This window comes from Erpetoichthys calabaricus (genome assembly GCF_900747795.2).
Source record: "Erpetoichthys calabaricus chromosome 1 unlocalized genomic scaffold, fErpCal1.3 SUPER_1_unloc_4, whole genome shotgun sequence".
NCBI lineage: Eukaryota > Metazoa > Chordata > Cladistia > Polypteriformes > Polypteridae > Erpetoichthys > Erpetoichthys calabaricus.
Genome location: NW_026261595.1, coordinates 1 through 101,270, shown reverse-complemented (window position 1 = coordinate 101,270; position 101,270 = coordinate 1). Strand labels below are relative to the sequence as shown.

The window sequence follows — 101,270 nt, the reverse complement described above, 5'->3', positions numbered from 1 at the left end:
GGAATGGTTAACAGATTATTCGGTTGAAACCATCCTGCCAAATGGGTCCGGACATAAGAATGTGAAACTCGGAGAAATTTTTAAATATCGTGAAACGGAAGACGTTGTTTGTACGTTTTGTCTTAAAGCAGGAGTTGACGGAGAATGGAGTTCAGGAAAGAAATGGGGTGAATGGAAAATTGATTACTTGAAGCGTCACGTAAGTCACAAAATTCATCTGGATGCTGTCACGAAACTTCGAAATCAGAATCGTGGATTCATACAAAATTTTTTAAAAGAAACGCCTGAAGATAGGATTGTTAGACAAGAATTGAATGAACGTGACAGATCGAATCCCGAAGCGGTAAAGGTGTTGATTGACAATGTTTTACTTGCAGTTAAGTTGAATGCATCCATGCTGTCTGTGCAAGAAATTCATGACCATGTGGCAAAATACACAGAAATTCCTGAATGTTGGAGAAGCAAAAATTATGCTTTTGAATTCATTGAATGCATTAACAATGTTGTAAAAACAGAAGTTTTAAATGAAATTAGAGAATCTGATTTCCACACACTTATGGTGGATGAAAGTACAGATATTTCTGTTTCAAAAATGCTGATTATGTACATCAAATTTAGAAAAACTACTGATAAAATTCATAAAACTGTTTTTGCTGGAATTACCAAATTGACTGCTTGTAACAGTACAGCAATAGTTGAGGCAATAAGGAGATTTTATAATGAGAATAACTTGGACATAAATCGCATGGTCATGTTTACATCTGATGGTGCATCTGTGATGCTTGGAAAGCATAATGGTGTTGCTGCTATATTAAGACAATCAATTCCTCACTTGCTAGAGCAGCACTGTGTAGCTCACCGAGAAGACCTAGGAATTGATGATGCTTGGAAACAGTTACCATTAATGAGGGAAATTGAAACTCTCATAAGAACAGTATATACACTGTTCAGTAGATCAAGTGTAAAAAAAAATAAATTTCAGGAAATGGCCAGTGCTGCAGACTGTGATGCTGTTTCATTTAGACCTATAAATGAAGTTAGATGGCTCTCAAGACACTTTGCTGTACTTGCCTTGAATAGGAGTTATGACATTTTGTTAGAATATTGCAAAGAACAAGTAGAAGAGGACAATGATCCAGTTCACAAATATTGTATTGATAAATTAAGCAAACCTGAATATCGTGTGGCATTACATATCCTATGTGATGTACTTGGTGAACTGGCAGAACTGTGCAAAATTTTCCAGAGAAGTGCTTTAACCACTGTAGAGGCATATCAATTTGCCAAAGCTAAAATCAGGAAACTGAGGTCTCAGTATCTGGGGGAACACGTGCATTTCAGTGACACTGTAAAAGATTTAGTTGCTTCTTCCCCATCTCCAGTAAAAACAGATAACATTCTTAAATTTATTAAGCAAATTTGTGATCATTTGGACAGAAGATTTCCTGCTGATGAATTAAAAGACTGGTGCATATTTGATAAAGACCATTTCTGTAATCAAAGAAATCTGGATGATTTTGCTTTTGGTCATGAAAATCTTGCACAGCTGGCTAAGCGTTACTCTGTCTTGTTCAAGAAAGATGAGAAGATTTTTGCCAAGGATGTTTGTAAAGAATTTTCGGATTTCAAATGCATCGTTTCAGAGAAAATGAAAGCTGGATTAATGAATACATTTCAGGACATACTAGCATTCACCCAGCAGGAGCAGGAGCAATTCAAAGGACTAAATCTTTTGCTTGATGTTTGTGGAACTTTTCAAGCTTCCAGTGCTGATTGTGAAAGGGGGTTCAGCTTGATGAACGCCATTAAAGTTAAGACCAGGAATCGCTTGGACAGTGATCACCTGGAAAATCTTATGCGAATTAAACTGTACACAGCAGCTGGATATGATGTAAATATCAACAGTGTTTATAAGTTTTGGAAAAAAGAAAAGGGAAGAAGAGAAAGACTGTAAGACATGTACAGAAATAGACATTCGTGATACATGTACAAGACTTCAAGTTTGATTTTAAGTTACCACACTGTTTCACTTGAAACTTACTGATTTGGGATTATGACTATCTATTGGTAATTTAATAAATTGGTATTAATATTTATAATGCTTAACTTTTGAATGTTCAAGTAATTTTACTTTGTAATTCTAAATAACATACTTTGTAAATGACATACTTCATCGCCACTAAAACGAAGGCCTACAGAAGCGTTGATAAAAAGCGCAATCAACCGATGTTGGTAAAATAACAAATCGAAGCCGGTAAGGAGAAAGTGGCTCACAAGTTTTGAAATTGATAAAATTTTGGCTCACAAAAAAAAAATTTGGCTCACAACACCCAAGTCCTTAGAGGGAACGTTGCCTGTCTGTCATCTCCAGTCATCTGACGGTGACTCCTGAACTCGGCTTTCTGTTGGCCAAACCCTGTGAATTAGCACATTTTCCAGAGGTCCATGAATCCCCTCTTTTACGTGGTCTTTTGAGCTGAAAGCTAAACTGACCAACCCGAGAACAAAATGTCCAAGGCAGTGTGTGCGGAGGAGCCTAACCTCATCTCTAATAATAATAATAATAATAATAAATTTTATTTATATTGCACTTTATATTTTAACAATCTCAAAGTGCTACAGAGTAACAATAAAATAATAAAACGAGAGAGTCTACTTGTACTTTAACAGAATGTCTTTCTAAAAAGATGAGTTTTTAGATTCCTCAGTTGACTGTGGGGCTCTCAGGTAGTCATGGAGGACGTTCCTCAGCCTCGGCGCCACAGATGACAAGGCCCTATCACCCATACTGCGACGCTTGGTTCTAGGGACTTGGAGAGTGTTAGTGTGTACAGAGCGGAGGGTGCGTGAGGAGGTATAAGGAGTAAGGAGTTCCTGTAAGTAAAGGGGGGCATGTCCATAAATACACTGATGGGTGAGGAGGGAGACCTTGTATTCAATTCTGAGTGGGACAGGGAGCCAGTGAAGGGTTTTCAGGATTGGGGTGATATGGTCATGCTTTCGCACCCTCATCAGGATCCTGGCAGCGCTATTCTGAATATACTGGAGTCTCTGGATACTCTTGCCGGGAATCCCGATAAAGAGCGCATTGCAGTAATCCAGCCTGGAGGAGACAAAGACATGGACGAGCTTCTCTGCATCTTCCAGGGTGAGAGTTGGGTGGAGTTTAGCGATGTTCTTGAGGTGGTAGAAAGAAGACTTACAGAGGTATTTGATGTGGGTGTCAAAGGTGAGTTGAGGGTCCATTTTAACACCCAAATTGGTGACAGATGTAGAAAGGGGGATGTTTTGGCCAGCGAGAGTGATACTGGTGATGGTAGAAGAGCGGAGATGGTGTGATGTGCCAACTAAGATGGCTTCTGTTTTGGATCTGTTTAGCTGAAGAAAATTGAGCCTCATCCACACCTCTATCTCCTCCAGGCAGGTAGTCAATGTAGATATTGGCAGAGGAGCAGTAGAGGAGGTGGGGGTGGTCCTGAGGTAAAGCTGAGTGTCATCAGCATAACAATGGAAAGATAAACCATGTCTGCTAATGACATTTCCAAGAGGGAGCATGTAAATGGTGAAGAGGATGGGTCCAAGCACAGTGCCCTGTGGGACACCACAGGTGACGTTGTGGGTATGAGATTTTGCACTGCCCAGGGCGACATGCTCAGTTCTGACGGTCAGGTAAGATGTGAACCAATTGTGAACATTTCCTGAGAGTCCAATGGTGTATTTCAGGTGGTGAAGGAGGATGTTATGGTCTATTGTGTCAAAAGCAGCTGTCAGGTCAAGGAGGATGAGTAATGAAGGGGAACCAGTATCTGCTGTTATCAGAAGGTCATCTCCACATTCAGCCAAACCCCAACTCACACACTGCAGACCACCCATCTGTGGGCGCTGCTACGGCCTTTCAGACAACGGGCTCAGTGCACTAAGCTTGAAGTGCTCGGCCGAGGCTGCTGACAGACGAGGATTCCATCTCACCGTTTGGACTGGGATGTGAGATCCTGTCCTTCCAGAGGTAACGTGTTGTCCATCATGAGCTCCAAGCAGAGCGCAGATAGCAAACTGAGCAATGCAGTGAAGTAACCGATCAGTTAAATCACATCATGGCAGTAACACATGCAGTGTGTGTTCAGTTTTACTACGACTCTTTGTTTTTCACCATCGAGACAAGTGAAGAAAAGAAACGCGCTGAACTGGAGGAGATTAGGATTTTGTAAGTAATGAGCAATGTAATGAATTTAATTTAAGTGACGTTTCCCAGCACTGGTCGCTTGTGAACTTTTGTTTTTGTATCTGAGATATCATCACTTAAACAACTGGTGGAAATAAACTGAAGTCTGCTTAAGCAACTGGCTAAATAAATAGGCAGAAACGCAATAATGTTTTATTTCTCATCTTCATATCATTTTAAAGACAGAATTATTGACATAACCAATCAAAGTTCTAACTAATTTACATTGTTGTGTGGCTCTGAAGTATTAATTAATTAATCCTACTTTGAGCCATTCACTAATTAGTGTTGTACTGTTTGTTCATTTGTTTCTGTTACACAAAACTGTTCAATAAAGACACCAAAATAATTTAATATACAGAGGCAACTGATTATTAAAACTGTTTTGTATTAGAAAGTAATCCCTGAGTTATTTCTGCTTTAAAGAAAAATATTAATTTGCTTGAAGGAAATATGACAAATTGCAATTAATACAAAGTGACTTTCGATCACAAACTTGAACTGAGAGATTAATTGCAATTGAATTTTTAATCAGTTGTCCTCATGCAAACACATAATTTAGAGCCATTACAAATGATGAAAATCATAATAATTGTGTACAATATCCAGCGCCATTTCTTGCTCTATGAAGTCTCCACAGAAGCAGAGGGCCATCGAAGCCACTAAGGGCCCCCAAGCTGCAAGTTCAGCCTCAGTATATTTGTGGAGTATGAACATCACCTGTCTGTGTGTAGCCAGCTCAGCCCCGTCATGTGTTTCATGAAGCACTTACAGTATCTGATTACAAATTAAACATTTGATTTAAACAAAACTCAGCTGCAGTGGCAGGAAAGCTTTGGCTTGTGTTTGTGGGGTAATTAATTCAAAATCAGTGATTATCACCAGACAGTCGTGTCGCACAATGAGTGACGTCTACCGCCAGGAATGATGGGAAGGCTGACTGAGAGTCAGGAGGACAATAACAGGAGCGAAAGTCACATTGATACCTAAGATGGCATGAGAAACGTAAAAAGAAGAAACTTGAAGAGAGAATGTGCACAGAATGAAGGTAAAGCATTTGTTAACGATGATGCGATGGATCAGAGGTGGGAAGAATAGAAATAAAACAACTTCGTTACTGTGCTTGAGTAGAATTTTCAGGTAGGTTATCTGTATCTTTACTTGGGTATTTTATTTATTTGAGACTTTTTACTTGAACTTTTTGCATTTAAAAGGAAAAAAATCTTCTTCCTACAACATAAATAAATCAATAAAACATCTGCAACTTACTATGTAACAACCTCAACAACATTTATTTCTATAGCACATTTTCATATAAATAATGTAGCTGAAAGTGCTTTACATAATGAAGAAAAGAGAACTAAAAGACAAAGTAAGAATTAGAATAAGAGAACACTAATTAACATAGAATAAGACTAAGGTCCGATGGCCAGGGAGGACAGAAAAAACAAAAAAAAAACTCCATACGGCTGGAGAATAAAAATAAAATCTGCAGGAGTTCAAGGCCACGAGACCACCCAGCCCCCTCTGGACATTCTACCTCACATAAATGATCAGTCCTCTTTGTATTTAGGGTTCTCATGGAAGGACTTGATGATGGCGGTCATGTAGACTTACGGCTTTTAATCCATCAATGGAGGAACATCACGGTGCTTTGAGCAGGTGGTGGAGGTGCAGGTCAACACCACAGAAAACCGGGATAAGAAACAGAAGAGAGAGTAGGGGTTAGTACGGATTGTAGAGCCACCATGAATAGTTATGATAATGAACTGAATATACAGAGTATCAGGATTAAATGAAGGTGAACTTATCAGAAAGTCATGTTACAGTAATGTGTTTTCAGCAATTTGTTAAAGTGCTCCACTGTATCAGCCTGGCGAATTCCTACTGGCGGCTTTTCCAGATTTGAGGTTCATAACAGCAGAAGGCCGCCTCGCCACTTCTTTTAAGTTTTGCTCTTGGAATTCTAAGCAGACACTCATTTGAGGATCTGAGGTTACGATTTGGAGTATAAGGTGTCAGACATTCCGATATATAAAATGGGGTGAGATTATTTAAGGCTTTGTAAACCATAAGCAGTATTTTAAAGTCAATAATTGTATTAAATTATTCGCATGTGTATGCGAAATTGAAGGACTATTCCATCTCTTAGATATATTTCTCTTCTGGTTCGTCCTGCTTCCATTTCAAAACCGGTCCCCAGCCGACATGGCATTTCTCGACAAGCTACTGAAGTACGTTTACAAAATAAATCAAACTCTGCATGCGGCGAAAATGTAGGGGAGACTGGGGACGGTTGCAACAAGTCTTATTTCTCCAATTACTAACATGCTAGAGTGATGATACTCATACTGCACATGCTCAGTTAGGCCCTCTCTCCACCAGAGAGAAACTATACAGTTTCATCATCTGCTGCTGCATTTATTGAAAAATAACTGTTTTGAAGGTATGAAAGTAATTTTTTTTGCAAGTTGTTTTTTTGACTTACTGTCCATAGCTTTTATTTTAATTAATCAAAATCAAATCAAATCATTGTGGTGTTGACTTTTAAAAAGTATTGTTAGCATGTTTCCCTGACTCTTTGAATAGCTAGCACATGGTGTTCTGTCATGGCTGGCAGGTCAGGGACGGTTGCAACAACTTGTTGCAACCGTCCCCAAGCCAACCAGCCATATTGAAATGGACTACATATCATTACTTTTTAACATTTTTAGTTCAGAATCAGCACATTTTTTTCAGTTTAAGTCCGAAGTATTCTGCTATACAGCTTAACTGTAGTTTATGGATCTAAAAATAGAAATAATCTGTTTTTTCCAGTATGCCAAGAGTGAGGAAGAGAGTTACTAACAGAGGGGTTCCCCTCGAAATTTTGGAACAAGCTTCAAACGTAATTAGGAATGAGGGCAGGACAGTCAGGGCAGTCGCCAAGGACTTTTCCATCTGTCATACCACCTTATTTTGATTCCATAAGAAAAGAGAGAAGCTTGCAAGTGAGGGATCAGATAAGTTACCACGTGCAGGGTACTGGACCATCAGAAGAGTCTTCTCAGAAGACCAAGAGAGGAGTCTAAAACAGTATTTACAAAGGGCAGCAGACTTAGATTATGGGTTAAGTCCTAAAGAGGTAAGAGAAATTAACAGAAATGTATAAAGAGAGTGAGAGGGTTAGGGTAATATCGGTAAAAAGTGAAAGATAATAAAAACTATTTACATTTTATAACATTTTATTTCAGGTTCGTAGGCTTGCATTTTCAACTCACCTCTCACTATACGTGTAACTTTCCCTCACAGTGGAATGAGGCCTGTATGGCTGGTGTTGACTGGTTTAATGGGTTTTTAAAACGGCACCCAACTCTCTCAATAAGACGTCCTCAAGCCACAAGCCTTTCGAGGGCAGCCAGTTTTAATGAAACAAATGTTTACAATTTTTTTAACAATTTAAGCCAGGTTTTGGACAAACACAAGTTTCAGTCACAAAACATATGGAACATGGATGAAACTGGGATAACAACTGTTCAGACTCCCGACAGGGTTGTGGCAAGACGTGGTGACAGGCAAGTTGGTGCGGCTACCTCAGCAGAAAGAGGCCCACTTGTCACACTAGCTTGTACAATCAATGCACTTGGCAACTCCATACCCACAACTGTCAATCTGACTAAAAGAGTTGCATTATTTTGTTCTTGTTGTTTGTAGAAAGGTTCACTGGAAGCCAGTTCCCAAAATTGTTCTGCTAACTGGCAGATTTCTACTGTTAGTCAGTACAGATGTGGGGTGATTAGCCACTGTTTAGGAATATCTGTGCGACTTTATTTGGGTTGTATTTGATATTCTCAATATTGTACAATAAATGTATGTTTAAATACTGTTAAGTAGTAGGAATTATATTATAATTGTTCTAGTAACTGGCAGATTTATCCTGAGAGCCAGTAGAATTGTTAGGGTGACTTTAAATTCACTTTGTATTCAATATTTTTTGACTTGTTTTAAAGCAGATCCATGTTTGGACAATAAATGCATTTTTAAAAAATCCCGTGTGACATAAAAATACAGAACTTTCAATATGAATAAAAATCTACTTTAATATTATTGTATAATTGTAGATTTACACAGTACTATGCAAGTTCAGAGAAAAAGCAAAGGTTAATTATTGAAATTTAATATATGTTTAACATGTTGCAACATCTGACTTCTTCAGTTCAAATTAATATTGTGCAGAATATGTAAAATATAATTAACTACAAGTACTATGGGTAATTAGCAGACAGATGTAATTTTATAGTATACAAATCTGGCTGGTGTAGTCCAAACAGTCTCTGAGTAAATGAGGAGAATGCAAAAAGTGTTGCAACCGTCCCCAGTCTCCCCTACTTCTCCAGAGTCCAGCTAGATTCCATGCTCAGGACCATCAACCCCTTCGCTAAATCACACAAACACACGCATGAAATCGCTCAGTCCAATCCAACAGCATCTGTACGAATGGTTTTCAAGGAATACCCTGAGCAGGATTTACGACGATACAATGTCCCGACATGTCACACCGATGTTGCAGAGATTTTCGTCAGCGAAGATGGAGAACCGCCTGCCGAAAGGGACATTTGCATCTATCCCATAGGCAACTCCTGTAAGCAGATTTCCACGCTCAATATGAATTGCGATCCTATGGTTTACACACTTTTATTCCCTTATGGAGACATTGGCTGGCATAAAGATTTACAACATGTTCTCGATAAAAGAGCCGCCAAGCGAGTCAGGATTACTCAACGTCAATTGTACTCGTACAGATTATCAATGAGGAATACATTTAGTATTTTACACTCCAGCGGTAAACTATTCCAACAGTCCGTCGTAGATGCGTATGTTAAACCAGAGGGCGCGCGTCTCAACGATCTCAGATCACATCAACAAGATCTGCGAATGGAACAACACAAAGGACTATCAGACACACCGCAAGAAAAGGCTGAAAATAACAACATACGTGTAGGAATAATGATCAGATTACCGTCCACATTTGCAGGAAGTCCAAGATACATGAAACAAAACTATCAGGATGCCATGGCCATAGTACGTAAATTCGGAAAGCCTGATTTATTTATCACTTTCACATGTAATTCTACATGGACTGTCGGATAGCCAAAGACCGGAGCACAGACCTGATATTGTAGTACGAGTCTTTTGGATTAAGATGAAGGAATTACTTAGAGACATTCTACAACAACATCTTTTTAGGGGTTCTTATTGATTACGTAATCGAATTTCAGAAGCGCGGCCTTCCTCATGTCCACATGCTGTTTACTCGTCACAATAATTCTAACAACCACTCTTCAGCCCCGGTCAGTTGTTCGTGGCTTTTTTAGGGTCAGATCTTTCGACTCATTATCTGTCATCTCCACCAAAACACCTACAATATTCACAACTGCGTCTTTCAAGGAGTATTTATTTCTTCTTGATTTCTGAATTCCTCTCTCACCGTTTTCCGTTCCTATTCTTACACCGCCATATGCTACGGCAGGTGTCGGCTAGTTATATTTATTTGCACAATGTATGTCTTTCATTTCTGTGTAAAACAAAACATTAAACACACGGGAGAGAAGCGAAAGGAACAGCACAGGCAGTAACTGTGATGATTTAAACAGCGAAGATATCGTCAAACTAAAATGAAGCAACGCTGGGCTTATTAATGATATCGAAGATACAAGGAGGTCACAAAATACGCCCCTTAACAAGTGGTTGGCACAAAAACGAGCCTTGGTGGTGAATGCGTCGCCTTTTGTCCCAACCATAAAAACAAGAGGTGATGGCGTTCAAAATTCACCTTCCGATATTAAAGAAACACATTGGAGAGAAACATCTGAAGAACTTCTGGTTGTGCAGGAATAGTTGGCATTCGCAGCAGGGTGTCGATTAAAACACTTGGAAAGTAGATTTCAGATCCAAACTCTAATATGCAGATATAGACGTACATATACGTGTGTGTGTGTGGTATACAATTAAAAGTTAAAGTAGAACGAGTCTCAGATCCCAAATTACACATAAAGGAAAATAGATAACGTTGCAAAATGTTGCAAAAACATGAATCAGAAAATGACAATACTAAAGTTGGTCACTAGATGGCACCATTGTAACTACAGACACTATTGAGAAGCCTTTCACAGAGTTAATGAAATTAACAAAAAATAACGTTATTAATAAATTAAATATTCTGAGTTAACGGTGCCTTATAAGAACTACAGAAACAATTAAAGTTCTCAAAAATATACTATAATATAATAATAGCTTATTGGTTCTAAAATAAACCATATATGCGCAAACAATTTAATATGAACACAATTCTTATTTCACAATTCTTATTCCAATCTTATTTGCAGTGGTGATGGACAGGCTGACAGACAGACGACATTAGACAGGAGTCCCCGTGGACTGTGATGTCTGCTGATGACATTGTGATCTGTAGCGATAGTAGCGAGCAGGTTGAGGAGACCCTGGAGAGGTGGAGATCTGCTTGTTAGAGAGATCTCAATAATAAGGAGACACGGCTCACATTTCAAGGTGCACCTCCCAGCATGCACGAGGGCGCATATTATGGGATGTTAAAATAAACGTAGGAGATGCACGTGTGCTGCAGTAGTCATTTCCGTGTAGAGAAAGTGCTCGTTGACTGGTGCGCTGTGGTAATAATAATGTAGCGCCCCTGAGTCCTGACCTGAGAGAGACGCGCTGCTCAGGTGGTCGAGACCTGTCTGAAAAGGACGGGACTCCCTGGAGAAGCCGACAGAAAAGCACCTCAGCCATCTCCGTTTTACAGACGCAGCACTAAGTGTGCACAGTAGCGGCCAGGAGACGTGCCGGGGGTCCAGCTGCCAGGTGGCCTGTTCGCCTGTGACTCTCGCAGAGCCGACTGCCAGGGCCATACGAGTGCAGTGCTGTGTCTGCGAGCGCCGATCTCCAAACTGATTTTTTTTCTTTTTGACGGCGTCTCCGGCAGTCCCGACGCTTCGACCAGTTTAGCACGTGTGTGACATTTACTGCTTTTGTCGGTGGTAGAATCGCGGTCTGTCTGGGGAATTATTTGGGTTACAAAAAGTGTTCCGACATAGAAAAACGGCTGGAAATGCTGCTCTACCAACATTAGTGTTCCTGGCACACAAAGAAATATCGCGGTAGCTGCCATCTCACTTAGAAACTGACACCGTGCGTTACTGGAGTGGTCATGTTGTATTCTTTACATAAATTACTGAAGATGCTGCAAACTGGAATAATGGTGAGGTAATAATCGTCTATTTCGTAGAATTCTGACATCATATTAGGGAGTCGTCACTGCACGCTACCAGACAGCAGAGCCGCCGTAATCTACAAGGCAGATGCATAAGATCACTATTTGTATTTTATATGTGCGGCCGAATAGAAACGACAACAATCTGAACTACCATTTGATAGACGTGCTGAATCCGAGGAAGTGAAGTCTTTCACTGCGGCCATGTAAGCAAATATTGTGTTCAATATTTAGAAAAACATAATGACGCCTTTCATGGGTCCAGCAACAAATTATTTACAGAAAATAATGGCAAACTCCTTGGACTTATTGAAATGATAGCCACATTTGATCCTCCTATGGATGACATTTGAGAAGAGTTTCGAATAAGGGAATATCGGAGTTGCGAAATTCAGAATGAAGCGATCAATCAAAAAATAAAACCGAAATAAAGGAGCGCAACAAGAAACGTAAATATCTTTCCGTTCTTTTGGACACTAACAGATATCAGTCACGTGGAACAGTTAACATTTATAATAAGAATTGAGAGAAAAGCCAAGCAAAATGACACCTTTTCTTGGCTAACTAAAAAGATTACAATATGCAAGCTTTCGAGACAAGTCAGGCCCCTTCTTCAGGCAAGATGTAATCATCGAAAGCTTGCATATTGTAATCTTTTTAGTTAGCCAATAGAAGGTGTCATTTGGCTTGGCTTTTGTCTACATTCATAATGGCTAACACAGTACAACACCCTAGTACTACTAATAAGAACTGAGGAATTTCCAAATGATGACGTCACAATTGAAGACTATTTCCCTGATTTTCTATCAGTTGTTAAAGTACAGGATCTGATTTAACTGAAGGGCTCAGAGGCCATCTTGCCCATACGGGGTTACCTCTCCAAGACTGCAGGGGACAAGCTGACGATAACGGCGCCAATGTGGCTGTGAAGCACCAAGGAGTGCAAACGAGAATTTGAATGAACATCCTGGGCCTTTTAGTTCCATGTACGGCTCATCGTTTAACTTTATTCTTGAGAGATATGGCCTCGTGTATTCCTATTGCTGTGACTTTTTCAGGACAATTCAAAGACTTTATCCGATATGTTCTGCGTCAGTGGACAGATGGTCTGTTCTCACGAAACATTTGAAAGAATTAACGCTAAAGCCGTTGGCACCAGCTAGACAGGAATGTAAATTTCAGTCTGTGAAGCCGATTCGTTTTCATTAAAGTCAAATTTGTAAAATATTTGAAGAAATCAGTGAATCAACCGAAGATGCAAAAATAAAACGCGAGCCCCAATCTTTGATTCAATTTGAATTAAATTACAAATTTGTTTGGCAACAGTTATATTTTACGAAATACTCGTAACTGTTAATAAAGTTTGCAAAACTTTACAAAATATGGATGCTGATTTAAACACTGCAGCAACACGTTTGAAAGGTTTAAACGATTATTTGATTTAATATCGAGATAATGGATTTGAAACAATAAAAGAAACTGCCGCACTAAGACGCTTTTATGATAGTTTCTATCAGACAGTTGTGACGAGCGCCATCTTCTACGCGGTGGTGTGCTGGGGAGGCAGCATAAAGAAGATGGACGCCTCACGCCTGGACAAACTGGTGAGGATGGCAGGCTCTATTGTAGGCACGGAGCTGGACAGTTTAACATCTGTGGCAGAGCGACGGGCGCTGAGCAGACTCCTGTCAATTATGGAGAATCCACTGAACAGGATCATCTCCAGACAGAGGAGCAGCTTCAGTGACAGACTGCTGTCACCGTCCTGCTCACTGACAGACTGAGGAGATCGCTCATCCGCCACACTAAGCGACTCTTCAATTCCACCTGGGGGGGTAAACGTTAACATTATACAAAGTCACTGTCTGTCTGTGTACCTGGATTGTTATCGCTGATTAATTTAATATTGTTCTTTATCAGTATGCTGCTGCTGGAGTATGGGAATTTCCCCTTGGGATTAATAAAGTATCTATCTATCTATCTATCTATCTATCTATCTATCTATCTATCTGTCTGTCTGTCTGTCTGTCTGTCTGTCTGTCTGTCTGTCCCACCTCAGGGCACACACACCAACCCACGCAGACACGGGGAGAACATGCAAACTCCACGCAGGGAAATTAAGTCTTAAACTATAAAGGATTCTAAGAAGAAATGTTATACTGGTTATTTTTAAGAATCATTGATCAAGCAACGATGTCAATTGAAGAAAGATTTCAGCAATTAAACAGGGAATTACTTCGGATTTCTGTACAATATTCTAAAATTAAAATTTATGGCAGATGAAGAACTTAAAAAATATTGTTTGGATTTAGATATTTTATATTAACGGATGGAGATAGTCGTGATATCAATGGGTTGGAATTATTTGAAGAAATAAAATTATTCTATTGAATACACCGACGAATTGTAAACCCCAGGATTGCCTAAATATATTACTAAATGTTAGTCTTATCACGATTTAGTTACTTGCTTGCGAACAACGGCGTAGCAAGGTTCACAGGGGCCCGGGTGCAATCATCATTGAATGGGCCCCCAAACCTGCGCGCTTCGTGCGCTCGCAAAAAAAAAAAAAAAAAATGAGGCCTGATGGGCCCTCCCGGGGCCCGGGTGCATTGCACCCCTTGCCCCATTATAGCTACGCCACAACTTGCGAATATTACTGTATTAACTATTCAGTTACATCTGAGAGAAGTTTTTCGAAGCTGAAAATAATTAAAAATTATCTACGAGAAACCCTGGGACAAGACAGATTGTCTAATTTAGCACAACTCTCAATAGAATTATGTGAATCCATTGGATCTGATGATATAATAAATGATTTAGCGGAAAATAAAGCTCGAAAGACAAATTACAAATGTTTAAAAATTCAATTTGTTGTATTGTAGTATCTATTCCTGCATTGTATTCATTGTATTATTGTACTTCTCGTATTGTAATTTTTCGTAATTATAAATTTAATAAAGTTTTAACGAAATTTTATGTGTGTCGTTTTCTTAATTCTTAGCTAATATAGCATATTCAATTATTTTTATTTATTAATCATTTTTGTAATATCCAGAGCCGTACCGTGGGTGGTGCCAACTGTACACCCGCACCAGGCAACAATTTTCGAAGGGCGTCGATCAACAACGTTGTGGTTTCGGGTTAAAAAAGAAGAAAATAATAAAAAATAAAAAACATTAATATTACTGAAAATGAGTAAAACATTTACCGACATTTCCCTTTACTTTTTATGATTTTGTTAACAACTTGCACAATCACAGCCGAATTACTGGAAATAAAAGTGGAATTCTAAGTAAAATAACAACGAGAATGACGCCCTGCTTGTAAACCGCCACGTCACTAATATGTTAGCACACAGCCGAGCGGCGCGCGTCTTTACTGTCTGAAGTAAACGGCTCTCCTAGTGATCCTCTATCGACTCGCATCTCTACGCTCTCGCTGTGTTTCTGCTGCTATTTAAGGTAAGTTCATTTTGTGTAGTATATTACTTTTTATCGTTTTAAAGATTTGAAATTTGTTCTCCCCCGAATCTTTATTTTTTATATATTGGGTTAGTTTTATCAAAAGTATTGTATTTTGTTTATGTAAATAAATAAACTTCAAAAATAATATATTTTTTGTTTTCTTTGTGGATACAATACATTTGTTTTATCCATTTTGATTGAAGAAGGGCGCTCATTCTCCCTATCGGCACCAGGCGTTGTTTTGCCACGCTATGGTTCTGGTAATATCTCCTTCAAGTCAGATGTCAATTCTATTTAAATGAAATTAAGGACCCCATATTAGGTTTTGTACCGGGCCCCGCCCATGCTAACGGCGGTCCTACCCCTTCGTATTTCCATCCATGTTTCTAGAGCGCTTATCCTGAGCGGGGTGGCGGGCAGCAGGAGCCTCTCCGCGGAAGCATCAGGCGCAGGGCAGGGTGCACCGATTATCTCCAAAACGGAACTGCTAATGACAACAAAGCAAACTGTGAACGATTCATATTTTATAACATTTTGATCACAAACGTTTTTTTAATCTCCTGAAATGTTATTTTTTGTAAAAATGAAAAGTCGCTTTCAAAACTCAGTAAACACCAAAATCAGTGCAAAATGCACATTACATCAGAGTATGCGATAACTTAAGTTTATTTACAGCTGTTATACTTGTGTTACTGTAGCCAAATATTTAATAATAATAATAATTTACGTAAACGTCAAGTCTTGTACAGAAGGTCTACAGACAGCAATCCAAACAGATTTCCTCTTTTAAGGACAACACCCAATGTGCCTTTCACGGCTCAGATTTTATCTTGTATTCAAGGTCAGCTCCTTAAAAATCTGTGAAATGTGTCAGTCCTGCAGGGTTGATGCATTTCCCAATCCTCATCACATTTCTGCTTGGCATATTTTCAACCTGCCATTTGAGATGTTAGGCTGTAGCGGCAGAATGTACAGATCGGGGGTCTCCTATACACGTAGGGGTCATAGCTAGTAAAACAAAAACTGTGAGCTGTGAATACGCATCAAGAATTTACCTTATAAGGCATTGTAGACTTGACATGGCTACGTTATGCACTTTAAATAAATAAATAATACATAAATGTTCATAAAAATATATAAGCTGTGAATAAGCTGATGTCTTAATGGTATTCACTTAATGTGTATTTTGGATCTATTATTTATTTATTTATTTATAAAAGTGTTCAATGACATCTCTATTATTACTGACTGGCGCTGCAGTCCTTGTGCTCCTTGACCTGTCCGCTGCCTTTGACACCATTGGCAATGAAATATTGCTATTGTTGGAATTAAAGGGGCTGCTCTTAACTGGTTCAGGTCAGATCTGACTGATAGACACTTTTCAGTGACTTTAAATTCCTCTTCTTCATCTACTGCTCCTCTTAAATGTGGTGTTCCTCAGGGATCCATTTTGGGTCCTATCTTATTCTCTATATACCTTCACCCTTTTGGAGTTTTTTTTAGGAAATTTAACATTTCCTTTCGCTGCTATGCTGATGATACACAGGTTTATATTCCCGTCTGCAACTCTGCAATAAATCAACTGCACAACTGTCTTTCTCAACTAAGATCCTGGATGGCTAATAATTTTGTTAATCTGAATCAAAGTAAAACGGATCTTTCTGTGCAACTTAATACAGGATGTCCATATATGGCCTTATTTATATTAGATGAACACGTCATCAGCTGTATGCTAAACATGCCTCGGTATATTCATACACTCCCGTTGTGAGGGACCGCTAGACGTTACTGGGCTGATCGAACCCCAGCTGGACTAACTCTTCAGATAGAAAGAGCAGCAGCCACACCAGAGAGTCGTGTGAACACAAAAATGGACTCTGGAGAAAAGATAATAGATAAGTGTGTGTGTGCGTGTGAGGAATAGAAGAGAAACATATAAATAAATAAGGAACTACATTAAGTGCGTAAGTACCAATGAGCATAAACGATCAAAATAGCAACACTGATCCATTACAGATTACCCAGGAAGACAAATTACAACCACCACATTTTCAGTAATATAAAACCTAAACTGCTGTTTGTGAAAATGACCAGTAGATGGCGCTGTTACTCCAATTTCCAAATACGGCCACTCAGAACTTAGGCTCAGGACGAGGTTCGTCTAATAATAATAATAATAATAATACATTTTATTTATATAGCGCCTTTCCCATGCTCAAAAAGTGAAATGCCTTACGTTTAAATACAAATCTGTACAATTGAAACAAATCGAAATTAACGTCTGAGATCAAATTAAGTACAGCGTATTGCCCTTCGGTGTTATCAGTGATTAATATTAATAACCTGAAACGGGGTTATCGTGGCGCACTCACTTATACGAGAACGACATGTTATTAGACGATGAAGTGTTGGTTATAAACTTAAAGTGCACTAAACTTGTTAATGACTAAAGGAGACAGAAAACTTCAGTAAATCACAATCTGTGGTTGTGGAATCAAACGCTGAACAGAAAGCTCTAACAAGTATGGAGTAGTAGAGGAGCAGCAGCGGTGATCACTTGTAGGTGATCTTGAACTCGACTGAATCCACCAGTCGGCTTGTCTCTTAAGTGTTTAAACTTCCTCTTCATCGCTTCATCACGGCAGGATGGCTCATATTTTATCAATTTACAAGCTGCATCTCATCTACAGTAATAATCTCATCTAATAATATTATATTCACACCACACACATTTTAATATCACAAGTCTTTGTTTGCACATAGTGTGAAAAATATTATTCTAAACCTTTTATACCTTGTCAAGTAAAAACACAGAGCATCAGTATGCCCTTATAATAATAATATTTATGTTTCTATTATTTATTTTTCAACAGTACTAGGGTGTTGTACCGTGTTAGCCATTATGAGCAAACATGAAGAAAGTTCTCCCTAGATACTATCAGCACATCTCTCCCCCCACAAGAGGTGATCAAACACTGGATCATTGTTACACCTTATTCAAGGACTCCTACAAATATCTCCCTCGACCAGCTTTTGGAAAATCAGACCATTGCTCTATATTGCTGCTGCCTGCATATAAACAAAGACTTAAACAGGAAAAACCGGTTTACAGGAACATCTACAAATGGGACAGTGAAGCTGAGGGGGTCTTACAGGACTGCTTTGAAACAACTGATTGGGAGATGTTTGAGGATGCAGCTGATGGCAACATCAATGAATTCACAGACTCTGTCACAGGATATATCAGCAAGTGCATTGACGATGTTGTCACTAAAACCACCATTTGCATATATCCTAACCAGAAACCCTGGGTAAATAGGGAGATCCGGGCTAAGCTCAAGGCACGGACCTCTGCCTTTGGCTCAGGGGACTCTGATGCATACAAAGCAGCCAGATACGACCTCCGGAGGTCCATCAAGAAGGCCAAACGGGACTACAGGGACAAAGTGGAGTCAAGCTACCACAGCTCTGACACCAAACGCCTGTGGAATGGACTGTGCTGCATCACTGACTATAAAAAGAAAAACACATTCAGTGTTCAGCCCACTGCATGTCTTGCAGACGAGCTCAACACTTTCTATGCTCGTTTTGATGCAGCCAACAAAGAACAGGTGCTATATCCTCAAGGGGGCAGTGAGTCTGTCACTCTGATCCTTGAAACGTCTGATGTGAGAAGGTCCTTCAAAAAGGTCAATCCTCGCAAAGCTCCGGGACCAGATGGCATCCCAGGCCGTGCCCTCAGGGCGTGTGCTGACCAGCTAGCAGGTGTGTTCACCAAAATTTTCAATCTCTCCCTGAGGCAGTCAGTGGTCCCCACTTCCTTCAAGGCATCCACCATCATTCCTGTCCCAAAGAAACCGGTGGTCTCCTGTCTGAATGACTATCGCCCGGTTGCACTGACATCGGTCATTATGAAGTGCTTCGAGCAACTAGTCAAAGGTTACATCTGCTCCTCCCTCCCTGACATGCTGGATCCTCTCCAATTTGCTTACAGAGCAAACAGATCGACAGAGGATGCCGTTGCGCTAACAATAAACATTGCCCTCACCCACCTGGAAAGAGGAAATACATATGTAAGAATGCTGTTCATAGATTACAGCTCGGCATTCAACACCATCATCCCCTCAAAACTCGTCTTGAAGCTTGACGACCTTGGGTTGGGGACGACCATCTGCAGATGGATTTTCTCTTTCCTCACAAACAGGTCCCAGGTGGTGAGAGTCGGCAAACACACATCCTCATCACTCATTTTAAACACAGGAGCGCCGCAGGGCTGTGTGCTTAGCCCCCTCTTGTATTCCTTGTTCACCCATGACTGTGTTGCAAAACACGGCACAAACACCATCATCAAGTTTGCAGACGACACAACCATCATAGGCCTTATCACTGACAATGATGAGACGGCCTACAGAGAGGAGGTGCTGGCATTGAGTAATTGGTGCCTAGATAACAACTTGTCTCTTAACGTCAGCAAAACCAAGGAGATGATTGTGGACTATCGAAAACAACAAGGCAGAGAACACCAGGCCATCTACATCAGTGGCATAGAAGTTGAAAGGGTCAACAGCTTCAAGTTCCTTGGAGTAAACATCACCAAGGATCTCTCGTGGACCCTTCACATAGACACTGTGGTCAAGAAAGCTCGCCAGCAGCTCTACTTCCTGAGGAGGCTGAGGAAGTTTGGCATGAATGCCAACATCACCTCAAACTTTTACAGGAGTGTGGTCGAGAGTCTGCTGACGGGCTGCATTACCGTCTGGTATGGGAGCTGCTCTGCCAGCAGCCGGAAATCACTACAGAGAGTGGTGAAGGCAGCAGAGCACATCACGGGCAAGAGTCTTCCTGCCATTGAACACATTTACCTCCATCGGTGCTTGCGTAAGACAAGCAGCATCATAAAGGACCACAGCCATCCAGCACGCCAGCTGTTCTCCTTGTTACCGTCTGGCAGACGATACAGGAGTCTGGCTGCTCGGACAACAAGACTTAAGAACAGCTTTTACCACCAGGCCACTCGACTCCTCAACAGCAACACCTGAACACTTACACACACTTACATTACATCTACATTGCACTACTCACACACAAACTGTACCTGCACACACTCTGAATACTGACTGGAACATGCATCTGCACTTTATGGAATATGCATCTGCACTTATAAAACATTATCTGTGCAATAACTGTCATTTGTACTTGCTGCTCATTCAACTCATATTGCTCTATAACTTCCTTTAAAACATACACATTTTATTTTATATGGCTTGTCTATTTTTAACTTGTAATCTTTTTTTAAGCTTTATTGGATCTAGGCTGAGTGACTTGTTTTTCTCGTCATACACATTTCATTGTATGTTGACCCTGTGTTAACCTATATATGACAAATAAACCTAAACCTAAACCTAAACCTAAACCTATGAATGTAGAGAAAAGCCAAGCAAAATGACACCTTTTATTGGCTAACTAAAAAGATTACAATATGCAAGCTTTCGAGGCAACTCAGGCCCCTTCTTCAGGCAAGAAACCTCAAAACTTTTTCACGAGATGTAATCAACCTTGAAAAGGTTTCGAGGTTTCTTAAAAGGTGCCTTTTTCTCAACATAAATTTAACACGGTTGTTACATTACAGAGAGATGTAATTTCTGTGGTATGAAAATATAATCGATATTCCCCCAAAATCCATCTCAAAACCTGTGAAGATAATTAAAGTAAGGTGACATTTATGAGAAAGGTGACATGGAGGGAATGCCAGAGACAAGATTGTGAGAAGAAGGACCACAGTGCAAGTCAGAAATGCTGACATGAAAATAACGAATGTGACACAAGAATGTGACAGTTTTTCTGGCTTTTGTGTTTGATGAGACACTAGAGTGAGGTACATACTGTATTGTGCTTTGGTGGGCTTTTATGCTAAATGTGTCCATGAATTCTTTCATTTCTATCATTTTTGCATTCTCCATTAAACACACATTGGACTGTGACTACTTGGTGATAACGACTGGACATTTCCCAGTGATGCTTTGACTCTTCAGTTATTTGTTACAACTCAAGCAATCGCAAACATTTCTCCAAAACCAAGACATGAATTGTGATCTACAATCTGCAATGAGTCCCCCTTTTTAAGGAGGGTGACCGGAGGATGTGCTCCAACTATAGGGGGATCACACTCCTCATCCTCCCCGGTAAGGTCTATTCAGGGGTGCTGGAGAAGAGAGTTTGGTTGATGGTCGAATCTCAGATTCAAGAAGAACAATGCAGATTCCGTCCCGGCTGTGGAACACTGGACCAGCTTTACACCCTGGCCAGGATCCTGGAGGGGGCATGGGAGTTTGCCCAACCAGTCCACATGTGTTTTGTGGATTTGGAGAAGGCATTCAACCATGTCCTTCAAAGCATCCTGTGGGGTGTGCTCCAAGGGTACAGGGTACAAGGCTCGTTGCTACGAGCCATTTAGTCCCTGTACAGGAGGAGCAGGAGCTTGGTCCGCATTGCCGGTAATAAGTCAGACTTGTTTCCTGTTGAGGTTGGACTCCGCCAGGGCTGCCCTTTGTCACAGATTCTGTTCATAAGTTTTATGGACAGAATTTCTAGGCGCAGCCAAGGAGCAGAGGGGGTCTGGTTCGGTGACATCAGAATCTCGTCTCTGCTATTTGTGGATGATGTGATTCTGTTGGCTTCATCGGACAGTGACCTCCAGCTCTCACTGGAGCAGTTCACAGCCAAGTATGAAGTGGTGGGGATGAGAGTCAGCACCTCTAAATCTGAGGCCATGGTTCTCAGGCGGAAAAGGGTGGAATGCTCTCTCTGGGTTGGGAACACAGTACTGCCAAAAGGCAAGGCTGTCGATTTACCAGTCGATCTATGTTCTTACCCTCACCTATGGCCACGAGCTTTGGGTAGTGACCAAAAGAGCAAGATCGTGGATACAAGTGGGCGAAATGATTTTCTCCGCAGGGTGGCTGGACTTTCCCTTAGAGACAGGGTGAGGAGTTCAGTTGTTCCACTGGGAGAAGGCCACGGGGCAGAACCAGGACACGCTGAAGGGATTATATCTCCCGGCTGGCCTGGGAACACCTCGGGGTCCGCCCGGAGGAGCCGGAGGAGGTGGCCGGGGAGAGGGAGGTCTGGTCTTCCCTGCTTAGGCTGCTGCCCCCGCGACCCGACCTCGGATAAGCAGTGGATAATGGATAGATGGATGGAACCTGCAATGTTTGATGAAGGAAACTGATGTAAACCCATGAAGGTAGTTTTTAGGGGGAATGAAATGAATGTATGAAGAAAAGTGATTAACTACTATCAGTAAAGATGTAAAACCCTTAGAAGGAGACAGATCTGTGATAAAGTCCATAGAAACATTCTGCCGTTGTTGAGATGGAGCAAGAATGGACTGCTATAACTTTACAAGAAAACCCAAACTTTGCTAAAACATCATCTCTTGTTTCATTGCAAATATTTTCCCGTTTCCAAAATGGTGGCCAAGCCATGGTGAAGACAACTCTCTAGGGGAAGAACACCCAAAATCAGTGTTCCAGGTCACTCCAGATGCGTTGAGCACAGGGTTTACAACCCAATCTCAGAAAACAAAAGTTAACGTAGCAAAGTCAAATAATGTAACAGGTGGGATGGCAGATCAGAAATGAGCCGAGTGTAGGTGAGAAACAACGTGGGGCTGCTGTTATAATTTACACATATCCAGTCCTTGGGGCTTCACATTTATCCACTTCACTGTTGTGTAAATCAGACATTTATTTTCTAAGTTTTATATTTTCACAGGTGTAATATGAAACTTTAAGACAGACATGGTAAGAAAACTATGTGTTTCCACAGCTTTATTAATCCACACACACCAACTTATAAAGCTTTCTGTTCACATTAACCCCTGCAACCCAGCATCCCATCGTAAAGAAACAATATCCCATTAAAATAGAATCATTATCGACTCCTGTTCTTAATACAAAAGCTAATCTTGAACTACAAAGTAAATTCAACTTAACAGGACATAATAAACGTCAATGCAAAGCCTGACTCACACATACCCGACCCCTAATTGTTTTTTGTTCCTAGAAACAATTACCATAACACACAAATCAAAGTCATTAGAAAATTAAGAAATATGCCTCATTCTCCTTCTTGCAGAAGACAGATCTTAGTGATTTGTCTACCAAATGTCATTGTCATCGTCTTCACACAAACTTTACAGACAAATCCATGTTCATCTGGAAGGACTCTGTTTCTAGGTAGGTCCGCCATTAGTTGGTGACCAGTTGTGCTATGCAGCCTGCGACAAGTTTTACACTTGGACAGGACTCTCCTGTTTCAAGAATTAGCATTGGGAATCTGGGCAATCGAGAAGAATATGATAGCACCCAACATGATGTATTTCTTTAGGAATCTCTTGTAGTATTAACTCTGACACATGATGGTCTTTTGCCATGACAGCAGGGTACTTGGCTTTCTCTGGCATGGCTGATAGACTGAGTCTCCCTCCAACACAAAGAGTTCCATCTTGAGGTATCAGATTTAGATTGTAGATGTTATGTCTATCAGCGCAGGCTCCCAGCTACTCTTATTCTTTTGTAGAGTTGAGATTTCCTCTTGATACTAACAATGATGGGTCATTTCCATCTCAGCTTGCATAAGCTCCTCAGTTCTTCTTTAGCTGCATTTGAGAAGACAACCTTCCTTGGTGCAGCTGGCGTTGTTGTGGAACTTTGTCTGTTTCACTCTGTGCTCTGTTTGCACTTTGCTCCTCTCTCATTTTGGAGTGGTTAAGTAATATCATTTTAATCTAAAGCACCATGCCACTGTTCTTTTAAGTGTCATCCATAAGAAGAAGTACTCTATCAGTTGATTAACTCTATCTACCATTTCATTAGCCACAACTGAATTAACCAGGACACTTCTCTTTATCTCAGGGTCTGTTGTAGGGTCTGTCTGCCAGGGGATCTCGACATTCTGCCCTTCATTGGTTGGTTTGGTATGAAAGTCGGGCCCAAACAGTCAAACCTTGTTCTGCATAAACACATCCACATTTTGTCCATTAGATGCATAATCAGCAGGAATGATATGAGAGCTCACATACTTCCACTGAGACACCTTTGATGTTTGTAGAATAGCTGATCCCTTATTAGCCACAAATGTTCAGAATCTTGTTGTCTCATTGTTAATATATTTAGTTACTGTCTGTCCAAAACACAGAATGTTGTAATGGCAGCTGTAGTTCCTCCCTTAGCATTCTGTCCATGTGTACTGCTAACGTTGATGCTGTTAATTCTAATTATGGGATGGTTATGGGCTTGACTGGCCCAACTCTAGCGTTTTCACTGACAAAGTAGTTTGCTACAGTTCTGTTGAAGTAGACATGTGACTGTGTCATACCCTACTTGACTAGCACCAGAGAAATGATGCAACTGAGCAGAAACCGCTTCACCAAAGCATGCTGGCTTGAAACATCCATCGAGTCCAAATTCACCTAACAGATGGAGATCTTACATCCACCTGGACCACTGCTGAGCGAGGTGTCCTGGTACAGTGTCATCCCACCCTATTCTCAACCCACACAACTCTTGTAAAATGCTTCTTGTAGGCAAAATCACTGGTGCTAAGAATCCCAGTGGGTCACATACAGAGCTCACCATGGACAGTAAACTTCTGTTTAGAGATTTGGTGTTGATGTCAACTCTAAACTTGAAGCAGTCGGACTGGATACACGCCTGTACCCCTAGTGCTCTTTCAGTAGGAAGTAAAACTCGATCGAGGTCAAGGCCTGTTATTTCCTTTCCTTGTCATCTTCAGCGATGTTTTCCAACACAACTTGACCGTTGCTAACCCACCTTGATATCTTAAAGCCTCCTGTCTAACAGAGGCAGCGTTCAGATTGCGATACAGAGACACACTTTGTCCAGCTGATCTAACTGACTTTTATAGAAAAGTATATTCTTAAAGTTGATGATCTGCAGATATTCAAAGAGAATCAGGAGCATATATGAAAATAAGCCTTATATCCTGGTGCACGTTAGTATAGTCTTAGACCATGAAGGAGTTCATTAAGAAAGGCCACAACTGATTTTAGCATAAAAGACCAGCCTGCCTGCCCTTTGACTTGCTTTGGTTTGAATTTCTGTGAATCGAGGATGTTGTGTTCTTTGAAGGAGGTGAGCTGACGAGCAGCGAGATTTTGTTTTAGGAACACAACTGCTGGGCCTTCTGCCTGACATCCTGTAGATTAAGCAAGTTTCTCTAAGCATTCAAGGGTTAATGATGGGAACACTACAGGCAAGCTTTCATATTAGTGTGTGTATAAATATCTCTATATAAATTCTGGCGGATGGCTGATGCCCCTTTGACAAGCAGCCATGGGATGCACACTACGTCCCCCGTAACATTTGCTGGCAGCCCCCCTGGGTTACATCGGGGCCACAATTGTGTAACACCGGAGCTCATCCCTGTTGGGCTTCATGGCCACCGCCAGGGTGAGCTGCACGGCCTCCTGAGCACATCTGGGCAGCAATACAGTCACACCGGGAGTGCAGCCTTAATTAGGTTAATTATCACCTGACGCACTTCTGGGTGGGCTATAAAAGGAGCCTGCAGCCACTACTTGGGGCGCCAGAGTCGAGAGGAGGAGGACAAAGCTGCCTAGGAGGACTGGAGGAGAAAGACAAGTGACATTTGTGGTGTTTCTCTTTTGTGTGTGTTTTGGGGACTCTGTAGGGCCTGTGGGACACGAAGAAGAAAAAAATGAAATCTTTTTGTTCATTTTAATACGTGCCTCCACTATCAGTCTGTGTTGGGTCGATGCCAAGGGAGCGCTTTTGCCACAATACATAAAATCCAATGTCTGTCCACTTTTCACAAGAGAACTACTTAACAGATTTAGATCAGGTTTTTTTCTGTAATTTGCTTCAACATTCCGGTTGATTTTCTGACGTCACTCATTGTGCTAAGTATCACAGTTCGCTTGCTGTACCGATTTATTTGTGCGAATCTGAGGGGAGAGATGCGGGGCCCTCCTCACTCACATGACAGCCTCGGAGCTTACCTTGCCTCCGCTTAGCTAGCGAACAAGAGAACTACTTAACAGATTTAGATCTGGCTTTTTTCTATCATTTGCTTGAACATTCTGGTTAATTTTGTGACTTATCTCATGGCGCAAAGAATCATAGTTCACTTGTATGAGGGATATATTCTGCTAATCTGAGACTGAGGCTATGGGTCGACGGTGTGGGGATACGTGACGTCAGCAGTGGGGAGCCAGGCGGGGACCTCCTCACTCACACACCAGCCTCCGTTCAAGTCGCTCTTCCTCTGGTCACGTTTACGAGCGTACCTTACCTCCGCTTAGCTAGCGATACCTATTTGATTTTTAAAGTTTGTCCTTTTTCACTACGACGCTCATATATATATGTAGGTTAAAGAAGCATTTAAGTTTATATGTTTGTGACTCTTTATGAATAATAATAAAGTTACAGAAGTGTATACTAAACCAGTTTTAAACTATGTAAATATTAATTGTTAAGGGCCAGTGCTTTTATTTCAAGTAGTCAAGAGGCACCACGCCAAGCTGCCCACAGCGTAGTCCTTTTCAGTGAAGCTGAGCACTGCCACCTAACTGGCATGGCTATCAATTATGTCAGCCATAAGAGATGTTAGTGAAATGAGTAAACATTAGTTGAATTATTAATTAAGCAGTCCAGTTTTCACAGGTGGGTTCTATGGAGTCCAAAGTACTGGTGAGAACTCATTAACTAAAAGCCATCAATCTTTAACAGCTCAGGATTAGGGAGGAGTGATCAGGTGACGTCTCACCTCAAAGAAGCAAATACGTCTTATGAGCCAAAGGGATTTTAATGAAGAAACAGATAGTGAAGAGTAAATTGTTATGAGAAAGTTTATGACGGCAGGATATTGTTATGAGAAAGTCATCAACATCTGGTGATTGTTATGAGAAAAGGTGCTGAGCGAGGTCATCATCATGAGAAACCCTGGAAAGCAGATGATGGGAATCTGTGTGAAGGGGGAATATTTTGTGATGAGAATTGTAATAAATCTGAAGCTCACAGAATACTCGGGTCTCAAGTCATCTGAGCTGAGTTTGTATGTGCGCCGTACAATAAAGTCTGATTCTGCTGTCTGTCCAGAGACTGAGTGCCTTCTTTTGGGCTGAGGGTGCTGAGCTGCCTGATCTGCTTCAACACTTTATGCAGACATCAACAAAAAAATTGTACAAAACTGTCTACTTATGGAGCATCAAATAAATGCCTGCTGTCCTCGGCACATTGTCTGAGAGCATAACTAGCACAGCTTGGTGAGGAGGTGGCACCAAACAATGGCACTTGTATTCCTTTAATGTAACTATCTGGCCACCATAAGAATCGGAGTAAATCAGCATCCTCTGAAGGAACACTAACCTGGAGGAACATGGCTTCCACATCAGCCATCAAAGCCACAGATTCTTGGTGAAACCTCATAATGACACCAATCAGTGTGCTAGTAAGGTCTGGCCTCTGAAGAAGCTGCTCGTTTAGTGTGGTCCTCTGAAAAGAAGCTGCACAATCGAATACCACACACACCTTGTGTTTCTTGGACTGGTATACCCCATGATGCAGAAAGCACCACACATTTCCTTCTCTGCGACTGCGGTCTTTATTTGGATCTTTTTACTGCATGAGGCAGTGAACAAGGAGTGGAGCAGACATGGGTTCAAACAAAACCACATGATGTTGAGGAGCAGCAGGTTTATGAGGTTTCTGCTCAGGCCACCATCAGCTTGACCTGTGATGGCCCGGTGCCTGTCCAGAATTTGTCACCAATGCCAGGATTGGCCTCACTCTCTATCACCCTACAAATGGACTGTCCACCCGTGTTTGCTCCTGCTGCTCCCCTCAGTGGGCTTTGTGACCCCCGCTGGTTTCAAATGACAATTCTCACTGTGGTTCTTGCCTGGTGAAACTCAGGGGTTTCTTGTCTGAGCTTGTGGAGTTTAGTGACAAGTTCAGGGTGACAGGGTGGAGAAACACAAGTGAGTTTAAAGAAGAAGCACACAGGCTGAGAAGAAGACATGGAGAGTTTTTTAAATGTGGAGGAGAGCTGAGGAGATTATTAAAGAATAAAGAGAAGAATTCAGAGAGAGTAGACAGGGGGCACCGTCACTGGGGTCAGTTAATCAGCATGTCCAGTCCTCTCATGTGTAGATATTCAACTGCCGTCCAGTCCTGTTCAGCTCCTCCTGTAGTGACCTCAGGTTCTTCTTCTCACTCTCACTGATCCAATTGTCAGACAGCCTGTGAAGGACACAAGTGTGAGTTACAAATATAAGAGGACCCCACCTCACACACTGTACTATCACAGTGACACGCCCACTCAGGTCAACTTCCCAGAATTCTCCTCAGTGTCCCTAAGTCACATGACATGTGTGTCACCCTGTCGGTCACTCAGTTCACTGTCCAGTCAGGTCACCCTCCTCTGAAGGCCTTTTGGTTTCATCTCATCTCAGTGAAGGTGTTCTAGTCAGGCTGACGGTCCTCTGTGGCTCCTGCTGACAGTTTTATTTTTTTGATTCTCCTTCATTGTTTTCCATTGTTTTTATAACATTGTTCTGTTCATTTATTATTTGTTTAATTCTGTATTATCTGTTATTTTTATTCTATTTCATTATTATTAAGTATCTCTCTGTGTGTCTTGCAGTTCTCTCACATTCCTTGTATTTTGTGGTTTGATCCCAAGAGGCAGGACCACCTGCCCCCCCAACTCTCTAAAGGCTGCGGCTCATTTGACTGCTCTGGTGATTGGTGGTCTTTGTGAGTATTTTGCTCTTTTGTTTTATTTCTGATTATTGTCTTTGAACCTTTGGCTCTTGAGTTCAGATTCTCTTACAGTTTGTGCTTTTTGAATGTTGTTAGCTTTGGACTGCCTTTGGCAGCCCCTTTGGCTCTTTTGTTAATAAACCTCGTCTTTTATAAAGACCACTTGTGGACTTGTCTCTGCTCCAGCTGGAGTTTTCACGGTTCTCCCTCTGGTCAGACTCACTTCACGACTCTGAGACTCTTTTTGATTTTATTTTGAATTTAAAAGCCTGAGCTCCTTTCTGAGGCCTAGTCAGGCCTGAAGCCTCCTGGTTGTCTGGGGTGGGCCTGCTGGGGGGTGACATTTATTTGGTGGGCTATTCTAGAGGCCTCATCCCTTTGTTATATTGTGCTGTTAGAGCAATCACAACAGAAGGTGGTCTGTCCAGGTGACATGGTGTTGACTCCTCTGTGATCACTTCCTCTGTCCTGCTCTCTTAATTAGTGTTCAGTCTCTCTGTTTATTATTTTCTTTCCCACTCCTCCTCCCTCTCATGTCTTCTCTCATTTTCTGTCCTCTTGTTTCTTCTTGTTGTCCCCTCACCACCCAGTCCACTGACATTGGCTCTTCGCTGTTTTGTTAGTTCCGAGTGACCCCCATAACCCTGTCCACCCTCTCCTCCTGTCCATTCTGCCTGCTGTCCTGATCCTGTCACCTCTCCTCCCTGTGTCCTTGTCGCTCTGTCTATCCACCTTTTCTGCTCTTCCTTTTCTCAGCTCATCTCATCTCACACTCCTCCTCTTCTTGTTCTCCTTCTGTCATTATCTTTGTTGACCTCCCTGATTGTCACCTCCATCCAGCTCCACTTGTCCACTGCTCTTTGTCCTTATCCCACTGTCTGTCCTTCTCCTTCCTTCAGTCAGTCCATGTGGTGTCCTGTGATCAGTCCGTCCATCATGCCATCAGCTGTGACTTCATAACCCCACACACCTCACCCTGTTTACTCACCTCAGTGTCTTTAATTTACAGTTTGGGGTCTGCAGACCCTCACACAGCTGATGAGCTCCTGAATCTTCCAGTATGTTGTTGCTCAGGTCCAATTCAGTCAGCTGTGAGTGTGGAGAGGAGAGGACTGAGGAGAGAGATGAGCAACATCTGGAGGTGAGACGACATTCAGAAAGGCTGTGGAGAAAACGAGAGAGAAGTGAGCACGACAAGGGACAGACAGACAGACAGAAGGCCACAGAGCTCAAAGGCTCAATGACTGCTGGCATTTTTACTATTTACTGAGCCTGTTTGAACCCAAGACCACCGCTGTTCTTATAAGTAAGACACCAAACACCTGAGAGGGTCTCCTGCCTTCATGCTGTATTGACAGGTGAGAAGTCATTGAAACGGACACACAGACATTAATATTGGAGATGAACCTCAAAGAAATGAGACTGACAGCGTCCTGCACTTGAGAGGCCACATGGACTTGTAGAAGGTGACAATGGGTTTGGTGACAAAGTGGGATTTCTTTGTGTCATTCAGGACTCAGGATGTGTAGACATTTTGTCTGATTTGTAGGACATCATGCAAAGACAACTGTTAGACATTCTGGTCACCGGAGAGCTTAACACTCAGCTGTTTGTCACAATGGACTCTCCTCATGTCACAATAATTAGATGATGACGATGACACTCTTTTGGTTTAAAAGGACAAACACTGGGCCTGACTTTAGTAGTGAAGACATAATGGACATGGAGAACAAGACTGACATGTGACACTTCTGTCCTCAGCCACTCAGACCTCACATACTGACCGGTGACATTGACCAGCTGACCTTTGCACACTGAACACCTCAGTGGTTCTGACCTCAGTTTTCTTATTCCTTCTACTAATTTGTAATAAAGCAGGAGGACGAGCTTCAAATGGACTGTCAGCGTCACAAAGTCCAGTCCAGTAGGCACAGAGGTGGTCTGAATGGACTGTGAAGAGACCCCCATGACTGCTGAGCACTGCTGTCCATTCCCAGCTCTGCCCATAAGTGATTTGATCCAAATGACAGCAAAGGAAATCCACAGCACTTTATCAGCTGACTTCACAGGACATGTGGGGGTCACAGGAGTGACATGTTTGTGTCCTCACAGTTTGAATTTGTTACAGCAGCAGCTCATTACTTTATGTTCTGCATTTTCAATGACGTCTGTTTATAAAAGTCAGGACAGGCCACTGGACATTAAGGGGGTGGAATAAAGATGGTGGGGGTCTTTACAAGCTTTTATTAATAATATCAGAAATATTCATACAAAATGTTAAAAAGGTTAAAAGCAATGGACTTGGGTTCAGATTATGAGTGCCCACCAAAGGCCATCAGTGACACAGACGTCACCAAACCTGCAAGTCCCCAAGTCCCCTGATCTGCTCTGTCCTCTGGTGGTGATGCCCTGTCACTGTTCTCCTTCTATTTATTTACAGCTCTCTCTTCTTCTCCTTTTTTTCTTCTCCTCTTCACTCCCAAGTCCCGAGTGAAGTCAGGCAGGTTGTGAGTCAAGTCTTAAATTTCAAGTCCCAAAGAAGTCATAATGTGATTTATAACAAATTTATATTTGCTACTTCTTAAATTTACAGGAATCATTTATTACATTTATTGTTACATTTCCAAACTATCATCTCCACGTTAATACAAGGATTGTTTATCCTCGTCTTTGTTATTCTATTCTTTGTTCCTATCTGTCACTCCAGTCCAGCTCTAGCTGTCCACTCCTCTTTGTCTTTTGTCACTTTAGTCGTCTCTTCTCCTCACACTGACTGTGTTTCTCCTCCTTATTCTATTTTAGTGATTTTCAACAAACTTTACTGAGGACATCAGAGGAGTGTAAGGGGGAAAGTGACAATGGAGGACGGGATTAAAATAAAGAATGGACAGCGTGGGCTTGTGGGACAAGAAATAAAACAACAGTCTGGACAGAGAGGATGAGGAGAGTGACCAGTGTGGTGGAGGGGCTCAGGGTCACAATGCTGTCTTTATGAATTGAATTATTAAAGGAAATCTGCAGTTGTGTCACCTCACGTCCATCTGTCTGTCCATAAGGGACACTGCAGTCTGTCCTGATTAAAGACAGTGTTTGTGTTGTGAGAGCGGAAAAGTCAGAGCGACAATGTGACAAGAAATAAAATTCAGGAGACACACACACACTTGTTATTCACTTACTTCAGTTTCTCTAATTTGCTGTTTTCACTCCTCAGCCCCTCAAACAGCTGATCCACTTCTGAATCCTCCATGTTGTTGTAGCTCAGGTTCAGTTCAGTCAGTCGTGAGTGTGGAGAAGAAAGAGCTGAGGAGAGAGCTGAGCAACATCTGGAGGTGAGACGACAACAAGTCAGGCTGTGGAGAAGAAGAGAGAGAATTGAGGACATGAGGAGAAACAGACATACATACAAAAGGACAAACAAACTCCACGTTAATACATCGATGAACAAAAATGAAGTGCAAATAAACATGTAATGAGAATCAATTCTCAAAGTGCTGCTGAATACAACAATACAAGCAGTGCAAACAAATGAGTGGCCAGTTCTATGTATTGTCACACATGTGTGCCCACCTGGAGATGACCTTCCTGTCTCTGTGAGGTAAGTGATACCACTCTGAGACGAGAGGGGGCGCTCACACTGACTGTCTCTCCTTATCCACCTGCATCTCTGAGAAGAAACCAAATGAGGGGAACTGACTCAGCCGCAGTGCCCAGAGCTGCCCCTGTCCTTCTGGGTGGGACTCTTGAAAAGCTGCTGACTCCCAGAGGATGGAGTCTGCTGTTGAACCCAGAAACTCAACATGAAGCAAGCGCCATCGTGTACACACAACTACAAAATCAATTTGTCTATTTGGCTGAAAAGGTGTGTTTTGTTGGGCCATCGCGTCCACTTTTGTTTTGTTTCATTTGACTTCATTAAAGGGGGACACCCAGTTGGTGCCCCGACATTACAAAGCAACTTGTGCAGGTCTGTCCTCCAGTCACCATATCACCAGACCAATATTGTATGTTTGGATTATGTGTATTGTCCTTAATTATGTCCATTATATCTGTTCACTGTTGTAATTATCTATCACTTTATATAAAGTGAGCAAGTGGGGTAGCATGAAGAAGAGAGATGGTGAGTGTATTGACAAGCTGATCAGGTGAGCAGGATCTGTGGCTGGCATGGAAATGGACTCTCTTGTGATGGTGACAGAGAGAAGGACACTGTGCAAGCTGCTATCTGTTATGGACAATGAACATCACCCACTATACACCACCATAATTAATCGAGGAGATTGTTTAGTAGTAGGCTACTATCACAGAACTGCAATATGGACAGATACCAGAGATCTTTAGTCCTCAGAGCCATTAGACTCTTAAACTCTTCATCACAGGGGTGTTGGTTGAGTTCTGGGCCTGACGCTCCTTCTCTCCTCCTAAGCTGTATTGACTGGATTAGGTGGGCACCACATCTGATATCTCACTATTGGCTCACTGCTCTAGAAGTTTTATTTTGTTTTTTTTGTTATGGGTCACTTCAAACATGTTATTCTATCAGCATAAGTCATGTCACTTTATTTTATTTTACTTTATTGATATGTCACTTTAGTATTTGTCACATTAATATTATGTTTAATATCATGTGCCACCTGTCACTTTGATAGTAGTATTTACACAATTCTCACTGCACTGGCATTATTGTATTTAAAAACAACAAGAGTTTCTGTGCCACCTAAAACTGACATCTCCTCTGCTTACCATTTAAGTTCTCCTCAGCAAGCCAAGAGAGCACCAGCAAGGGCAGTCATCCTTCACATCAGCTTCTGCTCCAGCCATCTTAGCTGGTCACCGCTGAGGACCCAAAACTCAGCTTGTGTTCCCACCACAATCCCATGGCCTTCAGAAAGGTACCTTATGAGACCTTCTCCTTTCTCCTAACGCCATCCCTCAGCCTTCAGCAGAAGCCACAATTCTGCATTTACTTTATGTCTCATTTAACCTCCATCTCCATCTTTTCATTTTTCTTTCCTGTTCAGTTTTGTTCTTGACTATCCTGCTCAGCTCATTTTAAACTCACTGGGGTGCAGGTGTCTAATTCCTCACCCCAGAACACTAATGAGGACACTGGCTGAACCACACGTGTCTGCAGGTGTAAAGTGCGCTCTGACAATTCACCACCAACACTCCAGGGCTGCTCTGCTCCCCACACTACCACATCCACCTACGCCCCTCTGAGTCCACCATTTTAATTTAAAACCTGCACACAACCACTGACCCCTGACATGTGTCACCACACAGCTTTGTATTTAGTAGTAAAGAGAATCACGCAGTGACCAGAGTGACCAGTGGAGCACAGGACTAGTGTGACTGGTGTCCTTAGTGATGTCAAATTATTCACATCTCCAGTCGACTGTTTGATTATCTTCTGGCATTGAGGAAGACCCTGACTGACTGAAATGACAAAAGAAGGATTTGTGAGGCAGAGGGTTTGGACCTGTGATGACATCAGTGAAGTCCATGTGTGTGTAAAAATATCAAAAAGGTGCTACATACCGGATTATTGAGAAAGTCATGTGACAGCCTACACTGATCATGTGGTGAGATTCTTGTTTTAATGTCCCACAAGAGACACAAGTGTGAGTTACAAACACAAGAGGGCGCCACTCCTCACACTGGACTGTCTCACTGACACCCCCACTGAGGTCACCTTCCCAGAATCCTCTCAGTGTTCAGTCCACTTGGCTATAACGGCGGTCACTTCCTGTGTCTCCCACCTTACTGTCCACACTGCCTTCAGTCCTATTCCTCTCCTCCCTGTCACCTTCTCTTTCTGTGTATGGCTGGCTGGTCATTTCTACTGCTGCTGTCCACCTTTCATCCTGTTCCTCTGTCTGTCCTCCTCTCTCTCCTTCTCCTTATCCTCTGTCTTGTCCTCCTCTTTTATTCGTCCTTTTCTTCATTCTGTTCATCTCCTTCTCTCCTCTCTCCTTATCTTTGTTCTTCTATTCTCTTTGTCCTTATCTGTCACTTCAGTCCAGCTCTAGCTGTCCACTCCTCTTTGTCTTCTGTCACTTTAGTCGTCTCTTCTCCTCACACTGACTGTGTTTCTCCTCCTTATTCTATTTTAGTGATTTTAACAAACTTTAGTGAGGACATCAGAGGAGTGTAAGGAGGAAAGTGACAATGGAGGACAGGAACAAGTACGAGATTAAAATAAAGAATGGACAGCGTGGGTTGTGGGACAAGAAATAAAACAACAGTCTGGACAGAGAGGATGAGGAGAGTGACCAGTGTGGTGGAGGGGCTCAGGGTCACAATGCTGTCTTTATGAATTGAATTATTAAAGTAAATCTGCAGTTGTGTCACCTCACGTCCATCTGTCTGTCCATAAGGGACACTGCAGTCTGTCCTGATTAAACACAGCATTTGTGTTGTGGGAGTGGAAAAGTCAGAGCGATAATATGAAAAGAAATAAAATTAATGAGACACACACACACACATACACACTTGTTGTTCACTTACATCAGTTTCTCTAAGTTGCAGTTTTCACTCCTCAGACCCGCACACAGCTGATCCACTCCTGAATCCTCCATGTTGTTGTTGTAGCTCAGGTTCAGTTCAGTCAGTCGTGAGTGTGGAGCAGAAAGAGCTGAGGAGAGAGCTGAGCAACATCTGGAGTTGAGATGACATGACCATAGACTGTGGAGAAGAAGAGAGAGAAGTGAGGACATGAGGACAGACAGACAGACAGAAGGACAGACAACACAAAGGTTCAATGGCCACTTGTATTCTGACTTTTCACTGAAGTGCAGTTTGAACATGAGACCACTGCCATTCTTATAAAGTAAGGCGCTATATACCTGACAGAGTCTCCTGCCTTCACGCTGGACTGACTGGTGCCAAGTCACTCAGACTGACATGTGGACATCAACACTGGATAAGAACGTCACAGACATGAGACTGACGGCATCCTGCACTCAGGTGACCAGATGGACTTGTCACAGGTGACCACGGGGTGAGGATGACAAACTGGAATTCTGGTCTGTCATTTACCACTCAGGACTGGCAGCTCTAGTGGTGACCAGCAGCAGGTCTGTTTGTCTTTGTTGAATTTTTTTTTAAATTTTATGATTAATTTTTATTATGAGTTCATTTTCTGAACAGGAATAAAGGAATTTATGTGTCCCTGAAGTGTTATGGAGTCTCCTCTTTTATTTGTTTGTATTATTTTGTGATACTTTTTCACTTCACTTGCTGTCGTCCCGATGCGTCTTCTATTCACCTGAGTGATTCAGTTCAGCCAAATATAAATACAAAATTGGAGACACTGAGCTACAGGAGGAGACCTCTGAAGAGCATTTAGGGGTTTATGTTAACACAACATTTTCAATGACAAAGTAAAGTACAGAAGAAATTAAAAAGATAATATAAAATGTGAGATTATATCATAAAAACTGTTGAATTTAAATCAAGTGACATTATACTCTTACTTTATAATACACCAGTGAGAGCTCATCTGGAGTACTGAGTGCAGTTCTGGTCTCCTCAGTACAAGAAAGACATAACAGCACTTGAAGATATGAAGAGCAGAGCAACCAAGTACATTATGGGACGTCATCATCAAGTTCTTCCATGTGAACCCTGAATACCACGAGGACTGACTGAGGTCATTGATGTTAGGTAGAATGCCTAGAGGGGGCTGGGTGGTCTCGTGGCCTCGGACCCCCTGCAGATTTGATTTTTTTTTCCAGTCGTCTGGAGTTTTATTGTTTTTTCTGTCCTCCCTGGCCATCAGACCTTACTTTTATTAATGTTAATTAGTGTTCCCTAATTTTAATTCTTATTTATTTTGTCTTTTTTCTCTTTCTTCATTTTGAGCTCCATTATTTGAATGAAAATATGCTAAATAAATAAATGTTGTTAGACAGGTTTTGAGTCAAGTCTTAAATTTCAAGTCCCAAAGAAATCATAATGTGTTTAACACCAAATTTACATTTGCTATTTCTTAAATTTACAGGAATCATTTGTTACATTTATTGTTACATTTCCAAACTATCAACTCCATGTTAATACAAAGATGAACAAAAATGAAGTGTAAATAAACATGTAATGAGAATCAATTCTCAAAGTGCTGCTGAATACAACAATACAAGCAGTGCAAACAAATGAGCGGCCAGTTCTATGTATTGTCACACATGTGTGCCCACCTGGAGATGACCTTCCTGTCTCTGTGAGGTAAGTGATACCACTCTGAGACGAGAGGGGGCGCTCACACTGACTGTCTCTCCTTATCCACCTGCAGCTCTGAGAAGAAACCAAATGAGGGGAACTGACTCAGCAGCAGTGCCCAGAGCTGCCTGTCCTTCTGGGTGGGACTCTTGAAAAGCTGCTGACCCCCAGAGGATGGCGTCTGCTGTTGGACCTGAAAACTCAACATGAAGCAAGCGCCATCGTGTTCACACAACTGCAAAGTCAATTTGTCTTTTGGGCTGTAAAGTTGTGTTTTGCTGGGCCATCGCGTCAACTTTTGTTTTGTTTCATTTGACTTCATTAAAGGGGGACACGCAGTTGGTGCCCCGACATTACAAAGCAACTTGTGCAGGTCTGTCCTCCAGTCACCATATCAGCAGACCAATATTGTCTGTTTGGATTATGTGTATTGTCCTTAATTATGTCCATTATATCTGTTCACTGTTGTAATTATCTATCACTTTATATAAAGTGAGCAAGTGGGGTAGCTTGAAGAAGAGAGATGGTGAGAGTATTGACAAGCTGATCAGGTGAGCAGGATCTGTGGCTGGCATGGAAATGGACTCTCTGGTGATGGTGGCACAGAGAAGCTGCTATCTGTTATGGACAATGAACATCACCCACTATACACCACCATAATTAATCAGAGGAGTTTGTTTAGCGGTAGGCTGCTATCACAGAACTGCAATATGGACAGATACCAGAGATCTTTAGTCCTCAGAGCCATTAGACTCTTTAACTCTTCATAACAGGGGGTGGTGGTTGAGTTCTGGGCCTGACGCTCCTTCTCTCCTCCTAAGCTGTATTGACTGTATTAGCTGGGCACCACATCTGATATCTCACTATTGGCTCACTGCTCTAGAAGTTTTATTTTGTTTTTTTTTTGTTATGGGTCACTTCAAACATGTTATCCTATCAGCATAAGTCATGTCACTTTTTTTATTTTACTTTAATGTTATGTCACTTTAGTATTTGTCACATTAATATTATGTTTAATATCATGTGCCCTGCGGTGGGTTGGCACCCTGCACAGGATTGGTTCCTGCCTTGTGCCCTGTGTTGGCTGGGATTGGCTCCAGCAGACCCCCGTGACCCTGTTTTCGGATTCAACGGGTTGGAAAATAGATGGATGGATATCATGTGCCACCTGTCACTTTGATAGTAATATTATTGGCACAATTCTCACTGCATTGGCATTATTGTATGTAAAAACAAGAAGAGTTTCTGTGCCACCTAAAACTGACGTCTCCTCTGATTACCATTTAAGTTCTCCTCAGGAAGCCAAGAGACCACCAGCAAGGGCAGCCATCCTTCACATCGGCTTCTGCCCCAGCCACCTTAGCTGGTCACCGTTGAGGACCCCAAACTCAGCTTGTGTTCCCACCACAATCCCATGGCCTTCAGCAGGGTGCCTCGTGAGACCTTCTCCTTTCTCCTAACGCCATCCCTCAGCCATCAGCAGAAGCCCACTTGGTGCAGTTGGTCACTCATTGCTCCTTGGGCACACAATAGGTTTTGACCTTACCCCTTGAGTGCCGTGTGCTCACTCCTCTCATGGCCACTTCTTCACCTCCACTCCACTGCATCAGCTCAGCCACAATTCTACATTTACTTTATTTCTCATTTAACCTCCATCTCCATCTTTTCATTTTTCTTTCCTGTTCAGTTTTGTTCTTGACTATCCTGCTCAGCTCATTTTAAACTCCCTGGGGTGCAGGTGTCTAATTCCACACCCCAGAACACTAATGAGGACACTGGCTGAACCACACGCGTCTGCAGGTGTAAAGTGCGCTCCGCCAATTCACCACCAACACTCCAGGGCTGCTCTGCTCCCCCACATGACCACATCCACCTACGCCCCTCTGAGTCCACCATTTTAATTTAAAATCTGCACACAACCACTGACCGCTGACATGTGACACCACACAGCTTTGTATTTAGTAGTAAAGAGAATCACGCAGTGACCAGAGTGACCAGTGGGGCACAGGACTAGTGTGACAGGTGTCCTTAGTGACGTCAAATTATTCACATCTCCAGTCGACCGTTTGATTGTCTGCTGGCATTGAGGAAGACCCTGACTGAGTGAAATGACAAAAGAAGAATTTGTGAGGCAGAGGGTTTGGACCTGAGATAACATCAGTGAAGACCATGTGTGTATAAAAGTATCAAAAAGGCGCTATATACTGGATTATTGAGAAAGTCACGTGACAGCCTACACTGATCATGTGGTGAGATTCTTGTTTTAATGTCCCACAAGAGACACAAGTGTGAGTTACAAACACAAGAGGGCGCCACTCCTCACACTGGAGTATCTCACTGACACTCTCACTGAGGTCACCTTCCCAGAATCCTCTCAGTGTCTCTGATATCTACTGCACATGATGTGTGTGTCCACCTGTCGGTCACTAAGCCCACTGACAGATATATGTCGATGTCCTGTGTAGACCTGGGGGTCATGTCTTGTAGAATGATGTCGGCCTGTTCAGTCCACTTGGCTATAATGGCGGTCACTTCCTGTGTCTCCCACCTTACTGTCCACACTGCCTTCAGTCCTAATCCTCTCCTCCCTGTCACCTTCTCTTTCTGTGTATGGCTGGCTGGTCATTTCTACTGCTGCTGTCCACCTTTCCTCCTGTTCCTCTATCTGTCCTCCTCTCTGTCCTTCTCCTTATCCTCTGCCATGTCCTCCTCTTTTATTCGTCCTTTTCTTCATGCTGTTCATCTCCTTCTCTTGTCTCTCCTTATCTTTGCTATTCTATTCTCCTTGTCCTTATCTGTCACTCAAGTCCAGCTCTTATTGTCCACTCCTCTTTGTCTTCTGTCACTTTAGTCGTCTCTTCTCCTCACACTGACTGTGTTTCTCCTCCTTATTCTATTTTAGTGATTTTAACAAACTTTAGTGAGGAGATCAGAGGAGTGTAAGGGGGAAAGTGACAATGGAGGACAGGAACAAGTACGAGATTAAAATAAAGAATGGACAGCGTGGGCTTGTGGGACACTAAATAAAACAATAGTCTGGACAGAGAGGATGAGGAGAGTGACCAGTGTGGTGGAGGGGCTCAGGGTCACAATGCTGTCCTTATGAATTGAATTATTAAAGGAAATCTGCAGTTGTGTCACCTCACGTCACTCTGTCTGTCCATAAGGGACACTGCAGTCTGTCCTGATTAAACACAGCATTTGTGTTGTGGGAGTGGAAAAGTCAGAGCCATAATGTGACAAGAAATAAAATTAATGAGACACACACAGACACAGACACACACACACACACACACTTGTTGTTCACTTACTTCAATTTCTCTAATTTGCAGTATTCACTCCTCAGCCCCTCACACAGCTGATCCACTCCTGAATCCTCCATGTTGTTGTCATTCATGTTCAGTTCAATCAGTCGTGAGTGTGGAGCAGAAAGAGCTGAGGAGAGAGCTGAGCAACATCTGGAGGTGAGATGACTTTCAGACAGGCTGTGGAGAAGAAGAGAGAGAAGTGAGGACATGAGGAGAGACAGACAGACAGACAGAAGGAGAAACAACACAAAGGTTCAATGGCCACTTGTATTCTGACTTGTCACTGAAGTGCAGTGTGAACACGAGACCACTGCCATTCTTATAAAGTAAGGCACTATATACCTGACAGGGTCTCCTACCTTCACACTGGACTGACTGGTGCCAAGTCATTCAGACTGACATGTGGACATCAACACTGGATAAGAACGTCACAGACATGAGACTGATGGCGTCCTGCACTCGTGTGACCAGATGGACTTGAGGATGACAAACTGGAATTCTGGTCTGTCATTTACCACTCAGGACTGGCAGCTCTAGTGGTGACCAGCAGCAGGTCTGTTGAAGTTTATTTAAATTTTCTGATTAATGTTTATTATGAGTTAATTTTCTGAACAGGAATAAAGGAATATACAGTATGTGTCCCTGAAGTGTTATGGAGTCTCCTCTTTTACTTGTTTGTATTATTTTGTGATACTTTGTCACTTCACTTGCTGTTGTCCCGATGCGTCTTCTATTCACCTGAGTGATTCATCCATCCATCCATCCATTTTCCAACTCGCTGAATCCGAACACAGGGTCACGGGGGTCTGCCGGAGCCAATCCCAGCCAACACAGGGCACAAGGCAGGAACCAATCCTGGGCAGGGTGCCAACCCACCACAGGACACACACAAACACACCCACACACCAAGCACACACTCGGGCCAATTTAGAATCGCCAATCCACCTAACCTGCATGTCTTTGGACTGTGGGAGGAAACCGGAGAGCCCGGAGGAAACCCACGCAGACACAGGGAGAACATGCAAACTCCACGCAGGGAGGACCCGGGAAGCGAACCCAGGTCCCCAGGTCTCCCAACTGCGAGGCAGCAGCGCTACCCACTGCGCCACCGTGCCGCCCCTGAGTGATTCAGTTCAGCCAAATATAAATACAAAATGGGAGACACTGAGCTACAGGAGGAGACCTCTGAAGAGCATTTAGGGGTTTATGTTGACACAACATTTTCATTGTCTAAGTAATGTACAGAATGTACCCCTCCTTTAACCGCCACCTTACCGTGGTGGAGGGGTTTGCGTGTCCCAATGATCCTCGGAGCTCTGTTGTCCGGGGCTTTATGCCCCTGGTAGGGCCACCCAAGGCAAACTGGTCCTAGGTGAGGGATGAGACAAAGAGCGGTTAAACAAACCTACTATGAAGAAAAACAATTTTGGACGGCATTTTCCCTTGCCCGGACGCGGGCCACCGGGGCCCCACTCTGGAGCCAGGCCTGGAGGTGGGGCTCGATGGCGAGCGCCTGGTGGCCGGGCCTGCACCCATGGGGCTCGGCCGGGCACAGCATGAAGAGGCAACGTGGGTCCCCCTTTCCATGGGCTCGCCACCTATGGGAGGGGCCAAGGAGGTCGGGTGCAGTGTGAGTTGGGTGGTGGCCGAAGGCGGGGACCTTGGCGGTCCGATCCTCGGCTACAGAAGCTGGCTCTTGGGATGTGGAATGTCACCCCTCTGAAGGAGAAGGAGCCTGAGCTAGTGCACGAGGTTGAGAGGTTCCAGCTAGATATAGTCGGACTCACCTCGACGCACAGCTTGGACTCTGGAACCAATCTCCTTGAGAGGGGCTGGACTCTGTACCACTCTGGAGTTACCCCCGGTGAGAGGCGCCGAGCGGGTGTGGGTATACTTATTGCCCCCCGACTTGGAGCCTGTACATTGGGGTTTACCCCGGTAGACGAGAGGGTAGCCTCCCTTCGCCTTCGGGTGGGGGGACGGGTCCTAACTGTTGTTTGTGCGTATGCACCAAACAGCAGTTCGGAGTACCCACCCTTTTTGGAGTCCCTGGAGGGTGTGCTAGAAGGCATACCTTCTGGGGACTCCCTCGTTCTGCTGGGAGACTTCAATGCTCACGTGGGCAATGACAGTGAGACCTGGAAGGGTGTGATTGGGAGGAATGTCCCCCCCGATCTGAACCCGAGTGGTGTTTTGTTATTGGACTTTTGTGCTCGTCACGGATTGTCCATAACGAACACCATGTTCAAGCATAGGGGTGTTCATATGTGCACTTGGCACCAGGACACCCTAGGCCTGAGTTCGATGATCGACTTTGTGGTCGTGTCGTCGGACTTGCGGCCACATGTCTTGGACACTCGGGTGAAGAGAGGGGCGGAGCTGTCAACTGATCACCACCTGGTGGTGAGTTGGCTTCGATGGTGGGGGAGGATGCCGGTCAGGCGTGGTAGGCCCAAACGTGTTGTGAGGGTCTGCTGGGAACGTCTGGCAGAGCCCCCTGTCAGAAGTAGCTTCAACTCACACCTCCGGCAGAACTTCGACCACATCCCGAGGGAGGTGGGGGACATTGAGTCCGAATGGGCCATGTTCCGTGCCTCCATTGTTGAGGCAGCTGACCGGAACTGTGGCCGTAAGGTGGTCGGTGCCTGTCGTGGCTGCAATCCCCGAACCCGTTGGTGGACACCGGCGGTGAAGGATGCCATCAAGTTGAAGAAGGAGTCCTACAGGACCCTTTTGTCCTGTGGGACCCTGGAAGCAGCTGATAGGTACCGGCAGGCCAAGCGGAATGTGGCTTTGGTGGTTGCTAAGGCAAAAACTCGGGCGTGGGAGGAGTTTGGGGAGGCCATGGAGAACGACTTTCGGACGGCTTCGAGGAGATTCTGGTCCACCATCCGGCATCTCAGGAAGGGGAAGCAGTGCAGTGTCAACACTGTATGTGGTGGGGATGGTGCGCTGCTGACCTCGACTCGGGACGTTGTGGGTCAGTAGGGGGAGTACTTCGAAGACCTCCTCAATCCCATTAACATGCCTTCCAATGAGGAAGCAGAGCCTGGGGACTCAGAGGTGGGCTCCCCCATCTCTGGGACTGAGGTCACCGAGGTGGTCAAAAAACTCCTTGGTGGCAGGGCCCCGGGGGTGGATGAGATATGCCCGGAGTTCCTCAAGGCACTGGATGTTGTAGGACTGTCTTGGTTGACACGCCTCTGCAACATCGCATGGACATCAGGGACAGTGCCTCTGGATTGGCAGACCGGGGTGGTGGTCCCCCTCTTTAAGAAGGGGGATCGGAGGGTGTGTTCCAACTACAGAGGGATCACACTCCTCAGCCTCCCTGGAAAAGTCTATTCAGGGGTCCTGGAGAGGAGGGTCCATCGGATAGTCGAGCCACGGATTCAGGAGGAACAGTGTGGTTTTCGTCCTGGTCGCAGAACAGTGGACCAGCTCTATACCCTTAGCAGGGTCCTGGAGGGTGCATGGGAGTTTGCCCAACCAGTCTACATGTGTTTTGTGGACTTGGAAAAGGCGTTCGACCGTGTCCCTCGGGGAATCCTGTGGGGGGTACTCCGAGAGTATGGGTTACCGGACCCCCTGATAAGGGCTGTTCAGTCCCTGTACGATCGGTGTCAGAGCTTGGTCCGCATTGCCAGCAGTAAGTCGAACCCGTTTCCAGTGAGAGTTGGACTCCGCCAGGGCTGCCCTTTGTCACCGATTCTGTTCATAACTTTTATGGACAGAATTTCTAGGCGCAGCCAGGGCATTGAGGGGGTCCGGTTTGGAGGGCTCAGGATTGGGTCACTGCTTTTTGCAGATGATGTTGTCCTGTTTGCTTCATCAGGCCGTGATCTTCAGCTCTCTCTGGATCGGTTCGCAGCTGAGTGTGAAGCGGCTGGGATGGGAATCAGCACCTCCAAATCCGAGACCATGGTCCTCAGCCGGAAAAGGGTGGAGTGCCCTCTCAGGGTTGGTAGCGAGATCCTGCCCCAAGTGGAGGAGTTCAAGTATCTCGGGGTCTTGTTCACGAGTGAGGGAAGAATGGAGCGTGAGATCGACAGGCGGATCGGTGCGGCATCCGCAGTAATGCGGGCGCTGCATCGGTCTGTCGTGGTGAAAAAGGAGCTGAGCCGCAAGGCGAAGCTCTCAATTTACCAGTCGAGCTATGTTCCTACCCTCACCTATGGTCATGAACTATGGGTAGTGACCGAAAGAAAGAGATCGCAAATACAAATGGCTGAAATGAGTTTCCTCCGCAGGGTGTCTGGGCTCTCCCTTAAAGATAGGGTGAGAAGCTCAGTCATCCGGGAGGGGCTCAGAGTAGTGCCGCTGCTCCTCCGCATCGAGAGGAGTCAGATGAGGTGGCTCGGGCATCTGATCAGGATGCCTCCTGGACGCCTCCCTGGTGAGGTGTTCCGGGCACGTCTAACCGGGAGGAGGCCCCGGGGAAGACCCAGGACACGCTGGAGGGACTATGTCTCTCGACTGGCCTGGGAACGCCTTGGGATTCTCCCGGAAGAGCTAGAAGAAGTGGCCGGGGAGAGGGAAGTCTGGGCATCTCTGCTCAAGCTGCTGCCCCCGCGACCCGACCTCGGATAAGTGGGAGACAATGGATGGATGGATGGATGGATGGAAGTAATGTACAGAAGCAATTAAAAAGATAATATAAAATGTGAGGTTATATTACAAAAACTGTTGAATTTAAATCAAGGGACATTATACTCTTACTTTATGATACTCCAGTGAGAGCACATCTGGAGTACTGAGTGCAGTTCTGGTCTCCTCAGTACAAGAAAGACATAACAGCACTTGAAGATATGAAGAGGAGACCAACCAAGTGCATTATGGGACCGTCATCATCAAGTTCTTTCATGTGAACCCTGAATACCACGAGGACTGACTGAGGTCATTGATGTTAGGAAAGAATTCCTAGAGGGGGCTGGGTGATTTCGTTGTCTCGGACCCCCTGTAGATTTTATTTTTTTCTCTCCAGCCGTCTGGAGTTTCTTTTGTTTATTTCTCCCCTCCCTGGCCATCAGACCTTACTTTTATTAATGTTAATTAGTGTTCCCTAATTTTAATTATTATTTATTTTGTCTTTTTTCTCTTTCTTCGTTTTGAGCTCCATTATTTGTATGAAAATATGCTAAATAAATAAATGTTGTTATACAGGTTTTGAGTCAAGTCTTAAATTTCAAGTCCCAAAGAAACCATAATGTATTTAACACCAAATTTACATTTGCTATTTCTTACGTTTACAGGAATCATTTGTTACATTTATTGTTACATTTCCAAACTATCAACTCCATGTTACTACAAAGATGAACAAAAATGAAGTGCAAATTAACATGTAATGAGAATCAATTCTCAAAGTGCTGCTGAATACAACAATACAAGCAGTGCAAACAAATGAGCGGCCAGTTCTATGTATTGTCACACATGTGTGCCCACCTGGAGATGACCTTCCTGTCTCTGTGAGGTAAGTGATACCACTCTGAGACGAGAGGGGGCGCTCACACTGACTGTCTCTCCTTATCCACCTGCAGCTCTGAGAAGAAACCAAATGAGGGGAACTGACTCAGCCACAGTGCCCAGAGCTGCCCCTGTCCTTCTGGGTGGGACTCTTGAAATGCTGCTGGCCCCCCAGAGGATGGAGTCTGCTGTTGGACACACAAACTCAACATGGAGCAAGTGCCATCGTGTTCACACAACTGCAAAATCAATGTGTCTATTGGGCTGAAAAGGTGTGTTTTGTTTTGGCCATCGTGTCCACTTTTGTTTTGTTTCATTTGATTTCATTAAAGGGGGACACGCAGTTGGTGTCCCAACATTACAAAGCAACTTGTGCAGGTCTGTCCTTCAGTCACCAGATCAGCAGACCAATATTGTCTGTTTGGATTATGTGTATTGTCCTTAATTATGTCCATTATATCTGTTCACTGTTGTAATTATCTATCACTTTATATAAAGTGAACAAGTGGGGTAGCTTGAAGAAGAGAGATGGTGAGTGTATTGACAAGATGACCAGGTGAGCAGGATCTGTGGCTGGCATGGAAATGGACTCTCTGGTGATGGTGGCAGAGAGATGGACACTGTGCAAGCTGCTATCTGTTATGGACAATGAACATCACCCACTATACACCACCATAATTAATCAGAGGAGTTTGTTTAGCGGTAGGCTGCTATCACAGAACTGCAATATGGACAGATACCAGAGATCTTTAGTCCTCAGAGCCATTAGACTCTTTAACTCTTCATCACAGGGGGTGGTGGTTGAGTTCTGGGCCTGACGCTCCTTCTCTCCTCCTAAGCTGTATTGACTGGATTAGCTGGGTACCACATCTGATATCTCACTACTGGCTCACTGCTCTAGAAGTTTTGTTTCGTTTTTTTTTTGTTATGGGTCACTTCAAACATGTTATCCTATCAGCATAAGTAATGTCACTTTATTTTATTTTACTTTAATGATATGTCACTTTAGTATTTGTCACATTAATATTGTGTTTAATATCATGTGCCACCTGTCACTTTGATAGTAGTATTATTGGCACAATTCTCACTGCACTGGCATTATTGTATGTAAAAACAACAAGAGTTTCTGTGCCACCTAAAACTGACATCTCCTCTGCTTACCATTTAAGTTCTCCTCAGCAAGCCAGGAGACCACCGGAAAGGGCAGTCATCCTTCACATCGGCTTCTGCCCCAGCCAGCTTAGCTGGTCACCGCTGAGGACCCCAAACTCAACTTGTGTTCCCATCACAATCCCATGGCCTTCAGAATGGTACCTTGTGAGACCTTCTCCTTTCTCCTAAGAAGCCTTCAGCAGAAGCCCACTCAGTGCAGTTGGTCACTCTTGCTCCTTGGGCACACAGTAGGTTTTGACCATACCCCTTGAGTGCCGAGTCCTCACTCCTCTCACAGTCACTTCTCTACCTCCACTCCACTGTATCAGCTCAGCCACAATTCTGTATTTACTTTATTTCTCATTTAACCTCCATCTCCATCTTTTCATTTTTCTTTCCTGTTCAGTTCAATTCTTGACTATCCTGCTCAGCTCATTTTAAACTCACTGGGGTGCAGGTGTCTAATTCCACACCCCAGAACACTAATGAGGACACTGGCTGAGCCACACGTGTCTGCAGGTGTAAAGTGCGCTCCGCGAATTCACCACCAACACTCCAGGGCTGCTCTGCTCCCCCACACTACCACATCCACCTACGCCCCTCTGAGTCCACCATTTTAATTTAAAAACCTGCAGATAACCACTGACCCCTGACATGTGTCACCACACAGCTTTGTATTTAGTAGTAAAAGAATCACGCAGTGACCAGAGTGACCAGTGGAGCACAGGACTAGTGTGACAGGTGTCCTTAGTGACATAAAATTATTCACATCTCCAGTCGACCATTTGATTGTCTGCTGGCATTGAGGAAGACCCTGACTGAGTGAAATGACAAAAGAAGGATTTGTGAGGCAGAGGGTCTGGACCTGTGATGTTATCAGTGAAGACCATGTGTGTATAAAATATCAAAAATGCGCTATATACTGGATTTTTGAGAAAGTCATGTGATAGCCTACACTGATCATGTGGTGAGATTCTTGTTTTAATGTCCCACAAGAAACACAAGTGTGAGTTACAAACACAAGAGGGCTCCACTCCTCACACTGGAGTATCTCACTGACACGCCCACTGAGGTCACCTTCCCAGAATCCTCTCAGTGTCTCTGATGTCTACTGCACATGATGTTTGTGTCCACCTGTCGGTCACTAAGCCCACTGACAGATATATGTCGATGTCCTGTGTAGACCTGGGGGTCATGTCTTGTAGAATGATGTTGGCCTGTTCAGTCCACTTGGCTATAATGGCGGTCACTTCCTGTGTCTCCCACCTTACTGTCCACACTGCCTTCAGTTCTAATCCTCTCCTCCCTGTGACCTCTTTCTGTGTATGGCTGGCTGGTCATTTCTACTGCTGCTGTCCACCTTTCCTCCTGTTCCTCTCTCTGTCCTCCTCTCTCTCCTTCTCCTCTAACTTGTCCTCCTCTTTTATTCATCCTTTTCTTTATTCTGTTCATCTCCTTGTCTTGTCTCTCCTTATCTTTGCTATTCTATTCTCCATGTCCTTATCTGTCACTTCAGTCCATATCTAGCTGCCCATTACTCTTTGTCTTCTGTCACTTTAGTCGTCTCTTCTCCTCACACTGACTGTGTTTATCCTCCTTTTTCTATTTTAGTGATTTTTAACAAACTTTAGAGAGGACATCAGAGGAGTGTAAGGAGGAAAGTGACAATGGAGGACAGGAACAAGTATGACATTAAAATAAAGAATGGACAGCGTGGGCTTGTGGGACAAGAAATAAAACAACAGTCTGGACAGAGAGGATGAGGAGAGTGACCAGTGTGGTGGAGGGGCTCAGGGTCACAATGCTGTCTTTATGAATTGAATTATTAAAGGAAATCTGCAGTTGTGTCACCTCACATCCATCTGTCTGTCTATAAGGGACACTGCAGTCTGTCCTGATTAAACACAGCGTTTGTGTTGTGGGAGTGGAAAAGTCAGAGCCATAATGTGACAAGAAATAAAATTAATGAGACACACACAGACACACACAGACAGACACACACACACACACACACTTCTTGTTCACTTACCTCAGTTTCTCTAATTTGCAGTTTTCACTCCTCAGCCCCTCACACAGCTGATCCACTCCTGAATCCTTCATGTTGTTGTTGTTGCTCAGGTCTAGTTCAGTCAGTCGTGAGTGTGGAGCAGAAAGAGCTGAGGAGAGAGCTGAGCAACATCTGTAGTTGAGACGACATGACCATAGACTGTGAAGAAGAAGAGAGAGAAGGGAGGATGTGAGGAGAGACAGACAGACAGAAGGACAAACAACACAAAGGTTCAATGGCCACTTGTATTCTGACTTGTCACTGAAGTGCAGTGTGAACACGAGACCACTTACTTATAAAGTAAGGCGCTATATACCTGACAGGGTCTCCTGCCTTCACGCTGGACAGACTGGTGCCAAGTCATTCAGACTAACATGTGGACATCAACACTGGATAAGAACGTCACAGACATGAGACTGACGACGTCCTGCACTCATGTGACCAGATGGACTTGTCACAGGTGACCATGGGGTGAGGATGACAAACTGGAATTCTGGTCTGTCATTTACCACTCAGGACTGGCAGCAATAGTGGTGACCAGCAGCAGGTCTGTTTGTATCCATCTTTGTTGACATTTTTAAAATTTTTTGATACATTTTTATTATGAGTTCATTTTCTAAACAGCAATAAAGGTATATGTGACCCTGAAGTGTTATGGAGTCTCCTCTTTAATTTGTTTGAATTATTTTGTGATACTTTTTCACTTCACTTGCTGTCATCCCGATGCGTCTTCTATTCACCTGAGTGATTCAGTTCAGCCAAATATAAATACAAAATGGGAGACACTGAGCTACAGGAGGAGACCTCTGAAGAGCATTTAGGGGTTTATGTTGACACAATATTGTCATTGACTAAGTAATTTACAGAAGCAATTAAAAAGAATATTTTAAAATGTGAGGTTATATCATAAAAACTGTTGAATTTAAATCAAGTGACATAATACTCTTACTTTATAATACACCAGTGAGAGCACATCTGGAGTACTGAGTGCAGTTCTGGTCTCCTCAGTACAAGAAAGACATAACAGCACTTGAAGATATGAAGAGCAGAGCAACCAAGTGCATTATGGGATGTCATCATCAAGTTCTTCCATGTGAACCCTGAATACCACGAGGACTGACTGACGTCATTAATGTTAGGTAGAATGTCTAAGGGTTCTGGGTGGTCTCCTGTCCTCTGACCCCCTGCAGATTAATTTTTTTTTTCCAGCCATCTGGTGTTTTTTTTGTTTTTTCTGTCCTCCCTGGCCATTGGACCTTACTTTTATTAATGTTAATTAGTGTTCCCTAATATTAATTCTTATTTATTTTGTCTTTTTTCTCTTTCTTCACTTTGAGCTCCATTATTTGTATGAAAATGTGGTCTATAAATAATTGTTGTTACGCAGGTTTTGAGTCAAGTCTTTAATTTCAAATCCCAAAGAAGTCCTAACAGTTTTACACAAAATTTATATTTGCTATTTCTTAAAGGGCGGCACGGTGGCACAGTGGGTAGCGCTGCTGCCTCGCAGTTGGGAGACCTGGGGACCTGGGTTCGATTCCCGGGTCCTCCCTGCGTGGAGTTTGCATGTTCTCCCCGTGTCTGCGTGGGTTTCCTCCGGGCGCTCCGGTTTCCTCCCACAATCCAAAGACATGCAGGTTAGGTGGATTGGCGATTCTAAATTGGCCCTAGTGTGTGCTTGGTGTGTGTGTGGGTGTGTTTGTGTGTGTCCTGCGGTGGGTTGGCACCCTGCCTGGGATTGGTTCCCTGCCTTGTGCCCTGTGTTGGCTGGGTTTGGCTCCAGCAGACCCCCGTGACCCTGTTTGGATTCAGTGGGTTGGAAAATGGATGGATGGATGGATGGTTATTTCTTAAATTTACAGGAATCATTTCTTACATTTATTATTACATTTCCAAACTATCAACTCCATGTTAATACAAAATGAAAAAAAATGAAGTACAAATAAACATGTAATGAGAATCAATTCTCAAAGTGCTGCTGAATACAACAATACAAGCAGTGCAAACAAATGAGCGTCCAGTTCTATGTATTGTCACACATGTGTGCCCACCTGGAGATGACCTTCCTGTCTCTGTGAGGTAAGTGATACCACTCTGAGACGAGAGGGGGCGCTCACACTGACTGTCTCTCCTTATCCACCTGCAGCTCTGAGAAGAAACCAAATGAGGGGAACTGACTCAGCCGCAGTGCCCAGAGCTGCCCCTGTCCTTCTGGGTGGGACTCTTGAAATGCTGCTGACCCCCAGAGGATGGAGTCTGCTGTTGGACCTGAAAACTCAACATGAAGCAAGCTCCATCGTGTTCACACAACTGCAACGTCAATTTGTCTGTTGGGCTAAAAAGGTGTGTTTTGTTGGGCCATCGCATCCACTTTTGTTTTGTTTCATTTGACTTCATTAAAGGGGGACACGCAGTTGGTGCCCCGACATTACAAAGCAACTTGTGCAGGTCTGTCCTCCAGTCACCATATCAGCAGACCAATATTGTCTGTTTGGATTATGTGTATTGTCCTTAATTATGTCCATTATATCTGTTCACCATTGTAATTATCTATCACTTTATATAAAGTGATCAAGTGGGGTAGCTTGAAGAAGAGAGATGGTGAGTGTATTGACAAGTTGATCAGGTGAGCAGGATCTGTGGCTGGCATGGAAATGGACTCTCTGGTGAAGGTGGCAGAGAGAAGGACACTGTGCAAGCTGCTATCTGTTATGGACAATGAACATCACCCACTATACACCACCATCATTAATCAGAGGAGTTTGTTTAGTGGTAGGCTGCTATCACAGAACTGCAATATGGACAGATACCAGAGATCTTTACTCCTCAGAGCCATTAGACTCTTTAACTCTTCATAACAGGGGGTGGTGGTTGAGTTCTGGGCCTGACGCTCCTTCTCTCCTCCTAAGCTGTATTTACTGGATTAGCTGGGCACCACATCTGATATCTCACTATTGGCTCACTGCTCTAGAAGTTTTATTTTGTGTTTTTTTTGGTATGGGTCACTTCAAACATGTTATCGTATCAGTATAAGTCATGTTGCTTTATTTTATTTTACTTTAATGATATGTCACTTTAGTATTTGTCACATTAATATTATGTTTAATATCATGTGCCACCTGTCACTTTGATAGTAGTATTATTGGCACAATTCTCACTGCACTGGCATTATTGTATGTAAAAACAACAAGAGTTTCTGTGCCACCTAAAACTGACATCTCCTCTGATTACCATTTAAGTTCTCCTCAGCAAGGCAAGAGATCACCGGCAAGGGCAGTCATCCTTCATATTGGCTTGTGCCCCAGCCACCTTAGCTGGTCACCGCTGAGGACCCCAAACTCAGCTTGTGTTCCCACCACAATCCCATGGCCTTCAGAAAGGTACCTTGTGAGACCTTCTCCTTTCTCCTAACGCCATCCCTCAGCCTTCAGCAGAAGTCCACTCAGTATAGTTGGTCACTCTTGGTACTTGGGCACACACTGTAGGTTTTGACCTTACCCCTCGAGTGCCATGTGCTCACTCCTCTCACAGCCACTTCTTGACCTCCACTCCACTGCATCAGCTCAGCAACAATTCTGCATTTACTTTTCTCATTTAACCTCCGTCTACTTCTTTTTATTTTTCTTCCATGTTCCATTCTGTTCTTGACTATCCTGCTCAGCTCATTTTTAACTCACGGGGTGCAGGTGTCTAATTCCACACCCCAGAACACTAATGAGGACACTGGCTGAACCACACGTGTCTGCAGGTGTAAAGTGCGCTCCGCCAATTCACCACCAACACTCCAGGGCTGCTCTGCTCCCCCACACGACCACATACACCTACGCCCCTCTGAGTCCACCATTTTAATTTAAAAACCTGCACACAACCACTGACCCCTGACATGTGTCACCACACAGCTTTGTATTTAGTAGTAAAGAGAATCACGCAGTGACCAGAGTGACCAGTGGAGCACAGGACTAGTGTGACAGGTGTCCTTAGTGACGTCAAATTATTCACATCTCCAGTCGGCCATTTGATTGTCTGCTGGCATTGAGGAAGACCCTGACTGACTGAAATGACAGAAGAAGGATTTGTGAGGCAGAGGGTTTGGACCTGTGATGACATCAGTGAAGACCATGTGTGTATAAAAATATCAAAAAGGCGCTATATACTGGATTATTGAGAAAGTCAAGTGACAGCCTACACTGATCATGTGGTGAGATTCTTGTTTTAGTGTCCCACAAGAGAAACAAGTGTGAGTTACAAACACAAGAGGGCGCCACTCCTCACACTGGAGTATCTCACTGACACGCCCACAGAGGTCACCTTCCCAGAATCCTCTCAGTGTCTCTGGACGTCTACTGCACATGATGTGTGTGTCCACCTGTCGGTCACTAAGCCCACTGACAGATATATGTCAATGTCCTGTGTAGACCTGGGGGTCATGTCTTGTAGAATGATGTCGGCCTGTTCAGTCCACTTGGCTAAAATGGCGGTCACTTCCTGTGTCTCCCACCTTACTGTCCACACTGTCTTCAGTCCTAATCCTCTCCTCCCTGTCACCTTCTCTTTCTGTGTATGGCTGGCTGGTCATTTCTACTGCTGCTGTCCACCTTTCCTCCTGTTCCTCTGTCTGTCCTCCTCTCTCTCCTTCTTCTAATCCTTTGCCTTGTCCTCTATTTTTATTCGTCCTTTTCTTCATTCTGTTCATCTTCTTCTCTTGTCTCTCCTTATCTTTGCTATTCTATTCTCCTTGTCCTTATGTGTCACTTCAGTCCAGCTCTAGCTGTCCACTCCTCTTTGTCTTCTGTCACTTTAGTCGTCTCTTCTCCTCACACTGACTGTGTTTCTCATTCTCATTCTATTTTAGTGATTTTAACAAACTTTAATGAGGAATTCAGAGCAGTGTAAGGGGGAAAGTGACAATGGATGACAATGGCAGTTGTGTCACCTCACGTCCATCTGTCTGTCCATAAGGGACACTGCAGTCTGTCCTGATTAAACACAACGTTTGTGTTGTGGGAGTGGAAAAGTCAGAGACATAATGTGACAAGAAATAAAATTAATGACACACACACACACACACACGCATACACACACACGCACACACAGACACACACACACACACACACGCACACATACACACTCACACACACACACACACACACACACACACACACACACTTGTTGTTCACTTACTTCAGTTTCTCTAATTTGCAGTTTTCACTCCTCAGCCCCTCACACAGCTGATCCACTCCTGAATCCTCCATGTTGCTGTCGCTTAGGTTCAGTTCAGTCAGTCGTGAGTGTGGAGCAGAAAGAGCTGAGGAGAGAGCTGAGCAACATCTGGAGTTGAGACGACATTGATACAGGCTGTGGACAAGAAGAGAGAGAAGTGAGGACATGAGGAGAGACAGACAGACAGAAGGACAGACAACACAAATGTTCAATGGCCACTTGTAATCTGACTTTTCACTGAAGTGCATTGTGAACACGAGACCACTGCCATTCCTATAAAGTAAGGCGCTATATACCTGACAGGGTCTCCTGCCTTCACGCTGGACTGACTGATGCCAAGTCATTCAGAATGACATGTGGACATCAACACTGAATAAGTACATCAGAGACATGAGACTGACGGTGTCCTGCACTCAGGTGACCAGATGGACTTGTCACAGGTGACCACGGGGTGAGGATGACAAACTGGAATTCTTGTCCATCATTTACTACTCAGGACTGGCAGCTCTAGTGGTGACCAGCAGCAGGTCTGTTTGTCTCCATCTTTGTTGACATTTTTTTAAATTTTTTGATACATTTTTATTATGAGTTAATTTTCTGAACAGGAATAAAGGAATATACAGTATGTGTCCCTGAAGTGTTATGGAGTCTCCTCTTTTATTTGTTTGTATTATTTGGTGATACTTTTTCACTTCACTTGCTGTCGTCCCGATGCGTCTTCTATTCACCTGAGTGACTCAGTTCAGCCAAATATAAATACAAAATGGGAGACACTGAGCTACAGGAGGAGACCTCTGAAGAGCATTTAGGGGTTTATGTTGACACAACATTTTCATTGTCTAAGTAATGTACAGAAGTAAATTAAAAAGATAAAATAAAATGTGAGGTTATATCACAAAAACTGTTGAATTTAAATCAAGTGACATTATACTCTTACTTTATGATACTCCAGTGAGAGCACATCTGGAGTACTGAGTGCAGTTCTGGTCTCCTCAGTACAAGAAAGACGTAACAGCACTTGAAGATATGAAGAGGAGAGCAACCAAGTGCATTATGGGACCATCATCATCAAGTTCTTCCATGTGAACCCTGAATACCACGAGGACTGACTGAGGTCACTGATGTTAGGTAGAATGCCTAGAGGGGGCTGGGTGGTCTCCTGGCCTCTGACCCACTGCAGATTAAATTTTTTCTCTCCAGCCGTCTGGTGTTTTTTTTGTTTTTTCTGTCCTCCCTGGCCATTGGACCTTACTTTTATTAATGTTAATTAGTGTTCCCTAATTTTAATTCTTATTTATTTTGTCTTTTTTCTCTTTCTTCACTTTGAGCTCCATTATTTGTATGAAAATATGCTATAGAAATAAGTGTTGTTAGGCAGGTTTTGAGTCAAGTCTTTAATTTCAAATCCCAAAGAAGTCCTAACAGCTTTACACCAAATTTACATTTGCTATTTCTTAAATTTACAGGAATCATTTATTACATTTATTGTTACATTTCCAAACTATCAACACCATGTTAATACAAAGATGAACAAAAATGAAGTGCAAATAAACATGTAATGAGAATCAATTCTCAAAGTGCTGCTGAATACAACAATACAAGCAGTGCAAACAAATGAGCGGCCAGTTCTATGTATTGTCACACATGTGTGCCCACCTGGAGATGACCTTCCTGTCTCTGTGAGGTAAGTGATACCACTCTGAGACGAGAGGGGGCGCTCACACTGACTGTCTCTCCTTATCCACCTGCAGCTCTGAGAAGAAACCAAATGAGGGGAACTGACTCAGCCACAGTGCCCAGAGCTGCCCCTGTCCTTCTGGGTGGGACTCTTGAAATGCTGCTGGCCCCCCAGAGGATGGAGTCTGCTGTTGGACACACAAACTCAACATGGAGCAAGTGCCATCGTGTTCACACAACTGCAAAATCAATGTGTCTATTGGGCTGAAAAGGTGTGTTTTGTTTTGGCCATCGTGTCCACTTTTGTTTTGTTTCATTTGATTTCATTAAAGGGGGACACAACATTGGTGCCCTGACATTACAATGCAACATCTGCAGGTCTGTCCTCGAGTCACCATATCAGAAGACCACTATTGTCTTTTTGGATTATGTGTATTATCCTTAATTATGTCCATTATATCTGTTCACCGTTGTAATTATCTATCACTTTATATATAGTGACTAAGAGGGGTTGCTTGAAGAAGAGAGATGGTGAGTGTATTGACAAGCTGATCAGGTGAGCAGGATCTGTGGCTGGCATGGAAATGAAATCTCTGGTGATGATGGCAGAGAGAAGGACACTGTGCAAGCTGCTATCTGTTATGGACAATGAACATCACCCACTATACACCACCATAATTAATCAGAGGAGTTTGTTTAGAGGTAGGCTGCTATCACAGAACTGCAATATGGACAGATACCAGAGATCTTTAGTCCTCAGAGCCATTAGACTCTTTAACTCTTCATAACAGGGGGTGGTGGTTGAGTTCTGGGCCTGACGCTCCTTCTCTCCTCCTAAGCTGTATTGACTGTATTAGCTGGGCACCACCCCTCCTTTAACCGCAACCTTATCGTGGTGGAGGGGTTTGCGTGTCCCAATGATCCTAGGAGCTATGTTGTCCAGGACTTTATGCCCCTTGTAGGGCCACCCAAGGCAAACTGGTCCTAGGTGAGGGATGAGACAAAGTGTGGTTAAACAAACCTTCTATGATGAATGAAAACTTTGGACGGCGTTTTCCCTTGCTCGGACGCAGTTCACTGGGGCCCCCCTCTGGAGCCAGGCCTGGAGGTGGTGCTCAATGGCGAGCACCAGGTGGCCGGGCCTGCACCCATGGGGTTTGGCCGGGCACAGCCCGAAGAGGCAATGTGGGTCCCCCTTCCCATAGTCTCACCACCTATGGGAGGGGCCAAGGAGGTCAGGTGCAGTGTGAGTTGGGTGGTGGCCGAAGGCGGAGACCTTGACGGTCCGATCCTCGGCTACAGAAGCTGGCTCTTGGGACATGAAATGTCACCTCTCTGAAGGGGAAGGAGCCTGAGCTAGTGCGCGAGGTTGAGAGGTAAATATAGTCAGATTCACCTCAATCCACAGTTTGGACTCTGGAAGCAATCTCCTTGAGAGGGGCTGGACTCTCTACCACTCTGGAGTTGCCCCCGGTGAGAGGCGCCGAGCGGGTGTGGGTATACTTATTGCCCCCCGACTTGGAGCCTGATCATCGGGGTTTACCCCGGTGGACAAGAGGGCATCCTCCCTCCGCCTTTGAGAGGACGGGGACGGGTCCTAACTATTGTTTGCGTGTATGCGCCGAACAGCAGTTTGGAATACCCACCCTTTTTGGAGTCCCTGGAGGGGGTGCTAGACGACATAACTTCTGGGGACTCCCTCGTACTGCTGGGAGAGTTCAATGCTCACGTGGGCAATGACAGTGAGACCTGGAAGGGCGTGATTGGGAGGAATGGCCCCCCCGATCAGAACCCGAGTGGTGTTTTGTTATTGGACTTCTGTGCCCGTCACTGATTGTCCATAACGAACACCATGTTCAAGCATAGGGGTGTTCATATGTGCACTTGGCACCAGGACACCCTAGGCCTCAGTTCGATGATTGACTTTGTGGTCATGTCGTCGGACTTGCGGCCACATGTCTTGGACACTCGGGTGAAGAGAGGGGCGGAGCTGTCAACTAATCACCACCTTGTGGTGAGTTGGCTTCGATGGTGGGGGTGGATGCCAGTCAGGCATGGTAGGCCCAAACGTGTTGTGAGGGTCTGCTGGGAATGTCTGGCAGAGCCCCCTGTCAGAAGTAGCTTCAACTCTCACTTCCGGCAGAACTTCGACCACATCTCGAGGGAAGTGGGGGACATTGAGTCCGAATGGGCCATGTTCCATTCCTCTATTGTTGAGGCGGCTGACCGGAGCTGTGGCCATAAGGTGGTTGGTGCCTGTCATGGTGGCAATCCCCGAACCCGTTGGTGGACACCAGCGGTGAGGGATGCCGTCAAGCTGAAGAAGTAGTCCTACAGGACCCTTTTGTCCTGTGGGACTCTGGAGGCAGCTGATAGTTACCGGCAGGCCAAGCGGAATGTGGCTTTGGTGGTTGCTGAGGCAAAAACTCGGGTGCGGGAGGAGTTTGAGGAGGCCATGGAGAACGACTTTCGGACAGCTTCGAGGAGATTCTGGTCCACCATCCAGAGTCTCAGGAAGGGGAAGCAGTGCAGTGTCAACACTGTATATGGTGGGGATGGTGCGCTGCTGACCTCGACTCGGGACGTTGTGGGTCAGTGGGGGGAGTACTTCGAAGACCTCCTCAATCTCACTAACATGCCTTCCAATGAGGAAGCAGAGCCTGGGGACTCAGAGGTGGGCTCCCCCATCTCTGGGACTGAGGTCACCGAGGTGGTCAAAAAAATCCTTGGTGGCAGGGCCCCGGGGGTGGATGAGATACGCCCGGAGTTCCTCAAGGCTCTGAATGTTGTAGCGCTGTCTTGGTTGACATGTCTCTACAACATCGCATGGACATCAGGGACAGTGCCTATGGATTGGCAGACCGGGGTGGGGTCCCCCTCTTTAAGAAAGGGGACCGGAGGGTGTGTTCCAACTACAGAGGGATCACACTCCTCAGTCTCCTTGGAAAAGTCTATTCAGGGGTCCTGAAGAAGAGGGTCTGTCGGATAGTCGAGCCTCGGATTCAGGAGGAACAATGTGGTTTTTGTCCTGGTCGCGGAACAGTGGACCAGCTCTACACCCTTAGCAGGGTCCTAGAGGGTGCATGGGAGTTTGCCCAACCAGTCTACATGTGTTTTGTGGACTTGGAAAAGGCATTCGACCGTGTCCCTTGGGGAATCCTGTGGGGGGTACTCCGAGAGTATGGGGTATCGGCCCCCCTGATAAGGGCTGTTCAGTCCCTGTACGATCAGTGCCAGAGCTTGGTCCGCATTGCCGGCAGTAAGTCGAACCCGTTTCCAGTGAGAGTTGGACTCCGCCAGGGCTGCCCTTTGTCACCGATTCTGTTCATAACGTTTATGGACAGAATTTCTAGGCGCAGCCAGGGCATTGAGGGGGTCCGGTTTGGTGGACTCAGGATTGGGTCAGTGCTTTTTGCAGATGATGTTGTCTTGTTTGCTTCATCAGGCCGTGATCTTCAGCTCTTTCTGGATCGGTTCGCAGCTGAGTGTGAACCGGCTGGGATGAGAATCAGCACCTCCAAATCCGAGACCATGGTCCTCAGCTGGAAAAGGGTGGAGTGCCCTCTCAGGGTTGGTAGCGAGATCCTGCCCCAAGTGGAGGAGTTCAAGTATCTCGGGGTCTTGTTCACGAGTGAGGGAAGAATGGAGCGTGAGATCGACAGGCGGATCGGTGCGGCATCTGCAGTAATGCGGGCGCTGCATCGGTCTGTCGTGGTGAAAAAGGAGCTGAGCCGTAAGGCGAAGCTCTCAATTTACCAGTCGATCTATGTTCCTACCCTCACCTATGGTCATGAGCTATGGGTAGTGACCGAAAGAACGAGATCGCGAATACAAGCGGCTGAAATGAGTTTCCTCCGCAGGGTGTCTGGGCTTTCCCTTAAAGATAGGGTAAGAAGCTCAGTCATCCGGGAGGGGCTCAGAGTAGAGCCGCTGCTCCTCCGCATTGAGAGGAGTCAGATGAGGTGGCTTGGGCATCTGATCAGGATGCCTCCTGGACGCCTCCCTGGTGAGGTGTTCCGGGCAAGTCCAACCAGGAGGAGGTCCCCGGGGAAGACCTAGGACACGCTGGAGGGACGATGTCTGTCGGCTAACCTGAGAATGCCTTGGGATTTCCCCGGAACAGCTAGAAGTGGCCGGGGAGAGGGAAGTCTGGGCATCTCTGCTCAAGCTGCTGCCCCTGCGACCCGACCTCGGATAACCGGAAGAGGATGGATGGATGGATGGAGCTGGGCACCACATCTGATATCTCACTATTGGCTCACTGCTCTAGAAGTTTTATTTTGTTTTTTTTTTGTTATGGGTCACTTCAAACATGTTATCCTATCAGCATAAGTCATGTCACTTTATTTTTTTTTTTTTTAATGATATGTCACTTTAGTATTTGTCACATTAATATTATGTTTAATATCATGTGTCACCTGTCACTTTGATAGTAATATTATTTGCACAATTCTCACTGCACTGGCATTATTGTATGTAAAAACAACGAGTTTCTGTGCCACCTAAAACTGACATCTCCTCTGCTTACCATTTAAGTTCTCCTCAGCAAGGCAAGAGACCACCGGCAAGGGCAGTCATCCTTCACATCGGCTTCTGCCCCACCCACCTTAGCTGGTCACCGCTGAAGACCCCAAACTCAGCTTGTATTCCCACCACAATCGCATGGCCTTTAGCAGGGTGCCTCGTGAGACCTTCTCCTTTCTCCAAACGCCATCCCTCAGCAGAAGCCCACTCAGTGCAGTTGGTCACTCTTTCTTGGGCAGAAAGTAGGTTTTGACCTTACCCCTTGAGTGCCGTGTGCTCACTCCTCTCACAGCCACTTCTTGACCTCCACTCCACTGAATCAGCTCAGCCACAATTCTGCATTTACTTTATTTATCATTTATCCTAAATCTCTATCTTTTCATTTTTCTTTCCTGTTCAGTTTTGTTCTTGACTATCCTGCTCAGCTCATTTTAAACTCACTGGGGTGCAGGTGTCTAATTCCACACCCCAGAACACTAATGAGGACACTGGCTGAACCACACGTGTCTGCAGGTGTAAAGTGCGCTCCGCCAATTCACCACCAACACTCCAGGGCTGCTCTGCTCCCCCACACTACCACATCCACCTACGCCCCTCTGAGTCCACCATTTTAATTTGAAAACCTGCACACAACCACTGACCGCTGACATGTGTCACCACACAGCTATGTATTTAGTAGTAAAGAGAATCACACAGTGACCAGAGTGACCAATGGAGCTCAGGACTAGTGTGACAGGTGACCTTAGTGGCATTGAGGAAGACCCAGACTGACTGAAATGACAAAAGAATGATTTGTGAGGCAGAGGGTTTGGACCTGTGATGACATCAGTGAAGACCATGTGTGTATAAAAATATCAAAAAGGCGCTATATACTGGATTATTGAGAAAGTCATGTGACAGCCTACGCTGATCATGTGGTGAGATTCTTGTTTTAATGTCCCACAAGAGACACAAGTGTGAGTCACAAACACAAGAGGGCGCCACTCCTCACACTGGAGTATCTCACTGACACGCCCACTGAGGTCACCTTCCCAGAATCCTCTCAGTGTCTCTGACGTCTACTGCACATGATGTTTGTGTCCACCTGTCGGTCACTAAGCCCACTGACAGATATATGTCGATGTCCTGTGTAGACCTGGGGGTCATGTCTTGTAGAATGATGTCGGCCTGTTCAGTCCACTTGGCTATAATGGCGGTCACTTCCTGTGTCTCCCACCTTACTGTCCACACTGCCTTCAGTCCTAATCCTCTCCTCCCTTTGACCTTCTCTTTCTGTGTATGGCTTTCTGTGTATGGTCATTTCTACTGCTGCTGCCCACCTTTCCTCTTGTTCCTCTGTCGGTCATCGTCTCTCTCCTTATCCTCTGCCTTGTCCTCCTCTTTTATTCGTCCTTTTCTTCATTCTGTTCATTTCCTTCTCTTGTCTCTCCTTATTTTTGCTATTTAATTCTAATTGTCCTTATCTGTCACTCCACTTCAGCTCTAGCTGTCCACTCCTCTTTGTCTTCTGTCACTTTAGTCGTCTCTTCTCCTCACACTGACTGTGTTTCTCCTCCTTATTCTATTTTAGTGATTTTTAACAAACTTTAGTGAGGACATCAGAGGAGTGTAAAGAGGAAAGTGACAATGGAGGACAGGAACAAGTATGACATTAAAATAAAGAATGGACAGCGAGGGCTTGTGGGACAAGAAATAAAACAATAGTCTGGACAGAGAGGATGAGGAGAGTGACCAGTGTGGTGGAGGGGCTCAGGGTCACAATGCTGTCTTTATGAATTGAATTATTAAAGGAGCGGGCGGCATGGTGGCGCAGTGGGTAGCGCTGCTGCCTCGCAGTTGGGTGATCTGGGGACCCGGGTTCGCTTCCCGGGTCCTCCCTGCGTGGAGTTTGCATGTTCTCCCCGTGTCTGCGTGGGTTTCCTCCGGGCGCTCCGGTTTCCTCCCACAGTCCAAAGACATGCGGATTAGGTGGATTGGCGATTCTAAAATTGGCCCTAGTGTGTGCTTGGTGTGTGGGTGTGTTTGTGTGTGTCCTGTGGTGGGTTGGCACCCTGCCCAGGATTGTTTCCTGCCTTGTGCCCTGTGTTGGCTGGGATTGGCTCCAGCAGACCCCCGTGACCCTGTGTTCGGATTCAGCGGGTTGGAAAATGGATGGATGGATGGATTATTAAAGGAAATCTGCAGTTGTGTCACCTCACGTCCATCTGCCTGTCCATAAGTGACACTGCAGTCTGTCCTGATTAAACACAGCGTTTGTGTTGTGGGAGTGGAAAAGTCAGAGCCATAATGTGACAAGAAATAAAATTCATGAGACACACACACACACACGCACACACATACACACACACACACACACACACACACACACACACGCACACACATACACACACACACACACACACACTTGTTGTTCACTTACTTCAGTTTCTCTAATTTGCAGTTTTCACTCCTCAGCCCCTCACACAGCTGACCCACTCCTGAATCCTCCATGTTGTTGTTTCTGCTCAGGTCCAGTTCAGTCAGTCGTGAGTGTGAAGAAGAAAGAGCTGAGGAGAGAGCTGAGCAACATCTGGAGGTGAGATGACATTCAGACAGGCTGTGGAGAAGAAGAGAGAGAAGTGAGGACATGAGGAGAGACAGACAGACAGAAGGACAAACAACACAAAGGTTCAATGGCCACTTGTATTCTGACTTTTCACTGAAGTGCAGTGTGAACACGAGACCACTGCCATTCTTATAAAGTAAGGCGCTATATACCTGACAGGTTCTCCTGCCTTCACGCTGGACTGACTGGTGCCAAGTCATTCAGACTTACATGTGGACATCAACACTGGATAAGAACGTCACAGAGATGAAAATGATGGCATCCTGCACTCATGTGACCAGATGGACTTGTCACTTGAGGTGAGGATGACAAACTGGAATTCTTGTCTGTCATTTACCACTCTGGACTGGCAGCTCTAGTGGTGACCAGCAGCAGGAACATTATGCTCAAACTATATAATGCACTAGTGAGACCACATCTGGAGTATTGTGTGCAGTTCTGGTTATCATCATATAAGAAAGACACAGCAGCACTTGAAGCTGTGCAGAGGAGAGCAACCAAGTGCATCATGGGACTGAAGGACATGTCCTACTGTGACAGACTCAAAGAATTAAACCTGTTTATCTGAGCAGAGGAGACTGTGTTGTTACCTCATCCAGGTATTTAAAATCCTCAAAGGCATTGATAAAGGAGATCCTGCAGAGTTCTTTCAGCTTAAGGGTGAATCACATACTCAAGGACATTAGAGGAAATTAATAGAAAGTGCATTTAGGACTGAAGCCAGGAAGAACTTCAGTATGCAAAGAGTTGCATGACTCTGAAATAAACTACCAAGACATGGAGTTGAAGCAGAAACCTCGACGAGCTTTAAGAAGAATCTGGATGAGCTATTGGGACAGCTTAGCTATTAACTAAACAAATGGCCTTGATGGACTGAATGGTCTCCTCATGTTTGTCAGGTGTCTTATGTCTTATGTCACTTTACTTCATCTCTTGTATGTCCCCTTGTAGAGCACCAAGACTCATGCGAGGCTCCTGTCTGTAGACTTCTCTTCAGCGTTTGACACCATTCAGCCTCACCTTCTTACTCAGAAACTTATTAAAGAATTTAATTTCAACTTCAGTTTGGTAGGATGGCTGATTGACTTTTTAAGAGACGTGACTTGAAGAGTGAAAGTCAATGGCTGTCTGTCTGACATGTTGTCCTCATCATCAGGTCCCCTCATGTCTGTTCTTTCTTCTCTTTTGTACTCCTCTACACTAATGGCGGTCTCAGTAAATTTGAGGACAGGTTCATCTTAATATGTGCTTATGACTTAGTGATTGTTAGCCTACTGAATGTGAATGAAACCAGTCCTGGTCCAGTGGGAGATGACTTTGTGAACTGGTGTGATGAGTCTTTTCTAAACCTCAATGTTACAAAAACTAATAAACTAATAAACTTCGAAGCAGCACCAGTCACCAACAAGAAACAATCACGAAAGAGCAGCCAGTGGAGAGCATTGACCGTTATAAATATCTGAGGACAATCAAAGACTCACAGCTGACTTTTAAGGGAAGCACAGAAGCCATCGGCACAAATGGACAGCAGCAGCTCTACTGTTGTGGATCACAGGGGTGTGTACAGCCGTCCTGACACCAACACAGACATGCTGGGCACAAACTGCCACACAGCACACCTTTATTTATAGGTGGGGAAGCTTTGCTTCTTTGCTTCCTATGAAGAACACAAAGTCCTCAAGACAAATCACAGTTTCTTTCTTTCTTTCTTTCTTTCTTTCTTTCTTTCTTTCTTTCTTTCTTTCTTTCTTTCTTTCTTTCTTTCTTTCTTTCTTTCTTTCTTTCTTTCTTTCTTTCTTTCTTTCTTTCTTTCTTTCTTTCTTTCTTTCTTTCTCAGTTTATTCAACTCCTGGGTGTGCTCCAGGTGGATCATCAGTATTACCTGGACTCACTCCCAGGTTTGGTGGAAGTCCACTTTAGGGCTCTGCAGCGCCCCCTGGCACCCCCCACAAAACCCAACAGGGCTTCACAAAACTCCAAGTCCCATCGTGCCCTGCGGGAATCGGTGATGTCACAGCCACCCAGAAGGACTGCCCTCTAGTGTCCCAGAGGAGGTAGTGCCTCACAGTTGCTCTCTCCCCCTGTCCTTCCAGCTGGGTAATGGTCAACGCCGCCTGTCACACTGTTTAAGGAAGCCGAGTCTTTATAATGTGAGTCCTTCCATGATGACACTCTTTTATAAATCTTGTATTGAGTCTGTTTGTATTTATAAACTGCTAGCCTGGTTTGGAAATCTTAATGTCAAAAACAAAAAGAGAAATAAACCAAACTGTAAAATGGAGCAGTAAAATAACAAGGACTGGACAGTCCGATCTCACATACGTGTTTAACAGGCAAGTGTTACAGACAGCAGAGGGTCTTCTGTCAGACACGACTCATCCGCCACATTCACAATTCCAGGTTCCTCCATCAGGTCACAGGTTGAAAGTTCACAAGATAAAAGGCAACCAGTTCAAATTCTGTTTCACTCCAACTGCTATTAATCTTTAAAATAAATTCAGTTTTAATAAAAACCCACATCCTTAAATCATGGGATGATGAAGAGCAGCATTTGCATCAATCATCAGTTAAGAGTAAATGTTGGTTTAATTCTGATGTCTAATATGTTCTACCAGAAGTATTACACTCACTGCTATATTTTATTTATTTGTACTAAGTTTATGTTTGATGGCTGTGTACTTTGTGACGTGTCCTTAACATTATGTGGTGGTCTCTTCTGTAAAACCTGATGAAAAACTAAATTTACCACTTAGGACAATAAAACTGAATTGTATTGAAGACACTTTGTCTGATTTGTAGGACGCCATGCAGAATGAGGGTCACTACTGGACACTGGAGAGCTTGATACTCGACTGTTTATCTGATGGACTCTCCTGATGTCACACTAAAGGGACGATGAGGACACTCTGTGTGTTTATTGTGACACCATTAAGGACACTGGGAGGACATGCAGACTCTATGCTGTGATTGGCTGGTAACTCCTACTGCTGCTGTCCGCCTTTCTTCCTTTTCTTTTGTATGTCCAGCTCTCACTCCTTCTTCTAATCTTCTTGTTTTATTTCTCTTTTGACTTTTCTCTCTTTCTCTCCTTCTCTTGTCTCTCCTTACCTCTGATGTCCTACACTCATTGTTGCTGTCTGTCACCTCAGTCGTCCTCCAGTTTGTCCAAAGCCACTCTGGTCAGCTCTTCTGCCCCCACTCACAGTGTTTCACCTTCTGATTCTGTTTCAGTGACTTTAACAAACTTTAGTGAGGACATCAGAGGAGTGTGAGGGAGGAAAGTGACAAAGGAGGATGGGGGACAAGATTAAATGTGGCATTGTGGGACAAGAAAGAAAATTAAAGACAGGATGGAGAGAACAGTGACAGTGGCCACTGTGGGGGAGGGTCTCAGGGTCACAATGCTGCCTTAATTTATTTACTGTGAGTCCACCTCACGTCCATCTGTCCGTCTGTCCAAATGTGACACTGCAGTCTGTCCTGATTAAACACAACGTTTGTACTGTGGGGGTAAAACAGTCAGAGCCATAAAGTCAGCAGAAATACAATTCAACAAAACACACACACACACACACACACACACTCTCACAAAGACACACACACACACACAGACACACACTCTCTCTCACAAAGACATACACACACTTGCTGTTCACTTACTTCAGTTTCTCTAATTTGCAGTTTTCACTCCTCAGCCCCTCACACAGCTCATTCACTCCTGAGTCCTCCATGTTCTTATTGCTGCTCAGGTTCAGTTCAGTCAGTTGTGACTGTGGAGAAGAAAGAGCGGAGGAGAGAGCTGAGCAACATCTGGAGTTGAGACCACAAAGAGACAGGCTGTGGAGAAGAAGAGGGAGAAGTGAGAACATAAGGGCAGACAGACACACAGACAGGCCATTGGTGGTCTCAATAAGTGACATGATGACTACAAGCACAGCTGGATGCTCAGGTGTGTCACTGAACAGCAGGCTGCTGCTAGCATTTGAACTGAAACACAATTTGAACTCCACACCAATGCTGCCCTTCAAGGTGCTATATACCTGAATAATCTTCTCTCTGCCAGGTTACCCTGAGTGATGAGAGGACGTCAGGCTCATCAGCCATCACACTGGACAGGAGTGTCACACAGCAGGACTGACCTTGTCCTCCACTTGAGTGTTCAGATGCACTTCTCTGAGTTGATGACAGCCGAGTGACAAACTCAGATTTCAGTTCGTCATTCAGGACTCAGGGTGAGGACACAACTGAAATGATTGACAGGAGGCCATTTACAAATGCCAGCCTCTCCAGATGTTCAGTGACAGCAGCTGTAAATCAGTCAGCCTTTATTTTATAGAGCGCTAGTCACAAAAAAACAACACAAACAAGAGGACAAATAAACACAACGAGCCCAAAGATAAATAACTGACAAGGGAGAGGTGACAGGAGAGGTGATGGGACATGGGAGGACGTGACAGTCCAGTCCAGGAGGGACACACAGAGGGTCACCGGCTGCTCACAGTGACGCTCTACTCTGTCCAGTCATCATCTCTAAGGCCTATCAGCCACCTGAGCTCAATGGACAAATTTCACTCAGCCGGCTGGTGACACGGGTTCAAGGTGACGGCCTTGTTGTGTCATAGCGAAGGTCTCTCTCAGTGTCACTTCACACACCAGCTGTCAGAGACATGGTGGACTGAAGAGCTTTGGTGGTCAGTAGAGAGTTTGGACCTTGGACAGGCCTCTGCTCTTCATGGCCACTTAAGGACCAAATTTATAAAACTGAATAATAAATAAGACAGAGGATTAAATAATAAGACATACAAAAATCAAAATCAAATAAAGAATAAAAATGTGTTTGAGTGTCACTGTGACAAAGTGGACAAATAGACGCAGTTTATAAATTAGACTTTGTGTGCAAATATTGATGAAGATATTGCAGATAAAAAATATGAAGAGAGACAAAGCCATCCCCTTTATTTTATATAGCGCCTTTCAATCCAAACTCACTTTACATGTCCAGCTCTCTCCTTGTGTTCTTACTCTGAGCACAGACAGGTGACGTGACTCACTCAGGGTCACACAGCATGTGACAGGCAGGAACTGAACCCGCATCACTGGGATGTCAAGTACGGCACCTCAGCCACTGGGCACAGAACTGGGAATCAGGATTGGCCAGAATGACAGAGGAGGCGGGACATGAGCTGTCAGTCAGCCAGAGAAGGTGTGAAGAGAAGGCGGCCATCTCAGTGAATTTGATTATCAGGCCTTTGATCAAATGGGACGCTTTGGTGTCTTTAGATGACCTAAAAATGTGGACTGACTGAAGTGTTTGATTATTGTGTTGTTAAACATTTGGTCAAAGTGTGAAGGCTAAGGAGGGCTGAAGTGACACACAGACACTCAAACGTGCGACATGAAGAGGACAGTGGCACAATGGTTAGACACACATCAGGGACCAGGGAGCAAATCTGAACACATGACTGAGCAATCGACTCTCGGTGCTGATTCTTTTATCATTTTTATGCTGATAAGACTTCAGGGGTGTTGGTGGCTTCACATTTATGAGTCAAGTACTCAAGGATGTGGTGACAATAAACCTCTAAAGTAAAATGTGTACAAATGAGAGTGACATACAAGTGACAAGGGCCACAAATCAAATGTCATTGGACAAACTCTGAATTGTCACAGATCTACAAACACTGAGCTGAGTTTGTGTGCTCAACTCACAACTGAAATCTTCTTAATGGCCAACGAGAAGATGAGCCAAAGACGAAGTCAGCTGAGAAGTCAGCGCCACATTTCAGGCCTTCGTCAGGCTGTGGACTGCAGGACTTGGGTGGCATCGGACTTTTCACTCCTTCAAAAGCTCCAAGGCTGAGGTGAGCTGCTCAGTGGTCTTGTACTCCATGTTTGTCTTATTGTGTTATTGTTAAGATTTGCATTTATTTTTTTTAACTATGTGAATATTGCAAAGTTATTCTTGTTTTGTAATTCTTTAGTGTTTTTGTGTTATTTCTGTTATGATTTCTTCTGAATTCTTTACACTTTGAGGTAGTTGATGATATTTTATGTTTTCCTGTGATGTCCTCTTCACGTCTTGTGTGTCACTATTTTGTGTGCCTGTTGTAACGGAGTTCCTACAAAGTGGCACTCAGCATCACACTAAGAGCTTGATCAAGGAGTATAAAGTTCAGTCCATTGGACTTCTGCGTTACCTGAGTTTGTGGATGTGACATAAAGAATAAGCACACGTGTGTTTAAAAGTCAGACGTCACAACTGGTGCTTTGTGTTTCAACTGTGAGTTTGGATTTCACTTTCAGTTCTGACACTCGGCTTTGTGATCTTTACAGTTCTGATCTCCTCTTCTGGCTCTCGATTCCCATCTTTCTCTCAGTCCCTTTTCTTTCTGCCATTTGACTGTAGTCCTGATTTAAACTCACATCATTCAAACAGACTGAATCAGTGAGAGAAGACGGGTTTACAAAATATGAAGGACCTTCAGGGACCGGTTAAAGATTTAAAGACCCCGATGACACAAGTCACAACTACTTTGTGACAAACTCTAACTGATCTTTCTACTTCAAGTGCTCACATAAATCAAGGTTCTGGTGGTCTGCCAGTAGCTGGTGGGAGTCACGTAAAGGACCAGCCAGTCCTCATGTGATTTGTTTTACTGGGGACCCTAAAGATGGCGGGGATGTTTGAATTAGCAAAGGACGTGTTTGATTGTCAGCCAAATCCTGATTCTTAAAAATCAGCTCATGTTTGTCATTTGATGTCACTGCTTGATGAGAAGCCACCTGAATGGACATTCACAATGACAAGACAAGTCACAGTGCTGTCCATCTGTTGAGGATTTGGTTTGTGAATTTAGAAACATTTTAAATATGGCTGTCAGATTAGAGGTGGCAGTCAGTCGATTACTAGAATTCAGACAAGACATTCAGTCGGTTAGTAAATATAAAGTGACATGTGACATGTGAGCCCATGAAGTGGTCAGGCTGATGACCTTCTCATGTCACTGCTGAGCACACAAAGCTGGCACACCACATGGTGTCAGGGCTGCCAGTCCTGATGGTGTCGACTCTCAGGTGTGACTCCATCACAAATCTGCTGCTAATGTCCTGCTGTCGTATGGACAGGCCAGTCAGCTACGTGACGATCATCGGGGGGTTTACTTCTGAACTGCTTTACACCCCTAAAGACCTTAAGTAGTCAGTGAAGAGGGTGGGATTTGACCCTGTGGCCTGGAGATGTGGGGTAGCAGTGCTCACCTCTGTGCTGCCCCCCGTGAAGAGATCACTTTGACTAAAACGAGTTCCAGAGGTGAACTCCATATTTCTACAGTAGGAGTGAAGACAGCCGGAGTTCAGAGGTTAGGATCGTTAATGAAAACTGAAACTAAAGTGGTGAAAAAGTGTTATGTTAAACAAAATAAAAGTGAAAGGAAAAGAGTGAAAAATAAAAACTAAACTGAAAATAAAATTGTAAACAGAAAACTAACTGAAATGAAATACAAATCTGTTTATTATGATTTTTTGAATAACCAGACCAGAGTTCAACAATCAATTAGTTGACAGATTTTGTTGTTTTCCATTCCTGTAGCTCACTCTCTCCGTTGTTTTCTGTGTGTTTTACAAATCTGTTTCTTTACTTGTGCTAATTGTATATTTATGATCATCAATACTCACCCGAGAGTCTGTCCCTGCGCTATACACACACACACTGTATGCTATTGTATTGTACTCCGCTCAGCTCTGGGCGACACTCCAAGGCTGGACCTTCACCTCCACTCACCGGCGGGCGGGCGGCCGAGCACTTGGACTGACGGACTTTAGCAGCACAGAAGGGTCTCTGAAGTGTTTGAGGGTCAGCGCTGTCTCTTCATGGCGCCTCTTCATGCTCAGCGCGGACTCCTTCATCACCGACTGCTCACCACAAAGATTCTGCTACAGGCTGTTTATTCTCCGCCAACTCTACGCTCTTTATAATCAGCATTTTAATTTATAAAGATATCACTTTACACTTTCATGACAGACTGGGCACAGGATATAAATTACTTTATAAAAAGTATTAATATGACCGCAGCACACGTGAGATAACTGAGCACTCACGTATGATTACTTTACATTCTACAGCACACGTGATGTCAGCGACAGACGACGACTCTTCTGTGGAGGGCACTGGCACAATGGCAGCCGCCTCAGACTTCAATTATTAGATGAGCCAGGACACGTTTTACGTCGTTTTATTTTCAGAAAAATTGTTAACAAAGTACAGTAATTATGGAACTTGTATTTTCATTAAAAAGATTACATTTTGAATCTATTTTTCTATTCAAAGTTGTTTCAGTGTTTAGGTGTGAGAGGCTGCAGCCCCACTTGTACTTCAAATGTTTTATCAACCACAAATAACGAGACCACCTTGAGTTAGTAGCGAGTTCTTTCTTTTCCTTATTTTTGAAAGTATTTACTTTGTTGTTGTAATCAGTTATAATGATATAAGTGGGGTGTCACTGTGATTTGATTTGACTTTACACAGCTGGGGGGCTCCACATTCCTGACTACACCCGCGGTGCACATGAAGGACGCAGCTGCTGCCGTTGGACGCCAGTATGAGGCTGCTGGTGATTTGTGATTGACGAGTGATGTGGTGAAATAAAACAAACTCAGCAATCGGGGAGAGACGACCGGCCGGAGGACGTTGGTTTGTTGCCCCTTTTGTTCTTAGAGGAGTTCATTAGTGCTAACTGTGTTATTCTTATTAAAGGGGGACTCCCAGAATGGATAACAAGATGGCCGCATGTTAATTTAGTGTTGCAGACAGCTGGTTCATTTACAAACCTGTGAAAGCCGACTGAGGGGGGGATTGTCAGTTCAGGAGGGGAACTGATTTGGGAGAAACGGCTCAGGTTTAGTGGACGGAGCGCTCAGGTTAGACGGCTGAGGTTTGTGTCCCCATTGGGAGCCACTTTAGTCAGTTGATGGCTGCTGGGCTCATAGAGATTTATTTATTTATTTAATGTTTATTTATTGATTTGAATGAGTGCAACAGATGAATTCTTTCCTTTGGTGTTTTCCTATTGGTCATTATTATTTTTTTTTTTCCTGTAATGAACATTTTCTTTATTTTTTTGAATGCAATGCATCTGTTGCTACATTAATTAGTAATTGTGCCATCTCTGACCAGTGTCTGACCTCGTCACCTGCCTAATGACATCAACTGGGGGTCTAAGGAGTGTTTTCCTTGCTTATCTTCTGCCATAGCACACACCACAGTTTATTTATCAGTGAAGACCACACACAGGTTGTGTCCCCGTCACTTGTCACTGTTCTATGGACACTGAGGTGTGTTTGATCTTTCACATTCTCCACGATGAAGGAGAGTCTCATTATTACCTGTAAGCTTCTTTAGACAAACTGAACATTCTACAGATTTGTAACATACATATTGTGATTAAAGTTATTAATTCCTGCAGCTATTAATAAAAATTGTTTTAAAAATAACACAATACAAAAATTACAAAACAGGCTTTCAATGTGCAGACATATCTAACAATAACATAAAAATGACTTTTCTAGAACTTTCTAATCAGTTGTACTTTCTCACTTCTCAACAAAGAGGGTCTAATAGTGAATTTCTATATAAATTATTATTTGACTTCTGTTGTTATTTAGCTGCTGTTGTGGCTTTCAGGTGGCACTGTGACACACAGCAGTGTATGTTCTGACATGGACCCTCGTCTGTTTGTAGGCCTGACACTCCCTGATGGACACACTAATGTCACCCTCTGTGTCCACAGACAGTCAAACACATGAAGGTTTTATTACTTACTTGACACGTGTGCAGCAGATGAGCCCCGGCGCCAGTCTCCTGATGCACTCTGAGGTCAGTGGTGTTTTTGACAGGTCAAGCTCCTCAAGTTCTCCACAGCAGCTGATGACAGAGCCCAGCACAGCACAGTCCAGAGGAGATAAAGTCATCTTTCTAAAGTCCATCTTTAAATCCTTCCCAATGGCGTCTCTGATTAATTTCTTATTCTGAGTCTCATAGAGCCACTGACACACTCGCAGAGCTTCACTGTTATCTCGACCCCGTAGCACCTCTTCAGCTTTCTTCTTCACCCACTCCAGTATCTGCTTTGCTGTCTTCACCTTAAACTCCCCCAGGACTCCCCCCAGTGTTTTAAACACAGAATATCTGGCCAGTCCTGCCAGGAATCGAGTGAGAATCTCAAACCGGCCATCTTCACACGAGTCCAACTTCTCAAGCAGCTCCTCAATGCCCCCTGACGGATCGAGGTAGAAGGAGCAGGCGGCCATGAACTCCTGCAGGGTGAGGTGGTAGAATGTGTACGTTGTGTGCTCCAGAGTGCTTTCTCTCTGAAGGATTTCTTTGAGGAAACCTGAGAGGAATGGAGAGGACAGGACTGGCTGGAGACCAAAGGTGGACATCTCAAACTTATCGTAAAACACAAGAGTTCTGTTAGCCACCCCATAATAAGCCATCTTTCCCAGTTTGACCAGAATCTCTTGCTGGTTCTTGGCTTCTCGCTTATGATTGGTGAGAATGTTGTGAAGGAACATCACAAAGAGCTCGGTGACAGTTTTGGGGGCAGCTCCTCGCTCTTCTTCAGGTGTCATGAAGTGGCTCTTCAGCACAGAGCAGATAATCCAGCAGTATGAGGGGTTGAAGCACATGGTGTACAGGATGTCATTCTCCTCCACGTACTGAAAAGCATCAGAGCCCTGATCAGCATCACCAAAGAACTTCTTAAAGTACATCAGCCTTTGTTCAGGGAAGAACCCCAGGATCTCTGCAAATCGATCAACTCTCTTCATGTCCAGGGACTCCAGGGCCGTTGGTCTGGTTGTTATCAGGACTGTACAGTCCTTCAGTAATGTCCTTCTGACCAGATTGGAGACCAAGATGTGGACAGGGAAGCTCTCAACTGGGTCTGAGGGGATCTTTCTTGGTTTCAAGTCCAGTTTGTGTTTGTACTCATCCAGTCCATCAAATATAAACAGCAAAGATTCGGGTTTCTGAAGGATTTCCCTCAGTCTTGGGTCATTGAGATATTTATAGTGCCTTTCAATCAGCCTGGTCAGAGGCATCTGTGGCTCTGTCTCTGTGTCTAGTAGGTTGAGCTCCCTGAATTTAAACAGGAACGCAAAATCAAACCTTTGGTACTGAGTGCCTCTGGCCCAGTCAAACATTATCTTCTGGACCATGGTGGTCTTTCCAATTCCAGCCACTCCACTGACCACTACAATGTGAGGGTCTGTCTCACTTCCTGGACTCCTCCTAAAAAGCTGCTCAGTCCAGATTCGCTCACATTTCTCTTTTGTCCGTTCCTCTATCAGCTCTGCATGAGTTCTCCCCATTTTCTCAAGTTCATGGTGCCTCTCACTGTAGGTTCTTTTGAACTGTTTGATGATCATCAGCTCTGTGTATCGTGTCTCAAAGCCCACAGCTCTGGTGTGTGGATCTCCAGGGGAAGCCTGATCCTCTAGAGTTTTTGTGGATTCAGACACTCCATCTCTGTGTGTCTCATGGAGACCTGAAAGTGATAAAGAGAACTTGTGAAAAAGAACAAAAAAAAATTGGACTTTTGGAGGATGACTTTGATGTCTGAGAGATGCCAGCTGTTCCTGCACCTTGTAGTCACGGTGACTCTGATAAGTCTGTGGTGGAGGAGCCTCAGCGGGTCACTTGAAAACCAGTCACCCCAGAAAGACAAAAGCAGTGAGAGTACAGGACTCAGTCGTCAGAGGAATTGAGATTTAGGTTTGTTTTTTTGTGTGGTCAAACTCTTGTAGGGTGTGCTGTCTACCTGATGGACAGTTGGGATACCTCCTTGGAAGGGTGAACAGTCTGCTGGCAAGGGTTGGGGGGGATTTAGTTCTCATTGGCCATACTGGAACAGAAGACAAATGTGTGGGCAGAATGACACTTTGACAATCAAGGAGTGGAACTGACATGGTGGTCATCTCTGAAGTTCTGACCTTTCAGTCCATATAAGACTGAGGGCAGGGCCGAATTTATATGAAAAGAGGCCCTAGGCTATTCCACTTATGAGGCCCTTTCACCTTCCATTTTTAAGTTTGTAAATTACATGAGAGATAATAAAATTTTGCTAACAATTTGAATGTAGGCCCCTCTTGATCTTGAGGCCCTAGGCTGAAGCCTAGTTAGCCTATAGGAAAATCCGGCCCTGACTGAGGGGATTAGAAAGTTTAAACGCAAGTCTCATCTTGGGGTAGGATAGAAGGGCACAGGTTTATGGGGCATTGGGATGCCTTGATAAGATGCATTTGATCAGGAGGGACACCAATGTGGGGGGTGTGGGGGTGTTAGGTGGGACATATAAGTAGATAACTCAAAGATGAACGTGGGGGCAGAGGGTAGCAGGGAGGTTAGGACAGGCCTGGTTTCACATAAATGGATACCCACAACAGTGAAGAAACAAATACAGAAACAATTAAGAAGTTTCTACTCAAAGAGTCAAAGATAATTAAGTAATACATTTAAATCACTGGCCTTAAATGTAATGAAAAAAATAATAAACTGTAGGAGTAGTTCTGTGTAACTGAACAAACAGTGGACTGAGAAAGTATTCTAACTCCATCCCTTTCTGCAAATTTTACTATGTTACAGAGTGCAAGCTTTCGAGGCAACTTAGGCCCCTTCTTCTGGCCTGAAGAAGGGGCCTGAGTTGCCTCGAAAGCTTGCATATTGTAATCTTTTTAGTTAACCAATAAAAGGTGTCATTTTGCTTGGCTTTTCTCTACATTCATAATGGCTAACATGGTACAACACCCTAGTACTACTATGTTACAGAGTTAATTTTAAATAGATACATTTGACATTTCTGCCTATCCATCAACACTGAATAACCCATAATGACAAAGTGAAAACATATTTTCAGAAAAGTGTAATCTCTCATTAATACACGTGTTTAGCCACTTAACTAAATACATTGAAGAAGCCCCTTTGGCAGCATTTCCAGCTTCAAATCTTCTTGCTTTAAAGTCTTTATAAGCTTTGCACACCTGGATTTGTTGAGTTTATCCCATTATTCCTGGTTGATCCTCTCAAACTCCATTAGATTAGATGGTAACTCTCTGTAAACTGCCATATTCAGGTCTCTCCACACATGTTCCATGGGGTGTAAGACTGAGGTTTGGTTGGCCCACTCAAGGGCACTCAGAAACTTGTCCAGAAACCACTCTAGTATTGTGGACTTTATGCACTGAAATGTCACCCCAGTTTCAAGTGGAGTGATCTCTGCAGCAGATTTTCTTCATTGGCCTCTCTGGATTTGTCTGCATTCCTTATCCTCTTAATTCTGGCCAGTCTCCCTGTCCCTGTACACCCATAGCAAGATGCTGTCACCACCAACCTTCACCGTAGGATTGTTTAAGACAGCTAATGAACAGTGCCTGGTCTTTACCAGACAAAGTGCTTGGAGTTCTGCTCAAAGAGTTCAGTTTTTGTCTCTCCAGACCAGAGATTATTTTTCCTCACGCTCTCAGAGTTCTTTATATGCCTTTTGCTTAACAGGTGATTCCATCTAGCAAATCTCCAAAATAATCCTGATTGATGGAGTGCTGCTGAGATGGATATCCTTCTGGCAGGTTCTCCCATTTCAACAGAAGACTTCTGAAGTTCTAAGAGTGATTGCTGGATTGTTGGTCACCTCCTTGACCAAGGCCCTTCCAGCCCAGTTACTCATTGTGGATGGATAGAAAAGTCTCCATGAAGAGTCCTGGGGCCTCATGTATAAATGGTGCGTACGCAACAAAAATGTTGCGTACTCTCATTTCCACGCTCAACTCGTGAAGTGTATAAAACCTAAACTTGGCGTAAAGCCACAAACATTTTCACGGCAGCTAAACGCTTGGTGTACGCAAGTTATCTTCTCGGTTTTGCAAACTGGCGGCACCCATCGTCAAAGCAGTGCTTTTGTTCCAGTGTGGTTTTCCTTTCATTTTTAGATCCACATCCCTGACGCGGCTTTATCAAATGCACTGAAATTAACCATATATTGTTTATTAGTTTAAGGCATCTGATTGTAATTAACCTGTAACAATATAATGGTCTACGGAATGGCCAAAGTATTCCAAATACCATAGCTGCTTTAGCGTTGTTTCTCTCAATGCACCACTTAGAGTATTTATATCACTGTATCCGAGTGTGGAATCACAGCTCTACAGCAGCTGATCAGAAAGAGAATTAGCGGTATACAGCATCAAGCACACGCTGCCTCAGCCATGCTGTCTATTGAACTGCTCTCACATGGCAAATGCTTCAGAGCCTTTCCTGTACGGACCTCGCGGTTCAGAAACAGTTTAATCCCAAGAACTCTAAACGCATTCAATCAGTCCATCAAATGCTCCTTGTAGAACTGTTTGTACTTATAAGTACAATTACCTCACTGTAAACTTGCGTTACAGTTATAATATTGCACAACCTGAGCCACTTTATAAAGCGTGTATTTACATATGATATCATCATTATAAGATACAATGCAGCAAAATATGTTTATTACATTATACAGATAAAATGTAAACATCATTTAAATAATCTATATTGTTAATAATTAAACATGTGAGGACACGGTGTAGCAGCATTAGCTAGTTCAGGGATTGTTCCTGCCTCGTGCTGTATTCTTGCTGGGGCTGGCATGACACTGGAAGGATAGAATAATTAAACATGTACTACGAAGATATTTCAATGTTCCTTAAAAGGTTTGAAGAATCGGCGTTCTAAGGTTATAGATGGCTTAACATCTGTTACAGAGCTGATTGTGTGGCGACTGGTTACTTGAAGAAAGAAAAGCAAGGACAAGAATTGGAGGTTAGTACATTTGAAAGAGACAGTACTGCTGTGATAAATTAAAAAAGCATCTTGCGTGAGGCAGGAACAATCGCTGGACAGGACACCAGCTCGTCACTATCACTGTGCCACTGTGTTCCCATGTTTAATAACATTCTTTAACTCCTATCATCATGAAAATAATATCAAGTATATATCTCAGTTATTCAGAGAGCTGTAATATCACACATGTAATGGATTCTGTGTCCTGTCGGAGGAAGAGAAAGCCCGTTTAAGAAGCACATAGTGATTCACACACATTGAGCACACAGAAGATCAAATACAAAACAAAGCATTTAACGTGCTACTTTAGTTACTATGGGATCTGAGAAAATAGTAAATTAAATGATTTAAAGATGAAGTTTATGATGTTCTACTTTAATGACAAAATAAACTACGTGATTAAAGTGGAAATTTCGAGATTAAAGTTGACATTTTGAGCTTTTTTCCCCCCACTGTGTCCCTATTTTTTTTTCCTCTGTACCCTAATAAGCCTTTTCACGACGACTTCGATATCTGACCACTTCTTTTTTATTTTGGGCACTGTGTGACTTTATGAACTTGAGCTTTCAAGTTTCTCTGCCACTCTATGTCACTCAATCAACTTCAATTTGTTGTTTATATCACTGTTTAAACCAACAAATAGTACATTTTTCTTTGCCTCCACTTGGTATACCCTGAAATTATTTTATTTCCCTCCTATGCTTTTGCCATTGTCTTTTCACAGAAGGCTGAGCTTAAGGGCTATTTATATTGATTTGCATATTCAAGGAGGTGTAATTCTGTGAGGAGTTTGGGGTGGGGCGGCAGATGCGTGCACAAGTGTTACTTTTCACACTGACCGGGATTTATGTAGTGGAAGAACGTTCAAGTTGGCATTCGCACAGATTTAAGCATCTGCATTTTTTTGTGCATACCCACATTTCCGCTTTTGTCCGTTCGCCAAGTTTTAGTACAAATTCTACTCCCGGCGTTATGCATGAGGCCCCAGGTGTTTTTAGACTTCTTCCATTACACAGTAAGTGTGGCCACTGAGCTCCTCTGAACACTCAGAGCTTTATAAATGATTTTATCCCTTTGCTTCATTCCATGTTTCACCACAACTTGATTGTACAGAGAGTTCCTTGTACTTTATTGCTTGGGTTTTGTCCTGATATGCAGTGTGAATTGTTGAATCTTCTATACACAGAGTCACGTGTGCCTTTCTGAAGGCCGTCCAATCAATTCAGGGGGCCACAGGTGGACTCTAATCAAGTTCTTGAAACATCTCAAGAAGAATGAAAGCAAATAAGAGACACCTGAACACAATTTGGAGTGTCACAGCAAAGGGTCTAAAGACTTTCAGGAATGAAAGGTTTAAGTATTTGATTTTGAATATTTTTTTGCAAACCTTTTAAAAATCACTAAAAGTCACTTTCTCGTTAAGGACTGTTGAATGTACAATGAAGGGCAGAAATGGCCAATTTATCCATTTCAAATTAAATCTATAAGAAAATAAAATGAGCAGAAAGTGAAGGGGTCTGAATATGTCTGGAATCCACTGCATGTATAATATTACCAGTAACGTGCAGTGAATACACTTGACTTGAGTATTCCTAGTTCTCATCCTCTTTCTCTGTACGTTTACCATTCTTTTGCTCAGAGGTTGATGCGCTTGTTGATTCCTGAGCTGCTCTTCTTTTCTCCACCCCAGTGGCTCGCTTCTTCTCTTCTTTCGCTGGCATCTTTTCACATTAAAATTAATCAAGTCACTGTTTGTGTTGCAATTACTTAGTACATTTTTCTTAATTTTTCACTTAAGCTGGCACTTCAGTCTGCCTCAAGAATGATTTAAGATATGAAGAGGTAGGGGAAGTGACGGCGAAGGCGGTAGGAATTGAAAACGGCATCCATACACATGTGCCACATGGCTGCCCTGCTGGCTGCTGCTGAGAGTTGATTCTACAATAAAATAAAATAAAAATAAAAAGAGGAATAACCTTGGAGGTCAATCGTCACCCAAAAGCAGAGAGTAGACGCCACGTAGCATATGTGTACCAAATTTCAGGTCAATAAGTCAAATGGTTTGCGAGCTACAGGTGATTTAAAATCATGGACAGACAAATGAACAGCCACGGTAGCGTTTTATAGAAGAAGACAGCAGTAGTGAGAAGTAAAGAAAAATGACCCGTTTATTGGCTGACTAGAAAGATTACAATATGCAAGCTTACGAGGAAACTCAGGTCCCTTCTTCAGGCAAGATGTCGATTACAAAGGTGTGGGAGTCATCATGTATATAAAACAATTTAAATGTAAGGCTTCTTCAATTAGACGGTGAGCTACAGCTTAGTGAGGATGTTTGGTACGAAGAGACAGCATTAGGGATCAAGGCCTCATATTTGGAGTGTGTTACAGACCACCTAATGACATCAATTTACATTCTTTTATAATATTAACAAACACCAGTTTAAAGGGGGATTTTACAGTCATGAGCTAACCTTACAAATAGTGGAGGACAAGGACAGGAGTTTATAGATGTAATGAGTGACTGTTTATAACTCTGTATCTTAAATCATCTGAGCCACATGTGGTTTCTTCTTTTACCACACGACAAGGTCCTCCACAAGCCTCCTGTACTCTGACTCGTTTCTGTTTGTAATGCAGCCTGTGATGGAGGAGTCATCTAAGAATTTCTGTATGTAGCAAAAGTAAACAGGAAGGGAGACAGAACAGCTCCCTGAGGCACTCCAGTGTTTCACACCACCATTTCTGACTCACAGTCCCTCAGCCTCACAAACTGTTATCTATTGGTCAGGTAGTCTGTGATCCAGGAGATTGTGGGGGCATCAAGATGCAAAGTCTTGAGCTTTTTCCCCAATCAATGAGGCAGAATGGTATTAAAGATACCGGATAAATCAAAGAACATAATGCTGACTGTGATGCCAGCTTTGTCCAAGTGGGAGTAGACTCTCTGGAGCATGGAGATCAGAGCATCCTCAACACCTGCATGTGTCTGATAGGCAAACTGCAGAAGAATGAGATGTTCTGAAACCAGAAGTTAGAGCTGTTTCAGGATCAGTCTCTCAGAGATCTTCATGATGTATGAGCAACTGAAGTCCTTGGGATCACTGGATCACAGCAGCACATGTGAGGAACAGGAGTGCCAGTGAAAAGTCAGCGTGGGTTTAGATGAGGAGATCATGTCTCACTAGTGAGGTGAAATTATAAGAGGAAGCAACAAAAGCAGACAAGATATGTGTAAAAGAATAAAAAGCACAGTCTGTCTATGGGTACAAAATTGATTCAAACACAAGAAGCAAAGAGATCTGAGGAGAGGAACCTTATCAGAACTTGATCACATTAACAGTGGTGTCCCTCAGGGGTCAGTGTTGGGGGTGATGCTCTTTTTAATATAAAATAAATGATCAGACACTGGCAAGGCCTGGGAATTGTAGTAAAATGATCGTTATTACATCAAGACAGTGGACAGAAGCCATGAATAAGGCTAGCAGGATGCCAAGTTATATATAGCGCCCCCATGTGAGGCCTCATCTGGAGTGTTGTGTGCAGTTTTGATCTTCGAGTACATAAAGTCTGTTGCAGTACTAAAGAAAGTCCAGAGAAGATCATCAAGGCTGATTCAGGACTGAGAGGTCTGCACTGTGAGGAGAGACTGTGGGAGTTGAACCTTTTCAGCTTAAACAGAGGCAGATGAAGATGTAATAAATTACGTTTTTAACGTTATGTAAGTAATTTCTATGGTGGATGCACTTTATTATATTAGATGGATCACACAGATGTTAACATTTTTCTCCAGAAAAAGAACAACAGACACAAGGAAAAAGTGTGGACTGTAGGACCCTTCAAAAGCTGACAGTTATTTTGAAAAATATTGAATAAAATTAGTGAGCTTATTGAGATGAATGGCCTGATCTCATCACAATTGTTCTAACTGAGGAGCAGAGTCCTGGAGGAGCTGATGACTGGAGACACAAGACCTGTGGCTTACCTTTAATATGAGCATCAATGGGAGTTGGCTGGAGACTGGCCTGAATGTTCATCAAAAGGTCTGGTCCTGGTGAAATAAGAAGAAGAGTCAGTTACAGCAGTAAAGGGGAAGATTAACAAAAGTATACAGAAGTACACAGTGAGGTATACAACCAGAAAAATATCAGAAACAAAGGTGCACTTTGTCTGGCCACAATGAAGACTTAACGTCTAAAAGTAAAGACCAAATCACCAATGTGTGTCCATACTAGGAGTCTGCAATTAACTGTCCAGGAAAGAAGACCAAGAAAATGACACAGCAGACATATTGTGTGTTTATCATGCTGCGGAGAGCAGGAGACAATGTGGAGAGCAGGGACTCTTTACTGAGACCTCAGGGGAACAACAAGCTTCATGGGGATCTGAGGGGGAGACGTCTGAAAAAACAAACATGATGAGCATGAGTGTGGACATCTGGGGGCATCTAAAGCTAACATTTACACACAGCGACATCAGTGGCATCACAAAACAACAGAATCTGTGGCTTCCTGTTAAAGTAAAGAAAAAGAAAATATTATTACTGATCATCCTGGTGGGCTGTAGGTGTAGGCTTATAAAGTGTAGAAAGGGTGACATGTCAGTCAAATGTGCGGTCATGACAGGTGGCACATAGGTGACAGTAGCACACCAGTTACCAAAAATATGGTAGGACCACTGACCCCTTTGAAGACTTTAATAAAAACTTAAAAGAGAAATTGAGAGGAACTGGAGGAAGTGTTGGCATTGATTGCCAACAATCAGGCATCTCCTTGTAAGTGACGGACCTGACAGCCATGTGTGTCCAGTGGCCTACAGACAGTAATGTTGCGTTTTGTTTTCCTGTGTCTCTCACTCTGTTTTATTTTGTGATTTCTACACATTCATTGTTTTGCTCTCTCTCAAGACCCCATTAACTCACCGCCCTCTGTCACCTCCTTCAGTATTCTTGTCAGATTTGGTGATGGAAATCTCTCAAGTTCTTCAGCCAGTGCCTCCCACAGGCCCACCAGCACCCCACTCTCCATCTTCATTATGTCACTGATGAAGGACTCCACACCTGCCCGCCCCTGACCCTCTTCTTTGGCTTTGAATCTCTGAAAGACAAGTGGGTGACAAGAGGGCTAGTTTAAAAAAGACCACTGGGGGAGCAGAACAGAGTGGTCAGTAGGGTCTGATGACCTCACAATAACAGAAAGACCTGCTATGGAGAGTCAGGCTGTCTCAGATGATTCCCCTGAGCTTACTATCTCTGCTAAGTTCTCTGTGCCTTGTACTGACAGGGAGACCCACCTACCTTGGCCTCATCGTTGGTGAGGATGTTCTTGGTGGCTAGGTTCTGCAGGATACTCGTGATGTCATAGTGAATCACATAAGCCAGGTAGGGCTTGTAGTACTCTGTGACCTTGAGGAGGTCCTCATGAGAGAAGGTTTGTATTACTCTAGGAAACTTGTGCTTTAAACCTGAAATGGAAAGAGAAAAGATGAAAATTCAGAGATGCCAGTTGGAGGCTCAGGGATCAGAATTCAGTCTGACATGACCACCTCTCTCAGTCCTAACTAGTGGCCTCATCTATTCACACAGAATATATGACGGAATAACATCAATGATAGGCTGAACTGGTCTCATAACACAGTGGAGCTGCTGTATATAAGAAAGGGCAGAGCAGACAGTTTTTACTGAGCAGACTCTGCTCCTTTAATATGAGTAGTGACATCCTTTACATGTTCTACAACTCTGTGATGGCCAGTGTGGTGTGCTCAGTTAGTAATATCACTTCAAGAGGGGGCCACTAATTCAACAAGATGATTAAGAAGACACTCAATCACTGACCACAAAGCTCAGGTTTGGAGGAGTGGATCTTCGACACACTGAATGAGCTCTGATCTCCAAGGCTCAAAGATCACAGCTGTCTTGGTCACCATAGTGTGGTCAGCTTCCTGCTCCAAAAGAAATGCTCATACCTGACTTTAAGGGAAACAGCAGCCTCTGGTGATCAAATTGAATCAAAATCTTTTCCAGTTACAGATCCAGTGTCTTTATTTTCTCTATCAGATTTAACCAGAGTTCAGTTTGGGGTTTCAAGCCTAAAACATGAATGTCCTTTTGGGTTCCTTGTTGTGTGAAGGCGTCTCCACAGACATGTCAGCTGATCCTTGAATTATGTCTTCATTCTCAGGTGACTCAGATGACCACAATGTTGGTAGAGCCACAGTTTTGCCCTTCATTTTACTGTTCAGGTAGTGATAGTGCAGTCGGCTTTCTGCTCCTCTTCTATTCTGATGAATTATCAGGCCTTGTGTGCCACAGAATAACAAGCCAAACGGGACAATGCCAACTTGTCCTAAACAAGAGTAGAGCTACTGGCGCACATCACAACCAACTTTTGCTCCAGCAGTAAATGTTTTTTATTTCCAACTTTAACACCCCAACTCTTTCATCAGTGTATGTGTGTGCATTATGATTTTGTGAAGTTTATAATTGTGTTTAACCTGTGAACTTGTTACAGCACTCTGAGCCTGCACTTGGTGAAGAGCGCATCACAAAATAAACTGAACTGAACTGAAATAGCGACATCACAGGATCTGCCTGTCAGTTTATATTTAATTATGGAGGTGCTGCTGGTTGGCTGTTTCCACATTTGAAGAGTGCAGTGAGTGCAGTTCTATGTCATGTGATGCTGATGCATCCAACCCACTTGTCCTCCTATTTTTCATGTTATCTCTCAGCCAATCAAAATGCACACTCAGCAGTGGTGAAGATGAGGCACAATTGGCAGAGTTGGCTTTTGTAGTCATTTTCATAATAAGTTTGGACTTCTTGAAGAACAAGCCCTCTGTTCTTTAGACAATTGACCGCAGTGCTTCTTTTATATGTCAGGTGATTTTTAAAGTCACCTTGTTGTTGTTGGCTTAATGAATCCTTCATATGAGGGACTAAAGGGCACTAACAAGTCTGCCACTCGCCATTTAGTGGTACAACTTTAGTTAGCTACACATTTATATTAGTAATAAACTAGAAGATCATTTAAAGGTAAAGGTGTTCAGGAGTCAAATGGGGTCTCTGTCTCTCTCATGTGTTTTCAGATTCACATTTTCAGATTTGCGTAAGCCATTTCTTATACAGAATTTGGGATTTATAAAACATAAACTTGATGTGGAAGTTGCATTAAAGTTAGAGAGGCATGTGACCATCAGTAAATCACACTCAAGCTATTGTGGTGTTGGCATTTTAGGTACTCTAAGCAGCAGGATAATGAAGTGAACAGAAAATCATTTTTCATTGCACCTTTCAATGCAGAGTAAATCACACTGTGATGTTAGTCTATTCTTCCATTTGTCCATTTTCTATACCCGACTCTTCTAAACCCATAACTGAACTGGGATCAAGACATTCATCTTTGATGGTCTCTGTAATGTCGTTTCCAGGATGTCTAAATCAGCTATTAAGTCAGTCATCTTCAAGAAAAAAAACACATATACCATTAAAAACATCTAAATGGCAGAAAATCTTATATTTTTAAGTCTGTTTCTCTATGTGTTTTAATTGTGGTAAAATGAACACTTTCTTATTTTAAGAAGTTAGAAGACTAAGATCTGTTGTAAAATAAACACTCACATTACAGGCCTTATCTCCCATTCTGTGTTTGTCTCGTCTTTCCATCTTGGTGCTTGTTTCAGTATGCACAGCGTAACATTCAGATGCGACTTAGTTAACTGATTTAGTAGGGTGTTGTATCATGTCAGCCATTAGGAATGCAATGAAAAGATCAAGCAAAACGACCCCTTTAATTGGCTAACTGAACAGATTACAATATGCCAGCTTTCAAGGCAACTCAGGGTCCTTCAGGCAGTTTGTAATCAACTGATTTGATTTGACTGATTATTAATTGTAATTAACTAATTTGAAAGTTGGAGCGCTTTCTGTTATTGCTTCATGAAAGAGACACATATCACATTTTTATTTTTTAACAAGTTATATGTGTGATATGTGACAAAGGTTTGCTCAGAGCGCCGTGCTGTTGTACAGGCAGGCATAAGAATCAGGCAGACGTGCACCGCCATTTTAATGAAATTACAAACAACAAGTTGAGACCAATAAGGCTGCTGTGTGCTTTGTTTAGATTTTCTTATAAATATTTTATATATACAGTGGAACCTCGGTTCACAACCATAATTTGTTCCAAAACTCTGGTCATAAACCGATTTGGTCGTGAACCGAAGCAATTTCCCCCATAGGATTGTATGTAAATACAATTAATCCGTTCCAGACGGTACGAACTGTATGTAAATATATTTTTAGATTTTTAAGCACAAATATAGTTAATTACACCATAGAATGCACAACGTAATAGTAAACTAAATGTAAAAACATTGAATAACACTGAGAAAACCTTGAACAACAGAGAAAACTAACATTGCAAGAGTCTGCACTATAGCCTTACGACCCGATCGCTGTATAAACACTTTTTTTTATTGAGTTTTAAGCACAGGGGAAAAAAAGGAACATTTGAACAAATCCGAACTTTATTTAAAAACCAACCAAAAGCAACCAAGAAAGTAACATTGCAGGAGTTCACGCTAATAGCCTTACAACCCAATCGCATTGAAAAAAAATTAACATTTGAAAAATCCGTAACTTAATAAACAACCAAGAAAAGTAACATTGCAACAATTCACGCTACGAAACGAAAAATGAACATCTGAAAAATCCGTAATACAAAAACTAACCATAAACCACCAAGAAAACTAACCTTGCATGAGTCGAGTTCTGGCGTGAAGTGAGGAGGAACTGAGTGGAGAGGAGGTTACAGTGCTTAGAAGCCATGGTTAACTGCAAAAGCACACGAAATACTGTAGAGCAAAAAGAGTTCACAGGTAAAGCACGCACGTCTGACTAAGAACAATGAACAGGGAGAGGCTGAACACGTGCTTAAATACAGTAATCGGCGTGTACGAACCGGAAGGGAAATGAAATAGAGCACAAGAGTTCACAGCGAAAGCACACACGCACGTCTGACCAAGAACAATGCAACACGTGCAGAAATCATCGGCGCACACAAACTGAAAGGGAAACTGGCTTGTTCATATACCGAGTGTGTGGTCATGAACAGAGTCAAAAGTTTTGGTCGTAAACTGATTTGTACGTGTACTGAGACGTTCGTGAACCGAGGTTCCACTGTATATATATCTTATATAAATGTCTACGCGTGTGGGTGTCTGTCCGGCATGGAAGTGAGCGGTGGAGTCGGGATAAGGTCTCCAACTCCGAAGATACGCAAGCGATGTAAGCACACCGGCAAAACAAAACCTAAAAGAAAGAGTCACTCACTTAGCGGTTAATACAGAAGCAAGGCGAGCACATCGGGAAACAGTATCCCTTTTACTTTACCTCCTGCCACAAGCAAGGCGAGCACACTGGCAAAAGGAAACATCCGAAGAAACTTTCAATTATTTGACATCTTGACATTTCAATTTTTTTCTTATGATTTCAATAATTTCTAGTACCCGTGCTTTTTACAGCACAGGCTTACACAGCCAATATATATAAATATTTATATATATTGTCATGCTTGGGTCACAGATTTGCACAGAAACACAGGAGGTTGTAGAGACAGGAACGTTATTCAAACACTGCAAATGAACATTTGTATCTTTTTCAAAAGTTTAAACTGTTCTCCATGACAAGACAGAGATGACAGTTCCGTCTCACAATTAAAAGAATGCAAACATATCTTCGTTTTCAAAGGAGTGCACGTCAGGTGCAGAGAACGTCAGAGAAAGAGAGAGAAAAGCAAACAATCAAAAAATCAATAGGTGCTGTTTGGGATTTTAAGTATGTGAAGCATATTGCGCGACAGAGCAGCCGCAGGTAAGCCCAGCAAGTAAGAGAGCAATGTGAAGGTAGTCTTTCAATGTTTTTTAGAGGAGTGCTTGTATCCTCTAGGGTTGCGATCAGCCCCCCTGCTCACAATATATATATATCTATATATATATATATATATATATATATATATATATATATATATATATATATATATATATATATATATATCAAAAATAAGCAGAGGCAAAAAGAAAACATGTCTTAAAAGATCGGGGTCCACAACTGAACTAACATTGAGAAGGCTGTTCTATTTATATGAAGCAGATTGTTGTGACGATCATTCTCCAGAAATGGAAAAGTCGTGTTTGTTTAAACTGAAACCTTTGCCACTTCATAGTGGATGTATTCGGTAAGTTTTTGGGCTTTTTTTTCACTTTAGGACACCAGTACTCTTCACCTCCATTATAAAAGGCAAGAACGGGGTACATATTTATTCAGGTTTATAAAATGTGCTTCACTTTAGAGTGCAATTTAATGTGGCAAACTAAGATATAGAATGACTGTGAAGAAATAAAATTGACTTGAAAAATGTTGAAATTATCCTTTAAAGGTGAACAACATCCTAGTTTGTCCAACAGTCATCCACACCATGACCAGCAATGACTGTCTTAACCCAATCCCCTTGGACCTTTGGCAACTGTCTTCTGTAGTGTATGGGGGGATTCAGGACAGCTGAATCGGTAGGACTTTTCAACTATTCCTACTCTGAACATTTCCTCCAAACCAATGAGTGCTTAAAACTCATTAAAACAAAGTGTTTATACAGCGATTGGGTCATAAGGCTATAGCGCGAACTCTTGCAACAGTTCACCTTCTGTTAACCTTTTATTGCTTAATTTGAATTACATGCAAGACCCACTGAACATTTTTGTGACAATGACAATTGGATTCACTCCCAGTTTGGCCAGGAGCTTACACATTTGCTCAGGGTGGTCTTCTGCTTCATTGTTGGGATGGTAACAGAGCTGAACAGGTTGCTGTATGTCTGTCAGTTTTTACTCTTCTCTTCTCTCTGGTAGTTCAGTTAGAGGAGACCCACTGGGTCTTCAGTCCTGCTGAGGGTGTCAGGTATCAGAGATGACATCTTAATCTACAAGGTGCTCTGAACTGCCTGACATTAATAATTCTGTTGACAATGGTAGACGGTTTTGAGCACTCGCCTTGTGCTTATATCTGACCATAAACCACTAGCTGTCTGGACTGGAGTCTCCTCCATCACCACTCTAGTTGTGTACAGTGTCTTTGAGAAGGACATCAAGGTGAGTCCCTCCAGTTCTTTGCTTCAACACAGGTGTGCAGCCTCCCCCTGAGCCACAATATTTATTTCTATAACTCATTTCCATACTATATATGTAGCTTTCTGACAACTGTTTCAAGTATACAGGATTACCTCAGTGGTCCAGAAACCTTTTTCACACATACACACACATATCTTGGACAGATATATATATATATATATATTTACACAAACACATACTATATCAAGCCTAACAACTGCAGTTGTTGGATCTTGTCACCTTGAGCAGGACATTGCAGGGGGATGGCAAAATACACAACTCATATATATTTTAGCACAGTTTCCCATTTCCAAAGTATTGCGAGTGACATGTGTCACATTCTGAAAGCCAACAATGTGATACCTGGTGTCTTAGTATGGCAAGTTCTGCAATAATCTCAGTCCTTTCTTTTTCTTTTCTCCATTCTCTTCTGGTGTGATAAGCACAAGACAAGCACCTCTTTCCTTCTTTACTTGCAGTCTCATTGTATGTCTTTTACTTGTGGATGAGGGCACATTGATTGTCAGCTCTCGCAAATATACAGAAGAGTCCAGGCCTACAACAGAGTGAATCTCATTTCAGTCTGACTGAGTCACTACGGATGTCAAACTGCACGACTGACATCATGAGAGGGTCTTGTAACTGTCCCTGACTTGCTAAGGTTATGCAAATGAAGGCTTTCAGAATTTAAATTACAAATCTCTAGTTCAGCTGCAGTACATTTTTGAGAGTGAGGTTTGCTTACCATCTGATGTCAGACATTACACTTGACTGAAGTCGGGCCCACCACACTCACTAGTCAGCACACCACACTCATAGCAGGTGTGTTTATTTTTTTGAGTTTATTTCTTATCTAGCCATACCTGTAACTGTAGCCTACTCTTAGCAGTTTCATGATAAACACTCCAATTCACTTTATATATTTTTTATACGATGTTCTGTATAAACGTCTTCAAAATGACCTGTGATAACCTAAAGATCAGTAAACAATACTTTAAAGTCGTTACAGTGCAGCATTACTTGTAGTGAGTTCAGTCGCTTCATTTGTAACCTGAGAAAAGTCGCCCTTATTTTATAGAAAAGACAGACAGACAGACAGACAGGTAACACAAAAAGAAACAGAACGGGTGAAAGGAAAACCAAATGAGAGTGCTTTAAAATGTCCAAGTAATCCTGCTTGATATGCTGTGCTCTTCTTATGTGGATTACCTATAGAAAGAGACAGCACAAAGCCCCTACTGACTCCGGACCCTCTTTGACGGTGTCACACTGAGCTCGCACTGAGGTCTGCTTTTGTGAAGGGCTGTGTTTTTAAAGGTCGCTCTCATCTGAAAGTTGTGGTGTTTCATGTGTGTCTTTTAAGGAACACTGCAGAAGCACCAAGAGCAGAAAAGTAAAAGAGTGATAATAAAAGAGCACACTAATATGACATGAACTTACTGTTAACTGCACATATGGAACATTTAAACAACACTCAACTATGGAGTTGTAAAAGCACTGCTCAGTGACAATCAGATGTGAAGTCACAAAGATTAAAACACAAACGACAAGAATCCAACACAGTTAGCAGTTTCATGATAAACACTCCAATTCACTTTATATATTTGAGTGATAGAAGTCAGCAGTCCACACACTGAACATTCACAAAGCAAATAATACACCTAAAAATAATTATAACACACACATACAAGGAATTTGGTTTTGTAAATAAAGTGTGTGCCATTAAAACTGTTCTGGATGAAGATTTTGAAATTCAAGGAGAAAGTCACCGAGTTTTTCTCACCAGACAGAGCAGTAATGTCTTCATCTGATCTTCTTTTCCTGGAGGTCATTGACACAAACTTCTCACACAAGTCATCTTCACTCATCTTTAGATTTTGTGGTTTAAATAACTGTTTGTTTCTTCTAAAGGCTCCTTTCACCAAAGTTCAAGTGAGCTCTCAGCAGGCTAGGACTGTGGAAACAAAACAGAGAGGACGTTAAAATAAAAAAATGACAAGAGCTGAGTAGGAAGACAGCAGACTTAGGTGTGTCACTCATTTGAACACTTAAAGGACATGATCTCCATGTGAAGGTCAACAAACATCTGAGCTTTTAGAAACCTAACAATAGACTCAGAAGCTGAACTCCAGTTGTGAACCTCGAGTAAGAAAACAAAAAAACATTTTTGTGACATGTTAACTCAATGACCGTGTCCTCTCTTATCAGTCTGGATCCCCTTAAAGTTCTCCAGTGGATGTGGGAGCCAGCAGGGGTGAAGTCACAGGACGCTGTGGAAACTGAGCTGCTGCAAATACACAGAGAAGCTTCACTTTCACTGTCAATCACAATAAATGGTGAAGTAACAATCTCTGTTAGAATCTGCATTATAAAATCAGATAGATTACTTTAATTGATATTTCATTATATTATTAATAACTTCACTTCATAAACAGAAATATAGTTTCATTTTTTACTTCCTCCAAAATGTCCCTTCCTTGAGACATTCATAGAGGTTCAATACGATGTGCTATGAAGACCTATCAATTGTTCATGTTGTGGCAATAAGGATATTTTCCCTTTGACATCTAGCAGTGAGATTTCTCTGAAGTGGTCAATCCTGCCAAATTCAGTTCTTTAGGAACAAAGTGTCCCTCTGGAAGAAAAAGTAGGAACATCAGCCTTGAACACTGGCAGAGTGCCTACAACAGCTTAGATATCCTACTCAGAGCCTGTGGACAGTTTTTGTACGTCTTATCAGTGGTGGACCGTGCATTTCACACCTAGGCCTTCAGTAGTGCTCCGTCTGAATCAACCCGCCCCTCAAAAACTAATTTATGGTTATAAAAACCATCTTAATATGCAGAAATACAGTATAAAGAGCCGTTGCATCACAGATATATAACTCTCTATAGCCACAATAAATGCCTTTATTGAATAGACAAACCAGGGGTGAACAAGTTCCTTTCTACTGCAGCTACAGCCACGACACACATAAAAAACATCAATAATAACTCATAAACTTGCAATATTATTTAGGAAAATCGCAACATTTTACTCACCAAAAATTCGGATTATTTGTAAACAAAATCCATCCTCCTCTCTTTCCTCAAAAACAGTTCAATTACTCTGTCGTACAGATTATCCGTGCGCTTCAGTTCCATCACAAAGTCGCTTTCTATCGCCATCGAAGCTAATGCTGAAAGTCGAACCTGCCCTGTCGTATTTCTGGCATAAGTTTTAATTCGCTTTAAGGCTGAAAATGTCCGCTCGACAGAAGCAGTAGACACGAGAATGGTCACCACCAAACATACCAATGTGTACAGCTGCCCCATGATGCTCTCATTCAGATTTTTCTGATGAAGGAAGTCAAGGAGATCAGTGGGAGAGTTTCCTGCACAATCATCCATGACATACATTACAGTCAGTTCTGTTTTTAGCCGAGACAGATCAAAAAGTGCTTCGTGCGCTCGGAGTGCCTGCGGTGCGTTCAGTGGCCTCGTAGAGTTCCTCATATCAGCTTCTATGTCGCTCAACAGTGTCACAGAACTCCTTTACCCTAGCCAGACAAAACTGCATATCCAGTTTTTTGTCCTGTAGTATTGAAAAGAGCACGTCTGAATACTCAAAAATGCCATTGAATGTGTGAAGCAAAAAACAAAACTCAAAATCATCCCGACGTGCTTTAAATCCATCAGCACAGTGCACTGTGTCCTCATCATACTCGTCATGATGCTCCAGGATGTGATGAAACAGTTCCTTTAGAGTGTCTCTCTTCTCTATCCAATCAATGGGTCTGAATACGGTGACGTTGCCGTACGCCTGCTAGAGGGCCCTAGTGAAACCAACTCAAAATCTGATTGGTTGAAGCAACAGTTTAATCGACATTTATTTTGTGTTAGAGGGCCTGCAGAACGGATTGTGAAGGCCTCCGGGAAGACTTCTTTGACTTTGACCCTGCCTGGCAACAAATGATGGCTGAAATGTGATTGGTTAAATGCTTTAATACGAAAATACATGTCTGGAAGCAGCACAACCATCGGTAAAGCTATGAAAGGAAGCGGACAGACTATTTGGAATTATTTAATAAGTATTCATGGACAAAATATAATTAACATCAGTTTGTGATTCAGATACAGGCCCTGACGGTCCACCACTGCGTCTTATACATGGTGCCCGATAGTCCTGGTGCAGATCGTGCTTGAGCTTTTTCCACTACTGCCCTTACTTCTTCATTGGTGAAATCTGCTGTGTTGTAAGGGGTGTGTGGTTTAAAATTGGTAATTGAAGAGGGCATTCCCTGCTGGGTTCCCCATGTGCTGCTGCTACTTTCTCTTCTACTTCTTCCTTACAGCTCACCAGTTTCCCACTTCTTGGTTTTTCCAGGAGTTTGTCTATGAACTGAAAGGGGTTCTTGTAAAAGGCTTTCCTCTGTCGCTACTCCTCTCTCTGCTTTTTCCGGATTATTTCTGTATCATTGAATGCTCCCAACATCCTCCTCCTCTGCCCTACCTTAGAGCTTAGCTGGCTCAGGGCTTCCTTTTCTGCATCATCTGCTTTTTGACACTTTTGCTTGAGTGTCCTTAGCTTATGGAGCCTTTCACTGTCTCCTCCTGGGACCTGCTGATAGCCTGAATGTCTTACCTTCCTTCAAGCCAAAGGCATCAACACATACCTGACACACAGCCTGTACCATGGCATTAATTTTCTTGGTATCATCTCCTTCCAGGCTGCTATCCAGTATAATATGTACGTCTTCATCTAATCGTGCCCATTTATGATCTGTTGCTGTGGTAAATTCAGCCATGGCTTCCTCTCGATATCCTCTGTGACTTCAGATTCAGTTTCTCTTTTTGTGCTCTGAGTAGATTCAGCAAAGACGTCTGGAGCTCTGTGGTTTGACTCCTGGCCCTGATCCTCCATTGACTTACAAGCCATACTAAGACTTGGCTTTCTGAGTGATAGTAAGTGCTTTGCATGGTTAAATCTGCTCATTGCACTTGGACTTACTGTACCTTGGTGAATCTTTTCACCTCATTTATTCTTGAAGACTCTTGCCACATCCAATCTTTTATTCTTGTATCTTGTAAGGAACCTCAGGCGTAGGTGGTAATGAAGGTTTGAGTGGTAAGTCCATTTTGTCATTCTTTGCCACAGGTGCATTTGACTTGGATAAGTGGGGGAATGACATTTCATCTCATCTATTGGCAGATAATTACAAGGACTGATATGTTTTTGAACTTCTCCAGGCTGTGATGGACCTTGTCCCCTTTTTGGAAATGAGGGCTATGAACTTCACATCTAGCATCAGTGTAAGTTTTTGTTTTCCCTTGAAGGAAGATCATCAGCCTTGCAGTGAAGAGGATGAGGAAAGACATTGAGATGTATTTGTAATTTTCTATGATGAATAGGAAAACATGTGGTGTAATAGCATGTGGTGTTGAATGGTACATTGGACGACATTCTGAGAGAGTGCAGGTCTCCAGGGATTTGTTTGTAAGATAACAGACTGAATGAAGCCTTTGAGATCACATTGCAAACTTTCAATGCCCTGTTTTAAGTCAGATGGTATACAGAGATGTATATGTGATGAATATTATATCACTTGCGTTCAGAAAGGCTGCAGAGTCTGCAGATGTGAATTGACAGGTGTTGTCTGACACAAGGGTATGTAGATTTCTGAATCTGGTAAGACTGAGATAAGGAAATGTATGCCATTTTGAGTGGAAATAGAAACAGTGAAGGTAACGTCTGGCCACTTGCAATGATAATCAGTCAGGGTTAGTGTATAACTATAATTCCAGACAGCTATTTCAAATAGACCCCCCATGTCTATTACCAGTTTCTCTCAGGGTTCAGCTGGAAATGGCACAGGTGTAGAAAAGGGAATTGGCTGTCTGATGAGAATATTGACACAGTTGAGAGTTTTTAACATGAACTTTAACCATGCCGTCTATGCCTGGCCACCAATAGAGATGGCACACACACACTGTCTACTTTACACATATCGTTGGTGACATAGACAAGTGAATGCAACCAACATGTGACTCTGAGAGAAAGGAGCAATGAGGCGAGCACCACAGAAAACATAACCATTTTGTACACTGAATTCATCTCGTAATCAGAAATATAGTAACTGTATCAACAGCATTAACAGAAAATGGCTAACCATTAGTGACCTGAGCTTGCAAGGCAGACAATTCACTGTAAAATGGAGAGGGAGAAGTAAAGTCATCCATTGACAGGGCAGTTAGAGCAGGAGACTAAATTACCACAATGTCAGGTTTTTTTTTTTAAACAAATAAAATTCCGTACAAATAAGTCAAGTTTTACAACACTTGTTTCAAAATAAATCAAACTCCACCTATGAGGCCAGCAGAATAAAACTTTAAGCTAGCAAAAATCAGTATAAAAATAAATTAATAAATGAGTAAAAATAAATAGAATTAAAAAAAGGGAAAACAAGAGGGGGAAGAATCTGCTTCCTCAATTTAAAAGCTTATTCTAAAATGTTATTGATTAGACCCTGCCAGGTTTTGAAAAAGTTTTGTACAGATCCTCTAAGTGCGAATTTGATTTTTTCCCAGCTTCAAATAGTAAATATCATCAGTTACCCACTGACTTAAAAGAGGAGAGCTAGGATTCTTCCAGTTGAGCGAGATAAGTCTACGTGCCAATAGTGTAGTAAAAGCCATTACAGTTTGTTTGTCCTTCTCCACTTTAGGCCCAAAACATGTGGCCTAGTGACGCTGGAACTTGATTTCAACGTTCACAGGTTGGATCTTGCCCTGAAAACATTTTGGACAATTTTAAATGAGAGAGATGTGTTCAATATATAATTTAAAGTTGAATAATTGTATGTTTTGCACATATGGAGCTTGAGTGAATTCTCTGCATTGCTACCTTCCATTCCTTTTCTAATATGTTGAGTGAGAGATCCTTTTTCCACTGTCCTCTAGGATCTTTGAAAGTGATGGACTGTAAAATGTTTTTATATATTACAGAAATGCTGTTTGAGACCTCAAGACTGATAAATATTTTTTCCAGAATAGAGGTAGGTGGGAGGTGAAGAAAATTGGGCAGGTTTTGTTTAACAAAGTTTCTAAATTTAAAGGTAGTGAAAAAAATGTTGCTGGAAAGTTAAATTTGGAGTGTAATTGTTTGTAGGATGTGAAGATGTTGTCTGTGTACAGATCTCTAAGTGAATTAATCCCAAATGATTTCCAGACATAAAAACTGCATTATGTTTGAGAGGGTGGAAAAAGATAGTTCTCATGTAGTGGTGCCACAGATAAAGCTTCTCTTACTTGAAGTGCTTCCTACATTGGTTCCATATTCTGAGTAAGTGAAGCACAATTGTGTTGTTAGTATATTGGCAATGACTTGTACTTATTGGGGTACAAAGCAAAGAATATAAAGAAGTGCTGCAGGATTTTATTCCTATTGCAGACAAAGCCTGTGTCTGTTCATCTATTTGTGTCCATATCCAGGTTTTTATAGCTTGTAAATTCACCGCCTAGTAATAAAATTGAAAGTTAGGTAGAGCCATGCCACCTTCTGCTTTAGGTTTTTATAGGGTCGCCCTTTGGATACATGGATATTTAGAATTCCAAATAAATGAGGTTATGGTTGAATCTAATTTCTTTATAAATTATTTATTGATGTATATTGGAATGTTTTGAAATAAAAGAGAAGCTTAGGAACGATATTCATCTTGACAATGTTAATCCTTCCAGTTAAAGTGAGATGAAGGGTGGACCATCTATGCAAGTCTTGTTAATTTTTTCCATAGAGATGGAAACATTTTGTTGATAAAGAGCTTTATGTTTACTTGTGATGTTTACCCCTAGGTATTTAAACTGATCTGCTATAGTAAAAGGTAGAGTGTCCAATCTAATATTGTGTGCTTGACAATTCACTGGAAAGAGCACACTTTTATTCAAATTAATTCTGACACCAGAAATCTTTTGAAATTCTGTTAGTGCTGTTAGGACTGAAGGCACAGTATTTTGTGGATCTGATATATACAGTACTACATCATCTGCACATAGAAACATTTTCTGTTCAAGTCCTTCTCTGCTAATCTCATAAGCATTTTGACAGTGAACTGCAAGTGGCTCAACAGCAATTGCAAAACATAGTTAGGTAGTAGGTACAACATTTTAGTTTGAAGTAGTCTGAATTAATATTATTACTACACACTGAAGCTTCTGGATTGGCATACGGTAGTTTGATCCATGCACATATATTCAGGCCAAACTCTTTTCTCCAATGAAGTGAAAAGTTAGTTCCATTCAACCATATCAGATGCTTTTTCTGCATCCAACAATAATAATATCTCTGGGGTGTTTGACTTTGTGGGTGAATATATTACATTAAACAGGCATCGAAGATTGGAAGCTAAGTGTCAGCCTTTAATAAATCCAGTTTGGTCTTATGATATCACTGAAGGAAGCACCTTTTCAATCCTTCTAGCTAGGACTTTGAAGAGTATCTTAACATCATTATTCAGATGTGAAATTGGTCTGTATGATGCACATTATAATTAGTCCTTATTTTGTTTAGGAAATATGGTAATTAATCCATCCATCCATTATCCAACCCACTATATCCTAACGACAGGGTCACGGGGGTCTGCTGGAGCCAATCCCAGCCAACACAGGGCGCAAGGCAGGAAACAAACCCAGGGCAGGGTGCAAGCCCACTGCAGGGCACACACACTCACACACACACCAAGCACACACTAGGGCCAATTTAGAATCGCCAATGCACCTAACCTGTATGTCTTTGGACTGTGGGAGGAAACCGGAGAACCCGGAGGAAATCCACGCAGACACGGGGAGAACATGCAAACTCCAAGCAGGGAGCAAACCCAGGTCTCCTAACTGTGAGGCAGCAATGCTACACTGCACCACCATGCCGCCCAGTGGTAATTAATGCTTGGCGAAAAGTTTGAGGTAGAATTATATTGTCTGTAGCTTCTGTAAATGTTGCTAATAAAAGGGGAGCTGGCTGAGTTAAAAATTTTTTATAAAATTTGTCAGGGTACCCATCAGGGTCATCTGCATTCCCACTCTGAAGTAAATTTATAGCGACTAGTAATTCTGATAGTGCCAGAGGTTTATCCAATTCCTATACATTGAGAGTATCTACTTGTGGCATCTGTAATAATACATTTTATTTATATAGCGCCTTTCCCATGCTCAAGGCACTTACAGAATATAATAAAGAATGGCAGCGTATACAGTATATAGCATTGTACAAACCAGATAAATAAACAAAGAAGATTAAGACAGTAAAATGTGAAAAAAAACAGACACCATAATTGATGGTCTCACACACACATACAGGTTACATGAGCATCTTGACAGAGAAGTAAACTGAGAGAAGGGTAATAAAGTCAAGTAGAGCTAAAAGCCTTCCTGAACAGATGAGTTTTGAGTTGTTTTTTAAAAGAATTCATGGAGTCAGCTGACCTGATTAATTTCGGTAGGTCATTCCAGAGTCTGGGCGCTATACAGCTGAAGGCCCTGCTATCTCCCATGGAGTGTAGATTAGTGAGGGGCACAACAAGATTACCAGAATCAGAGGACCTTAGTGGGCGGGCAGGCACATAGTGATGGAGAAGGTCACTGATGTAGTTTGGTGCGAGGTTATTTAAAGCTTTGTAGGTTATTAGTAGGATTTTGTATTCAATTCTGTAAGACACAGGGAGCCAGTGAAGACGGAGCAGGATGGGTGTGATGTGCTCGCTGCTGCTGGTTCAAGTAAGGACTCTTGCAGCTGAGTTTTGAATAAGCTGGAGCTGTGATATAAGATTAGAAGGGGCACCTGCCAGTAGGGAATTACAATAATCGATGCGGGATGTGATAAAAGCATGGACAAGTTTCTCAGCATTAGACAAGGAGAGGAAGGAGCGAACACGGGATATGTTACGGAGGTGAACATAAGAAAGTTTCTTAATGTGATTTATGTGGGCGGAATAAGAGAGGGAGGAATCAAAAATGACACCAAGATTCTTTACAGTAGAGGCAGGTCTGATGAGATCACCGCCAAGATGGACTGGGAAGGAGCTCATTTTATTAAGTTGCACTTTAGTCCAAATTTGCAGGAGTTCAGTTTTATTGCAATTTAATTTTAAAGAGTTCTGCTCCATCCAGGTTTTAATTTCACTAAGGCAGGTTGTGAGCCGAGAAAGCTCTGATGAAGTTCCACTTTTAACACTGAAGTAGAGTTGAGTATCATCTGCATAAAAATGATAACCCAGTCCATAACTACGGATAATATGGCCAAGGGGAAGCATATACATACAGAAAAGCAGAGGACCAAGGACAGAGCCTTGAGGGACTCCTTGTGTGACTGGCGCTGAGCTGGATCTGCTGTTGCCAAGACTAACAAACTCTTGCCTATCAGTCAGATAGGACTTGAACCACTGGAGGGCAGTGCCAGAGATACCCAGCATGTTCTCCATTCTGGACAGTAGGATGTCATGTCTGACTGTGTCAAATGCTGCACTGAGATCTAACAGAATTAATATACTGGTTTGTCCAGAGTCTGCTGCCATAAGGAAATCATTGGTTACCCATAGCAGAGCAGTTTCACAGCTGTGCCGCGCCCTGAAACCAGACTGAAAGGGTTCCATCAAATTATTAGAGGTTAGGTAATTGGTGAGTTGGGAAGCTACAACACGCTCAAGAACTTTTGACAGGAAAGGTAAGTGGGAAATAGGCTGGAAATTGTTAAGATTGTCAGCATCAAGACCAGACTTTTTTAACATTGGGGTTACAGAAGCAATTTTAAAAGTGAGCGGCACGGAGCCAGTGTCAAGGGATGAGTTTATTATTGTTGTAACAGTCGGGATTATGGCATGAAGGCAGGACTTACGTAGTGTGGTGCGGATGGGGTCCAGTACACAAGTAGTCGGCCTCATCTTACAAAGCAGGTTATTAACAAACGCAGATGTGATTGGTGAGAACTTAGAGAAGGAGCTGGATGGAGTGGGAAAACAGGGAGAGATATAAACAGATGATGTATTTATGTTAGTTGAATTATTTAGATCATTAATTTTGTTACGGAAAAAGTGGAGGAATTCCTCACAGACTTCAGTAGAAGAGGTAGTTGAACCAGATGCGGGTTCGAGTAGTTTATTAACTACAGAGAACAAAACCCTTGGGTTATCATGGCCACTTTCTATTATTCTGCCATAATGGGTGTTCTTGGCAGAAGTTAGTGCTTCTCTGTAAGCTCTTTGGTGGTCAGAGAAAGCCTGGATGTGCACGGTGAGGCCAGTCTTACGTGACATTCTCTCAAGGCGTCGGCCAGCTGCTTTCATAGATCGCAATTTTGAGTTATACCAAGGAGCTGAGCGTTTAAAGGAAACCTCCTTATGTTTTAAAGGAGCTGTTTTATCTAATGCTGAGTGAAGGACTGAGTTATAGTGGTCAACAAGACTATCTAGTGTTGGTGGAATAGGTGAAGACAGTAAAAGATCAGAAATGGATCCAGAAAGGATAGAGGGACAGATATTTTTAAGGTTTCTGTAAGAAATTTGACGTTTACAGGTAAGAGGAGGGCAAGGCAGTGAAACAGTGAAAAATATTGCTTTATGGTCAGAGAGTCCCAAATCAGTGCTGTAAATGTTGGCAACAGATAGTCCAGAAGTGCAGATCAGGTCCAATATATGACCGCCAGAATGGGTTGGAAAATCAACATGTTGTGTCAAGTCAAAACAGTCCAGTACAGACAGGAATTCATTTCTCAGTTTAGATGTAGTAATGTCAATATGGATGTTGAAATCACCAAGAAGCATAATTCTCTGAGAGTAAGAGCTTAGGTGGGTCAAAAGTTCAATCAGATTGGATAAGAAGGATGCATTGTATTTTGGGGGACAATAAAGAACAATGAGTGAGACAGGACCTGATTCCATTATTAGTTTAAGAGCCAGGCACTCAAAAGACAATGGACAGTCAATTGGGATCTGTTAATGAATCCACAAATGCATTAGGTTGTGTCTTGTCTTCTTTAAATTCAGTACAATATAAGGACTTAAAGTAGTCTCTAAAGGTGTTCATTATTTTTATGGTCAATGATTTTGTCTCTGTCTGTGTTGGTGATTGTTGGGATTGCATTGCGAACTTCCTGCTTTTGGATTTGTTAAGATAAGAGGTTATTAGCCTTCTCTCCATGTTCATAGTAGTGATGTCTTGATTTAAAAATTAGTTGTTCTGTTTCTTTTGTTGTCAAGAGGCTGAGTTCTGAGTGTAGAGCCTGTCTTTTCCTATGAAGTGCCTCACT

At 43.0% G+C, this 101,270-nt stretch overlaps 1 protein-coding gene across 1 annotated transcript; it reads right to left on the bottom strand.

Annotated features, from left to right (window-relative positions):
• Positions 1 to 22,773: 22,773 nt before the first annotated feature.
• On the bottom strand, positions 22,774 to 93,783 carry LOC114642243 (NACHT, LRR and PYD domains-containing protein 3-like). Its single transcript, XM_051921893.1, has 14 exons — positions 93,621 to 93,783; positions 83,131 to 83,297; positions 82,756 to 82,930; positions 81,820 to 81,885; positions 72,789 to 74,514; positions 66,632 to 66,808; positions 62,786 to 62,962; positions 54,127 to 54,300; positions 48,928 to 49,104; positions 40,287 to 40,460; positions 35,269 to 35,445; positions 31,941 to 32,114; positions 29,753 to 29,926; positions 22,774 to 28,242 (listed from the first exon to the last, which is right to left on the bottom strand). Exons 1-14 carry the CDS (start codon positions 93,781 to 93,783, stop codon positions 28,143 to 28,145), a joined length of 3,801 nt encoding a protein of 1,266 aa, XP_051777853.1. The 3' UTR covers positions 22,774 to 28,142.
• Positions 93,784 to 101,270: the final 7,487 nt, after the last annotated feature.

Bases quoted from the DNA above. Each gene is read 5' to 3' on its own strand.
- LOC114642243 (XM_051921893.1), bottom strand. From the start codon at position 93,783: ATGGCTGAATTTACCACAGCAACAGATCATAAATGGGCACGATTAGAT. The intron at 66,809-72,788 runs GTAAGTAATAAA...TCTTCTCCACAG, and splicing joins ATCTGCTGCACACGTGTCAA to CCTGTCTCTTTGTGGTCTCA. The intron at 49,105-54,126 runs GTAAGTGAACAA...TCTTCTTCACAG, and splicing joins TGCAAATTAGAGAAACTGAA to TCTATGGTCATGTCGTCTCA.